A 133244-nucleotide genomic window follows, 5' to 3' on the forward strand; every position below is an offset into this window, starting at 1 on the left:
GAATTGGGGTATTTATATTTTATATATTTTTTTCCCGTTTGATAGCCACAAGGGTTGTTTTGCATTGTTTGCAAATCACTTTATTTTCGTAGAATTTTGTCCACATATACACTCCCTTTGCATATGAAATTATTTGAACCTGATACAATTGGTCTAGCTGTCAATGTCTCATACTGTTTGTGGATTTTCGGAAGGCAGTAGAAAGTTGAAATCACCGGGTTTTTAACGAAAATACTGTTGTATTCGTCCTTGGTAAGTACACCATGGTCGAAGGCACTGTCCAATAGAGTTTTATACTCCAACATAAACTTAGGTTCAAACATATCTATAGGGTTACCCCCTACTATTGGATATTCTCAGGACACACTACACTGTCCCTGTTTTGCAGGATTTTTTTGTTTTTCTAGTTATCTACTTTATAGAGGTTTTAATACCTATTAGTGTGTCAGTACATACTCATTATAAGAATCGAATGTACCTTTGAAACTATGGCAAACTTTCTGTCTCAGCTAAAAGATTCAAATTCATGGTGTATAGATGCAGAATGTTTTTTTTCAGATAAAGATAACATCCAATTACCTGAACAAGACAATATTAACTACAAATTTAGGACATTGACCAATCTCTGTAAACAACAGATTAGGATTGGATGGGAGGTTACATCATTGAAAAATTATTTGAGCAAATCAATGATTCCGAGAGGCTTGAGGATACAAACCACACCAAATACACAGATGGATGATCCCGGCCTATTAAAAGAATGGGATGAGGCATCAAATGCTTGCTCCAAGAAATATATGGAGATTTTGGTGAAGTTTGAATCAGAGAGATTAAAACAGATAGATGAGAAAGTTAATGTGGCGGTTGAGAATATTCAAAAATGTACAGTAGATCCCTCTTTTCAAACTCAAGAACAGCGATTACAAGAAAATCTGAATAAATATCAGAACATTATTAAGATCCGAAAACATAAAAAGTTTGTCAGGGATAATGATGATTATAGATCAGGAAGAGTCTACAGACATTTTAAGAAGATCATAAGGGTAGATTCTGACTACTGCACTACGTCCGAATATGAAACCTCTGACACTGACAACGAACAAACCTCTGTGCCTCAAACTGCACAGACGAGTAAAAGCATTCTTAAAAAAAAGAGGTGTCTTTTTTAGGACAACTCCCCCGAGAGGGGGAGATACAGGGTCAGATCAGACAAACTCGCAACAGGGGGAGAACCTGCAGACGATATTAGGGAAGGACACCCGAATAATTAATATTTCTGACACTCCTCTCACTATGATACAAAGCCAAGTAATTATGAAGGGTTTGTCTTTCGTCCCAACTCCTCCATTCTGTAAATTTGAATGGATTAAAGGCATAAATCTGTTTGGGAGGAGACTTTCCCTTCATAAATTCTTTAAAGTGAGAGATGAGAAAAAGGCTAAAGACTTGATATGAAGGAATATCAGTGCCTTTTGGATCTGGTGTCACTTCTTGAATCCAATGACAATGTTTCCCCCCTACCCTATACAGATCTGCACTTAACCCCTTAAGGACCAAACTTCTGGAATAAAAGGTAATCATGACATGTCAAACATGTCATGTGTCCTTAAGGGGTTAAAGAGCAAGTTCACTCTGAATTTTCGTGACTTTAAAAACATTGACATGTTTGTTGAATCCACTACTAACATGATTAAGAATCTCAATGTTGATAATATAATGGTTAAACCCAGGGAAAATCTCACAAAAAAAGAATGGAAAGCATTATGTGAACTAAGGGAAAATGAACATATTATTTTCAAACCAGCAGATAAGGGGGGAAACATTGTCATTTTGAATAGACCCCACTATGTCCAAATTGCTGAAACTATACTGAACGATGAAAGTACGTATAGAATACGCACGTCTAACCCCGCACCTAAGTTTATGTCGGAGTATAAAACTCTATTGGACAGTGCCTTTGACCATGGTGTACTTACCAAGGATGAATACAACAGTATTTTCGTTAAAAACCCGCTGATTTCAACTTTCTAGTGCCTCCTGAAAATCCACAAACAGTATAAGACATCGACAGCTAGACCAATTGTATCAGGTTCAAATAATTTCATATGCAAAGGGAGTGTATATGTGGACAAAATTCTACGGCCTTATGTAGAAAAGTTACCATCCTATTTAAAGGACACTAAGGATACTTTGAAGTGTCTAAGGTCCTTGAAAGTTCTACAGGGAGCCATCCTCTGTAGTCTTGACGTTGAGGCATTGTATTCCTCTATACCCCATCAGAGTGGCATTGAACACGTAGGTTACTTTCTTGAAACACGAGGCCCACAACATTCACGACACACAACCTTTGTTCTTGACCTATTACAATTTATACTTACTCACAACTTTTTTCTCTTTAACAATAGGTTCTACCACCAGGTGCGTGGTACAGCGATGGGGACACCTTGTGCCCCATCATACGCTAACCTGCACTTGGGGTGGTGGGAGAACCATATTGTACATGCAGAACATCTGAAACATTTCATGGATTACGTCTATTTATGGAAACGTTATATAGACGATATCCTTGTAATATGGACTGGCACAAAGGAACTCTTTACTGAATTTGTGGAAACTCTTAATGTAAATGATTTGAATTTACGTTTGACCATGGAGATAGGCACATCTTCACTTAACTTTCTCGACTGTACATTCACTATTACGGAAGGATTACAGATTCATACCACCCTATATCGTAAACCCACATCTACTAACAATATGTTAAGTTGGAAAAGTTACCATCCCACTTCACTCAAGAGAGGCATTCCAGTGGGGCAGTACTTGAGACTGAAAATAAATTGCTCCTCTCTTGCGGACTTTGTACAGAAGGCTGCCCTACTAAAAGCCAAATTCAAAGCCAGAGGATACCCTAATAGGTGCCTCAAACAGGCTTATCGAAGAGCACTTCTGAGTGAACGTGAGACTCTCCTTGAGGATAAACCGAAATTGTGCCTCCCAAAAACAATTAGATGTGTGTCAAACTATGATGCAGGATGGGATACTGCAAAAAAGATTTTGGCCAGATTCTGGCCACTACTTACCCAGGATCGCCACTTAAGAGATGTAATCCCCCCCACGCGTCTCTATAACTGCTAAAAGGGGAAAAAACTTGAAAGACCTTTTGGTGCCGAGCCATTTTTCCAAGCTCAATACAAACAAAAAGAGTTGGATTAATGTGCAAGGGACCTATCAATGTGGACGATGTGTAGCATGTCGCTACATAGATAGAGATTCAAAAGTTATAACCGATTCCTCTGGGACGCTGAGGTTCCCAATCAAACAGTTTTTTTAACTGTAATTCTACAGGGGTTGTCTACCTTCTTACCTGCAAATGCGGATTAAAAGACTTAGATCTAATCCTAAAAGGAAGAGAATGCTTATGGATTCACAGATTGGATACCCTTTTTCCAAATGGCCTAAATGAAGGCTTTACGTTTACCCCCTTTATTGAATCCTAGACCATATCTTTATGAGTATGTATTAGTGTAACATGTTGCTACCTATATATATATTTTCAAAATACTACATCTTAGTCATGAATTCTTGAGGACAACAATTCGTTACATCACAAAACCTGGCTAGTTCTATACACATACCCATACACTGGCTTATATTCATTTTATTTAAGAGACATTGGATACTACTGCCAGTCTCTGTTTTCTTCTATCTGTCTATATGTGAGAGACTGGAGTTAGCTATGAGTGTGCATCTATATTTCTGTGCTTGAGGACATACATGGTACCTAATGTAAACTCCTTTTATTTATTTTTGTCAATAACAACATATCTTATACTTGACTGTTGTAGAACTTATTGAACATTATTGGCTTATATTAAAAACGCGCTCAGGTAAGATTCCTCGTTGACAGCCTTTGAGAAAGGCGCTAGTTTAAGCGCCGAAACGTGTTAGGCATATTATGATTTTTAAATCACTTCACTTTTTATTTCCAGCACTTTATTTGGGGTGTTTATTTGCTTATTTGATGGGGATTTTTTAGCAGATTTCTTTATTTAGTCTAGGAAGGGCTTGAGCCTGTTCTAAGATCTCTTAGCAATATAGAGGATTAGCAGTGGCTAGCTTTGGCTAATGGATACAATAGGGCTATAGGGACTAGTTGGCTAACAGATATTACAGGGCCATAGGGACTTTTCTCCTTTATAGCTGCCTATTGGCATGTATCAGTATTTTGCTAATCCTTGAGCTAGACTTCTTATGGGACTTGAGGCTTTATACTTCTATTCCTGTATAGTATAGATATCCCTTCAGGTCTTCATCTCAGCAAGACTATATATTAGGGAGCTCTAATTATAGGTGTTACAATTTTTGTAACCTTTATTCTAGTTGCCATATATTAGCAACTTGCCTCTTTTTCTCCCATCTATTCTGGCTTTCCCTTCCTAGTAATATGAGCTTTATATATCTTTCCCCTATTTTTGGGATTATGGATGTGTGTGTTTTCCATTTATTTTTTGTTGTTGTCTATGATGTTTAAATAAACTTATGGTTTTTATTAGTATCAGTTCACTCTGAGATATCCTACCTGTGTATCCTGGACATTCTGTCCTAGGGTTCCTTTTTCTTTTTAACATTAATAAAAATGGCACATTTTTGACTATTCAGATTTTTCATGGCTATGAAACTGGTCATTTTAAGAATGTGGAAGGAGAAACAAGAAATCCCTCTGATAGCGGTAGTGAATTAAATTAATTTTCAGTGTATGATGGAAACAGGTTATTTTTCGGCTTTTCAAAGATTTGGTTCATATAAAAAGATATGAGATCCTTCGCTTAGATCGTACTCTGATAGGATTAATGTTTAACTCTCTATCTCTTAAGATTTTTAAAATAAGGTGAGAGACCCACACTTGGTCACGCAGGCTTTGTCTATGTCTTTGTCTTTGTCCTTTGTGGGAATAGTGTTTCATATAAAAGATATAATTTAAGATATTTAGCTAAATCACAGATGGAAAATCGATTATGGTTCTTATCTATGAATTATCTATATGTGTTGTTTGACTGGATGACTTTGTTACATAACTATGTGAAAATTTAATAAAGAAAAATTTTTGGAAAAAAAAACCCATGACTACTCCACTGGTTTGACATGGTGCTTGCAGTCTGTGTGTGCAGAGTTTCACATGTAAAGTTTAAGCACTTTGCTGCCAGGTGTGTAACTCCACTTGTGGCAGCATCATTAGCCAATTGGCTAATGCTAATTCTAAATGAAAATAAGACACCGGTGGGAAGGCAGGGCTTGCAGGGAGCATTGTTTCAGTGCTTTCTTCAGGGTCCTAGAGCTATGATGTTTAAATAAACTTATGGTTTTTATTAGTATCAGTTCACTCTGAGATATCCTACCTGTGTATCCTGGACATTCTCTTCTAGGACTCCTTTTTCTTTTTGTCAGTTCATATATATACGGTTACCCCCTACTATTGGATATTCTCAGGACACACTACACTGTCCCTGTTTTGCAGGATTTTTTTGTTTTTCATTTTTATTAATGTTATCCAAGTTTAGATGTAAAATGTCCTTTTCTGGCGATACCTTAATTTTCAGATTTAAGATATCTGAGATTATTTGAAAGAGCTTAGACCAAGTTTTATTAACAAGTCTACAAGACCACCAAATATGGACAAATGTTTCTTCACTTATTTCACACCTCCAGCATAAAGCGGAATGATTAGAATTTATTTTATGCATTCTAGTAGGGACAAAATGCCATCTATGCATTATTTTATAGTGTAATTCTTGGATATTTAAACAGTGTGTAACTTTCCCAACTTGTGTCCAACTTTTCCCCCATGTACTAGTATCTATCTCTATTCCTAGATCTTAAGACCAAGTGGTTTGCGATATCGCTTTCTTTTCTTTTTCCATGGTTTTAAGAAAACATTGAGCTTTTTTTAAAGATTTTTTGTTGGAATGTGTAGCAAAGATATTCTGTAGTGTTTACAAAACCTTTGGCGTTAGTGTAGTTATAAGATGCGCTTTTATATATTATTTAATTCAAATCAAATTAAAATAATCATGAGAAGGTATGGCAAGTTCCATTATTAATTGTTCATAGGTTTTAAGCTGCGAACCTTCTAAGAAATCTGCCATATTTAAATCAAATGCCTTTTCCGCATCCAGAGAGAGAGTTACCATAGAGATATTATTGTTGAGGGTGAAATCTACTATATCCATGATTTTCCTCTTCTTACCATATGGTTGACGTCCACTAACAAACCCAACTTGATTTTTATGAATTATAAGTGATCTTACCTTTTTAATTCTGTCAGCTCAAATTGCAGAAAAGATTTTGATATCACTATTAATTAAAGATATAGATCTGTAATTCGATACCAGTTTAACATCTTTCCCTTGTTTAGGAATTGGAATGATGATCGCTTGGAGTAATTCGCTAGGGAATGGCTTATTTTCCAAGATGTCATGAAAGACTTTTGTTAGATTAAAAGAAATAAAATGAGACATTTTTTAATAAAAATAGAGAAACCATCTGGGCCCGGAGATTTATTATTTTTTAAATTGTTAATAGCATGGATGACTTTAATTTCAATTGGATTTTCTAATGCTTCTCTATGTTTTGTATATAATGCTTGCATCTTTGATATTTTTATATAGTCCATAATTTGCAATTAATTTTTTTTGTTCACCTATATTATATAGGGATAAGTAATACTCTCTAATTGCGGAGGCAATTTGATCAGGGGACCTACATATATTATTTTCTGATGATATTTAGAAAATTCTTTCCCTTAGATTAGAGTTTTTAAGTTGATTAAATAAATATATATCTGCTCGATTTCTAAGATAGACCACTTCTGTTTCCATTTAGTTAAAGTTTCATTTGCTCTGTCCATCATGAAGTCTCTAATTTTCCTCTTAGTTTGCTCTATCTCTATGATAATTCCTCTTTCCTTAGGGAAGATTTTCTCTAAGTTATCTAATTTCAAATACCGATCTGCCAGGGATTGATAATTAACTTTTTTATTATGAGCCTCTATTATAATTATGCATCCTCTAATTACGCATTTGTATGCAGGCCAACTATTTCCCAAACTAACCTCTTCATTTAAATTCTCCTTAAAATATAAGTTAGAGTTCAAAATTATTTCCTCTACTGTTTTCTTATCATTCAGTATAGAGTCTCTGAGTTTCTAATGACCTATTTTAAGGGTATAATCCATCTCAATTGCCATAGATACTGGGTTATGATCTGACATAGTTATCTTATTGATTTTTATTTCTTTACATTTTTTAACAATATTGCTATATGACATGATCATATCTATTCTATATACAAATTGATGTCTATAGGAATAGTGAGTAAATTCCTTTCCATAAGGATTTAATGTTCTCCAAATGTCATATAATTGATATTTCCTAATAGATTCTTGCATGGATCTGGCTAAGCCTCTTTTTTTGGATCTATTCTTTTGTCATTTAAAGAGGCTTCATCTTTCTCTACATCATCAACACAGTTAAAATCGCTTAGGAGTATGAACGTGCCCTTTATCCTGTCCATATATCTGCTCATTATACTATAAAAAAAATGAACCTGTCTCTTGTTTGGGGCATATATGTTCTTGTACCCCACAAACATCGATGTTTTGTTTAAAAAGCCAGTCATACATAGCTATTCTCTTTTGGGGAACATTCAGACATTGGACATTACATGTCGCAATCTTTATAATGTTTTTCATCTACCTATCAAGCTAAATTCTCAAATGGTAGACCATTCTCTCAGTCACGCAGGCAAACATATAACATTATCTTAGGGCAGGGGTAGGCAACCTATGGCACTCATAATGTACGGCACTCAAGGTGTCTTTGCACAGTACTCGAGTCGTCTTTGCACGGCACTCAAGGCTGCTAGAGCCAAACATGCTCTGGTCTATCAGGAGTCCCAGTGAGACTTCAGATATCTGCTAATACAAAAAAGTGGTGAAGGACTATCCTAAATTTATGCATTGCAGCAAGTAGAAGAAGTGATCTCAGGTCACTTCATTCCAGCACTTGTTAAGGGGAATCTGCATTGGGTTAGAGCAGCCCACAATAGCTATCGCAGCTCATGCCCAGCCAGCCTGGTCCCCACTGGACCCCAGGGAAGCTACCCATACTGCCAGATATACACAGAAATGCAGAATAACCCTCCCCTCATACAAATAATACGAACAGCTCACACACAAACACACACAATCTGCACAAACGCAACCCCACTAACAATCCACATACATGCACACAACCCCACATGCAGCCTCTCACATGCAATACCCCAAACAGCCCCACACATACCCCAAACAGATCCCACCCCACCTTGTCCCCTCCCTGTCTCCTCCGATTTCACCCGACCATTTTCTTCGACTCCACCCCTTAACATTACTTCCAATTCCTCTCCTCCTACTGTCCCTCCCCCTACTGATTTGTCATCACTCCTCTCCGCCATTTCTGCCACACTGGCCTGTCCTACCACTCCCGCTACCTCTCCCGCTCCTCCTACTACACCCACCGATGTTCCCTCTGTTCCTCCCTCTCTTACTGTCCCTCCTCCTGCTGTCACTCCTATCTGCTATTTCCGCCACCTTGGCCTGTCCTACTACTCCTGCTCCTCCTACTACTCCTCCGGAGGCTCTTACTACTGTTCCTCCCCCTACCGATCTGTCGTCACTTCTCTCCGCCATTTCCGCCACTCTTGCCTGTCCTACTACTCCTGTCCCTCCTTCTACGCCTCCTGACTCTGTTTCTGCCCCTCTTTTTCCTCCTACTATCCCTCCCCCTTCTGACCTGTCGTCTATTCTCTCTGCCATCTCTGCCTTGGCCCATCCCTCTACTCCTGTCCCTCCCACTGCACCTTCCGACATTCCTCTAGTTCCTCCCCCCACTGACCTGTCATCATTACTCTCTGCCCTTTCCGCCTCCACGACCTCTCCCACTACTCCTGTTCCTCCTACTCCACCTTCCATTGCTCCCTCCGTTCCTATTCCTGTTTCCCCCTCCCCCTGTTGACAGTGGCGTCTCCAGGATTCAAACTTAGGGGGGGCACATAAGGGGCCAGGGACAAAATAAGGGGGGCACATACATACACACACAGAGGGCTCGACAAATTCCAGGTGCCAGGTCGCTATGACGACTAGACATTTCACCCTGGCACCTGGCATTTGTCAGCCCTTTGCTAAGCCGCGCAGGAAACATTAGAGCCGGCCGCCGCAGGGAGTATGGAGATGGTGCGTGAGGGAGCAGTAACCTTCCTGAAGTTCCTCTCTGCTTCCTTGTGCGCTGTTTAGTAACATGACGTCACTTCGCCCCTAGCATCACTTCAGAGAGCGCACAGAGGAGCAGAGAGAAACTGCAGGAAGACTGGGAGTAGATACACTGGATTCCAGGGAAAGATTCACTCAGCTCTCCCAAAGGCTGGGTGGATTTAAATTGAAACAAAAATATTTAATTGTGATTGTGTGAGAAAATATGTGTGGGTGTGTGTGCTGGAAGGGCCTGTAAAGTGTGTGCATGTGTATTTAGGGGTTGCATTGTGAGTATATGTGTATTGGGGTTGCACTGTGTGCTTATTAAGGAGTTGTAGTTATATATATATATATATATATATATATATATATTTAAAGGACCACTATAGTGCCAGGAAAACATACTCGTTTTCCTGGCACTATAGGGTCTTTAGGTCCCCCCCACCCTCAGGGTCCCACTCCAGCTGGGCTGAAGGGGTTAGGAACACTTACCTTTTGTAACGGATCGCCTGGCACCCCGACTTGGTACCTCCGTTAATGGATGCTCCTAGTGCTTCCTGAGGACTCCAAGCACTCTGGCAGACACCACAATCACCGAACCGATGCAGCATAGGAATCCTCTCTAGCATATGAATGCTGTATACAGCCGAATAGGAAAAACCATACGATAGGTTTACACTCCTAGCAGTCAAACTGGAACAGCATACCACGAATCCTCCCCCCAATAATGAGACGACACTTCACTTTGAGGGTAAAACAGGAACTCTGGACTGGCTCATCCAGCCTGGCTTTTATTTCCAACTCACACATACAGGCCACACCCAGGGGGAGGCATAAAAGAACCAATGACATAGATGTTACCTCCCACACATCCCCTCCCCTTAGTGTGACACATAATCCCATTATGCATACAGTGTAAAATATACTTTTACACAACTTTCATAACTTTAAAACCATACATCACATTCACATAAAAATACATATCCACAATCAATCCATTCAGGGGAACAACATATTAAAAAATGGCATGAATCAGACCAGGGGTTCAACAGTTAGTAAAACTATCTTTTATTCCCCCTGGCTCAAACAGTAAAAGTAAAACATCCCCACAATGCATCCTGGCTTCCTCCCTTCTGCCCTGGAGATAATTGGAGAAGAAATCTAATTATCCAGGACTAGAGGCAGACTCCATTAACCACATGGTTGCAAAACAACATAAAACTCTTTAAAATACATAAAGTCACATTTTATACATTAAACACAGACATTTAACATATCCCCAGATAGCTCAGGTCTGCGTGCACATTATTAGGTGAATGGCACGCAGACCACACAAATACAGTTTAATTGCCATGGAGCCAAAGTCTTTCCCATAGTCTTTCATTATATGAATAGGCTCCATGGCATAGCTATCTGGGGGGTATCACATTCCCATAAAGTCTGGTCCATAGTCCAAAGGCAAGAGGCGGGCAATCAGCCCCCTCCAAGGACATGTGGCGAGGTCGGTTTCGCCACACTTCTCCCCTTTACCCCCCAGACTAACAGGGTACTTGACCTCCTGCCGGTCAGTGCCCTTGTTAGTCCAGCAGCCCACCCACAAGACAGAAACAGCAGAGCAGCCCACCCACAATAAACAGTTACTACACCTGGGTGAGGGAGAATCTTGTCCAGGTTCAGGTGCCTCACCACGGCTGTGTGGGGGACTGGTAGGCTGCCTTGGTAGGTTGCTGAGGGGGCAGAGACCAGCGGTACTCTGTCCTGTTGCCAGCACTACCACGGGAGTAGTCTGGTTGGAGCCTGGTTGCTGGAGACGGACTGTCTCCCCTTTAAATACACCGCTCTGCTGCTGGAGACCGACTGTCTCCCCTTGAGTTACACCGCTCTGCCGCTGGAGACCGACTGTCTCCCCTTGAGTTACACAGCTCTGCTGCTGGAGACCGACTGTCTCCCCTTTAGTTACACAGCTCTGCTGCTGGAGACAGACTTTCTCCCCTTTGGCTAAACAGCCCTGTTGTGGGGGGGCAGGACCGACCGTCCCTACCCCCTGTGCTGGAAGTGCAGAGACCACGGTCCCATCTGCACAGGTGTGGGGCTTACAGTCTCCCCCTGGTACATTAAGCTGCCGCTGGGGAGAGGTGGTAACCAGCTCCTCTCCCATTAGAACACTCTGCCGCTGGGGAATGGAGACTGGGCTCTCTATTACCTGTACATTAATGATCCGCCGCTGGGGAGAGGTGGTAACAATCTCCTCTCCCATACATACTTTCCGCCTTTGTGGAGGGAGACCGACTGTCTCTCCTCCCAATACAGTGCCCTGCTGCTGGGGAAAGGAGACTGGGCTCCCTATTCCCTGCACATCAATGATCCGCTGCTGGGGAGAGGTGGTAGCAAGCTCCTCTCCCATACATACTTTCCGCCTTTGTGGAGGGAGACTGACTGTCTCTCCTCCCAATACATTGTCCTGCTGCTGGGGGGGGAGGTCGATGCTCTCCACTTTCTGTAACTCCAGCTCTAGTTGGGGATCTGGGCCGGTTGCCCAGCATCCCTGTAGGGCCGGTGGAGAGATCTCGGTCCCATCTCCACCTGCCTGCAGGGGGTCCTCCCAGGACCAGTCTATGAGGTCCTCTACCTCGGGTACCTCTGGTTGCTGTTGGGGAGGGAGACCGGTTGTCTCTTCCTCCAATAACCCATTCTGCCGCTGAGGAGTGAGACCGACTGTCTCCCCTCCCTGTAAAACATACTGCCGCTGGGGATCTGGGCCGGGTGCCCAGCATCCCTGTAGGGCCGGTAGAGAGACCTCGGTCCCATCTCCACCGGCCACTTCGGTTTCTTCCTCGTCCCACTCTACCTGTGGCTGGAGTTTCTCCCAACGTGCCCACTGGCCTTCCCTCAACGCCCTGTGTTGTAGGTTCCGGGTCACCATGTCCCACACGAACCGCACGTATTTCTCCTCTGGATTGGGTCCGTAAAACTTCAGGCGCAACCCTACCATCGTGCCAAACTCTAGTACGGAGTAGCTATACGCCATGCTTGCTGTAGCCACTGCTGGTTCCATTATGTTGCTGAAGATAGGGACGCTGCACAACTCCACACGTTACCGGTGTCTCTGAGCTGCTTCTCCTCGCACTAGGACGCCATCCCACCGCTTGCCACCAATGTAACGGATCGCCTGGCACCCCGACTTGGTACCTCCGTTAATGGATGCTCCTAGTGCTTCCTGAGGACTCCAAGCACTCTGGCAGACACCACAATCACCGAACCGATGCAGCATAGGAATCCTCTCTAGCATATGAATGCTGTATACAGCCGAATAGGAAAAACCATACGATAGGTTTACACTCCTAGCAGTCAAACTGGAACAGCATACCACGAATCCTCCCCCCAATAATGAGACGACACTTCACTTTGAGGGTAAAACAGGAACTCTGGACTGGCTCATCCAGCCTGGCTTTTATTTCCAACTCACACATACAGGCCACACCCAGGGGGAGGCATAAAAGAACCAATGACATAGATGTTACCTCCCACACATCCCCTCCCCTTAGTGTGACACATAATCCCATTATGCATACAGTGTAAAATATACTTTTACACAACTTTCATAACTTTAAAACCATACATCACATTCACATAAAAATACATATCCACAATCAATCCATTCAGGGGAACAACATATTAAAAAATGGCATGAATCAGACCAGGGGTTCAACAGTTAGTAAAACTATCTTTTATCCCCCTGGCTCAAACAGTAAAAGTAAAACATCCCCACAATGCATCCTGGCTTCCTCCCTTCTGCCCTGGAGATAATTGGAGAAGAAATCTAATTATCCAGGACTAGAGGCAGACTCCATTAACCACATGGTTGCAAAACAACATAAAACTCTTTAAAATACATAAAGTCACATTTTATACATTAAACACAGACATTTAACATATCCCCAGATAGCTCAGGTCTGCGTGCACATTATTAGGTGAATGGCACGCAGACCACACAAATACAGTTTAATTGCCATGGAGCCAAAGTCTTTCCCATAGTCTTTCATTATATGAATAGGCTCCATGGCATAGCTATCTGGGGGGTATCACATTCCCATAAAGTCTGGTCCATAGTCCAAAGGCAAGAGGCGGGCAATCAGCCCCCTCCAAGGACATGTGGCGAGGTCGGTTTCGCCACACCTTTCTCCAGCGCCGGGCTCCCTCGGCGCTGGGAACTCTCCTCCTTCTGCCCATGTCAGCCTCAAATGCGCATGAGATGAAGTGGTGAAGTTGTCTGGGTGCCTATAATTAATATATATATATATATATGAGATATGATGTGTAATGGGGTAAAGCATGTATGTATGTATGCATGTGTTTGTGGGGATAAAGGTATGTGGGTGAAGAGATGATGTGTGAGGTGTGCACTGTGTGTGTATGCAAAGGTGTACTCTGTGTTGGTGGGAGTGTACTGTATGTGGGGGGGGGTTCACTGTCTGTGAGAGTGTACTGTGTTCAGGGGTGTAGAGAGTGGGACAGTGAACAGCTTTACAATTTTTACTTTAATAATTGTTTACAAAAAAAAAAAGAATACTGTATTCCCCTTTCCCTCATCTTACCTTGCAGGGAGGGGGTGTCACAATCAGATCCATGGTGGTTGAGAAGGCTGCCTATCCATCGGGTACAGGGGGGTCACGAGATGAGAGCTCTGTCTCTTGGAGCTCAAGCACTTACAGTGACTGACCCATACAAACCCACAGACTGACCCATACACATACACAGACAGACCCATACACAGACATACCCATACACAGATAGACCCATACACACACACTCTGCCCCCCACACACAGACTGCTCCCTTACACAGACTAACCCATATATACACAGACTGTCCCATACACAGACATACCCATACACAGATAGACCCATACACACACTCTGCCCCCACACACAGACTGCTCCCTTACACAGACTAACCCATACATACACAGACTGTCCCATACACAGACATACCCATACACAGATAGACCCATACACACACACTCTGCCCCCCACACACAGACTGCTCCCTTACACAGACTAACACATACATACACAGACTGACGCCCAGGGCCGGCGCTTCCTATAAGTCGAATTAGGCAGCCGCCTAGGGCGCCATAAAGAGCGCCGGCTGCCGCACTGCCTCACCTCCCCTCCCCTGTAGCGTGGCCGAGCTCCTCTCCGGTCCGCGGTCCCGGACGGACTGACAGGAAGTGCACACTCAGTGTGCATTTCCTATCAGTCGGCCGGGTACAGGAAACAGAAACTCCTGTACCGCGGACCGGAGAGGAGCTCAGCCACGCTACAGGAAGGGAAGGTGAGGAGAAAAGGGGGGGGGGGAGAATTAGAGATTACAGGGAGGGGGAGGCGGGGAAGAAGAGATTACAGGGAGGGAGGGAGGGAGGGAGGGGGAAAGAAGAGATTACAGGGGGGAAAGAGATTACAGGGAGATAGGGGGAAAGAAGAGATTACAGGGAGGGGGGGGAGAAGAGATTACAGGGAGGGAGGGGGGAAGAAGAGATTACAGGGAGGGAGGGGGGAGAAGAGATTACAAGGGGGGGAGAAGAGATTACAGGGAGGGAGGGCTGGGAAGAAGAGATTACAGGGAGGGGGAGAAGAGATTACAAGGAGGGGGGAGAAGAGATTACAGGGAGGGAGGGGGAAAGAAGAGATTACAGGGAGGGAGGGGGGAGAAGAGATTACAGGGAGGGAGGGTGGGAAGAAGAGATTACAGGGAGGGGGGAGAAGAGATTACAAGGATGGGGGAGGAGAGATTACAGGGAGGGAGGGGGAAAGAAGAGATTACAGGAAGAGAGGGTGAAGAAGAGATTACAGGGAGGGGGGAGAAGAGATTACAGGGAGGGAGGGGGAAAGAAGAGATTACGGGGGGAAGAGATTACAGGGAGGTGGGGGAAAGAAGAGATTACAGGGAGGGAGGGGGGGAAAGAAGAGATTACAGGGAGGGAGGGGGGGAAGAAGAGATTACAGGGAGGGGGGAGAAGATATTACAAGGAGGGGGGAGAAGAGATTACAGGGAGGGAGGGGGAAAGAAGAGATTACAGGGAGGGAGGGGGAGAAGAGATTACAGGGAGGGAGGGGTGGGAAGAAGAGATTACAGGGAGGGGGGAGAAGAGATTACAAGGAGGGGGGGAGAAGAGATTACAGGGAGGGAGGGGGAAAGAAGAGATTACAGGAAGAGAGGGGGAAAGAAGAGATTACAGGGAGGGGGGAGAAGAGATTACAGGGAGGGAGGGGGAAAGAAGAGATTACAGGGGGGAAGAGATTACAGGGAGGTAGGGGGAAAGAAGAGATTACAGGGAGGGAGGGGGGGAAGAAGAGATTACAGGGAGGGAGGGGGGAAGAAGAGATTACAGGGAGGGGGAGAAGAGATTACAGGGAGGGGGGAGAAGAGATTACAAGGAGGGGGGAAGAAGAGATTACAGGGAGGGAGGTGGAAAGAAGAGATTACAGGAAGGGAGGGGGGAAAGAAGAGATTACAGGGAGGGGGGAGAAGAGATTACAGGGAGGGAGGGGGAAAGAAGAGATTACGGGGGGAAAGAGATTACAGGGAGGTAGGGGGAACGAAGAGATTACAGGGAGGGAGGGGAGGAAAGAAGAGATTACAGGGAGGGGGAGAAGAGATTACAGGGAGGGGGGGAGAAGAGATTACAGGGAGGGAGGGGGAAAAGAAGAGATTACAGGAAGGGAGGGGGGAGGATGAGATTACAGGGAGGGAGGGGGGAGAAGAGATTACAGGGAGGGAGGGGGGAAAGAAGAGATTACAAAGAGGGAGGGGTGGGAAGAAGAGATTACATAGAGGGGGGAGAAGAGATTACAGGGAGGGGGGAGAAGAGATTACAGGGAGGGAGGGGGAAAGAAGAGATTACAGGAAGGAAGGGGGGAAAGAGATTACAGGGAGGGAGGGGTGGGAAGAAGAGATTAGAGGGAGGGGGGAGAAGAGATTACAGGGAGGGGGGGTGAGAAAAGATTACAGGTAGGGAAAAACGAGATTACAGGGAGGAAGGGGGACGAAGAAGAAGAGATTGGAGGGAGGGGGGGAAGAGTAGATTACGGGGGGGAGAAGAAGAGATTATAGGGAGGGGGAGAAGAAGAGAAGATTACAGGGAGGGGAGAAGAAGAGAAGATTACAGGGGGGAGAAGAGGAGAACATGGGGAAGAAGAGGAGAACAAGAGGAGAGGGGGAGGAGAACACAGGGGGGGATGAGAACACAGGGAGGGGGGGTTGAGAAGAACGTGGGGGAGAGACCACTAAAGGAGGGAGGGGGTGGTGGAGAGACCACTAGGGGAGGGTGGTGAGGAGAGACTGCTAAGGGAGGGTAGGGGGAGAGCAGAGAACACTAAGGGAGGGAGGGTGTGTGTGGAGGATAGACCACTAGGGGAGGGTGGGGGGAGAGTAGAGACCACTAAGGGAGGTGGGGGGGAGGAGAGTAGAGACCACTAAGGGACAGGGGAGGGGAGGAGATGAGAGACCACTAAGGGGTAGGGGAGATCTCTAAAGGACGGAAGGGAGAGCTCTATAGGACAGGGGGCAGGACAGGGAGCTCTTTCACACTACACACACACACACACACAATGCATCCCTATACATACTCAGAAACACACAATGCATCCCTACACACACAGAAACACAACATGCTTCCCTTACACACATAGAAACAAACAATGCATCCATTACACACACACACACAAGGGGCCCCAAAAAATGGAGCTGCTTGCCGTTTTCCCAGAACATTGAATTTTGTGACCACAGTTACACAGACCACAGCCTCCAGAGATCCTGTTCTACACCAGACCAGTGGAGCCAGACTGCAGCCAGAGCCCATCACCATCCTCATCTGGTTGTAAGTAGGCAATCTAGTATATTATTAGTGACACTAATCTCTAATTTACCTCACATTAAAGGGACACTTTAGTCCCCAGAACCACTGCAGCTTAATGAAGTGGTTCTGGTGTCTATAGTTTGTCCCTGCAGGCTTTTTAATGTAAACACACACTGTGTGCAGAACTGGCGTTAGTTCAAATGGCAGATCATATGGGTAGGTGTAGCGTTACTTACCTTATCCGGGGGCCGGCCGCGGTCCTCTCTTCAAGCCGCGCGCGGTCCTGCGGCTGCACGAACCGCGCGCGGCTCATCCGACTCTCCTAACAGGAAGACGGGCAGTGACCGCGAGATGCGGTCACGTGTCCCGCCTGCAGCTAAGAGCGCGCCGCGAGTCTCGGGCGCGCTCTTAAAGAGACAGTGGGAGCCTAAATTGCAAAAAGGCTCCCATTGGCTCCTGTCATGCCAATCACCCCATACACTTACCTGTTGGGGGTGTGGAAGTGACAGGAGCCAATCACATTAGTTTGAAGGCTACTTATACTCACCCTTTTCCCTTAGTTCCTTGCCCTATCGTGGTTTCTGCTACAGTTCCCTTTAGTGCTTGTTGTGTTCAGTTGTGTTTCTCCGTATTTGACCTTGGCTTTGTATTCTGACTTCGTTTTCGCTTTATCCTTGTCTGTACTGTTTGCCGGCTTGCTGATTCCTGTGTACCAGACCCCGGCTAGTTCTCGTTTACGCTGTCTCTTTGTGCCCTTGACCTCGGATCGTTCCTGACTCTGTACTTCTCCTATTACGTCGAGTCCGGCCACTCTAAGGTCCGGTAGACGTATCTCTCCTCTGTGCTGTCTTCTGTTTGGCTGGATCCTGCGTGTAGGGGTATAAACTCGTTACATTATGATAGGGCCATGGACCCCGCAGATTTAGCTCAACAGATGGCGTCCCATGAGGCTAGATTTGTAGAGCAGGATCACCGTATGGATCAGATAGCTCAGGCTCTCCAGACGCTCTTAGCTAGAACCATTCCAGCAACCGCACCTAACCCTCCTACACCCCTGCTTCCTGAAGTATCGACTGTGCCTAATGCTACGGCCCATTTAACGCCTCCTCCTAGGTATGGAGGGGATTCTAAGACATGCAGAGGGTTCATTAACCAAATAGAGTTTCATTTTGAGATGTATCCACGTTCATTTCCCACAGAGAGGTCTAAAGTTGGGTTCTTTATGCACCAACTTACCGACAAAGCACTTGAATGGGCAAACCCTATTTGGGAGGCTAATGGACCTATGGTGCATGACTTTCACAGTTTCCTTACAGCTTTTCGCAGAACTTTTGACACTATGAAAAGGTCTAAGAATGCCGCAAGAGCATTAATGAGGGTTAAACAGGGTTCTAGGTCTGTGGCTGATTACGCTATACAGTTTCGTACCCTTGCCTCACAGGTAGATTGGACCAACAATGGGTTAACTACTGCCTTCATGGAAGGCTTATCAGACTCTATATTGGATGAGGTAGCAGCTAAGGAGCTTCCTGTTGCCTTAGAGGACCTTATTGACTACCTCATCGATATAGATAATAGGATTCGTGACAGGCTCTATACCAAGAACAGGAATAGACGTTTTGTTACACCTATTCACCCCAGAGTTAATACACCGGAGAGTGTAAAAGTATCTGAAGAGGAACCCATGCAATTAGGGGTTGCCAAACTCTCTGATAATGAAAAATTACATAGGAGAAGGGAGGGACTCTGCCTATATTGTGGTAGGAGAGACCATATGGTAAAGGAGTGTCCTTTGCTCCCGGAAAACTCTTGCACCTAAGACCTTATAGGGGACTGGCCTTGGGTGTGATTTCTAAGTCTCCTACATTGCCTCCTAACCGACTGCTTCTCCCTGTTTCTTTACATATGGGAGAGAGTTGTATAGTTGAAAATATATACGCCCTGGTTGACTCTGGGGCAGCTGAGAATTTTATAGACTCTGGTTTTGTAAAGAAAAACAATATTCCCATCAGGGAGAAGGAGATACCCTTGGCCGTTGAGGCCATAGATGGTAGACCATTGATATCTCCAGTTGTTACTCACGAGACTGCACCGCTACACATGTACACAGGGGTTCTACACTATGAAACCATTCGGTTCCAGGTCATCACCTCTCCCTCTTCACAGTTGGTGTTAGGGTATCCAAGGTTACGTGCCCACAATCCCATTTTTGACTGGGAGACAGGGCAGATAAAATCATGGAGTGAAGCCTGCCATGAGTCATGTACTATTGAAGTCACGCCTGTGAATTCTATTAATGTTCCTACCATTCCTCCTTTGTCTACGGCTATACCCTCTCAGTATTTATCTTTAAAGACTGTCTTTGATAAAAGAGAGGCTGACAAATTACCGCCTCACAGACCCTACGATTGTGCTATTGACTTGTTACCTGGCACTATACCTCCCAAGGGCAGTGTGTACCCTCTATCGGTTCAAGAAAACCGTGTCATGGAGGAGTACATTAAAGAATCATTAGACGGGGGGCGTGGCTACCGGGCGCATGGAGTAGACGCACGAAGTGAGAGCTCCGCGACCACCGAGCATACAGCTATACAGACAGAGCCGAAATCACATATCAGCACCTACCTACCGGGTGATACACCCTCTCTGATATCCATGGCACCGTCCAAGCAGCTCAAGTTAACGGATCCGATCCGCACAAGTAAGAAAGAGAAAGAGCGCCCGCGGCAAAAACAAGATGGCGCCGAATCAGAATTACACACGCAAGGAGCAGACGACATCATAGAGGAAGATGTAGTCCAGCTATCCCAAGGTGATGCCCCAGTCACTAACCATAGCCTGCACATCATGTTACAAGCACTGAAGGAGTCTCTGAGAACTGACTTCAGGCAGATAACAAAAGAAGTCCGTGAGGAAATCCAGGACTTAGGTGAACGCACAAATCGATTGGAAAACAAAATGGAGGAGCTGTGCTCAGCTCATAATGATGTTGTGGATCAGCTACACAAACTGGAAGAAGAACAACTGAATATGAAAGTAAAGGTAGCTGACATGGAGGACAGGGCAAGGAGGAATAACCTCAGGTTCAGGGGCATCCCGGACACAATTTCCACGGAGGCGCTGCCACAATATTTGAAGACCATGTGCGCCGCCATTGCACCGCAGCTGGAGGCCTCAGACACTAGATAGAGTCCACAGACTCCCCAGGCCAGCCAGATTCACAGCAGACACACCTAAGGACGTGATAGCCCGCTTTCATTATTATACCTCGAAAGAAACTATCCTCACCTCTACAAGGAAAATGGAACATCTGCCAGACCCCTTTCAAAACATCAGCATCTACGCTGACCTGTCTGCGACAACCATGGCAAAGCGCAGAGAGTTCATTAATGTCACCAAAACACTGCGAAATCATCAAATACCGTACAGATGGGGATATCCAACCAAACTGCTGGTATGGTACAAAGGCAGAACGGAAGCGATCTTGGAAGCAGAAGTCGGTATGGCGAAACTCAAGGACTGGGGCCTACACCACAACATGGTCCGCAGCTCCCCGCAGAAAGCACAACCGAAAAAGATGAGACCCGAATGGACCATGATAGGCGCCCCCATGAAACCGAACTCGCAAAACGCGGACTGAATCAATATGTTCACCACATCTCGTCGGATCCGCTGAATCCACTTAAGTATCGCCTCTATTGTTTGCCTTCTGCTGCCCTAAATTAACCATGCTAATGTTATGCAACTGTATTACTGAAATTCATACTGCACATATGCCCACACTTGCATGTACTACCGTTGCTTAATTTACCAAGCATTACTGTGTCTAACGCTACCACGATAGTACTGAGACAAACATTGTGGGTGATTAACCACCGCTATGTCATTTTTACCACACACCCTAATGCAGGCTCTAACAACTGACCTCGCATAGCAATAATGGGTATAACACGACCTATGAAGGCGCTGTAATGTAACATGCCTTTAGCAGTGCGTACAGAAGCACGCGCACATAAGCACCCACAAAGGCCTCAAACCAATTATTTGTCAGTTGGATACAGGTCCAGTTCTAATTACGGATAATGTTATATGTACAAATCTCTTCAGAAGGTCCACATTCTATCTATGTTTGAAAATAATCGTTAGCAGCCGCACGAGGCTTTATTGCATAATCAATTGGACACAAAATAGATGTCAGGTTTTTTTATAATTAATTTCCAGATACGTAAAAAGCATGTCATGCACTGTACAGCCAGAAACTGAACAGATAGATATGTGCAGGAATATTAGGTACCGTTAATGATTTATTATTGGTGTTTCTCAGTATTAATTTGTTTTTTTTCTTATTATTAGCCTTCTATAATATGCTTCTCCTAGCTATAACAAATGTAATGTAAGATTCACACGTACACAAACAACATTAAATGCCCTCACGCAATGCTAGTGTGCGGATGATGTAACACAACAGATTCACCCAAACTTCAGCTGATGACGACACAATACTACAGGGCACGCAACATTTACTAGTGGTCGGTGGGCTATCCACGAGATGACACTTGATTACTAACCTCAGTAGGAACGCCACACCTTTATAAAACAAGGTGGCTCGATAGCACAACTTTTTCACGCATACCTGTCGGTGGCCACTCTCACACCACCCCCCAGTGCACACATGATGAGAGGAGTAATCTTCCATCTGAGGCACAATCTACCCCTGCACTTTATGCAGGTTGGTTTCAGTTCCCCCCTCCTGACTTTCACCCCTGCCCCCATCCCCCAGTTATTACGTCATATGTTTCGCTTAAACGATATGGGAAAAACTATGTCTCACCCCCGTGACATACCTGCAACATATATGCATAACTTGCAATCTCAGCCTAGGTGCCAATGCTATACCGATACCAATGTAATGAGTGGTGCAGTGTTCATGAAACACTATGTAAGAACTAACTCTATCCGCACCTACTATGACAGACACAACATTTAAAATATTTTCCTTAAATGTGAAAGGATTGAATAGCCCTCATAAGAGACGTCTGGCAGTCCAAACCATGCATACGTCAAAAGCTGCTGTTGTATGCCTCCAGGAAACCCATTTTTGTATCCGCAACCCTCCCCGACTCAGCTCACCCCACTACCCTCAAACATTCCACGCATACTCCCCCCACAAGTCTAGGGGAGTAGCCGTTTTCTTCCACCGAGATTGGGTATTCCAGGAAACCAAATCTTATGTAGACCCATCAGGTAGACTCCTGATCTTGGTTGGAAGCCTTAATGGAATGCAGGTTACCATTGTATCCATGTATGTACCAAACGAAGCCCAAATTTCCTTCATCCGTAAAGCTATGAAACGCATAGACTCCATGAAACAAGGCCACACAATAATATGCGGGGACTTTAATTGCACACTAGATCCAGACCTAGATATTAAAAGGGAACACAACAAACGACCCACTGCATATGCTGCTTCCAATTGCACTGAATTTAGCAAAATCCTATTTACCTATAATCTCTATGACACCTGGAGAACCACGTATCCTAAAGAAAAAGACTACACATATCTATCACAAGTGCACAACACTTACACAAGGATCGATATGTGCCTGGTGGATAAGGCCTCTTTGGCTAATGTCGACGAGGTTCAGATCGGTCAGCGTACATGGTCGGATCATGCACTGCTGTACATCACCTTCCGAACCCTGTACCAAGCGAGGGGCAGAGGGAAATGGAGACTCAATGAGAGCCTACTCGATAACCAGCAGGTCCTTGATACGACCATAAGGGAAGCAAGAAATTACTTTTTAAATAACGAGACTGACCTCATCCCTATTCAAACCATATGGACAGCTCATAAAGCAGTCATGCGAGGCATATTCATCAGAGAAGGTTCGACACAAAAAAAACGTGTCGCTGATACCAGTAATACCCTTCAATTACACCTAAGGTCTTTAGAGGCTCTAAACAAAACAAACCCAACCAAAAGTGTCACCGCACAAATAACCGACATCCAGAAGAAACTACAAGCTCTAGACCTAGTGACCACAGAACGGTGGCTACGAACGCTAAAACTTAAACACTACACATATGGTAATAAAGCGGGCAAAGTGCTAGCTAACAGACTTAAAACTAAACAGTTACAATCCAAAATCCCGTACATAGACTCCCCTACCAAAGGTAAATTATACAACCCCCTAGATATTGTGAATGAGCTCTCTTTATATTATAACAAATTATATAATCTAAAAACCGATCCCAACATCCCGCAACCCAATGCCACACACATAGAAGATTTCTTGAACAATATACTCTTGCCCCGACTAACGCAACAAGCAAGTGCACAGCTAGATGACCCGTTCACTGAGGAAGAAATACGGCAGGCCATTAAGTCCTTGCCCAAACATAAAGCCCCAGGCCCAGACGGGTTATCTAACTATTATTATCATAAAGCGGCGGACATACTTGCACCCCATTTAACCAAACTCTTTAACGCTATCAAACAATCCGGAGACCTCCCCCAGGAGATGCTAGAAGCCCATGTGGTCACATTACCCAAACCAGGAAAACCACCGACACAATGCGAAAACCTCAGACCCATTTCTCTTTTGAATGCAGATATCAAACTCTATGCTAAACTTTGGGCAACCAAGCTGAAAGTGCATCTGCCAGCCCTGATCTCAGAGGAGCAGGCAGGATTTGTCCCCGGTAGACAGGCGGGAGACAACACTAGGCACTTCATTAATCTGATTAACTGGGCTAAAGTAAGTAGACAAGCAGGCATAGTGCTAGCTCTCGACGCCGAAAAGGCGTTCGATCGCCTGGGCTGGGACTATATGTGCACTACACTACTAAAAATGGGCCTCACGAGAAAGACTCTACAGGGTATATTGGCCCTATATAACTCCCCATCAGCAAAAGTATTTAACTCAGGCTTCCTCTCTGAATCCTTTCATATTAGCAATGGTACGCGGCAAGGCTGCCCATTATCCCCTCTTCTATTCATACTCTGTTTAGAGCCGCTCATTCTACACATCAAACAACATCAAGACATAGAGGGCATCAACACCCCAGTAGGAAAACAGAAATTAGCGCTCTTTGCTGACGATGTGCTCCTGTTCCTCAGAAACCCGACTAAATCTATCCCGTCCCTGATGGAACTCCTCACGCTCTATGGAAGCGTATCATACTATAAAAATAACCTCAAAAAGACACAGGCACTTTCAATAGGTATACCTGCGCACACAGTCCAACACCTCAAATCGCAGCACCCCTTTGATTGGAGGAAAACCTCTCTAAAATACTTGGGAATAAACCTGACCAAATCGACCTCACACTTAGTTCGAGAAAACCATACCCCGCTTATAGGTAAATTGCGAGAAAAACTGGATAGTTGGCAAAACCTAGAAATCTCATGGCTAGGTAGGATAAATACCATTAAAATGATGGCGCTTCCCCATGTCTTATACCTGTTCCGAACTGTACCCATTGCTTTAGGAGACAAATTGTTACGCGCATTTCAAACTCTATTTAATACATACATTTGGAAAAAAAAGCCCCCGAGAATAGCTAACAGGCTCACTTGGCTTCCACCTACCAAAGGAGGGTTGGGAATGCCAAACATTAGAGCTTATTATAGAGCAGCTGCCTTGACTCACGGCCTAGATGTACTCTCCCGCCCCACCCCACCTATATGGGTACATTTGGAAAATGCATGTCTACGCACATACACATTAAACTCATTGTTGACTTTGTTTACAAAATGGGATAACAAAAAGGGTAGACCCCTGATATGCACGAGATTCCTATTAGACAGCTGGAGGAAATGGGCGAAAAACCTCACGGGCACACACAACACACTATATTTTGCCCCCATGCAAACGATCTCTGAGCTCTCAGAGAATTTACACTTGGACTCATGGATCCAAAAAGGTCTCACATCAATAATGCAGCTATACACAGAAAAGGGCATTAAATCTTTCCCGGACCTTCAACAGGAATTTATGTTATCCCCTAGAGAGTTGTATACCTATCTCAGGCTCAAGCATATCCTTCACTCGTTACAAGTCAAACAGTGTGATGTTTCCCAACTTACGCAACTCGGTCTATGCTGTATAGGCAAGCGACCATCTGTGAAACACCTATCCCTCTGCTATAGAGCACTAAATGATGTAGACCCTCTAAACAAACACAAGTACATGGAGCAATGGGAAAAAGACTTGCACATCAATATTCCCACTCCGACCTGGCTACAAGCCATGCAGACAACGAAAAAAGCGTCCCATAGCTTGTCTCATTGGGAAACATATAATAAATTGTTGATGCGATGGTACTTAGTGCCGTCCAGGTTAGCGACCATGTATCCATCTATCCCACACACTTGTTGGAGATGTGAGCTACACAAGGGCAGCATTCTACACATATTTTGGGAGTGCCCACGATTGGAGAAGTTTTGGCACACAATACAAAAAGCAGTCAGACTAATAGCGTCCCATGTAATACCATTTACGCTGGAATGTTATCTGCTACATTTAGCCCCGGAGCTGTTCTCTGACGGGAACAACCATGTCCTGATAAATATATTGACAGCGGCGAAAACTAGCATAGCCGCACATTGGCGAACCAAGCACGCCCCATCCATCAAGGAGGTGTGGAGTAGACTCGAGACCATAGCAGAGTTCGAGCAAATGGCATATAGACTGAGTGGTCAACCTCACACATACGCTAAAAAATGGGCGAAATGGCAAACCCATAGTGTAGACATTACACGCCTAACATGTACCGACGAAATCGGAACAGTAGACGCACACTAACAGGTACCAAATACGACCCAATAGCCCAGCACCGTGCTGATTGCAACCCATCATACAATTAGATCACAACCTCCATACACCATGGCAATTTCCATGTCACGTGGGTGACTGCCAGGGCACATGCTAAACTATAACCTTAAATCGGTAAATGCATACAGTGTCACAACAACAGCGGAGGGCCACAAGTTTACGCACTAGGCAACACCAATATACATTTGCTGCTCCCTTACCATTACCATTCCAGTAATATAATAAATGCATTAAATACCTATGTATGATGCCTGTTTACCGTATGTACTTCTTGATGTACCACCTATGTAAATTTTTGCATACATATGTACGCGTACCCCCCCTTCCCTCCCATTTTTCCTTTCTGTATCCCACCCCTATTTTTCATCTGTAAATCAATAAAAAGTAAACATGGAAAAAAAAAAAAGAATCATTAGACAAGGGATTTATTAGGAGATCCTCTTCTCCGGCTGGAGCGGGGTTCTTCTTTGTATCAAAGAAAGAAGGTGATTTAAGACCTTGCATTGATTATAGAGGTCTTAATAAAATCACCATCAAAAATGCTTACCCTATACCATTAATAACAGAATTGTTTGACAGGCTCAAACATGCTACGGTATTCACCAAATTAGATCTTAGAGGAGCATACAATTTGATACGTATAAAAAAGGACCACGAATGGAAGACAGCCTTTAACACTAGGTCAGGTCATTATGAGTATACCATCATGCCATTTGGGCTTTGCAATGCCCCAGCAGTATTCCAAGAATTTATTAATGATGTCTTAAGGGACTTTATTCACTCATTTGTTATTGTGTACTTGGATGACATTTTAATATATTCTACAGACTTACACACTCATCACAGACATGTTACGACAGTTCTGAAGACCCTTCTTGCTAATGGTCTTTATTGCAAACTAGAAAAATGTCTATTCGACCAATCCGAGGTCCAGTTTTTAGGGTATTTGATTTCCGCTAAGGGTTTTCGGATGGATCCCCAGAAGCTCGCTGCGGTCATAGAATGGCCTCTGCCGCAAGGTCTGAAAGCCATCCAGCGTTTTCTGGGTTTCTCTAATTATTATAGACGTTTTATCAAAGGTTTTTGGTCTATCGTAGCACCTATTACTCGTATGACTAAAAAGGATGGCAATACACGTGCCTGGTCTACCGAGGCACTTCAGGCTTTTGACTTTCTTAAGACTACGTTCGCCTCTGCACCTATTTTACAGCATCCTGTCCCCTCATTGCCATATATACTTGAGGTTGATGCTTCCGATATAGGGGTAGGTGCTGTCTTATCCCAAAGAGAGTCTCCTGACAAGCCATTGCATCCTTGTGGCTTCTTTTCTAAACAAATGTCCAAAGCAGAAAGGAATTATGATGTGGGTAATCGCGAACTCCTTGCTATCATTTTAGCACTCAAAGAATGGAGACATTTGTTAGAGGGCACTAAGGATCCTATCCTCATATTTACGGATCATAAGAACCTATCCTACCTTAGCGAAGCTAAAAGATTGTCTTCAAGGCAGGCTAGGTGGTCACTGTTCTTGTCTCATTTTAATTATATAATCACCTATAGGCCAGGTGATCGGAACACTAAAGCGGACGCTCTGTCCAGACAGTTCGAGACTATTGACAAACAGGAGATTGATGTCACTCCTGTCATTCCCCCAGACAGGATAATAGCAACTACTATATTGTCTATTTCCTCGTCCCTCTTGCAGGCCATACAAGCAAAACAAAGCATGGCACCTAGCGAGAGGCCTAATGATAAATTGTTCGTTGACGTTCCCGAGAGACGGGATATTCTGTCACTGTATCATGATACTAAGACTGCTGGACATCCTGGTATTTCCAAAATGGTGTCAGCTGTTTCTCGGTATTTCTGGTGGGATACCTTAGGTAAGGACAATTGGTCTGACCTGCTTCCTTGGGCTGAATTTGCTCGGAATAACGCCACTCATGATTCTTCCGGCAAAAGCCCTTTTTACGTTGTCTATGGCCAGCATCCCGTGGTTCTTCCGGCTGCATTTTCCTCACAGGGCATGCCAGTTCTGGATGAGCATTTGGCTGGTTTGCATAATACTTGGGAGCAGGTTCAGCGCTCTTTGGTGGACTCTGCTGCCCGCCAGAAGGCTCAGGCTGACAAGCATCGCAGAGCGGCTCCTTCCTATGTTGTGGGGGACAGGGTTTTGCTTTCCACACGGAATATTCGCCTCCGGGTGCCTTCTATGAAATTGGCTCCCCGCTTCATTGGTCCTAATCGCATTATACATAAGGTTAATCCCATTTCTTATGCCTTGGGTCTGCCTAAGAATCTGCGTATACCTAATGTATTTCACACCTCGTTGTTGAAGCCTTACGTACGCAACCGCTATACTCGGCATACTCCCCCTCCCCCTCCTGTCTCTGTGGAAGGTCATGAGGAGTTCGAAGTGTCTGCTGTTATTGACTCTCGTTTCCTTAGGGGTCGGCTTCAGTACTTGGTACATTGGAAGGGTTATGGGCCTGAGGAGCGCAGTTGGATTTCTGCGGATGCTGTTCATGCTCCCCGCCTTGTACGTTCTTTCCATTCGCGTTTTCCTGCCAGGCCTGGTCCTGCCCGCCCGGAGGGCGTGTCCTCTGGGGGGGTACTGTAGCGTTACTTACCTTATCCGGGGGCCGGCCGCGGTCCTCTCTTCAAGCCGCGCGCGGTCCTGCGGCTGCACAAGCCGCGCGCGGCTCATCCGACTCTCCTAACAGGAAGACGGGCAGTGACCGCGAGATGCGGTCACGTGTCCCGCCTGCAGCTAAGAGCGCGCCACGAGTCTCGGGCGCGCTCTTAAAGAGACAGTGGGAGCCTAAATTGCAAAAAGGCTCCCATTGGCTCCTGTCATGCCAATCACCCCATACACTTACCTGTTGGGGGTGTGGAAGTGACAGGAGCCAATCACATTAGTTTGAAGGCTACTTATACTCACCCTTTTCCCTTAGTTCCTTGCCCTATCGTGGTTTCTGCTACAGTTCCCTATAGTGCTTGTTGTGTTCAGTTGTGTTTCTCCGTATTTGACCTTGGCTTTGTATTCTGACTTCGTTTTCGCTTTATCCTTGTCTGTACTGTTTGCCGGCTTGCTGATTCCTGTGTACCAGACCCCGGCTAGTTCTCGTTTACGCTGTCTCTTTGTGCCCTTGACCTCGGATCGTTCCTGACTCTGTACTTCTCCTATTACGTCGAGTCCGGCCACTCTAAGGTCCGGTAGACGTATCTCTCCTCTGTGCTGTCTTCTGTTTGGCTGGATCCTGCGTGTAGGGGTATATACTCGTTACAGTAGGGCATTGTGATGTCAATGGGGGGTGGGGGGCGGCAAATCTTTCTTTTGCCTAGGGCGGCAAAAATCCTTGCACCGGCCCTGCTGACGCCCCACACCCATACACAGACTGACCCATACACTCACAGACTGACCCATACATACACAGACTGACCCCCCCCCACACCCATACACTCACTGGCTGACCCATACACTCACAGACTGCCCCCCCCCCCCACACAGACTGACCCATACATACACAGACTGATCCATACATATACAGACTGACCCCCCTACACACAGACTGATCCATACATACACAGACTGATCCATACATACACAGACTGATCCATACATATACAGACTGACCCCCCCTACACACAGACTGATCCATACATACACAGACTGATCCATACATATACAGACTGACCCCCCCACACACAGACTGACCCATACATACACAGACTGATCCATACATCTACAGACTGACCCCCCTACACACAGACTGATCCATACATACACAGACTGATCCATACAGATACAGACTGACCCCCCCCCACACACAGACTGATCCATACATACACAGACTGATCCATACATACACAGACTGATCCATACATACACAGACTGACCCATACACACAGACTGATCCATACATACACAGACTGATCCATACACACCCCCTCCCCCCCACAGACTGAGTAACACTTACCAGTAGCTGCCTGGATGCCTCTGTGCAGAGCTGATCTTCCTGTCCCTATCTCTCCCCGGCGCTGCTCTCTATGATCCTGGAGGAAGTCCTCCCAGCACACAGCGCCCCCTCTGGCCGCTTGTGGGAAAAGTCCACCAGTTACAGTGCTGCTGCAGCGTGAGAAGGGAGACGCAGAGCTCCCGACTTCAATTTGAATTGGGAGGGCACAAGGGGGGGCACTGCATAATGTAGGGGGGGCCATGGCCCCCTCTGCCACCCCCTAGTGACGCCACTGCCTGTTGTGTCCCCCTCCGATTCGTTGTCCGCCCTCATCTCTGCTTTGTCCGCTCATCTCCCACGCCCAACCCAGACTGCCCCTGCTCCCTCCATGGCCCTCGTCCCTTACTCTCCCGATGTTGCCTCTAATTATCCACTCATGGTGGTTGGTACGGACGAGTCCAACGCCTCGGGACAACCATTTGCTATGAGTGTCTCTCCTGCAGCATTAGGCTTTCATCCTACTACTTCACAGTTGGTTACCCCCCCAAATATTGCCGCCGGCCTCCCTGCCCCTGTTACCCCGGCTGCCCAAGGTCCGGCCTCCCTTGATGTTGTTTCTTACCATGGTCTCCCATTCCCTGTCCCTCCCGAGGATGATAATGTGCAAGGGCCTAGCCCATTCCACGCTCAGGATAATAGGCTCCCTCAAAGACAAGCCGCTTCAGGCCTGCACGTACAAGTACCCCCCGTAACCGAAGGGGCTCCACCTATGTATGTCACGTTTAACCCTTCACAAGCTGCTACCCTGGTCACCTCCCTCCCTTACCCAGAGAAACAGCCCATGTCCTTCTTCCGCAGAATGGCTCAAATCCGTAAGACATATTCCGCTGCTTGGCGGGATCTTTATAGTTTGTTTGAAATTAAAGCTGGTGATGCTTATTGGCCAATCATGGAAAGGAGTTTCAATGATGCTCCTCTCACCACTGACATGGGCTTCCAGTCAGGTATTACCTTTTGTGAACAAATCCGCGCCTGGGCCCAGGACAAATTGCTACCTGTATAAATGACATTGTTCAAGACAAGCTTGAATCCGTAGAGAAATATCACTCACGGTTAATTCAGACTTTCTCTGACTTTGGGTTCAGTGTACACAAAACATACGTAAAGGGTTGATTCTCTCTCGCCCGGAATATAGAATAATCCCTTTAGATACTCTTTTGTTAGTTGACTAAAAAAGGGAAGAAAATAGCCCCAGAGCAGGGATAGATTCAGTGTGTCCAGATCATATCACAATAGGGGATAACCCTTATACTGTATGCAAAAACGAAGGAAAAAAGTAAAGTGTAAACCTAGGACAGAATGTCCAGGAAACACTAGTGAGATATAGATCTCAGTTGTCTGTTAACATTTAAATATTGTTTAATCGGTATACAAGATCATGAACAAAAAAAGATAATGAACATAAATAATAATAACTACAAATAACCAAATAACCTACTCAGAAAGGGAGAGAGGAGATATAAGAAGCTCAGGGAGCTTTGGGAAGAGTTGAACAGGGGTTAATGAAATGGGTCAGGGGTACATAGCTGTATAGATGTCCACTCTGCCAATGGATATATAAATGAGAGAGATAGATATCTCTCAATGGAAGGCGGACAAAAACTATAAAAACAGCTAGTACTTAAGGAGACACTCAAACCCTAGTGAAGGCTGTAATAGAGGATACTTGTAACTAACACTGACTAATACATGCAGATAAATCCTCAGTACTAAATTGCCAATTGTAATAAAGAGACATTAAAGCCCCAATAATGGCTATACTAAAGGATACTGCTTAGATCAGTGTTGCATAATGACACATACTGACAATACAAGTGAATCCTCAATGGAACAGTCTCTCAATAAGGGGTAATTACAGCTGGTACTGAAGAGACACTTAAACACTGATGAAGGCTGTAGTAGAGGATACTAGTAATAATCACTGACTAAAATATGCAAAAAAATCCTCAGTATAAAGTTGCCAACTAGATAATAAAGAGACATAAAAGTCCCAATAGTGGCTACACTGAAGGATACTGCTTAGATCATTGTTACCTAGTGACTCATACTGATTAATAAGTGCAAATGAATCCTCACTGAAAAAGCCCAGCTAGTTATGAAAAATAAATAAAGTCCAGCCCCAGTAATGGCTACACTAAAGGATATTGCTTAGACCAGTGTGGCAACTGTCTCACACTGACTACTCTCAACAGGTGAATCCTTAGTAAAACATAGCCATAAGTACGCTCACTCATTCCCTATAGATTACTCCATACAGGCTCGAACTCCTCTTTCCCTAACTAGACACCCCACACAGTGTAAACGAAAAATAAGGTGAAGTGATTATAAAATCATTATCTGCCTAACGCGTTTCGGCGCTATGAAAAGCGCCTTTCTCAAAGGCTATCAACGAGCAAATGCCCGTGTACTCGTGTTTAAATACGTGCCGCGGCGTTTTTTGAGCCAATCAGCAACGAATATGGGCGGCGCTCTATGTGTGTGCGCCTGCCATCTCGGATTCGTGCATGAACCGTCAATCATGTGGGTTCGCACCAATCAGAGGGTGGAAGGGCGGAGCTGAGTGCCGGTCCTGGAATGCATGTGTACTGGTTACCAGGGGCACCGGCTCTAACACCCATTCGTGTCCAAAGCAAAAAAAGGAGGTTACTGAGACACAGGGGGAAAAAAGTCCAATAGTGCAAAGCCAGCCCAATTCCTAGAGTATGAACTCACATACTCTAGGGTAAACTTGGGAATGAATGGCCGCACGCATTTAAAGAGATATTCCCAACCTGTGCTAATGTAGAAGCATTGGTATAATATATTGTCTCTCCTATGAAAAAACAATTGGGGACTTAGAAATTAAGATGATATATGCTTCAAACGTAGTTTCAATGGCTGCTGAATGGCTGTAATATAAAATGACCGCTTGTTAAGTGGTTCATGAAAGTGACATATTAACATATGATGAATACAATAAATGTATATAGTAACAAACAACTAGTATATATCCAAAAGAAGGGTAGTAATTAGGCAATGAAAGGGGTGAAAGTGAAGCCTTCATTAAGGCCATTTGGGGACAGGGTGTTTAATGTCTGGATCCAATAGCATTCTCTCCTCTTGAGGATTAGATCTAGATCACCCCCTCTTTTCCCCACATAAACTTTTTCCACCCCTGCAAACTTGAAGCATCTAGATGTGTCGCTGTGGTGTGCTCTGGCATGTCTAGCTACCGGGGTATCTCTGTCTGATGAAACCGAATGGACATGTTCCATCATGCGCCTCTTAAATAAACATTTTGATTGAAAAAGTTTGCTGGTGTTTATTTATTTATTTATGTTTCACTTTGATTGCAACATTCAAACCTCATGTGGGTGTCAGGATTCCAGATATGCACCACTGTCAGGCTGCATTTGTAGTCACTGCATATGGATTCTTGCTTGAATCCTTGTGCAATGACTAGAAGTTAGCCAGCCCTAAAAAGCCTGAGGCACAAATATACAGACTTCCAATATGTGAGTGCCTGAAGCAGTTCTCCGTGAAATACAGTTCTTTGTTTGTTTACACCATGTGAGAGCTCAGAGGGCAGGGCAATCTGTCCTGTGTGTGTGTTGCTACGTCTCCACGGTAACCGTTTCTTGATGAAGCAGCCTAGAGAAGAGACTGAACATTCCTTTGGTTGGAACATATAAGGTACTGAATTTTCATAACTGCAAACAAGATACTAAGTACATGTTAGTAGTAATATGCTAAATTATATATCAGTGCCATAAACCACACTAGTGGCATTGTTATGTTATGGCTGTAGTTATGTATTATTTTTAAGTCTGCCATACATAACTAAATGTATGTCATTGCATCAGATACTATGTGAAGTAGATCCAGAAATCAGAGGCCCCAGAAGGGACAGGCAGGTCAACTTACATTAAATGTGCTAAATGCCTTTATCTTACATGTTGTTTTTTTCACGTATTACGTTAAGCATAAAAACTGTATTGACTGTGATGAAGCGAATGCAGAGACGGCTCAGAGTAATACACATTAGCCATACTAGGAAAATTGGGCTGATCACTATACATATTAGGATGTCGATAAGTTCACCTCTTGATTCTTCTTCTGGAAAATGTCTGCATTTTCATGTCAATACAAAAATAAAGAATTAAAAAACAATAAAAAATAAAAACATTACTTACTTAACCCATAGGTTTAAGTAAGTAATGTGTTGAAATGGATATATTATCAATATTGTTTTAAGAAGGGAAATGTGCCCTTCATTCATCATTTGTCAACAGATGATATATTAAGCATACAAAAAACGAAATGGAAAAATTAGTCAGTTCTCAATTCATTACAAGTGACTGTTTAGTTAATGAGATCATTGGAGTTCTATTGCCAAATATGGAAGAGCAGATGTGAAGTTCTGTATGTGGAATAATGTAATCTCAAATTAGAGCTTTTAAACTATTTTTGCACTTTGACTGATCACACATAAAATATACACATTTTATAACACACTATTTAGTGTAACATGATATTTACTGTGCAATTTTATACACTTTATTCCCAGTAAGATATACAAATAAGGATAATTAGACAAAACATTCATTATTGCGATTTTTAAAAATTCCGAAACCTTAATTTTATTTCAGTAACCCCCCCTCCCCATCATAGGCGTGCGCAGTCTGTTGCATTAGGGTGTGCACCCTAAAGCACAAACACACACACGCCGCGTGTATATGTATTTTTATATACACATACACATACACACACACACACACACATATATATACATATATATATATATATATATATATATATATATATACAAATAAACATAGGTGCAGTGTGTGATTGTGAGCGGTGCAGCGTGTAAGGGGTGCAGTGTGTGTGATTGGGAGGAGTGCAGTGTGGTGTAATTGTGAAGGGTGCAGTGTGTGATTGTGAGGGGTACAGTGTATGTAATTGTAAGGGGTACAGTTTGTGTAATTGTGAGGGATTCAGTGTGTGTGGGGTACAGTGTGTATGATTGTGAGGGGTGCACTGTGTGGGCGACAGGGGTTAGGAGGGTGGAGGGGCAAAGACAGGGGTTGGGGGTAGAGGGACAGGAGGTAGGGGGGTGAAGGGGCAGTGACAGGAGGTAGCGGGAGTAGACGGTTAGTGACAGGGGTTAGGGGGTAGAGGGGGAGTAACGGGTTAGGGAGATAGAGGAGTAGTGACAGGGGTTAGGGGGATAGAGGGGTAGTGACAGGGGGTGGGGGAGTGGAAGGGCAGTAACTGGGGTTAAGGGGGTGGAGAGGCAGTGACATGGGTTAGGGAGGTAGAGGGGCAGTGACAGGTGTTAGGGGTAGAGGGGTAGTGACAGGGGGTGGGGGGAGTGGAGAGGCAGTGACAGGGGTTAGGGGGTAGAGGGGCAGTGAGAGGGATTAGGGGGGTTGAGGGGTAGTGACAGGGGTTAGGGGGGTAGTGACAGGGGTTAGGGGGTTAGAGGGGTAGTGACAGGGGTTAGGGGGTAGTGACAGGGGTTAGGGGGTTAGAGGGGTAGTGACAGGGGTTATAGGGGTAGTGACAGGGGTTAGGGGGGTAGTGACAGGGGTTAGGGGGTAGTGACAGGGGTTAGGGGGGTAGTGACAGGGGTTAGGGGGTTAGAGGGGTAGTGACAGGGGTTAGAGGGGTAGTGACAGGGGTTAGAGGGGTAGTGACAGGGGTTAGAGGGGTAGAGGGGTAGTGACAGGGGTTAGAGGGCTAGGGACATGGGTTAGGGGGGTATGGGGGCAGAGGCAGGGTGGGGGGGCAGTGAGTGACAGGGGACAGAGGGGGGTGGAGGGGCAGTGATTAGAAGGGCATGAGTGAATGGGGTGGGGGGGCAGTGAGTAGAAGGGGGAGGGGGGGCAGTGAGTGACAGGGGGTTGAAGGGGGGTTTCTAAATACCTGCCCTGTGGGCGCCCTCTCTCTTCAGTCTGCAGCTCCGCCGGGAGTGAGCTGCAGACCACACGGTGAGTCTCGCGATCTCCAGACAGAGCGTTGCCGCGGCAACGCTCTGACAGGCTGGAGATCGCGAGACACCTCAGTCTGCAGCTCACTCCCAGCGGAGCTGCAGACTAAGGCTGAATCTCCATCAGGGCAGACGGACAGGAGGGGCCTCTCACCCGGCGGCATTGTGGGCAAGCCTCCGGGCCCCCTCCTGTGTCGGGTCCTCGGGCCCCCTCCTGTGTCGGGTCGCAGCACGGAGGTGTGATTAGGGTGTGCCCAGGCACACCCGGCACACTCCGTGCGCACGCCTATGCTCCCCATTATGAATGTTAAATTGATGCTGCTAACATTGTGAAAAGAACACAGAAGTACATGCTCAGATCAGCAAACATACTTAAATAAGAAGTTAACACTTCAACAGCCTGTCACATGGGGGGGGGGGGAGGGGGGGGAATCAATTGAAACTTTTGTGCAAAGCTGCACAGGAGGGTACAATTAGTCTATTGCCACTGCCCTGGTACTCCTATGCAAAGCTGCTCATGAGGGCAAAAAACACATGGATTTCAAGATCAGAGACAACATATGTTTACTTCAGGGAGATCATGCCAAACTAATCTTATTGATTTTTTTTATTGGGTAACTAAAATTTTAGATCAGGGTGGTGCAGTAGACATTGCTTACCTAGATTTCAGTAAGGCTTTTGACACTGTTGCACATAGAAGGCTTATCAATAAACTGCACTCTTTAAGTTTGGATTCCAATATTGTTGAATGGGTAAGGCAGTGGCTGAGTGACAGGCAACAGAGGGTTGTAGTCAATGGAGTATATTCGAAGCTTGGGCTTGTCACCAGCGGGGTACCTCAGGGATCTGTACTTGGACCCATTCTCTTTAATATTTTTATTAGTGATATTGCAGAAGGTCTTGATGGTAAGGTATGTCTTTTTGCTGATGATACTAAGATATGTAACAGGGTTGATGTTCCAGGAGGGATAAGCCAAATGGTTAATGGTTTAGGTAAACTAGAAAAATGGTCAGAATTGTGGCAACTGACATTTAATGTGGATAAGTACAAGATAATGCATCTTGGACGTAAAAACCCAAGGGTAGAGTACAGAATATTTTATAGAGTCCTAACCTCAAAATCTGAGGAAAGGGATTTAAGGGTGATTATTTCTGATGACTTAAAGGTAGGCAGACAATGTATTAGAGCAGCAGGAAATGCTAGCAGAATGCTTGGTTGTATAGGGAGAGTTATTAGCAGTAGAAAGAGGGAAGTGCTCATGCCATTGTACAGAACATTGGTGAGACCTCACTTGGAGTATTGTACGCAGTACTGGAGACCGTATCTTCAGAAGGATATTGATACCTTAGAGAGAGTTCAGAGAAGGGCTACTAAACTGGTTCATGGATTTCAGGATAAAACTTACCAGGAAAGGTTAAAGGATCTTAACATGTATAGCTTGGAGGAAAGACGAGACAGGGGGAATATGATTTATATGATGAAACATTTAAATACATAAAGGGAATCAACACTGTAAAGGAGGAGACTATATTTAAAAGAAGAAAAACTACCACAACAAGAGGACATAGTCTTAAATTAGAGGGACAAAGGTTTAAAAATAATATCAGGAAGTATTACTTTACTGAGAGGGTAGTGGATGCATGGAATAGCCTTCCAGCTGAAGTGGTAGAGGTTAACACAGTAAAGGAGCTTAAGCATGCGTGGGATAGGCATAAGGCTATCCTAACTATAAGATAAGGCCAGGATGAAAGTATTTAAAAAAAGGGCAGATTAGATGGGTCGAATGGTTCTTATCTGCCGTCACATTCTATGTTTCTATGTAAAATAGGAGCTCTTTTTCATATATCCCCAAAGAAAACCTGCAGAAACAAATACCTAGCTAAATTCATGAAAGAGAATGTGCTATGAATGTGAAGCTTGCAAGGGATTTGCTAACCCCTGTTCACAAAGAGGTTACAATTTACTTTTTATCTGTGTATGCTTGTCTGTATTCATGTACTGTTATTTTTATCTTTATTCAGGATTGCGGCATGTCACGTTTTACTGGTCAGTTTTTCATGTAAAAATTGGATCACTTTATAAACATACAGTTGTACACAATGCTTGAAAATAAACAGCAAAAAAGGATGATAAAACTTGATAAACTGTTGGATGGAATCGAAAGAGCAAATAAACATGATACTGAAGCTTACACTTCTGGTCACTTAAACCATAACCATCTATTCAAGCCACAGGTCCTGGAAAAAAAAGTGTTCTGGAAAAATACAAAGAAATCAGATCATCTCCATCTCAGTGAACTACAATGTGGCCACAATAACAAGTTCATGAAGATGAGAGTTGCTCCAACAAATTTTACATTAAAGACAAAAGTGGTACAAGATCAGAATGTTGAATCAAAATCCCTGTTTTCACCTCGTATACAACTGTCTGGTTCTGTTACGTTAACAAAGACTCCAATTGCTAGTGGTTTCACTAGCAACCAAGAATATAATGTACCATTGCAGAGTGAAGGAATAGACCTCCCTGATTTAAAACAGTTGAAGTCTGAAAACTGTATTAACAGAACATCATTCCAAGACTTTAACCATGAATATAATTTTGTGCCTGCTTTCTTTGCTGGTGTGACCAAAGCAGATCAATTTAGCATATTTCAAACGCTTGAAAAAGATATCCTTGAAAAAGAAGATCTAACTAAGGATTTCTTCAAGCATGCTTCAGCTGAAAAGTACAAGACAGAATTAGAAAAGGTATGAAATAACAAAATGTTAATACAATGTAATGTTTAAATGTCTGTATTACTAACACTTTAGTGCTCCTGTCCCTAGTTACATACAGCCACCCCCCATTTGAAATAAAATGAATATAATAAAGGTTTTCTTTTCCCTTGTCCAGTGCCGAGACCCTTCAATGTTTTACATAGCAGAGTTAAAAGGACAGGGCCACTGCATTCATACCACTTCATTGAGATGAAGTGGTCTGGATGACCTAAATGTCACTTTAAGCAGTGAAGATTTCAATATGTATTGACTGGAATATTATTTTTGAATAACTTAATCATTAGGAAAACTAATAAAAATAATTGAAAAAAGTCTACATGATTCATATAACAAAATGTACAGTGTCACATTGCAGTGTTTATTGCGCTAAGTCAGTAGGAGGTTTCAAGTGCACATCTGTCCAATCTGGACTGTAATGATAAGCTGAAAGAGCAGGGCTAACCCACTCCGATTCCCAAACCGTATTTAAATTCCAAGGGGTTCACTAAGCTGTGTGTGAGGGGTGCAGTGTGTGCAAGGGGACAATGTGTGTGGGGGGAGGGTGCAGTGTATATCAATGGTTCAGTATGTGTATGTGGGGTGCAGTGTGTGTGTGAGGGGTACAATGTGTATTAGGGGTGCAGTGTGTGTGTTTGTGTGAGGGGTGCATGTGTGTGAGGGATGCAGTGTGCAATTGCCCTGTTGCTCCACCTCCCCCGGATCCACCACTGATTCATGGTCATAGAACCACTGACAGAACTTGATTGTATTACACAAAGGCTGGTTAGCAAGGGATTGCCTCATTTCGAAATTAAAGGGACTCTATAGTCACCAAAACAACTATAGCTTATTCATAGGCGTGCGCAGCCTATTGCATTAGGGTGTGCACCCTAAAGCACAAACACACGCCGCATGTGTATATATGTAATATATATATATATATATACACACACACACACATACACTGCTGTGTGTGCTGCTAGTGTGCTGTGAGGGTGCTGTTAGTGTGTGATGTGGGTGCTGTTAGTGTGTGTGTGAGGGTGCTGTTAGTGTGATGTGTGTGTGAGCGTGCTGGTAGTGTGATGTGTGTGTGAGGGTGCTGGCAGTGTGCTATGTGGGTGAGGGTGTTTGTGTGGGTGCTGTTTGTGTGTGAGGGTGCTGGTAGTGTGCTGTGTGTGAGGGTGTTTGTCTGTTTGTTAGGGTCCTGTTACTGTGCTGTGTGAGGGTGCTGTGTGTGTGTGAGGGTGCTGTGTGTGTTTGTGAGGGTGCTGTTAGTGTGCTGTGTGTGAGGGTGTTGTGTGTTTGTAAAGGTGCTGTGTGTATTTGTGAGGGTGCGGTTAGTGTATGGTGTGTGTGAGCGTGCTGTATGTGTCTAGGTGCTGTGTGTGTGTGGGCTGTATGTTTGGAGGGATTGTGGAGGTGAGGGCAGATTAGTAAATACCCCCCTCCCTACCTTATGTAGGGAGGGGGGATCCTTTCTGCCATGTGCCATCCCTTGTGGTCCAGTGGAGAGTGAACTCTAGCCTGCGGAGCTAGAGTTAACTCTCACGAGATCTGAGTGTTGCCTTGGCAATGCTCAGATCTCGTGAGAGGAACCTGGCAGAGCTGCTGTCTAGAGCTCCCCGGGTCCTCTCCTGCCTCCCTCCATGTTGCTGTGGGTTGGTGAGGTAGATCTTTGATCTCCTCGCCAGCCCATGAAGGCTAAGAGCAGAGCCGGCACTCAGATAGTGCCGCCTCTGCGTGAGCCGACAGGGGAGATCCAGAGATCTCTGGAGAAGTCCTGGGGAATAAAGTGTGGGAACTCTTTTCCCACCCCCCCAAAAAAATAATATACGTGTGTGTGTGTGTATATATATACTGACACACATACACAGACACACACACATATATATATATATGTAACGGATCACCTGGCACCCCGACTGGGTACCTCCGTTAATGGATGCTCCTAGCGCTTCCAGAGGACTCCAAGCACTCCACCAGACACCATAAGCACCGCAGGCTGCAGCTATCTCCCTTCAGAATGAAGCAGGAACAAGCTCTTACAAGAGCTCAGTGATTATAGCAAGGGAATATGCCTAGCATAGCAATCCCTTGTAGCAGATTCCCCCAATAAGAGACAGGACTCAAGTTGAGGGTAAAAATAGATCTCTCTGGCTGCTAGCTTGCAGCCCTTTTTATTAGGTGCTCCCATGAAGGGGAGGGACACACACAGTAACGTACATTAACCAATCACACAATAGTTACATCCCACACATAGCCCTCCCCTCTACCTGTAAACTAATTATCTGTACACACAGGAAAATACAATTATCATAGGTAGGGAAAATACAGTTTTTACACAACATTCATAACTCCCAAAATATACATCACATTCGCATAAAAATACATATTCACAATCAATCCATTCGGGGGAACAACATACTCAAAAATCATACAATCAATTGGACCAGGGGTTCAAAAGTTAGTACAAATGTGCATTTGACCTTCTGGAAGCATGGTTTTACAGGGCCCTCTATCCTGGAGACAATGGGGGGACTAGAGGCAGACTCCATTAACCACATGGTTGCAAAACGACATAAAACACTTTAAAATACATAAAGTCACATTTTACACATAACACACAGACATTTCACATATCCCCAGATAGCTCAGGTCTGAGTGCACATTATTAGGTGAATGGCACTCAGACCAACCGAATACAGTTTAATCGCCATGGAGCCAAAGTCTTTAATCACACGAATAGGCTCCATGGCATAGCTATCTGGGTTACCACAGCTCACACAGGGCAAGTACCAAATGACCCCACTGTATTTAAAGGGCCAGAATGAGTGACATACACTCTGGTATGGCCGAATACTGTTTTTAAAGGGCCATAGTCCAAAGGCAGCAGGCGGGCAGCCAGGCTTCTCCAATGCAATGTGGCGAGATGTGCACACACATACTCCCACACACTCAGACAGACACACACATTCACAGACTCACTTACAGACACACACACACACACTCATACATTCACAGGCACACACTCAGACACACACACATACATTCACAGACACACACTCAGACACACACATACATTCACAGACTTACAGACACACACACACACATTCACAGACACATACATTCACAGACACACACACATACATTCACAGACACACACATACATTCACAGACACACACACATACTAATTATTATTTATTTTTTTAATTAAAAAAATGTCCACCCAGCCTCCCTACCTGGAGTGCTGGCGTGGACCTGTCCCTGGGGTCCAGTGGGTCGGGTGCCTGTCTTCATCTCAGCCGCGGCGAGGGAGCTGTGTGCACTCTGCTCCCTCTCACCGCGCGGGCTGTCTGCTGTAGCTGGGAGCCGGAATATGACGTCATATTCCGTCTCCTAGCATCAGCAAACGGCGCGCGGCGAGAGGGAGCAGAGAGCACACAGCTCCCTCGCCGCGGCTGAGATGACACCCGACCGGGTGGGTTGGGGGGGGGGGGGGGTTGGGGTCCATCACCTCTTGCCCCCCCCCCCATGATAGGGGGAACATGGGGGCCGGAAGGGGGCATTTGGGGGCTATGAGTGCCTGCAGGAACAGCGTTCCTGCTCAAATAAAAGTGCAGGAACGCTGTTCCTGCAGGACTCAATACATAGGCGTGCCACGGGGATTAGGGTGTGCCCAGGCACACCCGGCACACCCCGTGCGCACGCCTATGAGCTTATTGTATTTGTTCAGGTGAACTTAATCATTCCATTCAGGCTTTTTGCAGTAAACACTGTTTGTTTTAAAGGAAAGGCAGTGTTTACATTACAGCCTAGGAATACCTCCACTGGCCACTTATCAGATGGCTACTAGAGGTGCTTCCTGGGGCAAGAGTTCCTCCTTTACTCTATGAGGAGATATTGATTGGCCAAGGTTGTGTTTGGCCTGTGCTGGCTCTGCCCCTGATCTGCCTCCTTGACAACCTCAGCCAATCAAATGAATTCCTTTCCTATGGATGAAAGAATAACTTTTGATGTCAGCCAAGCAGGCAGATCAGGGGCGGAGAGGTATAAGGGAGGGTGGGGATAAAGGGAGGGGGGTGGGGGAGGATTGCGCTAGATGGTGTTTTTAACACTATAGGGCCAGAAATACATGTTTGTGTTCATTACCCTATAGTGTTCCTTTAAATCTGCTATGAATATGAACACCCAAATTCAGAAAGTTCAGTACTGACTGAATGTTAAAGTTGTTTAAGACCACTGCAAAATCCCATGGTCACTACTCTCCTATCCTAATTCTCTTCAACCCTTCTGCTGCTTTTGACATTGTTGATCATCAACGGATTCTTCTTATCCTCCATAATCTCGGTCTACGAGATACTCTCTCTCTCCTGGTGCTCTTCCTACCTCTCCCTACATTCTTTCAATGTTTCTTTCTCTGGCTCTACCTCTTCTCATCAATCGCTTTCTGTTGGTTTTCCCCAAGGATGTGTCATTGGTCCCCTATTGTTCTCAATCTACACTGCCTCCCTTGGTAAACTCATCAGCTTCTTCAGCATCCAGTATCATTTCCATATCAGTTCTAAAGACAATTTATCTGTCCTCCCCTGATTTCTCACCACCCCTCTAGACTTGTGTCTCTAATTGCCTCTCTGCTATCTCCAACTGGATGCCTGCTCATTTCCTTAAACTTAACCTGTCCAAAACAAAACTTCTGGTCTTCCCTCCCTCAAGTGTTGCTACTCCTTTGTCTGTTTCCCTCCAAGTCAATGGCGCTACTATCCACTCTTCTCTGCAGGCTCGCTGCCAGGTGTTCGCCATATCCTGCCGCTCCCATCTGAAAAACATTGCACGCATTGGACCCTATTTAACACCTGTTACGGCTAAGGTGCTTGTCCATGCCACTGTCTTCTCTTGCCTTGACTACTGTAATCCGCTTCTCAGTGGTCTTACGTGTTCCCGACTTGCCCCGTTACAGTCTATAATGAATGCCACGGCAAGGCTCATCTTCCTGTTTGTCCTCATCTTCCTGTTTGTCTGCACCTCCCATGCCTCCCCCTCTGTCAGTCCATACATTGGCTTCCCGTAAGATATAGGACTCAATTTAAGAACCTGATACTTGCTTACAAATCTCTACACAATGCTGCTCCAACCTATTTATCCTCACTAGTACACAAATATGTTCCATCTAGACCCCTACGCTCTGCCGGAGACCTACATCTAACCTCTGTTCATACTCCTACCGGCCGCCTGGGCCCCACGTGTAGTATCAGCTTCACTGACGCCGGTGCATCTGCACCGGGGCCCACACGCTGATGGGGCCCATCAAGTGGCCCAAGCATTTAGGACCTATTGTCCTCCCCCCTGACCCCACCCCTGAGCGGCGGGTGGGGGCCCTAAACACCAATAAGGGGGGGGACCTATTGTCCTTCCCCCTGGCCCCCACCCCTGAGTGGCGGGTGGGGGCCCTAAATAAATATTTAACCCTCCCCCCAGGTGACTAGGGGTCCCCAAACCCCTAGTCACCCTCTACCAAAAAAATGGACCCCTACCTACCCCTACCTACCCTAAAAATAACGAGGGGGGACCATTAACTAAGTACCTGTAAAATAAGAAAAATAAAACTTACAATTTGATGTCTTCTTTTTTCTAAAATCTTTTTTTTCAGCCCAAAAAAGGGCAAAAAAAAATCCATAATGACCGTCGCAATAAAAAATATAAAACAAATCCTGAGCGCAAAAAAAAATAATCCATCTTCACCCATGGAAGGCTCCGTGCAGACTGAGCTCTGCAGGGCGGGGAAAGGGTTATAAAGCCTTGCCCCGCCCTCACCCTGCAATTAGGCTCAGAGCACTCTGATTGGTGGGTTTAAGCCATCCAATCAGAGTGCTCTGACAGGTAAATGAAGAGACTGTAAAATAACACAGAGTACTCTGACTGGCTTAAACCAACCAATCAGAGTGTCCTTATCCTAATTCCTGGGCAGCGCAAGGCTTTATAAGCCTTCCCCTGCCCTGCACAGCTCAGTCTGCGCGGAGCCCTCCATGGGAGACAATAGGTCCCCCCTTAATGATATTTAGGGCCCCCACCCACCACTCAGGGGTGGGGACCAGGGGGAGGACAATAGGTCCCCCCCTTATTGTTATTTAGGGCCCCCACCCGCCGCTCAGGGGTGGGGGCCAGGACAATAGGTCCCCCCCTTTCAAGTATTTTAGGGCCCCCACCCACCACTCAGGGGTGGGGGCGGGGGGGAGGACAATAGGTTCTGCACCCCTTTCAAGTAATTTAGGGCCCCCACCCACAGCTCAGGAGTGGGGGCCGAGGGGGGGACAATAGGTCCCCCCCACTTTTCTTTTACTTTAGGGCCCTCACATGCCGCTCAGGGGTGGGGGCCAGGAGGGAGGAAAATAGGCCCCCCCTTTCAAGTATTTTAGGGTCTCCACCCACTGCTCAGGGGTGGGGGCCGGGGGGAGGACAATAGGTCCCCCCTCTTTGAAGTATTTTACGGGTTCCCCCTCCCGAGTCCACCCCTGAGCGGCGGTTGGGGCCGGGGGGAGGACAATAGGTCCCCCCTTAAATTTAAAAGCCCCCACTCATGGCACGGGTGTGGACTCGGGAGTGGACCCTGTTTTTTTTTATAAATAGTGAGCAGCCACATAGATCTAGTTTATGACATAAAATCCAAGTCAATTACAAAACGAACTAGACTAATATTGATCCAATGAGCATCTAAAAATAATAGGTAAAGGTATGTAGCGGAGAGCTGATATTCCACAGCTAATCTCCACTTAAGATCCCAGTGACGCTCAGGAACAAGTATTATAAGTCCATAGAGTAGTAATTCCAGCAGGCAAAATAATCCAACAATATCCCAACAGCAATCCCAATGACTGGACGACACACAGCATCAGGAGCAGAACTGACGTTTATTCCCACAGCTTCCTTTTAAGACATTCTCCCATGCAAGGGAGGGATTTCCAATCATTAAGACATTAACCAATACAGCAATAGTTAACTCCCACACATCTCCACCCCTCAGAGTGACTCATAATCCCCTTAACTGTACTGTACATTTACCCCAAACCTGGATGTACCCTAAAATAAGCAGATAGCCTAATATTTAGGGTACCGCCTGGTAGCCCTGATCTGGGTGACTAACATATCTAAAATTCACCCAGATCGGACCAGGGGTTCGGGAGTTAGGTGGAGGGTGAAGTTTGACCGACCGCATATGAGGTGGTATCCGAAAAAGGTTCCATGTGTTTTGGCCCTGCGGTCGGTTGAGTTCCAGACACTCGGCGACCAAACACCACTGAGATTTCTGTGCGTAAGATGGCCGCCGCGCGTGGTTCGTATCCCGAACAGCAGCCACATAGAAACATAGAAACATAGAATGTGATGGCAGATAAGAACCATTCAGCCAATCTAGTCTGCCCAATTTTCTAAATACTTTCATTAGTCTATGGCCTTATCTTATAGTTAGGATAGCCTTATGCCCATCCCACGCATGCTTAAACTCCTTTACTGTGTTAACCTCTACCTCTTCAGCTGGAAAGCTATTCCATGCATCAACTACCCTTTCAGTAAAGTAATACTTCCTGATATTATTTTAATATGCCACCCAGGCACTTAACCCACATCAATTAACCTGCGGTTTTGAGAAGTGTGAACACCTAACGAGGCGCACACTTCTCACTAGGGTGGTCTGGGGGTTCGGTAGTTTCCTTCGTATGAAAACTACCGAACCCTCATACGAAAATAAATACAGTTTTACAATACATAGCGATACAATTAAACTAATGCAGTTTTAACATCAATTATACAGGACAGGCTGAATACAATCCGCTACAAGGTACTTAATATGTACAAACACAGTTCCAAAATGGGAATATATACTAAGTGGTTATTTGGTAAATGGAAAATACTAACCTAAACCGTGGAAAGATAAATGTAAATAGTAAATGCATAGCAAGACTACTACTGTGAGATGTTCAAAAAGTATGCATTAGTTATGTGTAGTAACCCATAGAACTTGATGTAAATCTTAAATGGAAAACTTTACCTAGAGTTAAATATAGTGCGAAAAAACGATCCAATACTATAAGGTGTCAGAAAAATGGGGAAAACAAGTTGAGATTTCCTAATAGGAAAATGAGTGTATGACAATGTATTAAAAATAAAATAAATATACATATAGGAAAACTATTATGTTAATGAACCATTTTTAAGTGAAAAAAATCTGAGCAGTGTAATTAATATAGGATAAGGTAATTAAAAATTGAAGATTATGCTAGCTTTAGTGTACTAATAATCTTAATTTTAATAATGACAGGAGGTGAGTATTTTGCATATCTCTCTTTACTAACTCCATACAGCAGTAAAGAAACACATAGAAAAAAAGAACCAATGACAAGAGAGTAGGATGTACAATGCAACGTGACCTCATAATTTCCTCTTACAGAAAGCAACATCAAGCGGAAGTAAATATATATCAAGTAAAAACTAATAATAACTCCAAAGTCACACGTGTGAAGGAGCAAACTTCCAAGGAATTCTATACGAACGAAAAAGAGATCGGGTTGAGTCAAATCCGAAGGATAAAAATTCCCAATAGGTTCACACGAACCGCCAAATGTCTTCAAAGAATCATACTGAAAAGAGAATGTGAGACAGGTTTAGACATATAGTCATGAACATGTAAATCCCAGTAACATACCATGTATATAATCCCATCGGAGAATATAGTAAACTATAAATCTGATAACTAAGAACTGTAAACTCTAATGAGGATTCCAGATTAATGGAAGGACAATCATTAATATAAGCACAAACATGAGAGGCAAACCTACCTGAGCCCCTGATACCTACAAAAACAAACAAATAGAAAGGGTGGGCAGTGAAGCAAGGAGGGAAAATACTCACCTCCTGTCATTATTAAAATTAAGATTATTAATACACTAAAGCTAGCATAATCTTCTATTTTACAACATGACATGAGGCTTCGTATTTTGCATTTTTTTTTTAATTCTTTATTTTTCTTGTGCATAGTTTGACATCAAGCGTGCAGAGCCACAACAGCATCTTCACGCATTTCCATGACATATCAAGGTGTGACAGTTTATACGGCACATTTTTATATTACATGAAGGTATCAGACTATTAGACATCGCTTTTGTGGTATAACATGCTTTGTACATATCTAGCTGCGCTTAAGGTGATAAGTATGTAATTTAGGTGTAGTGTGACATATAGGCATTAAGAACACCATGAGTCAGTTAATTAGATGTGAAGCTAGTAGAGGTAACAGTGCATCATGTGAGGCAGACTAGTCGTTTAAATGTATGCCCATATTACGCCTTAACAATAATACTAAAAGAAGGCATACACCTGTATAAAACAGTAGCTTATTTTAAGTCGAGTATTCAAAATATATATATTATACCACCAGACAGGTTGTGGCTAGCTAGGTTGTTAACTGTTCTATGGCATCAGACCAATAGTAACTACAGTCTCCATTTTAGTACCAGTAACGGATATGTCCATTTGGGAGTACCCACAGCCAGGATTCATGTTGGGGAGGCTGTCAGCGACAGGTCCAGCGGATGCTGCTTTAGGTACCGTCTGTCATAAGGAGCTGGGGTACCTGTCGGTTTTGACATCAGGGACTGTGGTGGTCAGTGTCCTTTGCTCCAGCATATACACAGTCCTCCTATGGTATTTATTCCTCTGCCGGTATGCGAGTGTGGGTATGATGTTTTGCAGGTCTCGGTAACCAGGTGTGGTCACGTTGTAATTGGTTATTTGGACACTGCCTCGGTGTTGGTCTGCGGTAGCTTTACTGCGATAGGAAGCTCTAGTGAGGTGGCTAGGTCAATGTAGGTGCTGGGTTTTCTGCTGGTGAGGAGGTCTGCTTGCAGTCTGGTAGACGGCAGAATCACAGGTCTCCGCCGCTGCCCCATCGTGGTCGCATTAAAGTGCCCTGGGTGGTCGTGGCTCTGTTCGTGGGGGCTCTCGCTCAGCGCGCCGTCTTTGGTGGTTTGCTGGTTAGGTGCATCTGTCGGCCATTTTTTCAGGGCCGCTTGGTAGCTGCTGGCGCTGAGTCGCCCATTAGCACTGCCATGAGGTCGCCTGCCCGGTGGGGGCCGGGATAACCCCCGCCGGCCCAGAGGGGGGGTAGGCAGGGCCGGGGACCCCGGGTTTGAAGCGGTTCTCAGTCGTTGCCGGGAAGGAGAGCGGGGCAGCGGCCGTCCGTCCCCCTCCCCACCCGGCTAGGCCTCAGTCCTCCCAGCCCCGGAGCATCTCACCAGGACCCGGTCCACCCGATATCAGGGGTTCCAGCTACACCGGGACACTCCAGGACCAGGTATCTCGCACTCTCAGGGGGTTCCAAGCTGAGTTTCATGGGTGTTTTACCCTTTTTTTAGATGAGTTTCCCTGGAGCTGTATTAACTTGCAGCCTGCTGGCATGGCCGCCCGGCCCCGCCCCCCGTATTTTGCATTTTTAACGCTGAGAAAATAATATAAAATCCTAAGGTGCGTCGAGAGACCCAGCACTTCGGCGTTGCGGAGAAGACCTTCCCGTTGAACACCCGCACATCCGCTATCTGACGGGAAACTACATAAGACCAAGCCTGAAAGTCTGTCAGCAGTATGTCTAGTCCCCCAGAGGGACAGGAGAACGACCTCCCCATCCAATAAGCTGGAGGTGCATGTCATTGGGTAGTTGGTATCACAGAGGATCCTAGTCCATAGGGAGTCCTCAGGTTGGGATATGGGCCGTTGTTCCATCCCAATCCTCAAATAAGGCATCAAGATACCGTTCCGAACACCAAACAGGCCAGGAATGTCCAGATGTAGGGGTAGGGTCATCGCAGCCCTGGGTCCCTAGCAGCCTGCAATAGTCCACCGACCTGCCAAGAACCCCCAAAATGGGTCCAGGCCCCCAGGTAGCCGCCCCTCCCGGAATAGAAGATGTGAGTTCCCTTTGGGTCCATGAGTGTTCTGTGTCATTTTACACAGCGTGGGAAAGTTCTTTGGAAGCCCACCCATTCATTCAGAAATACAAATTAGGATCAGAAGATGTTGATTCCTCCTCCTATAAAACAAGAATTGAACTGGTGGAAAAAAAACAAGAATCTGAGTCAGGGATACCCCCTTGAAGAACCGAGATGGCATATAATAACTACGGATGCAAGTTCATGCAATGTGGAAACGGGGGAAGTGGAATTACAGAGAAAGTAATCTACACTCAAACCTGAGGGAATTAAGAGCAAATTACCAGGCTCTTCTAGAATTCCTTCCATTCATATGGGTTCCCTCCCCTACCCATGTTTCATTGATTTTCCTTTATAAATTTATGTTACAGCAACATTACTCTAGTTAGTAAATAGCAGTTTTGGTGTAAGTTTGCTGCAACACCCCCACAAATGGCAATTGGGCAATTTTGTTAGCGTGGAGTACTTAAAACTATTTGTAAGCATCTTCTCCTCTAGGTCAACTTAGTGAACCCTTTGACTTTTTGCTTTCCAAGCTATGTTAAACTACGTACATGAAAAAAAATAACACAACATATCTCTGTATAAGTGTGAATACTAATAGATAGTATAATAAATGTACACATCCATGTAAACCAGAGCTCTTGTCCTATGTCTCGTTTTGGTACCCTGATGTCAGTATAGTTGAAACATCACTCAGCAAGTTGCAGATATTCAGAGAGGAATAGAGATGCGAGATGCATATTAGATATAATTACATTTATGGAGTAACAATACAAATATTATTGTATTATAATATATTATTTATTGAAATTTAATAAACATAGCCTGGACCAAAACAAAGTGAACTGATAAACTGTCCTCAGTACAATATAAGCTATAGAAGTATCCAGTTTGTGCTAAAAAAAATACTTCTGTGTCCTCTAAAATACATTTCACTGTATTACAAGTTTTTTTCAAATGAGAAAAAAATATTGTTTAATTTCTCTTATTTTCATTTCAGGATCTCATGAAAGTTGCTCATATTAAGCCTCCACATTTTGCTCGATTACAGATCTTCAGTGAAACATTTGGAAATTTATGCAGAGACTCTTCCATATTTGGAAATATATTAAGTGAAATTAAGGTACTTTGCCATTTAATATATTCACTAATGTATATGTATGACACCATTTTTGTAGGAATTATCAACTTGAAACATAACTGCAACAGAGGATATTGAGGCTTAATAAGTTTCTATTATAATAATCTAATCTAATCTATACAAAATTTATTCAAATAGTATCTAGTAAATTTGACATTAGAGAGACTCTGTCACCTTGATTTGTGTCAGTGTGCATCCAACACCATCCATCAGAGTGACAATAGCAGTCTTTGGCCATGCAGGAGCTTGCCCCTAGTGAACAGCATGTGTAAGCCCCTTTCATACAACACGCTATGTTTCTCAAGAGCCAGGATGTGTAACATATGCTTTTTGATTGAGTAAGCTATAAAGTCCTTTTGTACCAGTTTGACAAATATGTCAAACTTACTGGTAAAGGGGCAGGGTCCTGACACCATAACCATGCCAACAAGCTACAGTGATTATGGTGCTTACGGTATCCCCATAATTTCTATTGAATCATGTTAGGTAGAGTTTTAGCAGAGCTTTGCATTAAAAACCAATGAGAAAAAAAGATAACCGTCTGAATGCTAGCGACCAACAATATTATTATTACACTTTATAAAGCGCAAACACAATCTGCAGTGCTGTACATGGTTGACATGGGTACAATACATCTGAGACAATGTGTGACCAACAAATACAGTAGTTGGGGCCATATTCCCTTTGAACTTACAAACTAGATGTATAGTGAGAAATTGGAGGTGTGCTTCTGCAGTACAAAAATAAATTAAAATAAACATATTAAGCCTTTGATGCTCAGCCCATCTGCTCAAACCATCCCAACATTTGATGCTCAACTCAACTAGATGTTTAGTGAGAAATTGGAGGTGTGCTTCTGCAGTACAAAAATAAATTAAAATAAACATTTTAAGCCTTTGATGCTCAACCCATCTGCTCAAACCATCCTAACATTTGATGCTCAACCCAACTAGATGTATAGTGAGAAATTGGAGGTGTGCTTCTGCAGTACAAAAATAAATTAATATAAACATATTACGCCCTTGATGCTCAACCCATCTGCTAAAATAACTAGCAGGGACCCTTCATTCCCTTAATTATCTAGAGCTCAGGGATAAAGAAGTAATAAGGGCAATGATAATCCTAATGACGTCAGGCTGTAGATAGACCTCCCAACAAATACAGGGATTCCCTAGTCATAAGTCGGTTATATCCATCTACACTCTCTTTCAAGCCATTGGCTTGGAAATGCATCAGTCTAGAAAAATCTAGGGCATGATGTTTCATAAATGTGAAACAGCATCTGTGTTCTATTTTCTATTACCAACAGTCTTTGTTAACTTCTAACTCAACACTAACTACTTCTTGGAAAATAATTACATGCAATTTCTTTCATCTAGAATGCATATGATCTGTACATTGAACATCTTTTGGATACTCAGTCTTCAACACAATTTGAGGTAATTGCATAAATGCTAATTAACCATTTCATTGGCAACTTTTGTGAAGGAAAGTCAGGATTGTGTTAGATAGAATGCATGTATTATGTTTATTGTTTCTTTAGCTAAATGTTAAAGGGTTTGTCTAAGTACATTTTGACCCAATATTTTTTTTAAGTTAATGTGTAATGCTTTTTGTGAGAAAACCCACCGGGAGATCAGGGTTTTCTCTGAACATTCATCTGTTTAGCATTCGGTTAGTTTATGCCACGTTGGTTCGGTAGATTGAAACTACCGAACACAGACCACCCTCCTGGCTCATTGACTTCAAAAGAGCCCGTCAATTAAGCGCTTTCTCAGGGTGGCCGCAATTCATATATACGAATGCCATGTGGCGGAGAAAACGGCGGCCATCTTGTTTGTTCGGGACAAAGGCAGCGGGACTTGGTCGTCGAGTGTCTGGAACTAAAATCAGACACTCGACTTCCCGAACACTGGTCTCAAGCATACGAACGTTGGAACTGTATTTCCCGAACAGCTAGGAGAGCGCTTTTCGGTACTTTGATGTATTCACAGGAGGGGAACAATCGCTCCTATGAGCCAGGAGGCTCCATTCGTGGATTTTAGAGTTATTTAACATTGTCAGAATTGACCGACCGCACACGCTGAATTCGTGGAACTATATTGGGCAAGAGCTTCGTGTGCGGTCGGTAACTTAAGACTTCCACACTTTTTAAAAACCCCTGAACCGATCTGGGTGAAATTTGAATATGTTGCTCCCCCAGATCGGGGCTATCAGGGGATGTGACATTTGTGGGGATACCTTAAGCATAAAGGGGTGTTCTGAGTTTTGGGGAAAATGTGTGCACTTCGCCTGGAGATAATTGGGTTATTCCTTAACTTATCTCATTATCTCACAGGCGGAGACAGGGAGTGTTTAAGTGTAACTATACCTTATGATTGGCTATTTGATTTATGTACTGTAGGAGGTCCTCCTGCAAGGGGACCTCCATAAAAGCCTGTGTGGTCTCATTAAACTTGAGTCTTGTTACACCCTTCATCATGTTTCGGCTGGTTTTTGGGTACCTGATTGCTACTTGGGGAAAGCTGTACTAGAGGATTTCGTTTCTTGGGAATTTAACTACTGACCAGAAGTACCGAACGGCGAGCTATAATCACCCTGGCTCTCAGCCGTTCGGCTAAAATCATACGAACCCATAGCTACCACTTCAGGGTTCGTTACAATTTTAAATAATGTTTTAAGCCACAAACTCATTGTTAATGTATTTTCTATGCACATATTCAACTATAATACCAAGAACTATAAAACAAATCTTAATGTTTTACTTATTTTTTAATCAGTGTATATTAATTAAAATATTAATATATTTAAGCCATGGCCACAACATAATGTTAGATAGATAGATGATAGATAGATAGATAGATAGATAGATAGATAGATTTACTGATTGCCAGAACAATTTTGGCAAAAATGTAAGTAAAAAAAAAACTCTTACAAAGTGTACATACTTTTTCAACTGTACCTTCTCTAGATGATCTGTCACAGCTGAAGTCAAACTACTCCCATACATTCTGGTATGGAATGTACTTCACTGTGTGCTAACTACACTTGGAGATTCGTTTCAGGGCTAACCGCAATTGAGCTGAATTCCAAGACATGACAGTCAGAATCTTGGGGGAAGCAACTTACGCAAGCCCGAACATATTAATTTGTGATTCAGAGTGCCATTCTTGGCATCAAAATAAGTGAATGGAATGGAAAGAGGTTGCTTGTTTTAGGTGGGAGCAAAACAGCAGCTTTGTTTCCAGTGATGAATAAGAGGTCTGCCCTTCAAGAGTTGGCAAAAAAAAAAAGATGAATGATTGGTGGGGGACAGCCACTAAATGCCAGTTTTATTTACAGATCAAGTGAACTGATCAATACAGGGAAAAATGAGGAGCAGTAAATCACACTGCTTCTTCTGAGGGAGATAGATCAACAGTTATACATGGTCTTTTAACCTTGCTGTACATTGAGTGGGATATAATTTATTGATTCTAGTGTGAAAGTAAGTTTAGCTTATTTTTATTTTCAATTTGACAGTTTTGATTGAGACATAAAAGATAATTGTAATGGGGTACAGAATTAAAGAGGGGTTACATCGGGTCACAACACTGTACAGCATTTGTCTAACACTTTTATTGCAAGCACCCCCCCCCCCCATTCCCTTGTTACACTCATGTTGGTTTTCCCTGGGTCTGTAGTTTGAACATACAATGGGCACATGGTTGTGATATAGGGAGTCAGTCATCAAGTGTCATGTTACTAGGAGATGTAGTCTATTCATGGCGTCTCGAGTAGTTTAGTTCCATGGCTTTTCTTAGACTCCCCGTTTGTAGCATTGGCTCGTTCACACTGTGCCCCTCTAGGTCGCACCCTTCCTTCTTAATCTGTGTCTCGAATGTAATATATATACAGTAAATGATAATGCAGAAAAGAGCTTATAGGGAATAGAAACAGGTAAGGATGCAATATCTCTTTGGTTTGTTGTGGAAGAGTTTACTTCGATATCATTAACTCGTAAGAACTATATACATTGTGGGTTTATTGCAAGTAGTACTATACGACTGTATAGTCGGCTGTCCTAAGGTTGTGATGGTAAATTGCGTTGTATATTAGGTTGTGCCCTTGAGAGCGCTGTTTTTCAGGATGTCATATCTATCTCCCTGTGCAAAATTTGTGGAGTTTTAGTTCCAATGCCCCTTCCTCCCCCCCCCTGTTTTTGTTTTTTTTGTTTTTTAATTATGGTCATGTGAGGATCCTTCATGTGTTGGTTCCTAGTTATTGGAAATATAGTCATTCCACTTAGTATGGGCCTCCACTAGATGCATTCCTATTCAGAATACAAGTTCAAGGTTATTTGCTGTTTCAAGTCCACTAGAAGTGGCAATTTGGTAGATTTTCACATCCTTGCTATTAGGAGGCTTGCAGTGATGAAGATGTAGAAAATAAGGCTTGAGTCGGTTTAGGAGAGTCTGTCCCAAGCCATAAATAAAAGGCACATTTCAGGTGTAAGCGTTACATTCTTTCATCTAATATTCAATATGTTTTCTACTACTTGCCAAAAAGGGCGGGTGTTAGCACAGCACCACCAAGTGTGGTACATTGTTCCTCTCTCACTCAGGCACCTCCAGCACATACTCAACGTTGGGGTACATGTACGCCAGGCGATTCGGCACCATGTTTAGCCAGCTAGTTGCAGGGGCACTTGAAACAACTTTGAGATACTAGCTTGACATTTTGTCATTGATCCTAGTGTTTGACTAGGTTACCAATATACAGTCGTTAAAATATTTTTTTGTTTACTATTTGGAGAAAGAAAATTCAATTTTAATAAAAAAAAAGTCTGCCCTGTGAACTCCCGAAACACCTGCCAAGAACCATGCTTTTAGGTGGAGATCTGTCGAGTATAGTTGCAGTGTTGACAGCAGGGCCACCAGCAACCTTTTGTATGCTTGTCACCAGGGCCGGTGCAAGGATTTCTGCCGCTCTAGGCAAAGATCCATTTTGCTGCCCCCTTATGTCACTCACTCACTGACAGACACACACTAGCAGAGGCACACACTCATGGACAGACACACAGACACTCACTGACACACAGACACACGCTCACTGACATACATACACTCACTCACTGGCACACACACACATAGACACACACACACAGAAAATCACTGACAGACATACACACACACACACACTTACTGACAGACATACACTCACTCACTGACCGACCTACACTCACTTACTGACAGACAGACACACACACACACAGACACTCACTGACCAAACATGCACTCACTCACTGACATACATACACACACACACACACTCACTGACAGTCAAACACTCACACACTCACTAACACACAGACTCAGACCTACCTCCTGGGGGAGCCTGTGTGGGGCAGCTTCTCACTCCTCCAGTGAGCTGTTTAGTATGCTGGGGCTGGAATTATGTCATATGTCATATACCTAGTTCGCCTCACGGTTGCGCCGGCCCTGTATGTCACGTGGATAGAGAGAATTTAGTTGTTTAGAACAATTTAGGGAAAGAGGGGTGTAGATATGGAGCAGCTCACAGAAGTGTAAAATGGACTTAAGAAGCAGTCTTTCAGACTCTGTAAAGACAGCTATATGCAACAGAAATGGTGAGTGACTAGGTTAATGTTATTCCCTGATCTCCAGGGTGGGCATCAAAACAGATAATAGGTTTGCTAAAAATTGAGCCGGAATTCTAAGCAGATAATGGTATTTTAAACTTAAACATAATGCGGTATTATATATTAATGGAGCAATATCTCAAAAGAATGTGAAACCTACTAATAGGATGTGCCATAGGGTAGATCCAACTATAAACCACTTTATGGGGCCACAAGCTTTTGGTGATGTAGACAAAATCTCCCCATTATGGCAGCAGAGAGATCCCCCAAAAATGGATAGTGGAGGTCCTCAAAAATGGATAGTGGAGGGTGGGCGTGTCTGGGACTTCAGAGAGTGCGGTCGCATATGCTGCCAAGGCCATAAATAGCTGACAATAGTGACCCAACCAAGGGACACCCGATACCTACCATCATGTCCCAGCCTAAACAACATCACCAGATGCAGAGAGGTGACAAAACCAATTTTTTTGGGGTAAAAGCCGGAGCCTTCTCTGCAGGCACACGCGAGGTCTAAGCCGCATGAGGAGACCCAAGATGGCGGCGAGGAAGATCCCAATCCACCCCATGGGACAGCGGTGGCTGACCTGCCTGTCACACAGGGGATTCTCCAGACTATGCTTGATGCTCTGTCGGACAAGCTCCAACTTACATTTCATGACTCCCCTGAAAGCCTGCGCTCTGACCTCTGAGAACTGGGGGATAGAACGTCCTCGATTGAGGACAAGATGGTGGAAGATGAAGAGGCCCACAATAATCTGGCGGCAAGAGTGGTGGGTCTCCTAGCCAGAATATTCCTGCGTGGTCTGGTTGTTCGGTAGTTTCACTCAATATAATGAATGGAGTGATTCTACCAAACAATCAGGTGAATGCTGCATACATATAACCCAGGTTAACCGAACACATAAATACATACATAATATTAAAGGCAGTATACTGTAATATGCTCCACAGTCTTAAAGGGACAGTATTCCCAAAAGTCCCAATATGTCCACGGATGATTCTAAAAGGGCCAGCAGCAGCAATACAGAATACAACATGCCCAAATATAGTCCAAACGTACCAATTTTCCAGGGGCCATAGTCAGCAGGTAGGAGGCAGGCAAACAGGCTTATCCAATGCCCAGTGGCGAGGTTGGTTTCGCCACATTTCTTCCCTTTTCCAAATGTGGATGGAGACCGACTGTCTCTGCTCCCAATACAGTGTCCTGCTGCTGGGGAAAGGAGGCTGGGCTCTCTATTCCCTGCTGGACACTCTGCTGCTGGGGAATAGAGACTGGGCTCCCAATTCCCGGCACATCACTCGGCCGCTGGGGAATGGAGACTGGGCTCCCAATTCCCGGCACCTTCAGCTCGCTGGGACACACACTGTCGCTGGAGATCTGGGTTGGTTGCCCAGCATCCCTGTAGGGCCGGTAGAGAGACCTCGGTCCCATCTCTACCTGCCATCTGGAGGTCATCGCAGGACCAGTCAGTGAGGTCTGGTTCTGCTTGTAGGGTAGGTTGGGGCTGCACAAAGCTGAGCAGGTGTTGGTAGTCCTGCTCCAGCTCCCACTCCCTTGTTACCAGGTGGGTCATGTCTTTGCTCACCTCGCGTTCGTCAGCCCAGACATACATGCCCATCCGGTAGTCGTAGATGTCCCAAAACCTAGACCCCTCCGTGCTGCCAAGATCAATGTCGTCCTCCAAGGCATCCCATAATAAACCCGGGCCATCATAGTCATCCCCCTCTGGTAGGTCGTGCTCGGCCGTCCAGGGGGTAAGTCGAATGGTATGCCACCAGAGGGCCTGGTATGCGTTGTCTAGCCAGATCTCTCGCCATACCAGGGTCTCTAGTCTTGTCACCCACTCATCCAGGGGCTGCTCTCCCAATAGATACATCCGCATCGCCACACACTTCTGTAGCTGCTGCTCATCACTGGGGAGACTCTCACCTCGCCGCCACTGGGCGTCTTCCAGGGCATCATACCAGAGTTCCTTTCTGTCTGCATCCCTGTAGTCCGCGTCCGCCTCCTCCTCCTCATCATGGAACGCTGTCCGAAAACTAGCTGATTCCATCCTGCTGTAGCCAGGGGCGCTGTACGGATACTAGCGTTGCCCTCAATTTGTAATTGCAAACGTTACAAGTGTCTCCGAGCTGCTTCTCCTCGCACTAGGACGCCATCCCACCGCTACCACCAATGTAACGGATCGCCTGGCACCCCGACTGGGTACCTCCGTTAAAGGATGCTCCTAGCGCTCCTGAGGACTTCAAGCACTGCAGCAGACACCACAACCACCGAATCTGAGAAGCCTAGGAATCCTCTCTAGCATATGAATGCTGTATACAGCCGAATAGGAAAAACCATGCGAATAGGTTTACACTCCTAGCAGTCAAACTGGAACAGCATACAATAAATCCTCCCCCAATAATGAGACGACACTTCACTTTGAGGGTAAAACAGGAACTCTGGACTGGCCCACCCAGCCTGGCTTTTATTTCCATCTTACACATATAAGACTGCCCACAGGGGAGGTGTAAAATATCCAATAGCATAAATGTTACCTCCCACACATCTCCTCCCCTTAGATTAACATTTAACACAATTATACAGTACATACTTTTCCACAATTCCTGGATGTACCCCAAATACATATGATACACCTCTAAATCAGGTATCCCCTGATAGCCCTGATCTGGGTGAGCAACATACTCAAAAATCACCCAGATCGGACCAGGGGTTGGGGAGTTAGGAGCAGGCAAAGATTTGACCGACCGCATGGGTAAAGTATCCGAAAACAGTTCCATGCATTTTAGCCCTGCGGTCGGTCACAGAAAAGGGAATAAAAACAAACGAATTGCCTGGGTTATGGAGCCTAAGGGGGATTCAAATGAATCTCCTAGTTTGTGGGGTTCTTTCCACACGACATACTGGAAGTCTGGAGGTCTCAGCGGTGTTTGCCTAGTCGAGTGTCCGATTTTAGTTCCAGACACTCGACGGCAAAACACCGCTGTTCGGGAGTTTAAGATGGCCGCCGCCACGTGTTCGTTTCCCGAATGGCGGCCACCCAGAGGACAAAGACCACACTGTACTGATTGCCAATTACCCGTTTGCAACATAAATACATACATAATATTAAAGGCAGTATACTGTAATATGCTCCACAGTCTTAAAGGGACAGTATTCCCAAAAGTCCCAATATGTCCACGGATGATTCTAAAAGGGCCAGCAGCAGCAATACAGAATACAACATGCCCAAATATAGTCCAAACGTACCAATTTTCCAGGGGCCATAGTCAGCAGGTAGGAGGCAGGCAAACAGGCTTCTCCAATGCTCAGTGGCGAGGTTGGTTTCGCCACAGATGGTACATGGTCTAGACTACAACTATCTAGAATATACCCAGGGGCCCCGAAAGAGTGCTGGAGAGGGTGTGAGGACCAGGGTGGTCATGCCCGGTTCTCGCTCCCTATTGGGAAATGGTGGAAGAAGTCATTGCCAATACACTAGGACAACTTTACAAGCTGACACCAGAACAAGGACACCTCACCTCTAGGCCCAAAATAGAGAGACAACTGATATTTCAAGTACTCATAGCAGCAGTAACGCTGATTGTTAGAGGGTGGAAACAGCCTCACCCGCCAACGTAACAAGCTCTAATGAACCAAATTTCACTGAATTCAGAATACAGATGCATGGTTAGTACATTTATCAAATCAAACCCCATAGCAGTTGAGGCTAAACATAGATGGACTGCATTTGTGGAGAGGCACACATAGCTGTATTAAACTCAACCGAGAGTGCTCACACAGGGACGATTAAGGGTCCAACTACATAGCTGTGTCCTCATGGACAACCAAGGACAATCCACACAGTACCAAGGTGCAAAGAAATAAGTGGAACCACCGTTCCGAGAGACATGGTTTTAGAATGTACATAGAATGACTCCGTTTAGGCCTAGAACATGTTCACACCCATGACAGTTTCTTTTTATCTTTTTTCTCCTTTGTTACGATACTGTTCAAATGGCCAGAACACAGTCTTGCACTTCCCGCCAGATGCGAGTTGCACACAAGCACCCAGGGCACTCAATCAGTCTGTAGCATATACCCACGAGATGTCGAAGCGACAACACCTTAGGACAGGACGCTAACCTTGACAGCGACCTCATGGAGCCTAACACTAGGAACTTCACGGGACACCCGGGAAGCTCAGCTATGTGCACTGGGGGACTATAATACAACCTAAGATACAACTCACATAGCCTCTATAACTGCAATGGTGGCAGACACACTCAGGGGCTAACCCGAGCACCTGAACTTCATGCACATTGCGCAGGTATGCCACCATAGACCCGCAGCAGTGGGGACACACTGACGCACTAGGGAGGAAACAGGAAGATGCTGGGCTACCATAGGAAAATGATTGGGGCAAGGAAGGTGCTGTGTGGTGGTTGTGTAATGTATATAGCTGTTTATGGGCATGTGAAAAATAAATAAATAATAATGAATACGAAACGCATGCCCGGGCTGAACTGTGAATTGAGTTAATGAGTTGCAAGTGACATCTACGATTGTCTGTTTTAACCCCCCTCCCCCTTTCTTCCCCATTTCTCTTCTGTACCCCCAAAACAATAAAAATTGTCAAATTGGAACAAAAATGGATAGTTGTGTGGATGGATTGTAGAAGAGAGTTCATCTTCCGCTCCGTGATAGTGGAGTCTTCCGAGTGAGAAAGTTAAAAGTTGCATCTGATGTTAGTGATTGAAATGCCGAGCAGGAGCCATCTTGCTCCAAGTGTAATCTCTCCTTTTTCATTTATCTCTGGACCTTCTGGAAATAGCACTAAAGGGCTCTTACAGTTCAAAACCGCCAAAACAGCCACGCCCCCTCTTCTTGATAGATTTCATGCCAGAGGCATGTCAAAACAGCAGGTTATCAGAATAATTCAGACTGATTGTCCAGCTAATTGCTGTAGAAGAAACATTATTTTCTTTAAGCAGCTGATACTACACAATATATACTCTCCCCGCAATTCAGTTTCAGCAAAGAAATAATATCATCAGTGTACTGTTCCTGCATTCTACTATTGAAATAGCTGCTGGGTAAGGTTGTAGGTCAGTGAATGCACTTCATTACAGCTTTATGGAGCCCTCCTAGTGTCCAGCATGCCTTCCTCTGCTTGACAGCACACTGGTGGTGGCAATGAGGAGGTACAAGCATAGCAGTATGCCAGGCTGGGAGTGCATCTGTAGGGCAGCAGGGCTATTCTGCTACATGCAGAAGCATGGATGAAAAGTACACTTCAGCAAACAGCTTGCATTCAGTCAGATTAATGATGTCAAATTGGTTGCAAAAACAGCCACTTTAGGTTTGTGGTCACTGACATTCACCAGCATGGTCAAAGCTCTTCAAGATACTTCTTTTGTATGTGTGCTCTGTTCTACACACATCCTACATCTTATAGTAATGGGTGCAATTCAGGAAGCCAACACAAAGTATTGTCTGTCATTGCCTCTGCAGTGTGAGGGATAGCCAACTCTTGAGGCTTGAGCAAGAGAAAAGGGGGCTTCCTGTACATTTACAAGAGGAAGCTCAGCAACCAAATACCAATTTAACAAACATGTGACCTTTGTGATAGAGGACGCTCAGAAACTAATACAAAGTGTGTGAACTCTAAGAAGCATGAAGCTCAGTAACAAATATCAATTTGGCAATCGTTTGTAGTGAATGCTTCGTAACAAATACCAATTTGATGAGCGCGTGACCTCTGCGAAGAAGGAAACTCAGTAACCAAACACCAATTTGATGACCTTGTGACCTCATAGAATGATGAAGCTCTGTAACAACTATCAACTGGATGAGCAGGTAACATCTGTGATACTGGATTCTCAATAATAAATACTGACCTGATGAGCATGTGGCCTCTGTGAAAGATTCATCACTGTAACAAATACCAATTTGATGAGCACGTGTCATATGTGAACGAAAAAGCTCAGTCACAAACATTTTTTTATGAGTTCATGACCTTTGTGAAGAGGAAGCTAGTAACAAATACTAGTTTTATGAATGCATGCCCTCTGTGAAAGAGGAAGCTCAGTCACAAATAATTTAATGAGAGTGTGACCTGCAAAAGAGGAAGTTCAGTAAATAAATACCAATTTGATGGGTGCATGACCTATATGAAAGAGGATGTGAGATAACAATTATTGATTTTGACAAGCTCCAAAATAAATAGCAATATGATGCACGTGTGACCTCCGCAAAAGAGGCAGCTCAGTCAAAAAATTATTTGATGACCGTGTGTCCTCAGTGAGAGAGGAATCTCAGTAACCAAATATCAATTTGATGAGCACAAGACCTCTGCAAAGGAAGTAGCTCAGTAACAAATGTATATATAAAGATCTTGTATCCTATTTGAAAGAGGAAATTCAGTAACCAAACACCACCTTTGCAAAAGAGGAAGTTTGGTAACAAACATCAATTTTTACATGAACGTATCCTCTGTTACAAGGAAGCTCAGTAACCAAATATAAATGTGATGAGCACAAGACCTCTGCAAAGGAAGTAGCTCAGTAACAAATGTATATATAAAGATCTTGTAACCTATTTGAAAGAGGAAACTCGGTAACCAAACACCACCTTTGCAATAGAGGAAGTTTGGTAACAAATATGAATTTGATGAGCGAATGTCCTCTTAGAAATGAGGAAGCTCAGTATTCAAATAATTAGATGACTATGTGACCTCTGCGATTGAGGAAGTTCAGTAACAAATATGACATTTATTGAGTGTGTGTCCTCTGTGAAGAAGGCTCAGTAATTAAAACCAGTTTGATGAGCGTGTGTCATTTGTGATAGAGTAAACAAAGTAACCAAATACCAAACTGGTGAGTGTGTGACCACTGGAAGCTCAGTAACAAATATGACATTTGATGAGTGTGTGTCCTCTCTCATAGAGAAAGCTTAGTAACCAATTGCCAAACTAATAAGTGTGAGACCTCTACTTGATATGCTGCAATTTTCATCAAATGTTATGCATTGAGACAATTGAATTTCTTAGTGAACAACTCCCTTAGGGAGATATGTGGGTGTAGGACACCAGCAAAGTATATTGAATTAGTTTTCCTGGCACTGGAAATTGCCACCCACCAATCCCCAGTTGCTGAAGGGGTGAAAACTCCTTCAGTCACTTAACTGAGGCAGCGGCGATGTCCCTTTGCCGCTGTCTCCTCCTCCGCGACGCTCCTCCTCTCCATTGCTGATCCCGCCCACCGGCCGAGAAGACCTAATGCGCATGCGCGGGAATGCTACGCATGCACATTAGGTCTCCCCGTAGGAAAGCATTGAAAACTAATTTCAATGCTTTCCTATGGGGATTTGAGTGACGCTGGAGGTCCTCACACAGCGTGAGGACGTCCAGCGACGCTCTAGCACAGGCTCTTCCTGTGCTATAGAGCAGGAAGAGACCTCTAGTGGCTGTCTAGTAGACAGCCACTAGAGGTGGAGTTAACCCTGCAAGGTAATTATTGTAGTTTATCAAAAACTGCAATAATTACACTTGCAGGGTTAAGAGTAGTGGGAGTTGGCACCCAGACCACTCCAATGGGCAGAAGTGGTCTGGGTGCCTGGAGTGTCCCTTTAAGTTTCTAATTTTTTTTAATAGAATTTGCAAATTGTGAAAATGTATTAATAATCATATTGTAGTAAAATACTAAATCCAATTGTAGCCTAAATAGTCAAAAATCGGTAAAATCTGTGATTTTCCAGATCACGTATTCTAGCCTAATTTTGAATTTTAGTTTACTAAAAAATCGGAGGTTGACATGTGTTTATAGCCTATGTTATGGTGTTTGAAATATAGAAATACCAATACTTATAGACTGTTCATTTTATGCCACAAGTCAATAAATTCTGTTTCTATATATGTAAATAATAGAACACAATTCATATTGTAATACATTGCTGATTTTTTAGCATCCTTATTTATTGATTTTTTTTTTAATTGGACAGGTGTTGATGTCTGATATAAATGGCTTGAGAAAAAGAGCTGTTAAGACTGAAGATGTGCAAGAAACTTTCCTCTCGGTGCAGAAGCTTGAATATAAAGCTCAGACTGTTTTAGAATGTAATGAGCAGTAAGTGTAATGACATACAGTTTTGTTTATCTCCATGTGCAAAGTTATATTTATTTGGATTGTGACTTTCAGGCTGCTTGCATTGAAACAAAACACTATTTGTTATACCGGTATATTTACACTAATCAGCCACAACATGAAAACCACATGCGTGTCAGTCCCCGTTGTGCTGCCAAAACAGCTCTAATTTGTTGAGGCATAGACTCCAAAAGTCCTCTGAACATGATGTCCTGTAGTATCTGGCACCAAGACATTAGCAAAGATCATTTAAATGGATTCTATAGTGTTAGGAATACAAAGTTTTATTCTTAACACCTCTGGTTCACACCCGCCCTGGTGGCTCCCCCACATGGCCAATATAGTGTTAAACACCCTTTAGTCATTTATTCATGTCCCTTGGTGCTGGGTTTTCTGACGTCATCCACCACCGAGACCTAATGTGACGGGACCCTCCCAATAAGACAGCATTGCCTTGATTTTACTGATGCTGAATGTCCTCATGTGGTGCATGAGGATGCTCAGCATAATTTAGGGGACCTAGTAAATTCCTGGAAGTGTCTCTAGTGGCTATCTCGTAGACAGCCTATAGAGGGTGTCTTAGTACTGCAATATAAAACTGCAATGTTTTACATTGCAGGACTAAGTGGGACAAGGGTGCTATACTCAGACTACTTTAAAGAGCTTAAAGGGATACTCCAGGCACCCAGACCTCTTCTGCCCATTGGAGTGGTCTAGGTGCCAACTCCCACTACCCTTAACCCTGCAAGTGTAATTATTGCAGTTTTCATAAACTGTGATATTTACCTTGTAGGGTTAAGTCCTCCTCTAGTGGCTGCCACTAGAGGGACTTGCGTGTTCTTACAACACAAAACGTGTTTTAAGCAATGCTGGACATCCTTACGCTATGTGAGGACCTCCAGCATCACTGAAATCACCATCCCCGGGGGAGGAGAGTAGGTGCGGAGTAGGTCGGCGCTGGACTCCTGGGTTTTAACTCCTTCAGCAACTTTGGATGGGTGGTGGGAGGGAGAGGGGCACTACAGGGTACAGGGTCCTGCAGTGCCAGGAAAACTAATATGTTTTCCTGGCACCGGAGAATCCCTTTAAGAGGTCTCCGTGCCTATAGTGTACCTTTGCAAGTTACCTCCAAGGATCAGATTTGTTGTGTTCCTGCACATCGAGCAAACGCTCAATCGGATTGAGATCTATGGAATTTGAAACCTTGAAGTCTTTGTCATATTCTCAAACCATTCCTTAGAATTTTTGCAGTGTGACATTGTGCATAATCCTTCTAAAAGAGGCCACTGCCATCAGGGAACACCACTGTGATGAAGGGATGTATGTGGTCTTCAACAATCTTTAGATCGGTGGTACATGTTAAAGTAACATGAACATGAATGCCAGGACTGTAGGATTCCTAGCAGAACATCTGCCTTGTTCCCATAGCACCTTCTGCTGCCATCTCTTCCTTAGGTAAACAACGCACACACACATGACTATCCACCTGATCTGAAAACAAATGTGACCTCCTTCCATTGCTCCAAGTTTTGACATTCATGTCCCCACTGAAGGCTCTTTTGGTAGTGGTCAGGGGTTATCATGGACACTCTGACCTGTAGCTGGTCTGCAGCTACACAGCCTAATAATCTGCAAAATGGGATGCACTGCGTGTTCTGACATATTTTTATCATGTTGAGCATTACAATGGTATAGCAATTTGAGCAATTTGAGCTACAGTATCTTTTTTGTGTGATTGGCGAGCCTTAGCACCCATTAACTTTGGGCGCCCATGACCCTCTAGCCCTTACTATTTGATCATGTTTGGCCCTTGCCCAAATTTTTATATATATGTTTGTCTATGTATGTGGCAGTGTATATCTTGGTGTACTGTGCAGATATGTGTATCCATATGTGTGTATCTATATGTGTCACTGACCTGGTTTGCCAGTTCGCAGCTGAAACCGTATAGCAAAGAGACAACACAGCTTTAGAGGAATAACCTTTAGGAGGACCTGGAATTGTGTACAGGATCATGTGAGGTCTGTTGTGGCACGGACAGGTACTTAAATACAAAAAGTCCAAAAAACGAGTTCTAATGATCAGAGGTCAGGAGGAGACACAAAGTTAATGAATGGGTAAAATCCAAATCCAAGTAGCTTGGAGATTCAAATATTCTGGGGGCAGGGTAAAAGCAGGAACATGTACAGAACCAGCACACCAGGTGATTGTAGCCAAAGCTAAGAGCTTTTTTTATGAGTTTCCTTTTCACAAAGATGGCCTCTTCTTGAGTGTGATGTGACACCAGACTCTATAAATAATGCCTTCGGTGACAGCTTCATCTTAGCACATACTTGCAGCAGAGACTAAGGCCAGAACTCTTACCCCAGAAGTGTGTTCAGCAACAGCATGGTTTCAGGGACACAAAAACGGTGGAACAAAGCTGTTCGGAACTTTCCCATAGTTCTTTCGGCAGTGTGGCAGTGTATCTATGTGTGTGGTAGTGTGTTTCTGTTTGTATTTGTGTGTGTGGCAGTGTGCATTTGTGTATATATCACTTCTTTAGGAAAGCATATCAGTAAACTGTTAATAGCTTTCCCTTCCTTCAAGTGTGTCATCAAATAAACTAACACTTTATTGTGACAGTTGGAAGTGTGTTTGTTTTGCTTCTGTTGGAGACGACGCTCCGTTGTTAAGTATGGGTGCGTCGGATTCAAAGATTAATGATCCCTTAGGATGTATGTTAAAAAACTTTAAGAAGGGATATAATGTGTATGATTTTGGGGTAAAGATGTCTCCAACACGCCTGACTACTTTATGTAGTAGGGAATGGCCTACTTTGGTGGCTGCATGGCCACCACGTGGTAGTTTTGATCCTAATCTGGTGCAGCGTGTACACGTGGCTGTATCAGGTAGGCCTGAACTTTACAGCCAGTTTCCGTATATTGATTGTTGGAAGCGGGCCGTAAATGACTTGCCAAAATGGATCCAGGTATGCCACGAGGAGCAATGTCGCCTCATGGTGGCCAGAACTCGTTTGTCCACTAAGGCCGTGACCACGCCCATTTTGGACATGCCCCCTGAGAGAGAGATCCCTATGCCGCCCCCTTACTCCTCCTCTACAGGAAGAGGAAGAGGAGGTGCTGTTGGTAACACTACTCCCCTTGCCCCCTCCTCTAGCTTAGAGCCTAGCCCTCTTGTTGTAAACCCTCCCCTTCCGGTACCTACCTCAATTAACCCCACCTATCCGGATTTGACGTCATTCCTAGTTCCTGGTCAGGCTCCTCCCAGCCCGGCCCGGAACATTCTACTTACTGAACTCCCCTTCAGTAAAGAGAAAGTGTCCCCTTCTCCTTGTCTCACTACCCCTCGACCGGAACCCGTAACCGACATCCCCCAACGAAGCCCCATACTAACCCGACGACTGACCGGTACTCTCCAACCCGGACATTATCAAATGCCTCTCCGACTGACACCAGGCCCGACACATATTAACGGTGATGGCCAGTTACAACACGCTGATCCCGTATTTCTTTATGTTCCCTTCACTACAACTGATCTATTTAACTGGAAGACCCATAATTCCTCCTACACCGATAAACCTCAAGCCATGACAGATTTAATTACCTCCATAATCCAGACACATAATCCCACTTGGGCTGATTGCCAGCAATTGCTTATGACATTGTTTAATAACGAGGAAAGAGCACGGATAAATCAGGCAGCAATTAAAGCGCTGGAAGAAGTGGCCCACACTCAGAATCAGGCCAACCCGGCAGCATGGGCCGCAGCTCATTATCCAAATACTGATCCGAATTGGAATGTCAATGGCGCAGACATGGCCCATTTAAAAGCTTACAGGGACGCTATTATTGCTGGCATGAAAGCCGGAGGGAAAAAGGCGATTAATATGTCGAAGACGGCTGAGGTATTGCAGAAATGTGATGAGTCGCCCAGTGCCTTTTATGATCGATTATTGGAGGCATACCGGGTGTATACCCCCTTTAATCCAGAGGCTCCTGAGAATTCCCGGATGGTTAACTCTGCCTTTGTCAGCCAGGCCTACGGAGATATAAAAAGAAAGTTGCAAAAGTTAGAAGGGTTTGTAGGGATGTCTATTACTCAATTAATGGAGATAGCGAATAAGGTATATATGAATAGGGAGACAGAGACGAAAAAGGAAGAGGAGCGAAAGATGAGAAGGAAAGCAGACATGCTAGCAGTAGCTATCGCAGGCGTAGATAGAAGGGAAAAGGAAGTGTATAGGGGAACCGAGAAAGGCGAGAATAAGTGGAATAGGGAGCCGTTAAGTAGGAACCAATGCGCGTATTGTAGAGAAGAAGGGCATTGGAGAAGTGAGTGTCCACATAGGGAACAACATGAGAGAGAGAGATAGACCCAGGACAGGGTATAGCAATAATTATAGAGGCAGAGCGAGAGGGAGAGGAGGCCCTGGAGGAAATAGTGGGAATAACAGAGGTAGCGTTAGCGGAGATAGGTATTACCCAGCAGCACAGAGACCCAGAGAGAGAGAAGATAAGGACTTTGTGGGTTTGGCTGACACTGTCATGGAGGACTATTGACACCGACCGGGCTCCATCCCCCTTGGCCGAGCGGAGCCTATGGTCGATGTAGCAATAGGGGGAAAAAGGAGTTCTTTCATGATCGACACTGGTGCCGAACATTCTGTGGTGACTGACCTAGTCGCTCGTCCTTCAGGAAGAACTATCACCGTAATAGGAGAAACTGGAAGGAGTGCCGCTAAACCGGTTCTTAAAAGTCGACTCTGTACACTGGGAGGCCATGTAGTAAAACATCAGTTCCTTTACATGCCTGAATGTCCAGTCCAACTGCTAGGGCGAGATTTGTTGTCAAAATTACAAGCACAGATAACATTTCTGCCTAACGGAACGACGTCCTTGAAGTTTAATGGACCCTCAGGTATAATGACAATATCAGTACCAAAGGAAGAAGAGTAGTGACTTTATACAGTGTTGACTAGCCAAAACCCTAAGATTGATGAATCCTTGTTTAATGTACCAGGAGTATGGGCAGAGAATAACCCACCAGGACTTGCTCGCCATATCCCACCTATTCGGATTGAATTAAAGCTAGGGGTTTATCCAGTGAGCTTAAGACAATATCACATTCCACAAAAGGCAAAGAAGAACATACAGTCTTATTTGGATAAGTTCATAAGGTATGGTATCCTAAAATTCTGTACTTCCCCCTGGAACACCCCATTGTTGCCTGTTCAAAAGCCCGGGACAGATGAGTATCGCCCTGTGCAGGACTTGAGAGCAGTCAATGATGCAGTAGTAAGTATACATCCAGTTGTGCCCAATCCCTATAACCTGCTTGCTTTAATTCCGGGCGGGGCTACATACTTCACAGTTTTAGACCTCAAAGATGCCTTCTTTTGCCTTCGAATTGCTACAGAAAGCCAGTATATCTTCGCATTCCAATGGGAAAATGCTGTAATGGGCTCGAAACGCCAGATGACTTGGACAAGATTGCCCCAAGGGTTTAAGAATTCACCTACCCTATTTGGCTCAGCATTAAGTCAGGACTTACTAGATTTCAAGTCCATCCCAGGAGAATGTGTACTATTACAATACGTAGATGATTTGTTGATAGCGGCAGTTACAAGAGAGATATGTCAGCAAGCAACACATGATCTACTGGACATCCTTTGGAAGGCAGGATATAAGGTGTCCAGGAAGAAAGCCCAGTTGTGTCAGCCAACTGTCAAGTATCTGGGATTCCATATCTCTGAAGGTCAAAGGATAATGGGGCCAGAGAGAAAAGAAGCTGTTTGCCAAATACCAACACCCAAGAATAGAAGACAAGTGCGAGAGTTCTTGGGGGCAGCAGGCTTCTGTAGGATATGGATTCCCAGTTATGCGATATTGGCGAAACCCCTTTATGCAGCCATAAAAGGCACAGAACACGATCCCTTCCTGTGGACTATTGAACAGCAGAAAGCATTTGAGGATGTGAAGAAGGCATTGATGAGCGCCCCAGCATTAGGTCTACACGATCATACACGTCCATTCTACTTATACGTACACGAGCAAAGAAGAATGGCTGTGGGAGTATTGACACAGTACTTGGGATCATGGCAACGACCTGTTGCATATATGTCTAAACAACTGGATGCAGTGGCCAGTGGCCTTCCACCTTGTCTAAGAGCCGTAGCTGCCGCCGCCCTGCTGGTAGCCGAAGCTGACAAGCTCACTCTGGGTCAGGAACTCTACGTGCGAGTCCCGCACGCAGTACAGACGTTGCTAGATTATAAAGGCAATCATTGGTTCAGCAATAGCCGCATGACTAAGTATCAAGCTATGTTATGTGAGAACCCGAGAGTGCATCTTGAGACTGTTAACACCTTTAATCCAGCTACCCTTTTGCCACAACCTACTGAGAGTCAACATGATTGCCTGGAGGTGATGGATGAAGTGTTCTCAAGCAGACCGGACCTTCGTGATTTTCCCATCCAGAACCCCGATGTCCAGTACTATACGGACGGCAGTAGTTACGTGAAGGAAGGGATTCACTACGCAGGATATGCAGTGACAACTATAGACAAGGTGATAGAAGCTCGGCCGCCACTGTCAAAAGGAACATCGGCACAGAAGGCAGAACTAATTGCACTCATATGAGCGTTACAATTGGCTGAAGGATTGAGGGTGAACATCTATACGGACTCAAAGTATGCGTTTTTAACCACTCATGCCCATGGAGCCTTGTATAAAGAAAGAGGACTACTGAACTCAGAGGGTAAAGAAAGTACGCAGCTGAGATATTACAACTCTTGGAAGCCGTGTGGGAACCGAAAGAAGTTGGTATCATACATTGTCGAGCGCATCTGAAAGGTGATGGTGATGTGGTTAAAGGGAATTGGATGGCAGATAATGCAGCTAAGCATGCCACTGAATCAGTACAACAGAAGTATGTGGAGTGTATAGCTGCTCTCATACCGACCCCTCTGTCTCAATGGACTCCAATTTATACATCTCAAGAAGACGAGTGGTTAAAGACTGAAGCTGGGAAATACTTGGAGAATAAGTGGTATCAGTTAGAAGATGGAAGGATAGTTATTCCAGCATCGCTAGCCGTAGAAATTGTCCAGAATTATCACAATGGGACACATTCCGGGAGAGATAGTATGGAAGAATCTCTTAGGAAGCATTTCTACATACCAAGATTGGCCAATGTGACTCAAGCCATTGTACGAAGATGTGTGTTGTGTGCCAAAAATAACGCAAGGCAAGGTCCAGTGAAACCACCGGGAGTCCAGTATATGGGAGGACTCCCTATGTCCGATCTTCAAATAGACTACACGGTAATGCCTAAATCCGGTGGACATCGTTACCTACTAGTAGTTGTGTGTACCTACTCAGGATGGGTAGAAGCATGTCCCACTCGTACAGAGAAAGCAGGAGAAGTTGTGCGATTTCTGTTACGGGAAATAATACCCCGATATGGACTACCATGTTCTATAGGATCGGATAATGGTCCAGCCTTTGTTCACCAGTGCCTACAACAACTGACTCATATGCTCGGTATTAAGTGGAAACTTCAAACGGCATATAGGCCTCAGAGTTCTGGAAAAGTGGAAAGAATGAACAGAACTATTAAGAACCAATTGGCAAAGATGTGTCAAGAAACTCAACTTAAATGGAATGTTCTTTTGCCAATAGCTCTGTTGCGCCTTTGTAGTACACCTACCAGCAGGATGGGTCTCTCACCTTTTGAAATTATGTATGGGCGTCCACCTCCCGTACTTGGTAACTTAAGGGGGGATTTAAGTCAGTTGGGAGAAGGAATTACCCGGCAGCAGGTTGTAGAGTTGAGTAAAACAATGGGGGAGGTACAGAAATGGGTACAATATAGGTTACCTGTGAATATTTATCCACCTGTCCATTCTTATCATCCAGGAGATCAAGTTTGGATAAAGGAGTGGAACAGTGTACCGTTGGGGCCAAAGTGGAGGGGTCCTTATGTTGTTCTTTTGTCTACCCCAACAGCTATAAAGGTGGCCAAAGTGACTCAGTGGATTCATCACTCCAGGGTTAAACCAGCAGCAGTAGATTCTTGGCAAGTTACACCAGATCCTGAGAATCCCTGCAAGATCCGGTTGAAGCGTACAACTCAGTCGGAGTGACAAGGAACTATTGGGACTTTTAGAGCAGTCATAAAGATCAGCAAGTAGGTGTTTTGACGGCCATAATAAAGCCTGACCACCTACCTATGTTACATAGTCAGAGTGTCCTGAAGGGATCTCTGTGAAGAAGAGTGAGGATCGGGAAGGACTCCATTCCCTGCAGCCCTCACATCCTGGAAGCTGAGGTGCCATCGCACGGTCGAAGAATTAGGACAAAGATGTCAGGAGTGATGTGTTTGATAATGTGTATATTTGTGTTTTTGATTAATCAGGAAGGTAGAGGTGCCGACACACCAGGCTGTGAGGTTTGCATTAAGACTACAAAAACAGGTAATCATATTTCTCAGACCCTTATTTGGCATTCACAATATGAGTGTAAAGGACATGTATCTAAGTGTAGATACTTGGGTATAGATTATAGTGTATGCCATCTAAGAACAGGAGAACCTAAATGTTTCAGTCCAGAGTATCAACCCCGTACAATTTGGTTGACTATTCGGAATGGAGACTCACAGGGGACCCTGATAAATAAGACCATACTAGAAACCATACATTCTTCAGGTGTTTTGCTATTTGATGCATGTAAGGCGATATCAGGTGGTAGAAAACCGTGGAATGTATGTGGGGATCTTAAATGGGAAAGAACTTATGGGTCTAACGATAAGTATATTTGCCCCAGTAGTAAGAACAAATACATAGATCCAAAATGCCCAAATAAAGATTATAATTATTGTCCGTATTGGTCCTGTGTAGGGTGGGCAACCTGGGGACAGACAGTAGATAAGGATATGATTGTTACTAAGTTGCCTACCAAACCATATTGTAAGTCTATGGAGTGTAACCCAGTCCATATACTTATCAATGACCCAGAACTTATTTGGGTTCCAGATATATGGAACAGGTTTGGATCCTGGGACAATATTATTTATAGGGATAGAGACCGATACTGTGGCAACCCAGACTAATCAGGTCTTCCATTCCTTCTATGAGGAGATGAGTGTGGAAAATAAGATCCCCCATAACGCGAAGAACTTATTTATTGATTTAGCCGAAAGTATTGCTGGTAGTCTTAATGTAACCAACTGCTATGTGTGTGGAGGTACTAATATGGGAGACCAATGGCCTTCGGAAGCAAAGGAGGTAATGTATTCCGGTTCTGAGACAATTGAACAATTAATAGATTCTCAAACTGATTATCAAATGAGTGTTAGAGGTAAATCTGAGTGGCGATTAAAGACCTCCATTATAGGTTATGTTTGCATAGCAAGAAAAGGAATAATGTTTACTGCTTTATCTGTAGGAGAATTGACTTGTCTAGGGCAAAGAGCTTATGATGATGATACAAAAGATACAACTTGGTGGTCAGCTTCAAATGTCTCAGAACCACCTAATCCGTTTGCAAGTTATACCAATTTAAAGGATGTGTGGTTTGACTTATCTGCTACATCTAGTTGGAAAGCTCCGGCAAATTTGTACTGGATCTGTGGTAAGAAAGCCTATTCGGAGTTACCACAGGACTGGGAAGGGGCATGTGTATTAGGTATGCTCAAACCATCCTTCTTCTTGTTGCCAATTGAAACAGGAGAGACTTTGGGAGTTAAAGTATATGATGTGAATCATAGAAAGAAAAGAGGACCCCTAGAGATAGGTACCTGGGAGGATAATGAGTGGCCCCCCCAGCGTATTATAGATTATTATGGGCCAGCTACGTGGGCAGAGCATGGTACTTTTGGATATAGAACCCCAATATATATACTCAACCGTATCATAAGGTTACAGGCAGTGGTTGAGATAATTACCAATGAAGCATCGGAAGCGCTCAATCTCCTAGCAAAGCATAACACTAGGATGAGGACAGCAGTCTACCAAAATAGATTAGCCTTGGATTACCTATTGGCAGTAGAGGGAGGTTTATGTGGGAAGTTTAATTTAAGCAATTGTTGTCTTCAAATAGATGATGAAGGGCAAGCAATAGCTGAGCTTACTAGCCATATGGTTAAACTAGCACATGTGCCTACTCAAGTATGGAAAGGGTATAATCCGAGTAGTTGGTTTGGTAACTGGTATGAGCAGCTTGGAGGACTCAAGGCATTGGTAGGTGGAGTCATACTAATCTTGATGTTGTGCCGTCTCCTGCCATGTGCGATTCCTTTGGTAGTTAGGTCTGTGCAGAGCATTATAGAGAATATAGCAGAGAGAAAGGCCGCTGCACAGATAATGGCTGTTTATAGGTATGAGGCTCTAAATCAAGGCGAACATGTACAGGAAGAGGAATGCTGAGGGATTCGTATCTTTAGAGAGTCGCAAAGTCTGGTCTGGTTTATAGCAACTTGAGGTGTAAGCAAACTCAGATTAAGTGATGCATCTGGAATTATCTCTATACCCTCTGTTCCTGTGTGTCCAACTGCTCTTGTTGCAAATACTTGTCTGTTATACAGCGCTGCAGAATTTGTTGGTTGTTTATAAATAATAATAATAATAATAGGTTTAGCAGTGTGGAGCTGTATGTTTAAATTTGTATCTGTGAGGAATGCATGAGAGTGGGAAAGTGCATCTGTGTGTGTGTATTAGTATGTATCTGTATGAATGTTTGTATATGCATTAGTGTCTCCTGGCCATTGGAAGGGGGAGCCTGGCAAATGATTTTACATGGTGCCCCAAGAGTTCTCATGGCACCCATGCTTGCATTTACTTGGACTGCATCATTCTATTCTGCAGAGAGCTTTCTAGAATGCCTAACTTAATATCAGGCCAATTTCACACCGATTGTGTGTGGTGTGTACTTGTGACTGTGTTGTATTTGACAGTGAATGTGGCAATGACTGTAAGTGAATGTGTGCTGTTAACTGTGTGTGTCAGCATGTGTGACTGTATGTGACATAGCGTGTATGACTGTGCGTATGTGACTGTGTGTCAGGAACTGTGTGTGAATGTGTGTATGTGACTACTTATCCATGTTTGGTGTGAGTATGATTTTATGTCACTGTGTATGAATGTGGTAGGGGGAAGGGGAGGGGGCAAAAAATGTAAAAGGGTTAAGAAACAGCCATGAGGTGACATAAGTTAAGAGGCATAATAGATGGCAAAAGCAGCACAGAGAGACAAAAGGATGAATGAAGAATTTAGAGAAACACACAAGTGATTGGGTGAACACAAAATAAAAAACATTCTACCCCAGGGTGAGGGTGACAAGCCTTATGTATGTATTTCAATCTTCCTTTCTAGATGTTAATTGGATTTGTTATTTATGCACACCAGAACACCCAAGGGTAAACCTTTATGTGCTTAAAACAGCAAATTTGAATGTAGAATTTTGTTGTTTAAAACTTGAACTAATTTTAGAGTGGAATTTTGATAAGTTCCCATTAGGACTTTCAATAAGTAAACATTACATGCAGTATTTCTTGGGAAGATGTTCTATAATATATCGTAATTTCTCTCTTGTAGGCTTAGACATTTTTTGAAGAAAACACTTCAAACCTCATCAACCAAGGAAACAGAAAAATGTGAAGGTAAGAAGAGAACAGTTAAATATACTTTAATTCATAGTAAATAAACAATAAAACTTGCAGATAACTGGATTTAATGCTACTGTGTTGCTCTAACATCTAGGGAACTAGATTTTCATACTGTTGTCATTCCTTACAGGGTTATACACTAGACGTCGGATTTTGTCCTTGTAGCAGTACTTACCCTTTCCAGGGGCCGGCCGGGGTCCTCTGTTCAAGCCGCGCGCAGCCCTGCTGCTGCACAAGCCGCGCGCGGCTCATCCGACGGCTACAACAGGAAGGCGGGCAGTGACCGCGAGAAGCGGTCACGTGTCCCGCATGACTCTAAGTGCGCGCCGCGGGTCTCGGGCGCGCTCGTAAAGGGAAAGTGGGAGCATAAATTGACATAGGCCTCCCATTGGTCCCTGTCATGCCACACTCCCCATACACTTACCTTTTGGGGGCGTGGATGTGACAGGGACCAATCAAAATAGATGTTAAGATATATATACTCACCTCTTTCCCTTAGTTCCTTGCCCTATCGTGGTTTCTGTTTCAGTTCCCTTTAGCGCTTGTTGTATTCAGTTGTGTTCCTTCGTACTTGACCTTGGCTTTGTTTTCTGACTACGTTATCTCTTTATCCTTATCTGTTCTGTTTGCCGGCTTGCTGTTTACTGTGTACCAGACCCCGGCTAGTCTTAGTTTACGCTGTCTCTTTGTGCCCTTGACCTCGGATCGCTCCTGACTCTGTACTTCTCCTATATATAGGTCCGGTCCGGTAGACGTATCTCCCCTCTGTGTTGTCTTCTGTTTAGTTGAATCCTGCGTGTTGGGGTATATTTTCGTTACATTACGATAGGGCCATGGACCACGCAGATTTAGCTCAGCAGATGGCGTCTCATGAGGCTAGATTTGTAGAGCAGGATCACCGTATGGATCAGATAGCCCAGGCTCTCCAGACGCTCTTATCTAGAACTATTCCAGCAACCACACCTAACCCTCCTACAACTCTTCTTCCTGAAGTATCTACTTTGCCCAATACTTCGGCCCATTTAACACCTCCTCCTAGGTATGGAGGGGACTCTAAGACATGCAGAGGTTTCATTAATCAAATAGAATTCCACTTTGAGATGTATCCACGTTCCTTTCCCACAGAAAGGTCTAAGGTGGGGTTCCTTATGCACCAACTTACCGATAAAGCACTTGAGTGTGCAAATCCTATTTGGGAGGCTAATGGACCTATGGTGCATGATTTCAATAGTTTTCTTACGGCTTTTCGTAGAACTTTTGACACAACGAAAAGGTCAAAAAATGCCGCAAGAGCATTAATGAGAATTAAACAGGGTTCTAGGTCTGTGGCTGACTATGCTATTCAGTTTCGTACCCTTGCTTCACAGGTAGATTGGACCAACAATGGGTTAACTACTGCATTCATGGAAGGTTTATCTGACATTATATTGGATGAGGTAGCAGCTAAGGAGCTTCCTGTTGCATTAGAGGACCTTATTGACTACCTCATTGATATAGATAATAGGATTCGTGACAGGCTCTATACTAAGAACAGGAATAGACGTTTGGTTACACCTATTAACCCCATAGTTGATAAACCTGAGAGTGTTAAAGTATCTGAGGAGGAACCCATGCAATTAGGGGTTGCCAAACTCTCTGATACTGAAAAATTACATAGGAGAAGGGACGGACTCTGCCTATACTGTGGTAGGAGAGACCATATGGCAAAGGAATGTCCTTTGCTTCCGGAAAACTCTCGCACCTAAGACCTTATAGGGGACTGGCCTTGGGTGTGATATCTAAGTCTCCTAAATTGCCTCCTAACCGTTTGCTTCTCCCTGTTTCTTTACATATGGGAGAGAGCTGCATAGCTGAGCACATATACGCTCTGGTTGACTCCGGGGCAGCTGAAAATTTCATAGACTCTGGTTTTGTCAAGAAAAACAACATTCCCATCAGAGAGAAGGAGATACCTTTGCCCGTTGAGGCCATAGATGGTAGACCATTAAGTTGCACAGTTACACATGTATACAGGGGTTTTACACTTTGAAACCATTCGGTTCCAGGTCATCACCTCTCCCTCTTCTCACGTCGTGTTAGGGTACCCATGGTTACGTGCTCACAATCCCATTTTCGACTGGGAGTCAGGGCAAATAAAATCATGGAGCGAAGCCTGCCACGAGTCTTGTAATATTGAAATCACCGCTTTGTATTCTATTAATGTTCCAACTACTCCTCCTTTGTCTACTGTAATACCCCCTCAGTACTTATTTCTCAAGACTGTCTTCGATAAAAGGGAGGCTGACAAATTACCACCTCACAGACCCTACGATTGTGCTATCGATTTATTGCCTGGCACTATACCTCCAAAGGGCAGGGTGTTCAAGAAAACCGTGTCATGGAAGAATATATTAAGGAATCACTAGAAAAGGGGTTTATTAGGAGATCCTCTTCTCCGGCTGGAGCGGGGTTCTTCTTTGTATCAAAGAAAGAAGGTGATTTAAGACCGTGTATCGATTATAGAGGTCTAAATAAAATCACCATCAAAAATGCATACCCTATACCTTTAATCACGGAATTATTTGACAGGTTAAAACATGCTACTGTATTCAGTAAATTGGATCTTAGAGGTGCATACAATTTAATACGTATTAAGAAAGACCACGAATGGAAGATGGCATTCAACACTAGATCTGGCCATTACGAGTATACTGTGATGCCATTTGGTCTATGTAATGCTCCAGCAGTATTTCAAGAATTTATTAATGACGTCCTAAGAGACTTTATTCACACATTTGTAATCGTGTACTTGGACGACATATTAATATACTCTACAGATTTACACACTCATCACAGACATGTTACAACAGTTCTGAAGACCCTTCTTGCTAATGGTCTTTATTGTAAACTGGAAAAATGTCTATTCGACCAATCTGAAGTCCAGTTTTTGGGATATTTGATTTCTGCTACAGGTTTTCATATGGATCCCCAGAAGCTTTCTGCTGTCATAGAATGGCCTCTACCACAAGGTTTGAAAGCCATTCAACGTTTTCTTGGTTTCTCTAACTATTATAGACACTTTATTAAAGGTTTTTCCTCTATTGTAGCGCCTATCACCCGTATGACAAAAAAGGATGGCAATACTTGTGTCTGGTCTCCTGAGGCACTTCAGGCTTTTGAATTTCTTAAAACTACGTTCGCATCTGCACCTATTTTACAGCATCCTGTCCCTTCACTGCCCTACATTCTTGAAGTTGATGCTTCCGATATCGGGGTAGGTGCTGTCTTATCCCAAAGAGAGTCGCCTGAAAAGCCATTGCATCCTTGTGGCTTATTTTCCAAACAAATGTCCAAGGCAGAAAAGAATTATGATGTGGGTAATCGCGAACTCCTTGCTATTATTTTAGCACTTAAAGAATGGAGAAATTTTTTAGAAGGAAATAAGGATCCCATCCTCATATTTACGGATCACAAGAACCTATCCTACCTTAGTGAGGCTAAAAGATTGTCTTCTAGGCAGGCTAGGTGGTCACTGTTTTGTCCCATTTCAATTATATTATCACCTATATGCCAGGTGATCGTAACACTAAAGCAGACGCTCTGTCCAGACAGTTCGAAACTGCTGACAAACAGGAGATTGATGTTACTCCTGTCATTCCCCCAGACAGGATAATAGCTACTACTATTTTGTCTATTTCCTCGTCCCTCTTACAGACCATACAAGCGAAACAAAGCATGGCACCTAGCGAGAAGCCTACTGATAAACTATTTGTTGATGTTCCCGAGAGACGGGATATTCTGTCGTTGTATCATGACACTAAGACTGCTGGACATCCTGGTATTTCCAAAATGGTGTCAGCTGTTTCTCAGTATTTTTGGTGGGATTCTTTGCGCAAGGATGTCACCGACTATATAGGTGCTTGTACTACTTGTGCCTGTATGAAATCTTCTCGTAGAGTTCCTTGTGGGCTCTTGCATCCGTTACCCGTTCCCGAGAGACCTTGGTCTAACCTGTCCATGGATTTTATTGTTGAATTACTCCCTTCGAATGGTAACACAGTTATCCTAATGATAGCTCAGATGGCTCACTTTGTGTCTCTTCGCAAGCTGCCCACGTCTAAGGAACTGGCACTTATCTTCACTAGAGAGGTGTTTCGGTTGCATGGCATTCCCGTATCTATTGTGTCCGATAGGGGTAGCCAATTTATTTCCAGGTTCTGGAAAGCCTTTTGTTCGGAAATGGGTATTACTCTCTCATTTTCTTCCGCTTACCACCCCCAGTCTAATGGAGCTGCTGAACGTGCCAATACATCTCTGGAGCAGTACCTTCGTTGTTTCGTATCCCACCATCAGAACAATTGGGCTGACCTTCTTCCTTGGGCTAAGTTTGCTCGGAATAACGCTACTCATGATTCTTCCAGCAAAAGTCCTTTTTTACGTTGTCTATGGCCAGCATCCCGTTGTTCTTCCGGCTGCTTTCTCCTCACAGGGCATGCCAGTTCTGGATGAGCATTTGGCTGGTTTGCGTAACACTTGGGAGCAGGTTCAGTGTTCTTTGGTGGATTCCGCTGCTCGCCAGAAGGTGCAGGCTGTCAAGCATCGCAGGGCGGCTCCTTCTTATGTCGTGGGGGACAGGGTTTTGCTTTCCACGCGTAATATTCGCCTCCGGGTGCCTTCTATGAAATTGGCTCCCCGCTTGATTGGTCCTTATCGTGTTTTGCATAAGGTTAATCCTGTTTCGTATGCCTTGGGTCTTCCTAAAAATCTGCGTATTCCTAATGTCTTTCACACTTAATTGTTGAAGCCTTACGTACGCAACCGCTATACTCGGCATACTCCTCCTCCCCCTCCTGTCTCTGTGGAGGGTCATGAGGAGTTTGAAGTTTCTGCCGTTCTTGACTCTCGTTTCCTTAGAGGTCGACTTCAATACCTTGTGCATTGGAAGGGCTATGGGCCTGAGGAGCACAGTTGGATTTCCGCTGACGCTGTTCACGTTCCTCACCTTGTGCGTTCCTTCCATTCTCGTTTTCCTGCCAGGCCTGGCCCTCCCCGCTCGGAGGGCGTGTCCTCGGGGGGGGGGGTACTGTAGCGGTACTTACCCTTTCCAGGGGCCGGCCGGGGTCCTCTGTTCAAGCCGCGCGCGACCCTGCTGCAACACGCGCGCGGCTCATCCGACGGCTACAACAGGAAGGCGGTCAGTGACCGCGAGAAGTGGTCACGTGTCCCGCCTGACTCTAAGAGCGTGCCGCGGGTCTCGGGCGCGCTCTTAAAGGGACAGTGGGAGCCTAAATTGGCAAAGGCCTCCCATTGGTCCCTGTCATGCCACACTACCCATACACTTACCTTTTGGGGGTGTGCAAGTGACAGGGACCAATCAAAATAGATGTTAAGATATATATACTCACCTCTTTCCCTTAGTTCCTTGCCCTATCGTGGTTTCTGTTTCAGTTCCCTTTAGCGCTTGTTGTATTCAGTTGTGTTCCTTCGTACTTGACCTTGGCTTTGTTTTCTGACTACGTTATCTCTTTATCCTTATCTGTTCTGTTTGCCGGCTTGCTGTTTACTGTGTACCAGACCCCGGCTAGTCCTAGTTTACGCTGTCTCTTTGTGCCCTTGACCTCGGATCGCTCCTGACTCTGTACTTCTCCTATATACGTCAAGTCCGGCCACTCTAGGTCCGGTAGACGTATCTCCCCTCTGTGTTGTCTTCTATTTAGTTGAATCCTGCGTGTTGGGGTATATTTTCGTTACAGTCCTAAATTCTACCAAATTCCGTCTGCATTGGCAATTCTCATATTTACTAAAGCTAAATGGGGTCAGGATTCAGTGAGTCTGACAGATTCTGTAACACTGGTTCAGATGAATTCAGAAAATCATTCATTTTTGCATCTCAACCAATCTACAGCACACAAGAAGCATTGCCTGATGTGAATGATGCCTCGCACAAAAGAGCTCTTAGAAGACCTACAATTAAGAATTGTTGACTTGCATAAAGCTGGAAAGAGTTATAAAAGTATCTTCAAAAGACTTGCTGTTCATCAGTCCACGGTAAGACAAATTGTCTATAAATGGAGAAAGTTCAGCACTGCTACTACTCTCCCTAAGAGTGGCCGTCCTGTAAAGATGACTGCAAGAGCACAGCGCAGACTGCTCAATGAGGTGAAGAAGAATCCTAGAGTGTCAGCTAAAGACTTACAAAAGTCACTGGCAAATGCTAACATCCCTGTTAGCGAATCTACAATATGTAAAACACTAAACAAGAATGGATTTCATGGGAGGATACCACAGAGGAAGCCACTGCTGTCCAAACAAAACATTGCTGCACGTTTACAGTTTGCACAAGAGCACCTGGATGTTCCACAGCAGTACTGGCAAAATATTCTGTGGACAGATGAAACCAAAGTTGATTTGTTGGGAATAAACACACAACACTACGTGTGGCGAAAAAGAGGCACAGCACACCAACATCAAAACCTCATCCCAACTGTGAAGTATGGTGGTGGGGGCATCATGGTTTGGGGCTGCTTTGCTGCGTCAGGGCCTGGACGGATTGCTATCATCAAAGGAAAAATGAATTCCCAAGTTTATCAAGACATTTTTCAGGAGAACTTAAGGCCATCTGTCTACCAGCTGAAGCTCAACAGAAGATGAGTGTTGCAACAGGACAATGACCCAAAGCATAGAAGTAAATCAACAACAGAATGGCTTAAGCAGAAGAAAACACGCCTTCTGAAGTGACCCAGTCAGAGTCCTGACCTTAACCCGATTGAGATGCTGTGGCATGACCTCAAGAAAGTGATTCACAACAGACATCCTAAGAATATTGCTGAACTGAAACAGTTCTGTAAAGAGGAATGGTCAAGAATTACTCCTGACCGTTGTGCACGTCTGATCTGCAACTACAGGAAACGTTTGGTTAAAGTTATTGCTGCCAAAAGAGGTTCAACCAGTTATTAAATCCAAGGGCTCACATACTTTTTCCACCAGCACTGTGAATGTTTACATGGTGTGTTCAATAAAAACATGGCAACATTTCATTCTTTGTGTGTTATTAGTTTAAGCAGACTGTGATTGTCTATTTTTGTGACTTAGATGATGATGATCAGATCACATTTTATGGTAGGGTGTGGAACTGCACTCTATCCCTTTAAGCAGTATGTAGCTGGGTGCAACTCAGACAGTCTCAGTACCAGAGACCAAAATGCTGAATAACAAAATAGAAAAGTCGAGGCAATCCAAGGTGGAGTGGGTTCAATAAAATTGCCAGATCACATTTTATGACCAATTTGTGCAGAAATCCATATCATTCCAAAGGGTTCACATACTTTTTCTTGCAACTGTATATATAATAACTATATGTATTGTATATAAATATTATTATAACATACAAATAATAAGTAATTTAAATTAAATAAAAACGTAAAAATAATAATACATTTTTAAAAATATATATATATATCTATATGACATTTTATTCTAACTGTATTTTGATAGTAATATATATATATATTTATTTCAAAATACACTTAGAATGAAATTGTATATATATCTATGTATACATAAATAAAAATAATATGAAATATACATACCGTATGTCCATATACAAAATGACATAAATAATTATATAAATATACATGTAGACTTCAAATATATAACTATGCATATATATTTAAATTTTATGTGCGTATTTATGTAATATTTTTATATAATTAAGTAATTTTATTGATTGCAATTTGAGGTAACTGCCTGCCAACCCAGGCCGAAAGTCCAGAGAATTTAATTTGCTAGCACTATATTTTACCCTGTAACTTTCTATGACACCCTAAAACCTGTACATGGGGGGTAATGTTTTACTCGGGAGACTTCGCTGAACACAAATATTAGTGATTCAAAACAGTAAAACATATCACAGCGATGATATTGTCAGTGAAAGTGACTTGTTTTTGCATTTTTCACACACAAACAGCACTTTTACTGATGATATAATTGTTGTGATATGTTTTCCTCTTTTGAAACACTAATATTTGTGTTCATCAAAGTCTCGCGAGTATAACAGTACCCCCCATGTACAGGTTTTATAGCGTTTTTGAAAGTTACAGGGTCAAATATATGGGTCAAATATTTTTACATTGAAAAAGGCCAGGTTGGTTACGTTGCTTTTGAGAGCGTATGGTAGCCCAGGAATGAGAATTACCCCCATGATGGCATACCATTTGTAAAATAAAACAACCCAAGGTATTGCAAATGGGGTATGTTCAGCCTTTTTATAGTAGCCACTTAGTCACAAACACTGGCCAAAATTAGCGTTCAATTTAGTTTTTTACTTTTTTCACACACAAACAAATATGAATGCTAACTTTGGCCACTGTTTTCGACTAAGTGGCTACTAAAAAAGACCGGACATACGCCATATTAAATACCCTGGGTTGTCTACTTTAAAAATATATACATGTGGGATATTATTCAGAGATTTATGACAGATAATAGTGTTACAATGTAACTATTGATACATTTAAAAAATGTATGTTTTGAAACCGCAATATCCCACTTGTACCTATAGCCCTATAACTTGCATAGATCACCTTTGTAGATGAGTAAAAGATTTTTCAAGTAAAAGTCAAAAAACATGTATTTTTTTATTTATTTTTTATCATTTTTTTTATTTATTTTTAATTAAATTATATGAGATTATATAAATAATGGTATGTAAAGAAAGCCCCTTTTGTCCTGAAAAAAACAATATATAATTTGTATGGGAACAGTAAATGAGAGAGTGGAAAATTACAGCTAAACACAAACACCACAAAAGTGTAAAAAGAGGCCTGGTCGCAAATGTACAACATTGCAAAACAGTCCAGTCCTTAAGGGGTTAAACAACATTGATAATTATATATGCCATTTAATTTAATATTTTTTATATTTTATACACATAAATAATTGAATAACCCGATGATATGCACAGTAGTGCATAACAATGAAAATGTTATATGTCATACATTAATAGTATTACTTAACTACCATGTTTTGTGTATATTTTTACACATTTTTTAGAGCCACCGATAGATATCACATCAAAAATGTCAAGAAATGAGTATTATTTTACAAAAGATATGCAACTTCTTCCCTCAAAACGAAGAGAAGTACTAGCACTATGCAAGGAAGTTCAATATTTGGAAGAAAAAATCTACAAAAACATGAGTCATGCAGTAAATTCTGAGACAACAGCACAATATATCAAAGATATACAGGTACAGTCCTAACACTATGGGATTTACCACAGTACAGTCAAATGTAGAACATGCCAATAGGAATCATTTTGGGTATGATGTGTGTGTTTCTGAAACTTGTGCTGCACAGTAGACTTGGAGATTTTTTTTTTTAACGGAACTGCAATTGTTTGAATTTGGGATGATCACAAAATGCAAGAACCTCAGGGAAATCAAGCCCGAACATGTTAATTTTTATTCATAGAAACATAGAAACCTAGAATGTGACAGCAGATAAGAACCATTGGCCCACCTAGGCTTCCCGATTTTCTAAATACTTTCATTAGTCCCTAGCCTTATCTTAAAGGGATGCTCTGATGCCAGGAAAACAAATCCCTCCCTCCCACCGTCCCACGTCACTGAAGGGGTTCAAACCCCTTCAGCCACTTACCTAAATCCACGCCAATGCTCCTCGGCGCTGGGTCAGGCTCCCCCCCCTCTCCTCGCCCGCCAACTATAGAAACATAGAATATGACGGCAGATAACCATTCGGCCCATCTAGTCTGCCCAATTTTTAAATACTTTCCTTATTCCCTGGCCTTATCTTATAGTTAGGATAGCCTTATGCATATCCCACGCATGCTTAAACTCCTTTATTGTGTTAACCTCTACCACTTCAGCTGGAAGGATATTCCATGCATCCACTACCCTCTCAGTAAAGTAATACTTCCTGATATTATTTTTAAACCTTTGCCCCTCTAATTTAAAACGATGTCCTCTTGTTGTGGGAGTTTTTCTACTTTTAAATATAGTCTCCTCCTTTACTGTGTTGATTCCCTTTATGTATTTAAATGTTTCTATCATATCCCCCCTGTCTCGTCTTTCCTCCAAGCTATACATGTTAAGTTCCTTTAACCTTTCCTTGTAAGTGTTGTCCTGTAATCCATGAACCAGCTTAATAGCCCTTCTCTGAACTCTCTCTGTAGCGGAATGCAGTAAGCCTGTCCTGCAAAATGCCTGTGTGACTATATTCGTTATAATTTTGCCTGTGTTGAATTGCTATTCGTCTATTTAAAGTGTGAATTGTATGTTATTCGGTAGTTTCCATCCGTACTATATGCTTATGGAAACTACCGAATGGAGGGACCACCCCGGAGAGAAGTGTGCCAGCAATTAAGGTTCACATTCCTTCCAAACCGCAAGTTAACCGGCTCATTAACATTGTATCTGGGTGGCCGCCATTCGGCATGCGTACACGTGGCGGCGGCCATCTTACGCTTGAAAATCTCAGCGGTGTTTGGTCGTCGAGTGTCTGGAACTCAAATCGGACACTCAAACAACCAAACACCGCTGAGACCTCCAGAGCTCCGTAACTGCAGAACGGAGAGACCTAACGAATCCCCATTCGGTAGTAACAAAGTACCGAATGAGGGAATCACTATCTAGGTGAATTAAAGTATGGATGGCAATTATAAATGTCTGTTTTAACTGCCGAACGGAGACCGACCACAGGGCCCATTCTCATGGAACCCTTTTCGGATACCAACTCGTGTGCGGTCGGTCAAACTTCACCTTCCTGTAACTACCGAACCACTGGTCCGATCTGGGTGAATTTTGGATATTATATTCACCCAGATCAGGGCTACCTAGCGGTACCCTAATATTAAGGATATGTGATGGTTTAGGGGTACATCCAAGTTTGGGGTAAAGTACTGTACAAGTTAAGGGGATTATGACTCACTCTGAGGGGAGGAGATGTGTGGGAGGTAACAAGCACTGTATTGGTTACTGTCATAATTACTGTAGTTCCCTCCCTTGCATGGGAGCAGGCTTTATAAGAAACCTTGGAATAAACGATTGTGAGTTCTACTCCTGAAACTGTGTGTCGTCCAGTTATTGGGAGTGCTGTGGGGATATTGCTGTACCTCTTTACCTGCTGGAAACTCTGCTGTGGATTTACTAATGACTTGTTCCTGAGCCTTCCTTGGATCTAAAGTGGAGAATAGCTGTGAGAAATCAGCTCTCCGCTACATTGGTTGGCAGCGCTGGGATCCAGACTCACAGAGGAACAAGGATTAATGGAGAGTGACCTTTCTACGCTAAAGAGAACCACATTGAAAGACCTTCTGGAAGCGAAAGGTGTTTCTGCCAGCAGCAAATCCAAAGCAACGCTTATCACCGAAGTAATGGCAGAGTACAGAGCAGAAGAGGTCCAGGCCACGGAACAAAGACCTGAAACAGAACAGGAGGAGTTCCAAAGGCATTTACAATTCAGACTGGCCTTTTATGGGGAAAACCCACCAACAGAGATCATCTCTAAAACAATGACAGAGGTGCAAGAGTTTGTGATGAGAAACAGGAGACCACAAACACCGGAAAGAAGTGCAGCAGGAGCTGTGACACAAGAGGGTAAGCCCAAAATTCCCTATCAAGCTTTTAAAGCGTATGTCGAAGCAGAGGAGGATATAGATGCCTTCCTCCAAGACTTTGAAAGACTGTGTACGCTGCATAACATACCAAGGGAAGAGTGGGTACCCATATTAGCAGGACGGCTGTCAGGAAGGGCAGCTGAAGCTTACCGCACTGTACCTGATGTTGAAATTAGGAACTATAGCCGGGTAAAAGAGATTATCCTGGCCCGGTATGCAATAACACCAGAGGCATACCGGAGGCGCTTCAGGGAATTGAAAAAGGCGGACAAAGATTCGCACGCAGAGTGGGCTTGCCGACTAGAAAGGGCAGCTCTTGGGTGGATGCAGTCGAGTAAAGCGCGGTCCATGGAGGACTTGTTACAAATGCTGCTGTTGGAGTAGTTTTATGAGGGGATATCCTCAGAACTACAGGAATGGGTGAGGGATCGTAACCCCACCACCCTCACCGAGGCTGCCAAAAAGGCAGATGATTTTATGGACGCTCGCAGACAAACCAAGGCAGTGAGTACCAAACCTGCCATGCGGCCACTAGGGGGGAATTCCTTCTCTCCTAACCCTCAACCCCCACCAAGACAACTTCCTCCACCAGCACCAGCAGCAGCGCAGCAGAGATACCGCACACCTGCTTCTGTGCAATGCCACCGATGCCAGAAGTGGGGACATTTCCAACGAGATTGTCCGCAGTCTAGAGACCGCACCACCTGGATCCGACCAGGGCCTCCACCACCACCACCGAGAGCAGCAGCGCATCACTACCAGGACGAGGTACCACTTCCCTACAGCTCTGCCGTTCCAGTCACGACTGTGGAACAGTGGGAAGTGCTACATGAGGCCAACCCCTTACAAGCACAGGCGGATAATCGACAGCACCATAGGCAGACCGTGTATCTGGAAGGGAAGCCTATGCAGGGGCTCAGAGACTCGGGAGCCACCATCACCCTGGTGCAAAGTCATTTGGTTTCTGACAAAGCCAAACTGAATAAGACTGTGGCTGTCAGGGTTGCAGGGGGAGCCGTGTATCGGCTAGACACAGCCAGGGTACACTTGCATTGGGGTGCGGGGTTCGGGAATGTGGAAGTGGGACTAATGCCGCAATTACCTGCTGAGGTGGTCCTAGGGAATGATCTGGGCAAACTCACCTCCGCATTTGAACCACAAACTACTGAGGAAGCACACCCAGTAGTCACCAGGCAACAGGCCCGCACCCAACACAACAACGCACTGCCGGAGGTCCAGGTAAGAGATTCCTCCCCTTCCCTAGACTGTATCCCTTGGGCCCCTCCTGACGAGTTTGTAGCCGAGGTGATCACTGACCCTACCTTACAGGTATACCGAGACAAGGTCACCTCTATCCAACCGGGGGCGGAGGGGGAAAGATTTGTATGGGACCGGGAAACGAGTAAACAGATAGCTGGGTCAGACCCCATTGCTACAAGACAGCTGGTGGTACCTCAGAGGTACCGAACCGAATTACTCCGGATAGCGCACGATATTCCGCTATCCGGACATTTGGGGGTCAGCCGTACCAGATATCGGCTGACCCAAAGTTTCTTCTGGCCAGGGATTAGCCAGGAGGTGCGCAGGTATTGTAATACCTGCGATACGTGCCAGAGGGTGGGAAAGAGGGGGGATAAGCATAAGGCGAAGCTGCACCCCGTACCCATAATTGAGGAACCCTTTCATAGGGTTGCCGTAGATATTGTAGGCCCCTTCCGGAAGCCTAGCCCATCGGGCAAACGGTACATTTTGACCGTAGTGGACTACGCCACTCGCTACCCCGAGGCGGTAGCCTTAACTAATATACATGCAGAGACGGTGGCTGAGGCGCTGATGCAGATTTTCTCCCGGATGGGGTTACCCAGGGAGATCATCTCGGATCAGGGCACTCAGTTCACGGCAGAGGTCACCCAACAGCTCTGGAAGTTCTGTAAAATTAAGCCCATAATTAGTGCTCCGTACCACCCCCAGACTAATGGGCTCTGCGAACGGTTCAATGGCACCTTAAAACAGATGCTCTGAACCTTCGCAGAGACTCACCGAGACTGTGAAAAATTCCTGCCGCACTTACTGTTTGCTTACAGGGAGGTGCCGCAGGAATCTACGGGATTTTCCCCCTTTGAACTGCTATTCGGGAGGAGAGTAAGGGGACCCCTGGACTTGATTAGAGAACACTGGGAGGGAGACCGTAGCGCTGACGGCACCCCTATTGTACCCTATGTGTTGGCCCTCCGAGATCGCCTGGAAGCACTCACAAAGACGGTAAAGGAAAACCTACAGGCAGCTCAGACGCGTCAGCGCACCTGGTACGATAGAGGCGCCAGGGACCGCAGCTTTCAGGTCGGACAGAAAGTTTTAATTTTAAAACCTGTCCGACACGATAAGCTACAGGCCGCCTGGCAAGGCCCTTATAAAGTGGTAGAACAACGATGTGACACCACTTATATAATTGGCCACTGCGCAGGGAATGGGGGGCGACGCATGATCCATGTGAACATGCTGAAGCCTTACCAGGAACGTTCAGAGGAGGTGACAGCTATCTGCGCCCCCACCTCTGAAGAAGGCGACAGCCTACCCCTCCCCGATCTGTTAGAGGACGGACAGCTGGCTGGGGATTTAGGAGCAGTTGTACTGGGGGATCGGTTGAGCCCACAGGAGCGTATCGAGGTACAACAACTACTGCAAGAAAAGCAGGAGACCTTTTCTAATGTACCTGGATACACCCCTCTGGCTACCCACCGAGTAGAAACCCCTGGTCAACTTCCCATGCGCCAGACCCCGTACCGCATCCCTGAAGCGGTACGGGAGAATATGCGCAAAGAGATTGAGGAGATGATACAGTTAGGAGTAATTGAGCCCTCAGATAGCCCCTGGGCCTCTCCAGTGGTCCTCGTACCAAAGCGGGACGGCACGACCCGCTTTTGCGTGTACTACAGGAGATTGAATGAGAAGACCGTATCCGACGCATACCCGATGCCTAGGATAGATGAGTTACTGGACCGGATGGCCAGGGGTCAATACCTTACCACTATTGATTTGTGTAAAGGGTATTGGCAGATTCCCTTGGCCCCGGACGCCATCCCTAAGTCCGCCTTTGTCACCCCATTCGGCCTGTACCAATTTATGGTCATGCCGTTTGGGATGAAAAACGCGCCGGCTACCTTCCAGCGGATGGTGGACCGCCTCCTAGATGGGTTCCAAGACTATACCTGCGCATATCTCGATGATATTGCCATATTTAGCGATACCTGGCAGGAACACTTGGCCCATATAGGAGCGGTTCTAGACAGGATCAGGGAGGCTGGTTTGACCCTAAAACCAGCGAAATGTAGCATTGGGATGGCCGAGGTACAGTACCTGGGCCACAGAGTGGGCTGTGGTAAGCAAAAGCCAGAACCAGCCAAAGTAGAGGCGGTATCACAGTGGCCTACCCCGAAAACTAAAACCCAGGTGTTAGCCTTCCTAGGGACAGCAGGGTATTACCGTAAGTTTGTGCCCAATTATAGTGCCCTGGCCAAACCCCTCACTGACCTGACACGTAAAAACCTTCCCCGCCAAGTAACCTGGACCCCGGAGTGTGAGCAGGCATTCCAACACTTGAAAGATGCACTTGTTAATGCCCCTGTCTTGGCCGCTCCCAATCCAACTAAACATTTTCTTGTTCACACAGACGCTTCTATGTTTGGATTGGGGGCAGTACTGAGCCAAGTCGGGGCCGATGGCGGAGAACATCCAGTGGCTTACATCAGTCGCAAACTTTTACCCCGGGAAGTAAGCTACGCCGCCATCGAGAAGGAATGCCTGGCTGTGGTGTGGGCCTTGAAGAAATTGCAACCCTATTTGTATGGACAGGCTTTTTCTTTGCTCACGGATCACAACCCGTTAGTCTGGCTGAACCGGGTGGCTGGGGACAATGCCAGGCTGCTGCGCTGGAGTTTGGCGCTGCAGCCCTTTGACTTTAACATTCAATACCGCCCGGGTAAGCAAAATGGAAACGCCGACAGGTTGTCACGACAAACTGATCTGGAGAAATGATCCGTGAGCACCCCGGTCATCCCCAAGCCGATCCGTGTGGGATCAGACTGTGTATGCCGGCTTGTGGGCAAGGGGGAGCAGTGTAGCGGAACGCAGTAAGCCTGTCCTGCAAAATGCCTGTGTGACTATATTCGTTATAATTTTGCCTGTGTTGAATTGCTATTCGTCTATTTAAAGTGTGAATTGTATGTTATTCTGTAGTTTCCATCCGTACTATATGCTTATGGAAACTACCGAATGGAGGGACCACCCCGGAGAGAAGTGTGCCAGCAATTAAGGTTCACATTCCTTCCAAACCGCAAGTTAACCGGCTCATTAACATTGTATCTGGGTGGCCGCCATTCGGCATGCGTACACGTGGCGGCGGCCATCTTACGCTTGAAAATCTCAGCGGTGTTTGGTCGTCGAGTGTCTGGAACTCAAATCGGACACTCAAACAACCAAACACCGCTGAGACCTCCAGAGCTCCGTAACTGCCGAACGGAGAGACCTAACGAATCCCCATTCGGTAGTAACAAAGTACCGAATGAGGGAATCACTATCTAGGTGAATTAAAGTATGGATGGCAATTATAAATGTCTGTTTTAACTGCCGAACGGAGACCGACCGCAGGGCCCATTCTCATGGAACCCTTTTCGGATACCAACTCGTGTGCGGTCGGTCAAACTTCACCTTCCTGTAACTACCGAACCACTGGTCCGATCTGGGTGAATTTTGGATATTATATTCACCCAGATCAGGGCTACCTAGCGGTACCCTAATATTAAGGATATGTGATGGTTTAGGGGTACATCCAAGTTTGGGGTAAAGTACTGTACAAGTTAAGGGGATTATGACTCAATCTGAGGGGAGGAGATGTGTGGGAGGTAACAAGCACTGTATTGGTTACTGTCATAATTACTGTAGTTCCCTCCCTTGCATGGGAGCAGGCTTTATAAGAAACCTTGGAATAAACGATTGTGAGTTCTACTCCTGAAACTGTGTGTCGTCCAGTTATTGGGAGTGCTGTGGGGATATTGCTGTACCTCTTTACCTGCTGGAAACTCTGCTGTGGATTTACTAATGACTTGTTCCTGAGCCTTCCTTGGATCTAAAGTGGAGAATAGCTGTGAGAAATCAGCTCTCCGCTACACTCTCTAATGTATCAATATCCTTCTGGAGATATGGTCTCCAGTATTGTGTACACTACTCCAAGTGAGGTCTCACCAGTGCTTTATACAATGGCATGAGCACTTGCCCCTTTCTACTGCTAATACCTCTCCCTATACAACCAAGCATTCTTCTAGCATTTCCTGCTCCTCTATTACATTATATGCCACCTACCTTTAAGTCATCTGAAGTAACTCCTAAATCCCTTTCCTCAGATGTTGAAGTTTGTTGTGTATCAAATATTCTGAACTCTGCCCTTGGGATTTTATGGCCAATATGCATTATCTTGCATTTATCCACATTAAATGCCAGTTGCCACAGCTCTGATCATTTTTCTAATTTACCTAAATCATTTGCCATTTGCTTATCTCTCCTGGAACATCAACCCTGTTGCAAATCTGTATATCATCAACAATTCATGATTCAGAGTGCGGCTCCTGGAATCAAGTATAAAAAAAGGGGATGCAATGGAGAATACTTTCCTTTAGGTACAGTTGCTACTTCAGGTTCCACATGCACAGCTCTGGATGCAGTCCTTTGGATAGGTGCACATACAATCCAGGAAAGGTTTTTTTTTTTTTAGTTTTTTTTGGATTTGGAAAATGTACTTGAGAAGATTCAGAATCAATTTTACTGAACAAGAGTTCTATAGCTTTGCAAGGGGTTACTCCTCCACTGAAGCCTTGCACAGGCCTATATCTAGCCTTGCAAAGACTAACTGCACTGAGTATACCCATTTTATATACTATTTTTTCTGTATACTGCTCATATTGCCATAAATGAAACCTGTACGGCAACAGTCGCAAGGGTAATCTTTAACTGATGATTTTAGTGTACAATTGTGACCTTGAGCATTTGTAAAATAAATAATTGGATATCTTTCAGTTATGGCTAAGGCCTTGATTTAATATTGTTGAATAAGCTTTCCAAATGTTTTAATGTTTTGGGATACAATTTTGAATTGTAATAATTTTTCAACATATTAAAATTAAAAAAAAATATGTAATATACAATAAATTATATTAAGATATCAAAATATTGCAAAATGAATATATGTTTAATAAGATGAAGTCATTTTTAAATTTTCTGAATAAAAATATAAATGTTTATATAACGGTGCTAACATTTCTTAATGTGAAATTAATATTAATACATTTATTTAAGCAGCTGCTGATCAATGCCAAGTGTCTTCCCTAACACCAAAATACAAATAAAATCTAAAACGTAGTGTAGCCCTTCAAGTTAAATTTATTTTACCTTAAAGGGACACTATAGTCACTAAAACAATGTGTGCTTAATGAAGTAGTTTTAGTGTATAGATCATGCCTCTGAAGTTTTACTGCTCAATTCAGTTCCATTTAGGAGTCAATTCACTTTTGTCTCTGTTTATGCAGCCTTAGCCTTACATAGTCTTACATAGTTACAAAGCTGAAGAGACATGCACCCATCAAGTTCAGCCTTTCTCACAATTTTACTGTTGATCCAAAAGAAGGCAAAAAGCCAGTCTGATTAAATACGAAAGAGAATGCACACCAGAAACCAGAAGAAATATCTATCTGAGTTTAATAAACCAGCAATTGGTTTAAACATATACAGTACAATAACACATAAAGTGACAATAAACAGGCAAAAAAATAGTTATCAACAGTAGAGTTGAGCGGACACCTGGATGTTCGAGTTCGCCGGGTTCGGCCGTACTTAGGCAAAAAGTTTGAGTTCGGGACTCAAACTTGACCCAAACTTGACCCAGAACCCGAACCCCATTGAAGTCAATGGGGACCCGAACTTTTGGGCACTAAAATGGCTCTAAAAAAGTCCTGGAAAGGGCTAGAGGGCTGCAAAAGGAAGTAAAATGTATTGCCCAAGTACTAATATACTTACCCAGTGGAAGACAAAGAATGTTACACTGTATACAATTTTAAATAAAAAGTATACAAACATAGCCAGGATTCAGCTGGAAGCATTTGCAACACTTACAACAATCAAGTAACACACATTCATATAAAATGTCAGTTAATGTCAATGTAATGACAGTAATGAATAAGTAGATAAGTCCCTAATTCCCACGGTATTAGAGGCAAAAAAGTAATAAGCGCTCTCTTCTCAAGGGTGAGCAGCAGTTCACCAACAAGGTGTTCCCTCTACCTTGTGATAAATGGACAGATAAAATAGAAAGGTGAACAGCGCTAAAGATCAGAAAATGTACATACGTTTAGTAGAAATACTGGCCAGCGGAGTAACTTAAAAAAAGAGAAACAAAAATACAAATAATGGTACAGTATGTATGAACGATATAATTCCACAAGAACAAAGGTGTTATATTCACACTCACACTTTGAGGAGCTATATCAGCTCGGTGTTAAGAGCCTGGACGGAATAATCCCCGTCTATGGATTTCTTGAACCTCAAGAAATCCATAGACGGGGATTATTCCGTATTCGCTATACCGCGAGTAGGGACATGTCTATTAAACAGTGAGCAGCCTGAGCAGTGGGCGGGGCCCTAAATAAAAATTTGGGGGGGACCTAATGTCCTCCCCCCTGGCCCCACCCCCGAGCGGTGGATGGTGGCCCTAAATAAAAATTGGGGGTTTGGACCTAATGTCCTCCCCCTGGCCCTCACCCCTGAGCGGTGGGTCGGGGCCCTAAATTAGAATAAGGGGGGGAGACCTAATGTCCTCACACCTGGCCCCCACCCCAGAGCAGTATGTGGGGGCCCTAAACAAAAATTGGAGGGGACCTCATGTCCTCCCCCCTGGCCCCCACCCCTGAGCGGTGGGTGGGGCCCTAAATAAAAATTGGGGGGGGACCTATTGTCCTCCCCCCTGGGTGAGGCGGGTGAGGGCCCTAAATAAAAAAATTAAACCCCCTCCCCCAGGTGACTAGGGGTTCCCAAACCCCTAGTCACCCCCCTCCCTAAAAAAATTAACCCCTACCTACCCCCCCTCACCCTAAAAATAATGAGGGGGGACCATTAGCTAAGTACCTGTAAAAAAATAAAACAAAATAAAACCTAATGTCCTCCCCCTGGCCCCCACCTCTGAGCGGTAGGTGGAGGCCCTAAATAAAAATTGGGGAGGACCTAATTGGTATTTAGGGCCCCCCCTAATTGGTATTTAGGTCCCCCACCCGCCGCTCGGGGTGGTCCCCCCTTTTCAAAACGTTCCAATAAATCGCCGAACACCAAACTCGAACCCGAACTGTTACTGAAATGCTCGGGGTCAAACAATCGTAATGTTCGGTACAAACCCGAACTTTACAGTTCGGGTTCACTCAACTCTAATCAACAGTAATAATTTACCAGAATATTTACAAGCCTAATAGGGCAGAAACACAAATCCAAAATAACCCCCCAACATTTCGGCACCGACTGGCTGCCTTTATCAAGTCTGAATCACTTCCAATCATGCAACAAACTAGAAAAAAATCCTTCTTGACCCCAAAAGGGCAGTCAGATATCTCCTTGGATCAAGAAGCTATTACCCCACTAATTAAAATGTATATCCCTGTATATTATGTTTTTGCACATATTTATTAAATTGCTGTTAAAACATCTGTATAGACTCTTATAAAATTCCCTCTTTAGGCAGAGAATTTCACATCCTTATTGTTCTTACTGTAAAAAACTCTTTCCTTTGCCTTATAATAAATCTCCTTTCTTCCAGTCTAAATATGTAACCTCTTGTCCTATGTAAAGTCCTATTTATGAATAGATTTCCACACAATGGTTCGTATTGCCCCGAATATATTTTTATAATGTTATCATATCCCCCTGTGGTGCAGTTTTTCCAAACAAAAGAGATTCAAATGTGGTAACCTCTCTTCATAACTAAAATGCTGTATTCCTATTATACATTTTGTAGCCAGCCTCTAAACTTTTTCTAGTGCCAAAATAACCTTCTTTAGAGCAAGTGCCCAAAATTGCATATTTAAGGTGTGATCTTACCAGTGATTTATAAAGAGGCAAAATGATATTTTCATCACCTCCTCTGGCTGTGACTGACACAGCCTGCATGAAAACAAACGGGTTTCATTTTCAATCAGATGTTACTTTAAATTAGTAAATTAGTAAACTGAACTTGAATTACTTAAGGAGACTCATGTAGGATCTTCCAGGCTATTAACAGAGCAGGAGATTACACATTTTTAATTAAACAGAATTTACAATAAAGGAAGTGTTTAGAAAGGCTGTGTATGTCACATGCAGGAAGGTGTGCCTAGGCCTGCATAAACAAACTGACTTAAAGGACCATTATAGTGCCAGGAAAACATACTTGTTTTCCTGGCACTATAGTGCCCTGAGGGTGCCCCCACCCTCAGGGCCCCCCTCCTGCCGGACTCTAGGGGTTGGAAGGGGTTAAATGTACCTCTTTCACCAGCGCCGGGCGGAGAACTCTCCTCTTCCTCTCCTCCTCCTCTCCTCCTCCTCTCCTCCTCCTTGGCAGAATGCACATGCGCGGCATGAGCCGCGCGCGCATTCAGCCAGTCCATAGGAAAGCATTCTCAATGCTTTCCTATGGATGCTGGTGTCTTCTCACTGTGAAAATCACAGTGAGAAGTGCGGAAGCACCTCTAGCAGCTGTCAATGAGACAGCCACTAGAGGCTGGATTAACCCTATTATAAACATAGCAGTTTCTCTGAAATTGCTATGTTTATAGAAAAAAGTGTTAAACCCAGCTGGACCTGGCACCCAGACCACTTCATTAAGCTGAAGTGGTCTGGGTGCCTATAGTGGTCCTTTAACTCCTAAATGGCAGAGAATTGGGCAGTGAGTCTGCAGGTGTATAATCTATACATCAAAACTTAATTAAGGAATATTGGTGAATATAGTGTTTCTTTAATTTTAAAGTGCTTAAGTATTATTTCAGTGCAAGATAATTATTAAAATGCACAACACAGCAAAATATACACAGATATAGTTATTTGTGTATTAGTGCAGATCCTAAAATTAGAATTGCCTATAACTTTCCAATACAAAAACACAATAAATTTAATGTAAAAGAGTGCAAAAAACAGCAAATATCTATAAAAGGTTGTTTGCATATAAGTGCCAATATAGTTTAAATATCACCTTCAAAGTGCTAGTGTATAAACAAAATAAACCTTGTTAATAGAATTTGCACATCAGTTGGGACCTCAGAAAAAAAATAATACATAATAGTGCCGATTGTATAATGCAAATATTATAAATGTATGTAATGTAAACATTAAAAGCTCATCTTATGGGTGTCCACTTTCCATGAATAGAGTCTCAAATTTGTCTCTATTTATTCGCATTGGAGCCTTTTGCAGGAGACTCCTTTCCTCTTGTGGTGTAATCATCAAGGAAAAAAAGTAAGTGGGAAAGAAATAGTGTAATTTGTTTAAAAACCACATACATAACAAAGATAAAGAAAACATTTCACATGTCCAGAGCCTCAAATTAGGCTCTATTAACTCGCTGTACATCTTTCTGTCAGAGACATCCACCAATGTCAAGATGAAGGAAGTGCTCCAAGGAGTGTTGAAAACAATACTTATTAATCCAATCAAAATAATATTAACCCCTTAAGGACCGCTGACGGTTCAGGACCGTCAGCGGTAAAACGTGCGTTTGGACCGCTGACGGTCCTGAACCGTCATAATGGTTTTGGGCAACTTACCTGATCGCCGTCGGTCCCACGGCGGCGATCAGCTCTCCTCCCGGTCCAGGGGGACTGCCTGTCTGCCCGGGCAGTCCCCCCTCGGCAGATCAGGACCCCACGGCCATGTGATCACTCGATCACATGACCGCAATAGGGGTCTTTGTATCTGCCTGCAGGGGGACTGTCTGTGCTGACAGGCAGTCTCCCTGCAAGTAAAAAATCATAAAATAAAGTGTAAAAAAAAAAGAAATCAGTGTAAAAAAAATAATAATATGTGTTTATATATATGATATATATACATGTATTATATCTATATATACCTATATATAATATATGTATATATATAATATATATAATGTCACACTAAGTGTATTTTTATATTTATATATACGTATATTAATATAAAAATACACTTATATTTAAATTACACACGAATATATACAATATATATAATAACTATATATATGGTATATATATATTATTATAAAATACAAATAATATGTTAATCAAAATAAATAACAAAAAATAAAAATAATTTTTAATAATTAAAAAAAAATTATATATATATATTCAATTTTATTCTAACAGTATTTTGATATTGATATATATATATATTTATATCAAAATACACTTAGAATGTAATGATATATATATCTATGTATAAATAAATAAATAAAAATAATATGAAATATACATATGTCCACATACAAAATTACATTAATAATTTCATAAATATACACGTAGACGTCAAATATATAAATATGTATATATATTAAAATTCTACGTGCATATTTATGTAATATTTTTACCTAATTAAGTAATTTTAATGATTGCAATTTGAGGGACCTGCCTGCCAACCCAGGCCAAAAGTCCAGATAATTTAATTTGCTAGCACTGTGCTTAACCCTGTAACTTTCTATGACACCCTAAATCCTGTACATGGGGGTACTGTTTTACTCGGGAGACTTCGCTGAACACAAATATTAGTGTTTCAAAACAGTAAAACATATCACAGCGATGATATTGTCAGTGAAAGTGAAGTTTTTTGCATTTTTCACACACAAACAGCTCTTTCACTGAGGATATTATTGCTGTGATATATTTTACTGTTCTGATACACTGATATTTGTGTTCAGCGAAGTCTCCTGAGTATAACAGTACCCCACATGTAGAGGTTTTATAGTGTTTGTGAAAGTTACAGGGTCAAATATAAGGCTTGATTTTACTTTTTTTTTTTTTTATTGAAATTTGTCAGATTGGTTAGGTTGCCTTTGAGAGCGTATGGTAGCCAAGGAATGAGAATTAGCCCCATGATGGCATACCATTTGCAAAAGAAGACAACCCAAGGTATTGCAAATGGGGTATGTTCAGCCTTTTTTAGTAGCCACTTAGTCACAAACACCGGCCAAAGTTAGCGTTTTTTGCATTTTTAACACACAAACAAATATAAATGCTAACTTTGGCCAGTGTTTGTGACTAGGTGGCTACTAAAAAAGACTGGACATACCCCATTTTAAATACCCTGGGTTGTCTACTTTAAAAAATATGTACATGTTAGGTGTGTTTCGGGGATTTATGACAGATAACGGTGTAACAATGTCACTATTGATACATTTAAAATATATATATATTGAAACAGCAATTTCTTACTTGTATTTATAGGCCTATAACTTGCAAAAAAAAGCAATAAAGCATGTAAACACTGGGTGTTTTTAAACTCGGGACAAAATTTTGAATCTATTTAGCAGTTTTTTTCATTAGCTTTTGTAGATAAGTAAAAGATTTTTCAAGTAAAAGTCCAAAAACATGTTTTTTTTTTATTTTTCACCATATTTTATTATTTTTTTTTAATACAATATATGACATAATATAAATACTGGTATGTAAAGAAAGCCCTTCTTGTCATGAAAAAAACAATATATAACTTGTATGGGAACCGTAAATGAGAGAGCGGAAAATTACAGCTAAACACAAACACCACAAAAGTGTTAAAACTGCTCTGGTCCTTAACGTACAAACATCGCAAAAACAGGCCGGTCCTGAAGGGGTTAAAATAATCAATATAACTAAAAACAATAATAATATCCACAGGGTATCTTGATAGAAACATGTTTCATCTTTACCTAGGCCCCTTGGCTTCCTACACTGTTTGACCCAAGGTGCATGTGTATGGCTTAAGGAGTTCTGTCATATATTAAAGGTAGATATGAGTTTATCCTAATTTATTTTACATATACTTCATATAAAAATATGTATTATCTTTCAAAACTAAATGAAAGCATTATTATATCAAAAAAATTGCTTTGAGGTGACAGTTGTCCTCTAAACTAATATTTACTAACGCCATAGCATTTTATAGTGTTTTTAATTAAACACACATGATTGAACTAATTAAAAATGACTTTCAATTGTTGAAAACAGGCAGAAACTGTGAAACTTCAATCATCAAATGATTTTCTCCATCGGGCAAATAAGGTAAGACTAGTCAATATCAGTCAACAGAATTGTACACAGTGGAGAACTTTATATTGCAAAATATATGTTTGAAATAATTATGTATGAAAATAAGCAAATATTTGGCCGACCAAGCAACAGACTAGACGTGCTTCTGTGGAGTTCCGCTTCAACCAAAAGACTTTACCAGCAAAAAAAAAAAACGGTTTTATTAACCCCTTCAGGACGGAGTCAATAGTACACGTTCTGATCAAAACAAAACGTAAACAAAAACTGGAATTTGCGCTATATGTCTGTTCAACCGTAATTCACCTCTTTCATATTAAATGCACCCACACTTATTATATATCATTTTGTTCAGGAGAAACAGGCTTTCATTTCATATAAAATATTTATATATGAAACAATTTATTATGAATAAAATAAAATAAAAAAGAATTTTTTTTTTTTTTCAAATTTGTAGTTTCGCCTCACATTTTAGCTGTAAATGTCATAATACTGTTAGGTTTTACTGCAACAAAATGCACATATTTGTAATCAGCGATGTCTCACGAGTACAACAGTACCCCCCATTCACAGTTTTTATGGTGTTTTGGAAAGTTACAGGGTCAAATATAGAACGTTCCATTTTCAAATTGAAATTTGCAAGATGTTACCTTTGAGACGGTGTGGTAGCCCAGGAATGAGAATTACCCCCATAATGACATACCATTTGAAAAAGTAGACAACCCAAGGTATTGAACGTGGGGTATGTTTAGTCTTTTTTAGTAGCCACTTAGTCACAAACACTGGCCAAAGTTAGCGTTCATATTTGTTTTTGTGTGAAAAAAGCAAAAAACTAATATTTGGCCAGTGTTTGTGACTAAGTGGTTACTAAAAATGACTGGACATACCCCATTTGCAATACCTTGGGTTGTCTACTTTTGCAAATGGTATGCCATCATGGGGGTAATTCTTATTCCTGGGCTACCGTACGGTCTCAAAGGCAACATAACTAATCTGGCAAATTTTAATGTCACAAAAATGAAATGCAAGCCTTATATGTGACTCTCTAACTTTCCAAAACACCATAAAACCTGTACATGGGGGGTACTGTTATTCTCGGGAGATTTCACTTAACACAAATATTAGTGTTTTAAAACAGTAAAACATATTACAACAATAATATAGTCCATAAAAGTGCCGTTTGTTTGTAAAAAATGCAAAAAACTTCACTTTTACTTAAAATATCATCATTGTAATACAATTTACCAGTTTTAAACACTAATATTTGAGTTCAGCGAAGTCTCCCGAGTAAAACAGTACCCCCTATATACAGGTTTTATGGTGTCTTGGAGAGTTACAGGGTCAAATATAGTGCTTGCGAATTACATTCTCTGTACTTTCTCCCTGTGTTGTCAGGCATGTCAATCAAATTTGAATTAATCAAATGACATAATTATGTTAAAAAATTACTTAAATATACACGTAGAATTTTAATATATATGCATTTATAGGTATTTAAATTCTACGTGTATACTAATGTAATCTTTTATGTAATTATATGTATTTATCTCTATATATATATATTTGCGCTTATTTGTATTTTATATATAGATAGATATATATAGAATGTCATTCTAAGTGTATTCTTATTTCAATATATATATATTAATAACAAAATACAGTTAGAATGAAATTACATATGAATATATAATTTATTTTAAATTTTGTTTCAATATTTTATTTATTTAATTATTTTATTTATTTATTATTGTAATTATACGTATATATATATATATAATATATATATGTAGATCTATTATATATATAATATATACATATTATATATATGTAACGTCATTCTAAGTGTACTAATGTGTACATTCTAGTGTATACTAATATTTATATTAAAATACATTACGTATGACGTTACATATATAATATGTATATATATTATATATATAATATATATATATATATATATATATATATACATATATTATATATATAAAAAGGCATTTAATTTATTTTATAACATGTTAATAATTTTTATTTTACACTACCTACCAGCAGGGGGACTGTCTAATATTTTAGACAGTCCCCCTGCTGGGAGATCCATAGCCAGCTATAGGGGGCCATGTGATCGCTCTTTGAGAGCGATCATATGGCCCCCGGGGGCCTCATTTGCCAGAGGGGGGCTGCCTGGGCTCTCAGGCAGCCCCCCAGAAGAGGATCGCGGCGGAGGTGAGTACGCCGGACCTCCAGGGGATGCAAGCCATTACGGCGTTCTAAGCCCTTTAAAGCCGTGACGGCATAGAACGCCGTAACGGCGTTAAGGGGTTAAGCCGAAGAAGCCTCTCCAAGAGGCACTATGGGGCGCAAGCACCGAAAATTCTATGTGCCAGAACACCCTAAACAGAGAGATATACGGCTCTCATTTGAGCGACCTACACTGCCTGCGCCTCCTAAAATGGCACCCGTAGCGAACTACATGGAAGACACTTCAGAGGAATCAGTGGAAGAATAGGAGACACCTACCTCTCCCACCCATGGCCAACTACACCGGGCAGCGGAATCTGACGAAGATTCATCCCCTGCAACCAAAGGGGACATCAAGCAGATGCTCCTGGAAATGCGCCAGCTATGGAAGTCTGACCTCCATGTGATACAACGCGATGTGGGGGCAATGCAGACAAAGCTCCAAGAGGTGGAGGTACAGGACAAAGCCAGAGAAACAAGGCTGCAAACAGAATCCACCGTGGCAGGGCTCACAGTACAGGTCTAGAGACTGAACCGCAAGGTGGCGACTCTGGAGTCCCGACACCGGCGCTGCAATATACGCCTAAGGGGAATCCCTGAAACAGAACAGGGGGAAGCACTTCTACCATACATTCAATGGCTAATCGCAACCATAGGCCCAAAGAGGAGAACAGACCCTGGCATGATTCACACCCCGTTCCTAGTTTGAAAAGCGAGCACAGCCCCAGAATCAGCCCCAAGGGACACGATAGTGGTCACAGGAGACGTTGCCGTGAGATAGTCTATCATGGCCCGCTCCATGGCGATAGGGAATGCAAAGTTTGAAGGCACTTTCATCACCTTCTTTAGCAACATCCCATTTGCAGCACTTATGAAGCAAAGAAAACTATCTCTGATTGGGTGGGCGGTGGGTGGGGGCCCTAAACAAGAATAAGGGGGGGCCTAATGTCCTCCCCCCTGGCCCACACCCCTGAGCGGTGGGTGGGGGCCCTAAATGAAAATGTATCCCCCCTCCCTCCCAGGTGACTAGGGGTCCCCAAAACCCTAGTCACCCCCTCCCCCAAAAAATAAACTCCTACCTACCCCCCTCACGCTAAAAATAATGAGGGGGGACCGTTAGCTAAATACCTGTAAAATAAATACAAATAAACTTATCATTCAATGTTTTCTTTCTTCTAAAATCTTCTTTTTTCAGCCCCAAAAAAGGGCAAATAAATATCCATAATAACCGACGCAATAAAAAAAAAACAGCGCAAAAAAAAAAAATCCATCTTCACACGGCAATGGCTCAGCGCAGACTGAGCTCTGCAGGGCGAGAGAAGGCTTATAAAGCCTTCCCCTGCCCTGCAATTAGGCTCAGAGCACTGGGTGGGTTTAAGCCATCCAATCAGAGTGCTCTGACAGGTAAATGAAGAGACTGACAGGTAAGTCCTAATATGTATTTAGGTCCCCCACCCACCGCTCAGGGGTGGGGGCCAGGGGGGAGGACATTAGGTCCCCTTTAATTTGTATTTAAGGCCCCCACCCACCGCTCAGGGGTGGGGGCCGGTGGGGAGGACAATAGGTCCTCCCCCCTTTTTTTACTTTAGGGCCCCCACCCGCCGCTCAGGGGTGGGGGCCGGTGGGGAGGACAATTGGTCTTCCCCCCTTTTTTTACTTTAGGGCCGCCACCCGCTCAGGGAGGGGGGACCCTTTTTTATTTTTTTTGTTTTTTTTAACAGTGAGCAGCCACAGGCTGCTCACTGTTTAATAGACATGCCCCAACTCGTGGTATAGCGAGTAGGGGCATAATTTACTAATACTAAGTAATCTTTACTTAGTATTAGTAAATTTGGATGAAAGACCAATTTAGGTCTTTCAGCCTTTTAGTAGATAGCTCCCTAATACCGTGGGAATTAGGGAGTTATCTACTTATTCATTCCTGTCATTACACTGACTGGCTAAGTAACTTACATTTTATATGAATGTATGTTACTTGATTGTTGTAAGTGTTGCATTATCAGGGAGGATAATGTATAATAAACACAGGTTACTGGCTATGGGGGGGATAATGTATAATAAACACAGGTTACTGGCTATGGGGATGATAATGTATAATAAACACAGGTTACTGGCTATGGGGGGGATAATGTATAATAAACACAGGTTACTGGCTATGGGGAGGATAATGTATAATAAACACAGGTTACTGGCTATGGGGGGATAATGTATAATAAACACAGGTTACTGGCTATGGGAGGATAATGTATAATAAACACAGGTTACTGGCTATGGGAGGATAATGTATAATAAACACAGGTTACTGGCTATGGGAGGGATAATGTATAATAAACACAGGTTACTGGCTATGGGAGGGATAATGTACAGGGAGTGCAGAATTATTAGGCAAGTTGTATTTTTGAGGATTAATTTTATTATTGAACAACAACCATGTTCTCAATGAACCCAAAAAACTCATTAATATCAAAGCTGAATATTTTTGGAAGTAGTTTTTAGTTTGTTTTTAGTTATAGCTATTTTAGGGGGATATCTGTGTGTGCAGGTGACTATTACTGTGCATAATTATTAGGCAACTTAACAAAAAACAAATATATACCCATTTCAATTATTTATTTTTACCAGTGAAACCAATATAACATCTCAACATTCACAAATATACATTTCTGACATTCAAAAACATAACAAAAACACATCAGTGACCAATATAGCCACCTTTCTTTGCAAGGACACTCAAAAGCCTGCCATCCATGGATTCTGTCAGTGTTTTGATCTGTTCACCATCAACATTGCGTGCAGCAGCAAACACAGCCTCCCAGACACTGTTCAGAGAGGTGTACTGTTTTCCATCCTTGTAAATCTCACATTTGATGATGGACCACAGGCTCAAGGAGGCCATGTCATTAGATTTTCTTCTTTTATACCCTTTCTTGCCAGCCACGCTGTGGAGTACTTGGACGCGTGTGATGGAGCATTGTCCTGCATGAAAATCATGTTTTTCTTGAAGGATGCAGACTTCTTCCTGTACCACTGCTTGAAGAAGGTGTCTTCCAGAAACTGGCAGTAGGACTGGGAGTTGAGCTTGACTCCATCCTCAACCCGAAAAGGCCCCACAAGCTCATCTTTGATGATACCAGCCCAAACCAGTACTCCACCTCCACCTTGCTGGCGTCTGAGTCGGACTGGAGCTCTCTGCCCTTTACCAATCCAGCCACGGGCCCATCCATCTGGCCCATCAAGACTCACTCTCATTTCATCAGTCCATAAAACCTTAGAAAAATCAGTCTTGAGATATTTCTTGGCCCAGTCTTGACGTTTCAGCTTGTGTGTCTTGTTCAGTGGTGGTCGTCTTTCAGCCTTTCTTACCTTGGCCATGTCTCTGAGTATTGCACACCTTGTGCTTTTGGGCACTCTAGTGATGTTGCAGCTCTGAAATATGGCCAAACTGGTGGCAAGTGGCATCTTGGCAGCTGCACGCTTGACTTTTCTCAGTTCATGGGCAGTTATTTTGCGCCTTGGTTTCTCCACACGCTTCTTGCGACCCTGTTGACTATTTTGAATGAAACGCTTGATTGTTCGATGATCACGCTTCAGAAGCTTTGCAATTTTAAGAGTGCTGCATCCCTTTGCAAGATATCTCACTATTTTTGACTTTTCTGAGCCTGTCAAGTCCTTCTTTTGACCCATTTTGCCAAAGGAAAGGAAGTTGCCTAATAATTATGCACACCTGATATAGGGTGTTGATGTCATTAGACCACACCCCTTCTCATTACAGAGATGCACATCACCTAATATGCTTAATTGGTAGTAGGCTTTCGAGCCTATACAGCTTGGAGTAAGACAACATGCATAAAGAGGATGATGTGGTCAAAATACTAATTTGCCTAATAATTCTGCACTCCCTGTATAATAAACACAGGTTACTGGCTATGGGAGGATAATGTATAATAAACACAGGTTACTGGCTATGGGGGATAATGTATAATAAACACAGGTTACTGGCTATGGGGGTTAATGTATAATAAACACAGGTTACTGGATATGGGGGGATAATGTATAATAAACAAAGGTTACTGGCTGTGGGGGATAATGTATAATAAACATAGGTTACTGGCTATGGGAGGATAATGTATAATAAACACAGGTTACTGGCTATGGGGGATAATGTATAATAAACACAGGTTACTGGCTATGGGAGGATAATGTATAATAAACATAGGTTACTGGCTATGGGAGGATAATGTATAATAAACACAGGTTACTGGCTATGGGGGATAATGTATAATAAACACAGGTTACTGGCTATGGGGGTTAATGTATAATAAACACAGGTTACTGGATATGGGGGGATAATGTATAATAAACACAGGTTACTGGCTGTGGGGGATAATGTATAATAAACATAGGTTACTGGCTATGGGAGGATAATGCATAATAAACACAGGTTACTGGCTATGGGGGATAATGTATAATAAACACAGGTTACTGGCTATGGGAGGATAATGTATAATAAACACAGGTTACTGGCTATGGGGGATAATGTATAATAAACACAGGTTACTGGCTATGGGAGGATAATGTATATTAAACACAGGTTACTGGCTATGGGGGGATAATGTATAATAAACACAGGTTATTGGCTATGGGGGATAATGTATAATAAACACAGGTTACTGGCTATGGAGGATAATGTATAATAAACACAAACACACACACAACAAAAAAAATACAAAAAAAAAATGAATGCAGCTTCAGAATTAATCTAAATTGTATGCTGTCTAGGAGGTGGGAGGGTCTGGGAGGGAGGGTCTGCTGCTGATTGGCTGGAATGTCTCTGCTGACTGTGAGGTACAGGGTAAAAGTTTACTCAATGATGATGCATAGGGGCGGACCGAACATCGCATATGTATACTTAGAAGTCACAATGTGTATTTGATCTCTGATCAAAATTATAGTTCTATGGACATGTGGTTACATTTTTAAAAGTTCATTTAGACACAATGTGTTAAATTGATTATATTTTTTATTAATGTGTATATTTACTATTTTAATGAAAATCTGAAGAAAAAAAAACCAAACAGGGCAAAATATTCCAGCCTCTGATTACAGGCTTTTTTAGTATTGTTATGATAAAGAATGTGTTCTCTTTCCCTTCCACACATTACACACATTCTGATTATGGTATTTTTATTGTTACAGGACCTTCATAATGAAATAAAAAAGATTGTATTGAAACAGAAGTTGGCACTAGAAGCACAAACGTGAGTATCCATATGTATCCATATTTTTCTTGATAATTGCAATTGATAACCTCTAAATTTCACTTGATGTTTATGGAAGTAATACTTCATGACTGTGACTCGAGAACTGTCAATAAGCAGCAAAGACACAATGGTTGTATGAAAAGAGCAATCTGATTTTAAATCAATTAATTTAGACTACATCACATTTTTTGGATTCCCTTTGTTTTTATCCATAGGTATTTTTCAGGTATTTTTAAAACTATTATTTTTATGGGCTTTGAAGCTAGTTTATTTATTAGTATATTTGAGTGAGTGTGATGGATTTTGTTGTGTATTAATTGATCCCATCTGCACTCTTATAATGTACATATCTTATGTTTGATTGTATAAATGGGTAAATATAACAGGTATTTAGTAGTAAGGAAGTGCTATTTTAAACATATACCATATATTATCTCCTTGTAAGTGCAATTAATGAGCTCATATACTGCAGTGTTCTCACAACCACTGGATTTTTACTATACATTTTATTTTCAATATTAGACTTGGATGAGCATGTGTGGACGAATTTGGAAAATGTAGGTGTAAACAGAGGGTGACTGGTCCCTGACTTGAGATTCAGACATGCCTCGCTATGTGGTCCATTTCTTCTCCTCCATTACAAGGGACCACTGACTCCTTAGACAGGGCTTTCTTTAATACCCATTGGACCCTAAGCAAGCATTTGCTTGGGCCCCCTGGACCCTGCCTCCTTCCACTGCCTGGCATGTAATCACACCCTCCACCCCAACACAGTGGCAGAACTAAAATAGAAAGGACCCTTGTGCAAGAATTGTTTTTCCCCCCTTTTCGCAAGTGTGGACAAAAGGTAGATCCCTATCTGTCGTGCAACTCCAACAATGCTTTGACAGCTTGGGTTCTACCATTTTCCCATGATTGCAGGCTTGTATTTAGCACTGAGCAGTGTTTGTGTGTTTGAATGTAAGCATGTTTTTTTTGTATGGAGTATGTTTGTGTGCATGTAGGGGTGTGTTTGTATGTGGTTTTGGCATTTAAATGCAAGCATGCATTTATGTGTAGTGATGGTTTTAGAATGCATGAGTGTGTTTATATATAATTTGGGTGTTTAACCCCTTCAGGGCAGGTGACGGACGAGGTCCGTCATCCTGGGGATACCTTTAACGACGGGTGACGGACCTCGTCTGTCACACGGTAAAATTAACCCCAGATCGCGGCGATCGCGGCGATCGCGGGGTTAGTGGTGCTCCGGTCTGCCTCTGTATTAGAGGCAGACCGGGAGCACCCGATAGTACTGCCCCAGCACCAGTGCTCGCACTGACAGGCTATCAGAGCGAGCACATGTGCTGCATATACTTACCTTCTGCCTCCCTGCACTCCCGGGTTCAGTGTGAAGTGCAGGGAGACGGATCATCACTAATCTTGAGGGTTAAAAAAAAAAGTTAATTTAAAATCCCACCCCCCTTTACCCCTTTTAATAAAAAATTAACCCCTTCCCTGCCAATTGATCACTGACTACAGCGATCAATTGGCAGGGATTACATTTTACTATTTTACTGTCATCTGATTTTTTTTTAACCCCTGAGGGTTAATTCTTTTTTTTTTTTAACCCTCAGGGGTTAAATTTATTTTATTAATTAATTTAAATATTTAAAAATTATATATTTAGCTAGCTGGGGTGGGTGGAAGTTAGTGGGGAATTGGGGGATTTGGTGTTAGGCTAACTAGGGGTTAACGTTAAAAAGTTTTAAAATTAGCTTTAAGAAGTAAAAAATTACGTTTAAGAAAAGTTTTAATAAAGTTTAAGTAAAAAATAAAAAGACATCCCTCTTTACCCAGTCCAAATAAAAATTAACCCCTTCCCTGCTAGCCGATCACTGCCTACAGTGATCAAAATACAGATCACAGTATTATACTGTGGTCTCATTTTTTTTTTTAACCCCTGAGGATTAACTTTTATTTACAGGGAGTGCAGAATTATTAGGCAAGTTGTATTTTTGAGGATTAATTTTATTATTGAACAACAACCATGTTCTCAATGAACCCAAAAAACTAATTAATATCAAAGCTGAATATTTTTGGAAGTAGTTATTAGTTTGTTTTTAGTTATAGCTATTTTAGGGGGATATCTGTGTGTGCAGGTGACTATTACTGTGCATAATTATTAGGCAACTTAACAAAAAACAAATATATACCCATTTCAATTATTTATTTTTACCAGTGAAACCAATATAACATCTCAACATTCACAAATATACATTTCTGACATTCAAAAACATAACAAAAACAAATCAGTGACCAATATAGCCACCTTTCTTTGCAAGGACACTCAAAAGCCTGCCATCCATGGATTCTGTCAGTGTTTTGATCTGTTCACCATCAACATTGCGTGCAGCAGCAACCACAGCCTCCCAGACACTGTTCAGAGAGGTGTACTGTTTTCCATCCTTGTAAATCTCACATTTGATGATGGACCACAGGTTCTCAATGGGGTTCAGATCAGGTGAACAAGGAGGCCATGTCATTAGATTTTCTTCTTTTATACCCTTTCTTGCCAGCCACGCTGTGGAGTACTTGGACGCGTGTGATGGAGCATTGTCCTGCATGAAAATCATGTTTTTCTTGAAGGATGCAGACTTCTTCCTGTACCACTGCTTGAAGAAGGTGTCTTCCAGAAACTGGCAGTAGGACTGGGAGTTGAGCTTGACTTCATCCTCAACCCGAAAAGGCCCCACAAGCTCATCTTTGATGATACCAGCCCAAACCAGTACTCCACCTCCACCTTGCTGGCGTCTGAGTCGGACTGGAGCTCTCTGCCCTTTACCAATCCATCCATCTGGTCCATCAAGACTCACTCTCATTTCATCAGTCCATAAAACCTTAGAAAAATCAGTCTTGAGATATTTCTTGGCCCAGTCTTGACGTTTCAGCTTGTGTGTCTTGTTCAGTGGTGGTCGTCTTTCAGCCTTTCTTACCTTGGCCATGTCTCTGAGTATTGCACACCTTGTGCTTTTGGGCACTCCAGTAATGTTGCAGCTTTGAAATATGGCCAAACTGGTGGCAAGTGGCATCTTGGCAACTGCACGCTTGACTTTTCTCAGTTCATGGGCAGTTATTTTGTGCCTTGGTTTCTCCACACGCTTCTTGCGACCCTGTTGACTATTTTGAATGAAACGCTTGATTGTTCGATGATCACGCTTCAGAAGCTTTGCAATTTTAAGAGTGCTGCATCCCTCTGCAAGATATCTCACTATTTTTGACTTTTCTGAGCCTGTTAAGTCCTTCTTTTGACCCATTTTGCCAAAGGAAAGGAAGTTGCCTAATAATTATGCAAACCTGATATAGGGTGTTGATGTCATTAGACCACACCCCTTCTCATTACAGAGATGCACATCACCTAATATGCTTAATTGGTAGTAGGCTTTCGAGCCTATACAGCTTGGAGTAAGACAACATGCATAAAGAGGATGATGTGGTCAAAATACTAATTTGCCTAATAATTCTGCACTCCCTGTATTTCTTAACCCTCAGCGTCCCAATTTATTTAATTAATTAATTTAAATATTTTATAATTATTTATTTTGCTAGCTGAGGTGGGTGGGAGTTATGAGAAAATGGGGAATTTACAGACGACATAGCTGAGCAACATACAAAGTATTATACAGTCTTAGCACACGTAAGGTTTGCATAATATACTGTGCAAACTCACTTTGTGTGTCAAAAAGGCAGAAAAAACGCTTATTACCACTACACTTTGTACAAGCTAGCGGAAAAATGATCCCACGCTAAGGGTCAAAATATGCCTTTTGAAATACCCTGGGACGTGTTCTTTAAGAAATGGTATGCCTTTATGGTGTAGTTGTAATATGTAGCCTGCTCAAGTGCTCCAAAGTGGAACACGGACGCATCAAAACCCTCCATGAAAATTCACACTTAAAAACCTGAACTTGTCACGTCTCTTTTACAGCACTGTAACTTCACAAAATAGTGCTCAGAAGACTTAGCTGAGCATAATTTGGGGGGTTTGAACTTAGTGGCACATATGAAATATACAAAATGCCCAGCAAATATGTCCATGTAAAAAATGCCCCAAATTATTTACCACGTACTTTGGCATATATTGGTGAAACAATGGGGGCATGTTAAACTGTTATAATACTCCAAATGGAAGCCTAGGCTCATTAAATCCGTCGCTCAAAATTCTACTGTGAATACTGAAAAGGACAGGTCTCCTATATGGCACTGTAGCTTCACGAAATAGGAACAAAGACATACAATGGGGTGTTATTTTACTCAGCAGATGTAACTGAACACAAAATAAAACTTTGTACAGGAATAGCACACACCAACTTTACAAAATACACATGAAAAGTTCTTTGTTATAAGTCTGTGTGCCAAAAACCAAAAAAAAACCCCACAATTTTACTCCAATATTTAGCAGAGGTTGGCGGTGAAATGGCTACGTAGAAAATGTAAAAACAACCTTAGGTAAATAGCCTGTGATGTTTACTTTATATAAATATATACTTTTGTGTGGCAATTTTGTTTTCTTTTATGGCTATTAAGCTTACAAGACAAACATACCAAATTCTAAAATCGCTCCACATGAAAAGTTTATTTTACTCCTTGTGCTTTGTGACTTGTAACTACCAAAAAAAAAACCAGAAAATCACAGACACATTATATATTCTGTAAATCAGAACAACTCAATGAATGTATTTTTAATTACTTTCTTTAACCTGCACTAATTATGCACACATTATTATTGCAAACACTGTAAAAAAACACAACATTTTTCATTTTGTTTTGCATTTTTCTGTATTTTTTTATAATAAATAAGCATATATATATATATGTTACATCAAATTAAAGCTTTTTCTGTCCTTTAAAAAACAGTATATAATATGTGTGCAGTAAACGAGAGAGATGCAAATTGCAGTTGAACGCAAACAGCAAGAAAATTCAAAAATTGCTTGTGTCATTAAGCGTAAGACAAGCTTCTGAAGCTTAAGGGGTTAACACAGAGGTGTGTTTGTATGTAGTGTTGATGTTTCAATACAGGGGTGTATTTGTATGTAGTATTGAAGTTTGAAAGCAGGGGTGTATTTGTGTGTAGTGTTGAATCCAGAGATGTTTACACATATACACATACACTGCTGCACACACTTACACATTCCCCCCACACACATACACACACAACACACTGAAGCACATGCAAATAAACAGATATTTACACTGACACACAGACACAAATGCAGATATACAGACACATAAGCACTCACTGACACATCCAGATATAGACACACAGACTGACACAGATACAGACACATCAATACACATATATACAGACAAACAGATACACAACCTGACAAACATTCAGAAACACAGACACACAGATACAAACACTGACACACATGCAGATACACACACAGATATACATACATAGATACACATGCTGACAACATACAGATACACACAATGACAACATACAGATACACACACACATACTGACACACAGTCACATACACTGTCAGGCATACTGACACACAGACACATACACTGACAGACATACTGACACACACAGTTACATACACTAGCAGGCATATGGACACATACACTGACAGACATGCTGACACATACATTGACAAACATACTTTTTGGGTAGAATATTGGCTTAAAAATAGAGCACAGGGAGTTATCATTAAAGGACCACTATAGGCACCCAGACCACTTCAGCTTAATGAAGTGGTCTGGGTGCCAGGTCCATCTAAGATTAACCCTGTCTGCTGTAAACATAGCAGTTTCAGAGAAACTACTATGTTTAAAAAAATGGGTTAATCCAGCCTCTAGTGGCTGTCTTATTGACAGCCGCTAGAGGCGCTTCTGCACGTCTCACTGTGATTTTCACAGTGAAAGACGCCAGCGCCATAGGAAAGGATTCGCTGACAGAGATCCTGAGCCTCTGCTATAGTTAGGAGATCGGGACATCTTGTTCTGACACAGTGCCTCCACTCAGTGCAACTTCTATTTATGGGGAACCCACCCCACTGAGTAGATGAGTACCCTCCACTTAATAACTCAGAGACATGAAATAAATACAGACATGGATATACACACTGTATTGTGGTTAAAGAGATAGACATATAACAGCAGAAATAACAATGCTGTTCCTGGCTAATGTTAAACACAGTCACAAGAGTCTTTAGCAGCAGGAATGCAGACAACAAACTTCTCTTAATAACATCAATAACTACATCTGAACAGTTAAACTCCTATGTACCTGAAGGTAAATTATGTGCACAACGTTGGGGCCCCTAGGTGTAGGTAGCGCTACCTAGATACAGTTACAAGGGAGAATCCTGAAGCAATCTCTGGAGACAGTACCTTTGAGTGACTTCTGTAACTGCAAATATAATGAGAAAAATGACTGGGACATAGCAATACCAAGGTACTCGTTATTTAGAAAAGACAGGGAAGGCAAGAAAGGGGGAGAGATGGCCCTGTATGTGAAGGATAGCATTAAATCTAGCCTAATAAAAGTTAGTGAGGCGAACATAGAGTCCGTTTGGGTTACGTTAGAATTTGGTAATCACACAGTAACTCGTGTAGGGGTGATTTATAGGCCCCCAGGACAAATTGAAGAGTTAGATAATCTACTAGTTGAGGAAATAGCTAAAATGACAATGAAGGGGGAAGTTATCATCATGGGTGACTTTAATCTTCCTGATGTGAATTGGAAAACAAAAATAGCTGCTTGTGCCAGGAGCACACATATTCTAATTTCCCTACTGGGATTGTCTCTAAAACGAGTCGTTGAGGAGCCAACTCGTAAAGAGGCCATACTAGATTTAGTGTTAACAAATGGAGATTTGATATCAGATATTACTGTAGGTGAAAGTTTAGGATCCAGTGATCATCAGTCAGTGTGGTTTAATATAAGAACATTGACTGAGTCACACCACACACAAACAAAAGTTTTAGACTTTAGAAAAACAGACTTTTCTAAAATTAGAATATGTGTAAAGGAGTCATTATCAAATTGGAGCAATTTAAATGGAGTCCAAGAGAAATGGGATTATTTAAAAGTTGCACTACTGAAGGCAACAGAAAATTGCATTAGGCTTGTCAGTAAAAGCAAAAAATTCAAGAAACCACTGTGGTACTCCGCAGATGTGGCAAAATAGTAAAAAACAAAAAGTTAGCATTTAGTAATTATAAAAAAGCCCAGAGTGAGGAAGACAGAATGATCTATAAGATTAGGCAGAAAGAGGCTAAGCAAGTTATAAGAGCTTCCAAATAACACACAGAAGAGAAAATAGCACAGTCAGTAAAAAAGGGGGACAAAACTTTTTTTAGATACATAAATGAGAAAAAAAGTAAAACAAGGATTATTTAGATTAAAAACAAAAGAAGGAAGGTATGTAGAAGAGGATAAAGGTCTAGCTGACTGCCTCAATGAATATTTTTGTTCGGTATTTACAGATGAAAATGAAGGAAAGGGACCTCAGTTAAGAAAAAGGATAAACAAGTAATTTATTACACGTGAGTTTACAGAGGAAGAGGTTCTATTTCAACTGTCAAAAATAAAGACAAAAAAGTAAATGGGACCTGATGGAATACACCCAAAGCTATTAAAAGAGCTTAGTGCTGTACTAGCAAAACCATTTACAGATTTATTTAACCAATCATTATTAACAGGAGCAGTCCCAGAAGATTGGAAGTTAGCGAATGTTGTGCCCATTCACAAGAAAGGTAATACGGAGGAGTCGGGCACCTGCAGGCCAGTAAGCCTTACTTCAGTAGTAAGGAAAGTGATGAAAACCATGTTAAAGGATAGGATTGTTGAACATCTAAAAACACATGGATTTCAAGATCAGAGACAACATGGGTTTACTTCAGGGAGATCATGCCACTCTAATCTTATTGATTTTTTTGATTGGGTAACTAAAATTATAGATCAGGGTGGTGCAGTAGACATTGCTTACCTAGATTTCACTAAGGCTTTTGACACAGTTGCACATAGAAGGCATATCAATAAACTGCAATCTTTAAGTTTGGATTCCAATATTGTTGAATGGGTAAGGCAGTGGCTGAGTGACAGGCAACAGAGGGTTGTAGTCAATGGAGTATATTCGAAGCTTGGGCTTGTCACCAGTGGGGTACCTCCGGGATCTGTACTTGGACCCATTCTCTTTAATATTTTTATTAGTGATATTGCAGAAGGTCTTGATGGTAAGGTATGTCTTTTTGCTGATGATACTAATATATGTAACAGGGTTGATGTTCCAGGAGGGATAAGCCAAATGGCAAATGATTTAGGTAAACTAGAAAAATGGTCAGAGTTGTGGCAACTGACATTTAATGTGGATAAGTGCACGATAATACATCTTGGATGTAAAAACCCAAGGGCAGAGTACAGAATATTTGATAGAGTCCTAACTTCAACATCTGAGGAAAGGGATTTAGGGGTGATTATTTCTGATGACTTAAAGGTAGGTAGACAATGTAATAGAGCAGCAGGAAATGCTAGCAGAATGCTTGGTTGTATAGGGAGAGGCATTAGCAGTAGAAAGAGGGAAGTGCTCATGCCATTGTACAGAACACTGGTGAGACCTCACTTGCAGTATTGTACGCAGTACTGGAGACCGTATCTTCAGAAGGATATTGATACCTTAGAGAGAGTTCAGTGAAGGGCTACTAAACTGGTTTATGGATTGCAGGATAAAACTTACCAGGAAAGGTTAAAGGATCTTAACATGTATAGCTTGGAGGAAAGACGAGACAGGGGGGATATGATAGAAACATTTAAATACATAAAGGGAATCAACACAGTAAAGGAGGAGACTATATTTAAAAGAAGAAAAACTACCACAACAAGAGGACATAGTCTTACATTAGAGGGACAAAGGTTTAAAAAAATATCAGGAAGTATTACTTTACTGATAGGGTAGTGGATGCATGGAATAGCCTTCCGGCTGAAGTGGTAGAGGTTAACACAGTAAAGGAGTTTAAGCATGCGTGGGATAGGCATAAGGCTATCCTTACTATAAGATAAGGCCAGGGACTAATTAAAGTATTTAGAAAATTGGGCAGACTAGATGGGCCGAATGGTTCTTATCTGCCATCACATTCTAAGTTTCTATGTTTCTAAATATCTCCAGCAGAATGTAGGACAACAGCACAACAGCAATGGCAATCCTTTCTCTCCCTTCTGCTGACAGGATGCAAGAGCTCATTCACACTACTGCAGAAAGTTCCAGAATCTGCAGGGAGTTAAACATAAAATAACTGTCTTCTAATTCTCCTAGCAGAGCAGCAGACAGTCTCCAACTTCTTGTAGTAGCAGTGCATTAGCTTCCCCCTGTTATTATTTCACTGTCCCAGTCGTAATAGACCATTGAAACAGGTAGGGACACACTTTCTTTAAGCAGACTCAGAGAACATGGCTTCTCCCTGCCCTCTTCTTCCTGCCATCCTAGCCCCTCCTCCTCACATGACAGGGCAAAGGGCAAAGTTCAATATCTCAAAACTTAAAGCAAAACAGTAAAATATAGCAGTCTGTTACATCTTATGATCTTGAAAAAAACATTGAAAGTGTTTCATTGTTTGCAGATGACACAAAGCTCTGTAAAATATTACAATGTGAGCAAGATATTACCTTGCTGCAGAGGGATTTAAATAGACTGAGGTACTGGGCACTCAAATGGCAGATTAAATTAAATGTAGAAAAATGCAAAGTTATGCACTTCGGCGCAAAGAATACACAAGCAACTGAAACCTACCCTAAATGGTAGTGAATTAGACACAAAAAGGATATGGGAATTGCTATAGACGACAAACTAAGCAACAATGTGCAATATCAATCAGTAGTGGCTAAGGCCAGTAAGGTATTGTCATGCATAAAAACGGGCATTAATTCTTGGGATGAAAATATAATTTTGCCTTTTTATAAAACACTGGTAAGACCACATCTTAAACATACTGTTCAATTTTGGAAACCTGTTCTATAGAAGGATATTATGGTACTAGAAAAAGTGCATAGATGAGCTACAAATTAATGAAAGGAATGGCACATTTCAGCTTTGAAGATAGGTTAACAAATTTAAACCTCCTTAGTTTAGAAAAATGTCGCCTCGGAGGGGATATGATAACATTATACAAATATATTCCGGGCCAATACAAACCATTGTGTGGAAATCTATTCACAAACAGGACTTTACATAGGATACAAGGTCATACGTTTAGACTGGAAGAAATAAGATTTAGTCTAAGGAAAAGGAAAGGTTTTTTTTTTACCATAAGAACAAAAAGGATGTGGAATTCTCTGCCTGAAAAAGTGGTTTTATTAGAGTCCGTACAGATGTTTAAACAGCAACTAGATGCACACTTCCAAAATCATAATATTCAATGAAATCATTTTTTATAATTTTTCAATTGTAGGGTAATAGCTTCTTGATCCAAGGATAAATCTGACTGCCATTCTGGGGTCAAGAGGATTTTTTCCCCTAGTTTGTTGCAAAAAGTCCATCAAACAGTTTTTTTTTTTTTGGGGGGGGTTGCCTTCTTTTGGATCAACTGCAAAAAACTGACGTAAGGAAGGCTTAACCTGATGGACACATTTCTCTTTTCATCCTATGTAACTATACTTACACACACACAGAGATATATACACTGACAGACATACTGACACACATGCAAAATTTATATTTTTAAACCCACCGTCCATTTTCCTACCTTTCACAGGAGGGTGGCTTCCCGGTGACCAGTGTAGTGCCTGAAGCTTTTGGGAGTTAGGCTCTGGCTCTCCAGACCCTCTTCTCACTGCCTCATCTTCCCTTCTGCATGGCTCTGTGCATAGACATGTGTGCACCCTAAAGCACAAACACACACCACGTGTCTATGTGTATATATATATATATATATATATATATATATATATATATATATATATATATAAAATGTGATACAGGATGCACTCACAGGTCTTCAAATAGGTGAAAATGGTGCTTTATTAATGAATAGATTACATACAGAAATCGATCGACGTTTCGACCCTGCTGGGTCTTTTTCAAGATATATATATATACACACACATACATATATATATATATATATATATATATATACATACATGCACATATATACATACACTTCCTTGCCTGTCCCAGACCCCCTCTTCACACTGAACACAGCGGCGTAGCGTGGGTTTCAGTATCCGTTCCCCCCATATTTCATACCCCCCATATTTATGTCCATTCCCCCATATTTCATATCTCCCCCATATTCCATGTCCATTCCCCTATATTTCATATCTCCCCCATATTTCATGACCATTTACCCACCCATTTCATGTCTATTCCCCCATTTCATATCCACCCCACCCACTACTGACTCACTGAGAGGAAGGGGGAAATCTTTATCATGGAATCACTAGTAGTACCATGCACTTACCTGGTCCTGGGAGCTCCTTCCTCTGTCCTCCTGTGCGGCCAACTGCAAAGAGCACTGGGAGGAAGTGACGTCATCGTGTGGGACAGCGATCTGGGATACGTAGGCACCCTTGATCAGGGTGTGCCCGGCACACCTTGTGCACACGCTTATGGCTCTGTGTTTTCTGTTAGAGGTTGTGACTTCCTCCCTGTCACTTCCTCCCAGGCTGCTGATAAGTTCATAGACAACCACATAGTAATTATATAGGCAACAATACAGTCATGAAATGTGACTCAGAAAAGAGAGGACTGCAGGCTGTAGTATTCTCATATTTGTTGTAAACCAATCACCTGTCAGAAATGCAAGGTTAATAAAAGTCTGCATGTTCAACTAAAGTTAATCAGCATCCTGAGCATCTTTATTAACCTCACATAAGAGCACAGATATTTTAATGCCTTCCAACCATCCTGATTTAAGAAGGACAGTCTTAATTTCCTTTTTTCTGTCCCGACTTTGTTCCTTGGTGTCCTGCTTTTGAGGGGGCTACACTCACAGCACTAGGACCATGCAGGGAACACTGAAACAGTCTGCCCCTTGTAAGCTGGCCTGCTTGATTGGCAGGCAACCTGGCGTGCATTTACGCCAGACTGACCTGCAAGTAATTGGAGAATCCTCTTGGGGTGGATCCAGTGATTCAATTGTGTCGGCCCTGCTGCTTAGGATGCAATTATTATTTTTTGGGGCGGGGGAGTGGGTACCAGTTTGGAGAACATGTACCATAAGAGTGCATGTTTTATTTTATCACACTATGCAAAATATATGCAAACTCTTGACTAGGAATGACTAGTAATGTTCAACCAATATATGGTGCTGAGATGCATAATGTCCCTGTGAATGATTATGGTTCCATTACAGAGTCCCTTAGATGGCACTATTGTGGTTTCATCACATTAGGTTTCCGTTAAATAAATTGCATATCTATTAAAACAATTCAAAACTTAAGATATTTGTATTTTTGTGTTTCAGGGAAATTAAAGAATTGATGGAATGCTTCATATCAAGTGACAAATAATCCACAGTTTTTAGAAAATCTGAAAAAAATAAAAACTGATCTTAATCTTTACTTGTGTATCTTAATGTTTGTGAATAAAAAATATTCTTATATGTGTCTGAAGTCACTTGGAACCAAATGACCCAGCCTTTAAAATGTTCCTATTTAATAAAGGCACGGTTAAATATGTCTATGTTTCAGGTATGTTTCTACTATTACAGACATCATATGGATCTATATTTCACATAACCTCACCTAAAAACCATTTTCTATGTCATATACATACTAATCACTCAGATTTAGTTTAGAAGGGGCGTGGCTTTGCCAGGAAATAAGATAGCGGCACTTTAAGAGAGATCTGTCGACGTCAAGCAGAACAATTGACAATAGAGCAGTTATTTCCCCAGTAAAACACTAAATTTGATCATTTCTGTTACCCGGCACTGTAATTCTTCCCCAAATCTCATGGTTCATGGTTCTCTATGGGTCTATTTCTCTTATTTATTTAATAATGATCTTGTAATGGACATTGAATGTCATGTGTCATGTGCCACTTCGGCTCACTGAAGAGGTCTGGGTGCCAGGTCCTTCTAGTTTTAACCCTGCAACTAAAATCATAGCAATTTTAGAAAAACTGCTATGTTTCACTGAGGGTTAATCCAGCCACTAGTGGCTGTCTCACTGACAGCCGCTAGAGGCGCTTCCGCGTTTCTTACTGTGAAAATCACAGTGAGAAGACGCTGGACGTCCATAGGAAAGCATTGAGGAATGCTTTCCTATGGGCGGTTAGAAATGCGCACGCGACTCTTGCCGCCATACCCATTCAGATCTGACGATGGCAGGGGGTGGTGAGTTCCCCAGCACAGAGGGAGCCAGGCGCTGGAGAAAGGTAAGTGGCAGAAGGGGTTTTAACTCCTTCAGCCCAACGGGAGGGGGGCCACTGAGGGTAGGGGGGGACCTAATGACCCTATAGTGCCAGGAAAACCGTTTGTTTTCCTGGCACTATAGTGGCTCTTTAAGTAGGATATTGTTCTCTAAAGACAGCTTTAGATAAAGTATGTGATAGGGAAGGTAAGTGGTAGATGATAATCTTAAAGAATCTCATTGCCATGGCAAGTGGTGGATGTGAAGCTCAGAATCTCTGTGGGACTAATGCTGCTAAACTTCTCTTCCTGATTGAACCTTTTTCATTGATTCTGAGCTGGGAGTGGAGAGAGCACAGTGACAGAGAAGCAGCAACATGACATGGTGTCTTATGCCTCACATATCTTTCTAAACTGCACTGCTTTTGCCCCCGGTTGAGACTCAATGAGAAGAGTCTGTTTATATTCTGATGGTTCATGAGCAAACTATCAGGGGCAATGCAGACTCTCATGGCATTTCCTGCCCTAAAACAATACATGCAAAATAATTGTGCGTTAAAGACAGTTTTTATCATTCACTAACTTTTTCTAACTGAGATTTTTAAAAGCCAAACAATGGTTTCTGGTGTTGTCGGTTTCTTTAGTATAGCTCAGGGGTGCCCAAAAGGTAGATCCCCAGATATTGTAGAACTACAAGTAGTTTTATGTCATGATTATAGTTTTATTACTACAGTGTGTGACAAAAAACAATATTAAATTTGCATTAGAAATTGACATCAACCCCTCTGTGCCAAGTGTAGCGTATATAAGCTATAAAAAAAAAAAAGATAACTATTGCTGCAATTTTGTATTATAGAGAAACTGCAAGATTATCATAATGGGGACCACCAGTATATGGAGTGTTAATTTGTGAGCCTGATTTAACTCACCTTCGTAATCAGCAGTGAGGGGTAAGGGGTTCGATAATTGTTGCCAGGGTCACCTTTGAGAGATTGGCTGCAATGTTTCTGCATTATATTATAACCTGATTGCCATGTTACAGACAAGCACTATTTTCAAAAATCTGTTTTGAAGTTCTATTGTTTAGTAATTTTTTACAGTTTTCTTTTCTGTTGGCTTTGCGTGTGTCATTGTATAATTCTTAATGTCTGTGACTCCACCTGGACTCTTATTGAAGATTTATAATATATTAATTTCACGAGGCAACCGGCCTTCTCATTCTCTGCTGCCGGAAGCCGGAATTCTGGAGGTGCAGTACTAAGCTCCAGAACTGATGCTTTCGCTCAAGAAGCGGCTGCAACTAGCACCCAGCGTACCTCAAGTAAGATGTCAAACTGTTTGCAATTGATTTGAATACGTAACCACTACAGCAGTGTTCCTTCGTTGTTTTAGTATATCTTCTTAATGATAAAATTCTGCAACAACAAACAATAAAGACTTTGATTTATTAGCAATGTTTATTAGCAATGTTTCTCAATGATTTCTTGCAACTGCATGAGTTATCCTAGTCAGTGATCTGATATAGTAAGTTAACAGCATAGATTGTACACTGAGATCTGTAAAGCTCTTTAAAAATAATAAATTAACTATTATATCCATAACTATTATATTATATGCATTCATAATATAGTTATCCACAATTGTCTGTGGTCATACATCATTACATTTTATGCTAATTATAGGTAAGCATTCGTGCTTTAATTGTAGCCTTATATAGTTCCCATTACAGTTGCACGTATGATAATTACACCTCAAAATCCAACAATTTTAGAGTAACTAATCAGAAAATAATTTGCAAGTGAAGCAGGTCAACAGATGACAGAGAACTATCCTTTGATTTTAAGGAAAGTAGGTAGCGAGTTGCTAATTTTACGTTCAAATGGCCCAAGAGAGACAGTTATTTGATCATGGACTTGTTCAGCAGCTCTTTTACATATAGCAAGGCAGCCATGATAACAACAGGAGTTGTAATTGTTTCTCTGGCACACGGTCAGTTTCCACTGGAGGAATCCAAATGCTCCAAATTCAAAAGAGCCTGGTATGGGTAGGTAGAAGGATATGTAGAATACGTAGGGTCCCTTACACATCTGAATATTTTTTTTTTTTTTAAATCATAAAAAACATAAAGAAATATTAAATACACTTAAATGTTACATTACACTGCTGTGAAACGACATTCAATTTTCTAAAAACTCCTTAGATACAGGGTTTGATTAACTAGTTGACATACATTTAGATCCATAAATATTTGAACACTGACATAAGTTTTGTTCTCCGTCTCTTTATCAAAATAAATTTAAGTTACAGTTAAATAATGAATATGAGCTTGAAGGGCAGTCTCTCAGCTCTAATTTGAGGGTATTCACATCCAAATTGTAGGAAGGGTTTAGGAATTACAGCTCTTTAATATTCAGCCCCCTCTTTTTCAAGGGACCAAAAGCAATTGGGCAATTGACTCAAAAGCTGTTTCATGGACAGGTTTGGGCTATTGCTTTAATATTTCTTTATCAACAAAATAGGTAAAAGGTCTGGAGTTGATTCCAGGTGTTTGCATTTGAAAGCTGTTGCTGTGAACCGAAAATATGCTGTCAAAGGAGCTATCAATGAGATCAATGAAAGCTTTAAACCTCCCCTCGCCCCCGCCCCCAACAAGTTCAAGAGAGAGAGATAGCAGGAACATTAGCAGTGACAAAATCAACAGTTTGGTACATTCTGAGATAAAAAAAAAAGAATGCACTGGTGAGCAAAAAACCCGCCGCAACATCCAGCCAAGCGAAGAACACTCTCCAAGAGGTAGGCATATCATTATCCAAGTCTACCATAAAGAGAAGACTTCACAAGAGCAAATACAGAGGATTAACGACAAAATTCAAATCATTCATAAGTTCAAAAATAGAAATGCCAGATTAGACTTTGCCAAAAAAAATCTAAAAAAACTAGCCCAGTTTTAACAGCATTATTTGAACAGATGACACTAAGAAAAAATCTGTATCAGGATGAGGGGAAGAAAAAAAGTATGGAGAAGGATTGGCTCATGATTAGTGATGTCCCGAACTGTTGGCTGGCGAATAGTTCCTGGCGAACATCGCTTTTTCACGTTCGCCACGGATGGCGAACACATGCGTATCATTGAGTAAACTTTGACCCTGCCTGTACCTCACAGTCAGCAGACACATTCCAGCCAATCAGCAGCAGACCCTCCCTCCCAGACCCTTCCACCTCCTGGACAGCATCCATTTTAAATTCATTGTGAAGCTGCATTCTTAGTGAGAGTAGGGACAGTGTAGCTGCTGCTGATTTGATAGGGAAATTGATAGCTAGGCTAGTGTATTCAGTGTCCACTACAGTCCTGAAGGACTCATCTGATCTCTGCTGTAAGGACAGCACCCCAAAAAGCCCTTTTTAGGGCTAGAACATCAGTCTGCTTTTTTTTCTTCTGTTTAATGTAATTGCAGTTGCCTGCCTGCCAGCGTGTGTGTCAGGCTCACAGTGTATACTGTGCCCACTTGCCCAGTGCCACCACTCATATCTGGTGTCACAATAGCTTGCATTTAAAAAAAACTAAACTTATTTTTTTTTTTCAATTTGACAATTTTTATTGTTTTTCAAATATTTACTCGAAAAAAAAAACAGGGTACAGAAAAGAAATGGGGTAGGGGTCAAGTTTTCGACATACCATGCCATGTCAAACATAATTATTGTACAGTAACATTGTACAGTAATACATTAATACTACAATCATTACATGGGTACAGAAAGGAAAAGTGGTTGGGGTTAGAGTGTTGACATACCATGCTCTGACAAGCAGAAGTGTTATACCTTAACCTTATACATTAATACATTAATACAATATCATCACCATTCCGTGCCCCTTACAGTCTCTTGCTATGTTTTCTGATTAGTGTGGTGACTAGCTGCTATCTAGCTCTATTCCTGTTCTTATGGTCTGTGCCCTTTTCCTTAAGGGTTCTCGTGGACGTTGGGGTTGTCATCTACGTTAGTATTGCGCTGTGTAGTGAGCGCTTCATGCTTCCCTCCTCCCTCTTCCCTCTTTAACTATCTGTCCCTCCTGTCTTGTAAGACCCACCTCGGTCCTTTGCCTCGTTATTCCCCCTATACTCTTCCCATCTCTCGCTGGCTGGCCCTACGTGTTTTTTGAATCCGATATGTGTGTTTGCCATTCTTTCGTATTGCCAGTTTAGTGATATTTGCTGCAGGAGAGCTTCCCTAGTTGGAGGTGTTGGTGACCTCCATGATCTGGCTATTAATGTCACCGCTGCTATCAGCAAGTGAAACAGCAGGGCCTCCTCAACTCTGGTCATTGCCTGTGGTAACATGAATAATATGCATTGTTGGATGGAAAGTTTCCAGTGCCTACCCAGTAAGTCCTTAGCTATTTCTTCTACCATTCCCCAGTAGTCCCCAATCTCCTTGCATGACCACCAGATGTGGCTCATTGTACCCTTTTCTGTCCCGCATCTCCAGCATACATTGGGAGTGTTCGGATATATCCTAGCTAATTGTTCGGGTACCCTATACCATCTATATTGCAGTTTTCTGATTGTTTCTAGATGCGATGTGCATCGCGTGTTGCCTTTGTGTATTGCAAACGCCCTTTGCCACTGTTCTTCATCTATATCATGCCCCAATTCTGTATGCCATGTCTTTTGGAATGTCTTGTCTGGGTCTATCCTGTCGTCTATAAGCGTGTTATAGATCTTGGAGATCGTTTTCTTGGGAGGTTTACTAGAGAGGCACAGGTGTTCTATAGATTGGTTGGTGGCTGACCCTTGGTGATTTATTGGTATCCCTGCGAGTAAGGATTTTAGCTGCAAATATGAGAATAACGCATTGCTGGATATGCCGTATCTCGCTTGGAGGTCTGGGAAGTGCATTAGCTGGTCCCCTTGGTACATGTGGGCAATTGTAGAGCACCCCCTTTCTGACCATTTTTTTGCATCAAATGTCGGGATCCCTATTGCTAAACATGAGATTGGGGCGTCCCCAGAGAGTGTCCCCTCTTTCCCTTCCCTCTTCCTGTTTTCGTCCCAGAATTGCAGTGTTAGTTGGGTGGTAGCTAGTGGGAGTATGTGTCGGGGTCGAAGTTTTTGTGGTAGCCATAATAGTTCCTTGAGGGATGCACATTGTGTCCAGTATGATTCTATCTTTGTCCATTGTGGAGCCTCCCCTCCCGCCGTTGCTACTTTGATCGCTGACAGTTGGGCCACCCTATAATAGTCACGTACACTTGGCATGCCTAATCCCCCTTTTCTGAGTGGTATTTGTAGCGTTCTATGTGCTACTCTGGGTTTTTTGTTTGCCCACACAAATCTGGTTATCAGTCTCTGGAAGGAGGTCAGGTACGCGAGTGGCAGTTTTATGGGGAGGGTTCTCAGAAGATATTGGAGTTTTGGGAGCAGCATCATTTTTAGTGCTGTAATTCTTCCTACCCATGATAGATATTTCCCTTCCCATGATCCCAGTGTGGCTGCTGTTTCCTTCAGAAGCTTGGTGTAATTGAGTTCTAGCAGTTTGTCAGTACTCGGTGGGATGCGTATGCCCAGGTATGTTAAGTGGTCCCCTCGCCAGTCAAATGGAAAGGCGCTTTTGAGTCTAGCTAGTGTTTCCTTTGGCAGCCCCATCCCCATCGCCTGCGTCTTTGTGACATTTAACTTGTAGTAGGAGTGTTTCCCATACTCCGTGATGGTAGCCATGAGGTTGGGAAGTGATATGTGGGGCTGTGTCAGGGTCAGAAGGACATCATCCGCGAATAGACTCGCCTTGTATTCTTTATCCCCTATTGTTACCCCATATATGGAGGAGTGTTGTCTAATTGCTGCCGCTAGGGGTTCTAAGGCCATGACGTATAGGAGGGGCGACAACGGGCAGCCTTGTCGGGAGCCGTTTGTGATTTTGAGAGGTTCCGAGACAAAACCTGCATTGATGACCCTCGCTGTTGGTGAGTGGTATAGAGCCTTGACCGCTGAGATGAATCCCTCTGGTACCCCGAACTTCCTAAGGACCTGCTCTAGGAACTCCCATCCCAGACGGTCGAAGGCTTTTTCTGCGTCTAAGGACACTAGCACTCCTCCCACTTTTAGTTTTTGGATACTGTGAACAATGTTAAGTACTTTTCTTGTATTGTCGCCCCCTTGTCTATTCTTTATAAACCCTACTTGGTCTGTATGGATGATCTGTGTGAGCAGCCCACTCAGTCGCCTTGCATAGATCTTTGCATACAGCTTGGCGTCAGTGTTGAGCAGGGATATTGGGCGAAAGTTTTGAGGGCATGTGGGTGGTTTGCCCGGTTTTGGAAGTGTAATGATGTGTGCAAGCAGGGATTCGGCCGGTAGCTGTCGTGTTGCTGTGGCCTCGTTAAACGCTTTTGTTAGGTGAGGCGTTAGGATGGGGGCGAACTGCTTGTAGTAGCAGTTTGCGAACCCATCCGGGCCTGGTGCCTTACCCGATGGTAGTAGGTTAATAGCTTCTTCCACTTCCTTTGTAGTTATGCTAGCCGCGAGTATTTGTTGTTGTTGCAGTGTGAATGTTGGCAAGGGTATGGCTTGTAGGTAAGAACCAATCTCTTGTGGGGTGGGCTGGTGTGTGTTCGCATCCTCTGTTAGGTTGTACAGAGAGGCGTAGTAATTTGCAAATGTGTTACTGATATCTTTAGGTGCTGTTATTTTGTGTCCCTCTGGCGATGTTAAGTAAGCTATTTTCTGTTGTGCTTGCTTCGATTTGAGGAGGTTAGCTGTTAGTTTGCCTGCTTTATTTCCCTGAGAGTATTGGTTGGCTTTTAGTTTTTGCAGGTGTAGCCCTGTCCTTTCTATGGCTTTTGCGTGTATGGCCTGAGTTATCTCCATAATGCGCTTTTTTAGTTCCTGTGTGGGGGCTTGTTGGTTTTGGGTGTTAAGGTCCTGCAGCTCCCTTTGCCACTGCCTCATCTGTGCTTGCGCCAACCTTTTTAAATGCGATGCTCTTTTTTATCAAAAGGCCTCTGGCTACTGATTTATGCGCTTGCCACAGTGTGCTTTGGGATATGTCTCCCGTATCGTTTTCTGTAAAGTAGTGACCGAGCTCTGTTTCTAACGTCTTCCTGAATTTGCTATCCGTAAGAAGCGAGGCGTTTAGTCTCCATGGGCTTCTATGTGTGGAGTCATATAAGTCTGTCAATGTCGCCACTACTGGCGCATGATCTGACCACGTTAATGGAGCTATAGCGCAGTCCCTGACTTGTTCCAGATGTTGGCCTGCAATCCATATACCATCTATGCGTGAGTAGGTATTGTGTACAGTGGACAAAAATGTGTACCCCCTTTCTCCCACATGTAAAGCTCGCCACACGTCATAGTAGTGGTTGTCTTGGAGCAGTTTTTGTATTGCCCTGCCTTGTCTCTTAAGCGGTTTCAGTCTGGCTGGTGTATGCGGCCCAGTGGTGTCTATCGAAGGGTCTAGTACATGGTTAAAATCGCCACAAACTACCCCTATGCCTTGGCTTATGGACAACAATTTTTTGAACACCTTGTGGAGGAAGTTTCTTTGTTCCCGGTTCGGGGCATATACACTTGCAATGGAATATACGACCCCATTAAATGTCCCCACCACCATAGCATATCTGCCCTCTGTGTCTACCTCCGAACATATTAGTGTGAACGCCACATCCTTACTGATAAGTATTGATGCCCCTTTCGATTTATTTGAGTACGTGGCGTGGAATTGGTGGGGGTAATCTTGTCGGAATAAAGGTGAATGTGCATTGGCTTTGAAGTGGGTTTCTTGTAGGCACACTATGTCGGGTTTTAGTTTCTGCAAATCTTTTCGAAGCAGCCCACGCTTCGCTGGGTGGTTAAGCCCTTTAGTATTATGAGAGTATATTTTCATGGGGGGTTGTACAGTCGGATTACGATTTGTGGTGTGTTAGTGCTATCTGTTTTGGGGAAGGACACCATTCCCAGCTTCATCGAACATGGTGTCCGCTCCCTTTGACGTTTACAATATCTGGGGTTATTCCCATCTGGAGGTGGAGCTATATGGGGTGTTGAGGTGTGAGGTGGTACCTGCAATGAATGTGTACATAGAAAAACATGGAGGTCTAACAAATGAACATAAACAAATAAAACTAAACATACTGCCATGGTAATGGCTTGGTGCCTAACTTTGGCACTGTGGGGTAGGAAGTATCTTACTTCCATGCCTGTCCACAACGGTCTTACGGCCTGTGTTGGGTGGATCATTGGTATTCGCACCAGTTATCTTTAGACATTAAAATTACCTTTAACATTAACATTAACATTAACCTTCCCATTAGGAGTCCCATGGTTGATGAGATCAATTGAGTCGCCCCCAGGTCCCCGGTTTTACCTTGTTGGTTAGGAGTGTAACCGCAAGAACATGGTGATTCTACCGACCTTGGACCCCTTGGCGGGCATTTTTCCCTATTAGAGTCTCAGTCTCAATGTCTCTATGAGGTACCTGCCACAGTCTTAGGTTGCGGGCTACGGCCCTATCTGTTTCTGGTGATCTTCTTCCACGTGGGAGGTAGCGTGGTCCGTCCTGCGGCTTGGGGTGGTGTCTTTGGCGGTGGTAGGCCCCAATCTTTCAATGCTTGAATACCCGCTTCAGGAGACGTGATGGCTGTCATCTTGCCTTCGTGCATAACCAGTAGTTTGACTGGGAATCCCCATCTATATGGCTTCTTATGTTGCCTCAGGCTCTCTGTGATGCTTGCAAAGGCTTTCCTTGTTTTCAGCGTCACTGCCGATATGTCAGCATAGATTGTAATCCCTTGGTAAGGTGATGGTAGGTTCGGGCGTTGTCTGTTTGCCCTCATGATATCTTCCTTTACATGGAAGTAGTGGAGTCTCACTAGGGTGTCTCTGGGCTCTTCAGATGTAAGGAATCTCGGTTTAGGAACTCTGTGGTACCTGTCTAGTAGGAGCATGTCTTGGTGCATGTCTGGGATAAGGAGTTTAAACAGCCCCTGTAAGTATGCGTGCAGATCTGCTGTGCTGACCGTTTCAGCAATCCCTCTCAGGCGCAGGTTATTTCGTCTGGATCTATCTTCCATGTCTGCCAGCTTGTTCTCATAGCCACCATTGTGTCTTGCATTTCGTTCATTTCAGCCCGCATGGCATTATAGGCTTCGGCGTGGTCCGCCATCTTGTCTTCCAATGACGACGTGCGTGTGCCCAGATCGTGGATTTCAGACTTGATTTCGTTAAGTGATGTGTGGAGGGTAAGTTGTATCTTTTGGTGCATATCGTCCAGCATTTTTTGGATCATGCTCTGAGTTGCGGGCCCGTCCTCTTTTGAGTGTCCCTGCAGTGCAGAGGTTTCATCTTGGCCGCCATCTTGGGACTCCTCCGGTCTCGCCGGCAATTTCCCCTGGGCATTCCGAGCGGCAAAAAAATCACTTTTTTCGCTCCTTTCAGTCTGTCTGCGACCCTTGGTCTATGACATCGTCGTGGGTTCAGTATTTTCCGCCTTTTAGGTGCTCGTTCCGCTAATTTTAGGCCGTGGTAGCACGGAGCTACACCAACATGCGACCGCTGCGCTTGAGCTCCAGGCCACGCCCCCAAACTAAACTTTTTTGACTGTAATATAATAGCAGTAAGTTTCCTTCACTAGTGTGCGTTTCAGGGCCTGCCCAGTGCCACCACTCACTCACTGGTGTCACAATAGCTTGCATTTAACAAACAAACTAAACTTTTTGGACTGTAATATAATAGCAGTCAGTTTCCTTCACGAGTGTGCGTTTCAGGGCCTGCCAGGGCACAGTGTCACACCAGTGCAACTCATATCTGGTGTAACAGTAGTGTACATTTAAAAAAAAAAATACAATTTTGACTGTAATAGATTGAATAGCAGTTAGTTGTCTGCCAGCATGTGTGTCAGGCTCACAGCATATACTGTGCCCACTTGCCCAGTGCCACCACTCACTCACTGGTGTCCCAATAGCTTGCATTTAAAAAAACTAAACTTTTTGGACTGTAATATAATAGCAGTCAGTTTCCTTCACGAGTGTGCGTTTCAGGGCCTGCCCAGTGCCACCACTCACTCATATCTGGTGTCCCAATAGCTTGCATTTAAAAAAAACTAAACTTTTTGGACTGTAATATAATATCAGTCAGTTTCCTTCACGAGTGTGCGTTTCAGGGCCTGCCAGGGCACAGTGTCCCACCAGTGCAACTCATATCTGGTGTAACAGTAGTGTACATTTAAAAAAAAATATTTTGACTGTAATAGATTGAATAGCAGTTAGTTGTCTGCCACCGTGTGTGTCAGGCTCACAGCGTATACTGTGCCCACTTGCCCAGTGCCATCACTCATATCTGGTGTCACAATAGCTTGCATTTAACAAAAAATAACTTTTTGGACTGTAATATAATAGCAGTCAGTTTCCTTCACGAGTGTGCGTTTCAGGGCCTGCCAGGGCACAGTGTCACACCAGTGCCACTCATATCTGTTGTCACAGTAGCTTGCACGCATAGTACCACTAATCGAAAAAAAAATGACAGGCAGAGGCAGGCCACCCCGCAGGGGCCGTCGTGGTCGTGGTGCTGTGATTCCCTTTGGCCCTAGAATAATGCCCAGTGTTCAGAGGCCACATACCCTGAACTTGAAAAGTTCTGAGGACATAGTTGACTTTCTAACACAGGACACCCAATCTTCTACAGCTTCCGCTCGGAAGCTCGACGCACCATCCTCCTCCAGCTTAGCTTCGGGCACCTCTCAAGTTACCACTTGCCCGCCTGCCGCCACCACTAACACTAGCACCACAGCCGCTTCACTTGGTATGTCAGAGGAGTTATTTACACATCAGTTGGAAGAAATGAGTGATGCGTAACCATTATTGCCAGAGGATGTAGATAACAGGGATATGTCTCAGTCAGGCAGCATTACACACGTACGGTGTGATGATGATGATGTTGTACCCACTGCTGCTTCCTTTGCTGAGTTGTCAGATACAAGTGAAGCAGTTGATGATGACGATGCATCCGTGGATGTCACGTAGGTGCCCGCTAGAAGAGAAGAAGAACAGGGGGAATGTTCAGATGGGGAGACAGAGAGGAGGAGGAGGAGACGAGTTGGAAGCAGGGGGAGGTTGTCGCAAGGAGCTAGGTTCCAAAATCAATCAAAAAGTATGCTTTACACAGCGTATAAGGGTGATGTCACAGCACAACGGGAATCTAACAGGGGAAGAGGTGAAAGTAATCCTACTCCTCCCACGACCACGCGGGCAAGGAC

General features: G+C 43.1%; 1 protein-coding gene across 1 annotated transcript; it reads left to right on the top strand.

Annotated features, from left to right (window-relative positions):
- The first annotated feature begins 33624 nt into the window (after positions 1-33624).
- C2H6orf118 (chromosome 2 C6orf118 homolog) lies at positions 33625-121256 on the top strand. The gene is made up of 10 exons (XM_063441223.1): positions 33625-33672; positions 37994-38719; positions 50706-50828; positions 52226-52285; positions 64472-64596; positions 76208-76272; positions 85309-85505; positions 101122-101175; positions 108592-108653; positions 121110-121256. The coding sequence occupies exons 2-10, from the start codon at positions 38072-38074 to the stop codon at positions 121153-121155; spliced, it is 1380 nt and encodes a 459-aa protein (XP_063297293.1). The 5' UTR covers positions 33625-33672; positions 37994-38071; the 3' UTR covers positions 121156-121256.
- Positions 121257-133244: the final 11988 nt, after the last annotated feature.

This window comes from Pelobates fuscus, chromosome 2 (genome assembly GCF_036172605.1).
Source record: "Pelobates fuscus isolate aPelFus1 chromosome 2, aPelFus1.pri, whole genome shotgun sequence".
Taxonomy (NCBI): Eukaryota; Metazoa; Chordata; class Amphibia; order Anura; family Pelobatidae; genus Pelobates; species Pelobates fuscus.

Excerpts from the sequence above, each read along its gene's own strand:
- C2H6orf118 (XM_063441223.1), top strand. The coding sequence starts at position 38,072 with ATGCTTGAAAATAAACAGCAAAAAAGGATGATAAAACTTGATAAACTG. Across the intron at positions 38,720-50,705 it reads ACAAGACAGAATTAGAAAAG|GATCTCATGAAAGTTGCTCA; the intron begins GTATGAAATAAC and ends TTTTCATTTCAG. Across the intron at positions 108,654-121,109 it reads TTGGCACTAGAAGCACAAAC|GGAAATTAAAGAATTGATGG; the intron begins GTGAGTATCCAT and ends TTTGTGTTTCAG.